This window comes from Uranotaenia lowii, chromosome 3, assembly GCF_029784155.1.
Source record: "Uranotaenia lowii strain MFRU-FL chromosome 3, ASM2978415v1, whole genome shotgun sequence".
Classification (NCBI taxonomy): domain Eukaryota; kingdom Metazoa; phylum Arthropoda; class Insecta; order Diptera; family Culicidae; genus Uranotaenia; species Uranotaenia lowii.
In genome coordinates, this window is record NC_073693.1 from 258,138,683 (window position 1) to 258,261,106 (window position 122,424).

General features: G+C 35.7%; 7 protein-coding genes and 2 long non-coding RNA genes across 9 annotated transcripts; 5 read left to right on the forward strand and 4 right to left on the reverse strand.

Annotated features, from left to right (window-relative positions):
* Positions 1-4,529: 4,529 nt before the first annotated feature.
* Positions 4,530-5,287, forward strand: LOC129755027 (uncharacterized). The gene is made up of 2 exons (XR_008739147.1): positions 4,530-5,022; positions 5,090-5,287. It is a non-coding gene; the product is annotated as an uncharacterized LOC129755027 (long non-coding RNA).
* Positions 5,288-10,847: 5,560 nt separating this feature from the next.
* On the forward strand, positions 10,848-11,447 carry LOC129755024 (39S ribosomal protein L34, mitochondrial-like). The gene is made up of 2 exons (XM_055751323.1): positions 10,848-11,064; positions 11,129-11,447. Exons 1-2 carry the CDS (start codon positions 11,042-11,044, stop codon positions 11,391-11,393), a joined length of 288 nt encoding a protein of 95 aa, XP_055607298.1. The 5' UTR covers positions 10,848-11,041; the 3' UTR covers positions 11,394-11,447.
* Positions 11,448-11,619: 172 nt separating this feature from the next.
* LOC129755019 (polypeptide N-acetylgalactosaminyltransferase 35A-like) lies at positions 11,620-14,130 on the reverse strand. The gene is made up of 4 exons (XM_055751317.1): positions 13,957-14,130; positions 13,299-13,811; positions 11,941-13,240; positions 11,620-11,872 (listed from the first exon to the last, which is right to left on the reverse strand). Exons 1-4 carry the CDS (start codon positions 13,977-13,979, stop codon positions 11,741-11,743), a joined length of 1,968 nt encoding a protein of 655 aa, XP_055607292.1. The 5' UTR covers positions 13,980-14,130; the 3' UTR covers positions 11,620-11,740.
* Positions 14,131-27,474: 13,344 nt separating this feature from the next.
* Positions 27,475-28,084, forward strand: LOC129755026 (uncharacterized). Its single transcript, XR_008739146.1, has 2 exons — positions 27,475-27,761; positions 27,821-28,084. It is a non-coding gene; the product is annotated as an uncharacterized LOC129755026 (long non-coding RNA).
* A 4,619-nt stretch (positions 28,085-32,703) lies between these two features.
* LOC129755025 (photoreceptor-specific nuclear receptor-like) lies at positions 32,704-86,831 on the forward strand. Its single transcript, XM_055751324.1, has 5 exons — positions 32,704-33,171; positions 45,179-45,320; positions 45,420-45,535; positions 70,412-71,134; positions 86,171-86,831. Exons 2-5 carry the CDS (start codon positions 45,181-45,183, stop codon positions 86,512-86,514), a joined length of 1,323 nt encoding a protein of 440 aa, XP_055607299.1. The 5' UTR covers positions 32,704-33,171; positions 45,179-45,180; the 3' UTR covers positions 86,515-86,831.
* On the reverse strand, positions 86,587-93,523 carry LOC129755017 (probable ATP-dependent RNA helicase DHX34). Its single transcript, XM_055751316.1, is given in 8 exon segments — positions 86,587-86,851; positions 86,997-87,118; positions 87,182-87,464; positions 87,524-87,935; positions 87,995-88,564; positions 91,080-91,274; positions 91,339-92,787; positions 92,789-93,523. Coding segments are annotated over 8 exon segments (3,945 nt in total). The 5' UTR covers positions 93,509-93,523; the 3' UTR covers positions 86,587-86,657.
* Positions 93,524-101,321: 7,798 nt separating this feature from the next.
* Positions 101,322-105,771, reverse strand: LOC129755020 (GPI mannosyltransferase 2-like). The gene is made up of 3 exons (XM_055751318.1): positions 105,632-105,771; positions 103,475-104,356; positions 101,322-103,350 (listed from the first exon to the last, which is right to left on the reverse strand). The coding sequence occupies exons 2-3, from the start codon at positions 104,250-104,252 to the stop codon at positions 102,497-102,499; spliced, it is 1,632 nt and encodes a 543-aa protein (XP_055607293.1). The 5' UTR covers positions 104,253-104,356; positions 105,632-105,771; the 3' UTR covers positions 101,322-102,496.
* Positions 105,772-107,288: 1,517 nt separating this feature from the next.
* Positions 107,289-118,886, forward strand: LOC129755021 (bleomycin hydrolase-like). Its single transcript, XM_055751319.1, has 6 exons — positions 107,289-107,774; positions 115,824-115,981; positions 116,044-116,427; positions 116,489-116,964; positions 117,037-117,157; positions 117,552-118,886. The coding sequence occupies exons 1-6, from the start codon at positions 107,765-107,767 to the stop codon at positions 117,768-117,770; spliced, it is 1,368 nt and encodes a 455-aa protein (XP_055607294.1). The 5' UTR covers positions 107,289-107,764; the 3' UTR covers positions 117,771-118,886.
* Positions 118,495-120,484, reverse strand: LOC129755022 (uncharacterized protein F58A4.6-like). Its single transcript, XM_055751321.1, has 3 exons — positions 119,872-120,484; positions 119,685-119,799; positions 118,495-119,269 (listed from the first exon to the last, which is right to left on the reverse strand). Exons 1-3 carry the CDS (start codon positions 120,162-120,164, stop codon positions 118,991-118,993), a joined length of 687 nt encoding a protein of 228 aa, XP_055607296.1. The 5' UTR covers positions 120,165-120,484; the 3' UTR covers positions 118,495-118,990.
* Positions 120,485-122,424: the final 1,940 nt, after the last annotated feature.

Consider the following 122,424-nt stretch of genomic DNA (forward strand, 5'->3'; position numbering starts at 1 on the left):
TCGTGGGGCACTTTCTGTGTCTCCTTAATGTTCTGCTCGTGGCTCAGACCTAGAATTGGAGAAAAAGAAAGTAATTAAGTATAAAATGTTTTATTGAAAACGCCTTTAAGAATTTAGAAGAAACTCCAAAAAGCTTATTGGACACTTACACCGATAGCAGATCGTGAATCAGCTCACTTGAATCAGGTCTCCCTCGAGGAACCGGACCAGCTTCAGCGACAGCAACGGATCCAGCAGGAATGTGTTCAGATCGGCGAGGGCCATCACGATACGATTGACTCCGGAGATGACTTCCTTTACCTGATTGCACTGTTTCGCCCCGTTCCAGCGGAATGGAAACGACAATTCACACCACCGACTCCAGGACCGCGTCGATTTCTGCCATCAGCACTTGTCCTCGCTGATTCCCGTCCCAAGCTGGCCGCAACACTTCGCGAAAACTTTTAATTTTTCCGATGAAAAAAAAAACAAAAACATAAGTTTGACAGTTCGGGGTTCATCCAGTCACTCGCTGGGAATGAACAGCTGTCACTTGCTGTCACCTCACTGTCACCGACTGTCGGAATAAGGTGACAAGAGTCGAGTGACGGTGAGGTGACTCGCCGATCATCACGTCACGCGCGGCGCAGAATAAGGGCCATTATACGGCTAGTAGCATCATCCACCAAACAAAGCACCAGAAACATAATGTATGAGCATGTCTGAATTGTTTGAATTCTACAAACAGACCAAGAATATTTTGTTATTGCTTTGTTTGATGGATCTACGCCTCACCGTTTAGTGCAAAATGCATCGATCATGAATGGTGAATGAAAAAAAAATCATCTCGACCAGGAATCAAACTCGAGTCTACTGATTACCTCTCCGATATCTTACCAATAGGCCAAATCGTCAGATGACTCAAGTCAAGCTGTAGCTCTATTATTCAGTTGACTTCATCGAGTCGAATTCGCTGCAAGATTCTCCGGCAGAAAACGCTCATCGTGCCTCGAATAATGGTGCTTATACTGCCCCAGGGGTGTTCTCATTATGCCCCTACAGTGACTGGTTTTCAGCTTGCGGCAAAAATTTTATATATTTCTTTTTTGGTGAAAAATTAATACTATAGGTAGTACGAAACAAATCTTCATGAAATTTTTTTTAAGAGAATACGTAATTTTGTAGAAAAAAGGAGTGCTTATTATGCCCTGGGTGCTCGTTATGCCCTTATCTTCCCTATTTGTTTCCATTTGTTAGATATGTTCTTGGTTTATGCAGTTCAATTGTATAGGAGCTTCCCTCTTCCCTTACTTTATTCAAAATTGAAGAAGAAAAGAGTCTCAAATAAGTATATAACCATTTCACGTATCCAAATTCCCTCCCATGCCAAATTTGTTCGAATAGTTCTCAAATCTCCAGGGGAGAGTGGGGATACTTTATCCCATTTTCTTATTTTCATCATATCTTTTTGAAAAAATTAGCAACTCGCCGTCTTATGCTTTTTCTGACAGCGTATAATGTCAGGTTTCTATGCTCCAAATATAATCCAAAGATCGATACTTGAACCCGTAGATGAAATAGAAGCATTATCGTGGAATTGAAAAAAATTGCAATATTTTTAAAGTTAAGGGATACTTGATCCTTTAGGGAAAGCACATGATCCTTCATTCCGGAGGCCACAATCTTTGAAAAAAAATCAAACAAAATTTCAAAACAGAATGTAAAGTGACTATTTTGGCCTTTTTTCTCATTTCACAATTTATAAGTGTCAGAAGAAGAAAATTCTAAAACTATGTCTCAACCCTAGTATTTTCTAAATTTAAGAGAAAATCAATTTTCTTAGCCCTTCTTGCCAAACAGTTTTTGAATGAATATCAGTTATTAAATAAATATTAGTAACTAGCTGTAACCCGGTTTGCTTTGCTATCCCTTCCATAGAAAAAGTTTAGTTTGTTAAAATTATTTAAGGTACACCGGGGTAAGTGTGGGCGGTTTTTCGTATAGTTCAACTTTAAAAATTCATTAAAAAATCAGCAGTGGAGCAATTTTCATAAAATTACATTCAATGTTGTGTAGCCTATAATTGTCAGCCCAACACTCTCTCAGTCGATAGGCCTTTCCGAGTCGTCAATATCCCTCAATCGCTCTCACTACACGCACACATAAACCGGCTGAGCTGTCGTGCCGTGAGCGGTCCTCAGTCAGCCGATGACATTCATTGAGACAGGACACGAGTCGCCCGTTCAGCGGCTGAATACTAAGCGAGTCTGCACAATCGCGAATCCTGCCAGGAGGTTTTTTAATTTGGCTGAACGGGAGGCACGTTTTTTTTCACTTTTTTTGAGTGTTAGTGGTTTCCGTTGTGAAGTGTTTGTGTGTCGCTGGATATATTTTTCGGTAAGTGAATAATTGAAAATTTAAAAAGAAAAGTTTGTGTAAGAATTGTGTTTTCTTTTTGTCGGATAGATTTAGGGTTGAAAAGTGTGAACGAATGATGCTAGTGTGTCTGTTTGGGATATTTCAAAGTTATTTTTCTGGATAGAGGAAGTTTAATGTTAGAATTTTGAAACAGGGACGACCCGGCTGTTGAAAAAGAGAGAGAGGAGCATTTTGTTAAAATGGTTTTTTTCATTGATGATGCAGATGGTGGAAGGAATTGATACCGTTTGGTTTGTGCAGGAGGCATTATTTCACCCGTTTTTTTTGTTTTCTCCACGCTCTGCATTCGTCGGGGTTTTTTCGACGAGGCTCAACTAGCATCACGCAAACTCACTTAGATATGGATGATTCAACGCACACGTCGTACTCGGGGAGAATGTGTGCGAGATATATACGCTCTTGTTTTTTTCTTAAGGAACATAGAACGCAAAGCACATAACATGAACGGAATGGTCGGGAGATTTGAGGAAGCAGCGTTTTTGTGCATGAGTAACATTTGTATTGGTTTCCGAAGCCTTTCGCTTACGTCTCGAATTGCTTTGTTAAATGCTTGCCGAACATAGCTATTTTCGAAGCTTAGATGGTGTAAGCAGCAGTGCTGCAAATTTTCAGTGTCAGTGAGAAATTATCAGTTGACTTTATTGCAGTGTATCGGTCAGTTTAATTCCAACTAGATTCATACGAGAATGAACTGAAAGCTCAGTCCTGAAAGCTCTCTGCACACTCATTCACCAATCGGCAACATCGGTGCTTAGTATACTTTCAGGCTCTTTGCAGGTTCATGAGGTTATCCAATCTACATTTTCAGTTTCAAGCGAACATTGCTGAAAGTGAAAAAGCTTCCTTCTATTATCATTAAGTTTAGTTGAATGGTGACAAAGATTGTTCGACTCGCTAGACATGCGCAAAATTCAGAATTACTGCTGAGATCGCTATTTTTGAAGGATTCTGATAAAAAATACGTCTGTTTCAAATGGTGTGAAGAGGTGGGAAGGTTTAGAAATGAGTGTTCGGGTTGGCGAGACGAACGCTGGCGAGGGAGCGTGTAGACGAATGTGGGGGACAAAATTATGACAAAAAGTTGGTAATAAAATGACAAAACATGACAAATGTGGTAAAAGTATGACAAAATTATGACAAAAAAAAATCTGACAAATAGGAATGAAATTTACAATACAATGGAAAAATATTTACTAACACAACTCTGTCGAAAATATGACAAATCTGATTAAAATGTGACAATATTTTAACAAAAATATGACAAAAAAGACAAAATCATGGCAAAAAAAAATGACAAATGTCGTAAACAATTGACAAAAATATGACAAATATAACAAAATTATGACAAGCGTGGTAAAAATATGTCAATAAATTGACAAAATCATGACATGAAATTGTGAAGTCAGACAAATTTATATATTTGAAAATTTGATATCAAAAGAACAAAAATACGACTATGTCGTCAAACTATGTAAAAATTTGACAAAATGATTAAATATTACAAATCTTCCAGATTGTTGTCATTTTTTAACAACATAAATAATTTTATTGTCAATTTTTTTGTGATAATTTTGTTTTAATAATAAGATTTATGTCATAATGTTGTCTTATTTTCATCACATAACACATGTTTTTGACAAAGTTTTCTCGAAGTTAAATCATTTTATTGTTAAATTTATGTCGTTTTTGTCAGACTTTGTCATAATTTTATAATTTTGTTGTCATGTTTTGTCATTGTATTGTAAATAATTTGCTTCATTTTTGTGTTATTTTTCATATTTTTATCACATTTGTCACATTTTTGTCTCATTTGTCGGATTTTTGTCTCATTTTTGTTATGTTTTGTCATTTTATTGTCAATTTTTTATCATATTTATGACATAATTGTTTGACTGATGTCATTTTATTGTCAAATTTTAGTCATATTTGTCAGATTTTTTTCATACTTTTGTCAAAATTTCATCATGTTTTCAACATATTTATCACATTGTGTAGTAATTTTGTCATTTTTTGACCTCATTTTATCATATTTTTGTCATTATTAATTACCATAAATTCAATTTTTTTTTATATACATCCATCCTCTTGTCCCCCTTCAAGTAAACGTACACACTAAGATTGCAATTATTCCGCTCGGGATCATCATCCTCTGAATCACGGGAAAACAGCTCAAAATGACATTCGAATTGTCAAAAACAAGAGGTTTTCCTGAGGCACGTGGAGATTGCTGAACGATTCTCGTACCACTTCATTTCTCCTGAAATTCGAAGGCATTCTTTATCGAATATTCAGGAGCTCGGGCAGCGATTCCCTGTAATACGTAACACATGAAATTTTTTTTACTGTCATGTGTTTGTGTTGGTTCATTGATCCTCAAAAACGATTGTTCCCGGTCATTAGTCGCGACAGTTGCAACCGCAGAAGCTGCTAAAAGTCGTGCGTTACGTTCATCGGCAAAGTGTCGTTACTTACGGCGCGAAACTGTTAGTACAGTATGAGGCCCAAAATTTAATTTTCAGGACCGCTGCTGGTCCTGACGCCTGATAAATAAACTGGATCTTATTATAGGTGATATAAGAAAAAATGAATATGTTGCTAGAGGAGGTAAATATTTAATTAATATATAGTTGATTTAAAATTTATGTGTGACCATTTTTTTTTTGGCTTCCAGGTGAAACATGCTTCAATTTCTAAATAACACCGGAGAATGCCGAAAAACTTGCACATGCTGGAGAAAAAATTGATTCCGTGGAAATAAAAACAGTGCCGATCAGCCGTCAAAAACAATGGACATTTTGATCGTTCAACTGAATTTATAGTTTAGTGTATAACAAAAATTGAATAAATATTTTCTTTTTAAATTGAAAAAGTTTTAATAATTGCTGACAAAATTCCGAATTCTTTAAAAATGGTGGATGGAAGCCGATTCGAGCCTACAGGAACACTTCGAAGTTTCCTGCAAATTACAGGAGAAAACCGTTTCGAACCTTCAGGTGAATTTGACAGTTGTTTTCCTGAGCGTTTTCGCTGTCCTGAAATCGTCCTGTAATTTCAGCTGTTGAAAATACAGGACGAAATCGTTCCGATCACAGGAGAAAAGATTAAGTGTGTATAGTCTCAGCGATTTTCAATTCGCGTTTTCTTTTTGAATCCCAATTCATAATTTGCAAAAATGGCAAAAACAAATGCTTACTGAAATTATCAGCAACTTTCGCTGACACTGATTAAATGCTTAAGCTGCAGTCACTGATCAAAAACAGTAAGTGACAGAAATGCCCAAGCGAAAGACGCTTTCGTAGCTTTCGAGTGAAACAAGTTAGTTCGGGTTTACGAGTGAGCTTTCTACTGACTGATAGACACACTCACACAGCTTTCTGTAGGCACGAGGATGACCGAGCCGATCAGAAGCTTTTATATTTGTTGACTTTTCTATTCCGTTCATTTCAGATGAAGCTTTTTACACTGATAGAAAATCACAGTCAGTATCATTCGTGCTTGAAGATAATTTGCAGCACTGGTAAGCAGTCGCACGACGAATCTGTGTTTTTGACAGCAAGCGATGCAAATAATTATTCATAACCTGTATTTTTATCCTTTTCTTAAAAGATTTCAAGCAAAGGTGGTTAAAAATGTTATTTTAAAATGGCGTAGTAATACTTGTAACTGAAATGTAGCTACACTTTTTGTCTAATTTGTTATTTTTTCCTGTGTTTTAAATGCTTCAAAAAATCTGAATTTAGAAAATGAAGAACTGATCCTCTCATTTTTTTCAATAGTAAATACACTTTACTAGAGTATTGGAAAAATAGATAGAAGATTCTTAAACGGAGATTATTAATGGATGTTTGCTCTAAAGAGAATGTCTTATTCTAGAAAAGAGTTGATGTCCATATATTCTTTGTCAGCATACACATATTTGTGCAATCATTACAAAGCGTTTCCTACCTGCATGCATATTGTTTGAGATCGTTAAAAAGAACTTCACTTCATAAATTATCGTTGGATCGGGAGGACCAACATGAAGAGTGTTCTGAAGGTTCACTTTACGAATTATCGTTGGATCGGGAGGACCAACATGAAGAGTGATCTAAAGGTTCACTTTACGAATTATCGTTGGATCGGGAGGACCAACATGAAGAGTGTTCTGAAGGTTCACTCTATAAATTATCGTTGGATCGGGAGGACCAACATGAAGAGTGTTCTGAAGGTTCACTTTACGAATTATCGTTGGATCGGGAGGACCAACATGAAGAGTGTTCTGAAGGATCACTTTACGAATTATCGTTGGATCGGGAGGATCAACATGAAGTGTTCTGAAGGATCACTTTACGAATTATCGTTGGATCGGGAGGACCAACATGAAGAGTGTTCTGAAGGTTCACTCTATAAATTATCGTTGGATCGGGAGGACCAACATGAAGAGTGTTCTGAAGGTTCACTTTACGAATTATCGTTGGATCGGGAGGACCAACATGAAGAGTGTTCTGAAGGATCACTTTACGAATTATCGTTGGATCGGGAGGACCAACATGAAGAGTGTTCTGAAGGTTCACTCTATAAATTATCGTTGGATCGGGAGGACCAACATGAAGAGTGTTCTGAAGGTTCACTTTACGAATTATCGTTGGATCGGGAGGACCAACATGAAGAGTGTTCTGAAGGATCACGTTACGAATTATCGTTGGATCGGGAGGACCAACATGAAGAGTGTTCTGAAGGTTCACTCTATAAATTATCGTTGGGTCGGGAGGACCAACATGAAGAGTGTTCTACAGGTTCACTTTATGAACAACCGTTGGATCGGGAGGACCAACATGAAGAGTATTCTGAAGGTTAACTTTACGAGTATGCGTTGGATCGGGAGGACCAACATGAAGGGCGTTCTGAAAGCTCACTCTATGAATATGCGTTGGATCGGGAAGACCAACATGAGGAGTGTATTGAAGGTTGATTAAAGAAACCACATATTGAAGCGTGAGGACCAACAAATCATGTTTGGAGCAGAAAAGCTTGTAGAAATTATTTGGTTTGGGAAACCTTCTATTAAAAAAGGTACACGATGGTTGAAAACGACAGGTCTCGTTGCTTCATTCATTGCGTTTAATAAAGTACATCTCGTCAATTTTAATCTTGAATCAACGGATCAAGAATATATTCTAGAAGCATATTTACTGTTTTTATAATCGTAGGATGCCTTCACAGATAACTGACAGAAGCGAATTTGAAAAAAGGAGAATCCCTTTTGTATTGTAAATTGTCTTAAAGTGCCGTACTGATATATCTGTTTAAGAACCGAGATACAGTAGAGGTTCTTACAAACCATCAACGGATGTCGTTGTCTAATTAACGCCCAAGAATGATAAACTGTTGAATGTTTTCAAATTTGATGCTGAGCTCTCATCTTCGATTTTAGCCACATTCTAGTGCGCTTTCTGTGAAGCCTGTAAAGCTGCCAAATGAGTTGAATGTGGAATTCGCAGAGCAGACTAGACTGAGCACTGAACACTGACATGTTATTATTGTTTGATGTAAGGTTATCCAAATCTAATGCTTTGCGAGTGTTCAACGAGATAAAATGATTATGTACCGATTGCAACAGGAGGTTTGTAGCTGACGTACATATGCCGTTCGACCATCGAAAACATTGTGTTTTATGACTCCAAAAGAGATTTTCGATTAAATTAAAACAAGAGAAGATAGAAACTGCGCTTACAAAATTTGTTTGACTAAACTCGAGGGAAAAATTACGTGCGCTTGTCTTGTTCTCAGCCTGAAATTTTGCCACCGAAACATTTGGCTTCCGTCTTTCATGTTTGTGTAGGGGGGAGATGTGTAGCCTATAATTGTCAGCCCAACACTCTCTCAGTCGATAGGCCTTTCCGAGTCGGCAATATCCCTCAATCGCTCTCACTACACGCACACATAAACCGGCTGAGCTGTCGTGCCGTGAGCGGTCCTCAGTCAGCCGATGACATTCATTGAGACAGGACACGAGTCGCCCGTTCAGCGGCTGAATACTAAGCGAGTCTGCACAAATGCGATGCAGAACATGTTGTTTACAAATGCTGAAGAGATGAGCTCGATAGAAGCAAAGCGAGAAAAGTTATCACATAAATTGTGATGGACCGCTCTGCCGCTCATAGCAAGTCCGTCCCATTTGCGTTTTCATCATTTTTCAGTTTATCGCTGGAAACACTTTACTTTTATCTGTATTTTCAAGAGAAACCTTAGTTTTTAGTACTTTGTTCTGATGAACATTGAAAAAAACCTCAAGAAATTTTGTCCCATTGAACAAATGATCGCAAGTCGGTCCCATATGGCATAAATCATCGCAAGTCGGTCCCATAGCCATAAGGGCCCAGCAAATGATGTTCTACAGAATCAAAACAAAAAAATAATCCTTATAAAGCTAAAAACTTTCATTGGCCGTAGCAGTGACAGATTCTTTTTATTACTTTGATAAAAAACGCATACAAGTGCCGAATTAGCGTTGGACTTTTTACCATTTTTCAATGCCATTTTTCTCACTTCAACAAAAACGCAAATGGGACGGACTTGCTATGAGCGGCAGCGCTGGTGTCTTCACTTACCCCGCTTTATGGGGTAAGTGTGGACGGTAGATTTTCCCTTTGATTTCTTAGGAATGTTTCAAAAAATTTGTTTTTTCTTGGTTGAATACGTTATTTTATTACTAGAACCGTCCAAAATTTTGAAAAAAGTTCATGATACTATTAGTAAGCCATCTTTCAATAATTATTGTGTGTAATTTATGTTGCAACACACGAGATCTGATTTTATCAAAAACACAGAACAAACAAGTACTTTACCCAACTTTTCATGATCCGAATGCTAAATATAGCTAAATAATACAAATCATGAAGGATGAAGGACAGAAAATTGAAAGAATGTGAAAATATCAAGTCCTTTTAAAGCCGTCCACACTTACCCCAGTCAGGAGTTGGAGACAAAATTTTAGTTTTTTGTAAATAAACTTTTTTTTCTTCATTTTTAACCGCCGTTTCTTTTCCTAACTGGTTGTTTGGAATGTAAGGATTATTTCAATGTAGAGTTTTTCATCGAGAGCCAGCTAGTTCCCGAGAAATTTGCAATTGAAAAAGATGCACATCAACTCGACATCGTAGTTGAAAATAGAAAATTCCAAAAAAGTAGCTGTAAACATCCGTTATTGTCTGAACCGTATCTTTTTCACAGTTATTGGATAGATTACAAGTAAATTGAACACTCTGCATTAAAAGTTTGAGAATATAGTGCACAGTATTGTTTTAATAGCCATCGTCCACACTTACCCCGGTGTACCTTATATTCAACTTAATTAAATTAAGTTAATTTAAATAAAATTTCTACATTATTCAAAGGAGAACTATTTTTCATGGCATCTGAGTTCTAGATTGCCTTGAGTGTAAACGTAACTTGATGTTTTAACGTTAAAGGAGTCACAAAAGGAGGATCATCAATACAGTAAATAATCCCTTTAAATTTAAAAACAAAATTGCCCCTATTTAAAGGGGTAGGAATTTTTGAATACATGCAAATTTGTACACGATCAAAAAGTGTGCCAAACTTTATGAAAACTATGAATTAATTTTGTATAAATTTTCACAATGATTGGGTTAGTAGTTTCTGTCTTCAGATTCTATGGGGAACAGACAGACAGACAAACATTCTTTTTTTTAGTAGATTTCGTAATCAGCAATGATCACGATCTATTTAGAAGAAAATTTCACTATCCAGATTTCTGTCCGTATGTCTGTCTGTTCCCTGTATACACACTCGGAAACTTCTGAATCAATTTTCTTGAAACTTATGAGGTGAGTGCTTTTGAGGCCTGGGAAGGTTCCTTTTATAGTTTGAGAATTACTGTATCTCAGGCCACCCAGACTTAAGGAATCTCAAATTTTGATATAACAGTGTCAAAGTTGATCTATCGTACGCAGAAAACTTGACCAAAAAAAATCATCTGACTAAAAAGTTATAGAAGTTAAAAGTCGAAGTGGCAGTGCGCCTGCTTCCAACACAGAGAACCAATTTCTATACAATTATGAACGGTACTGTACGTAAATTTCAGTTAGCAAACAGAGCTCCCCCAGCAAGCAGAATTCACGTTATTTTCATATGAGTTTCAATTAAATAAAAGTTTGGATTTTTTTTTTTTTTTTTATTATACCACTCCACCCCTCATATAATGTTTTGACTCCAAGTGACATAAGAAAGATTTCAAATTGGTTCCGGCCTAATTATAATTCTTCAAAATCGACAAGCCGTAGTCTTTTTCAACAGTGTGAACGCATCATCATACTTCTCATACGGATTTCTAGGTGGCGCTACTAAATTGTTTATCTTTGACACAAACCACCGAAGATTTGAAACGATTTGTAATGCTTTATCAGAGTTTGTTTTGATTCCGAAGAGGTTGAAGATTTTCCATGCGTGCTGTCAAATATTCCGGAAAAGTGTAAATATTGCATTACTTGTAATTGTAATTGTAATTGTGATTTTTATTTACGAAAACCTTGAAGTTACAATAAGCACTTAATTACGTAAAACTTGCCAAACAAGTTGTTTTAAGAGCGGCGTTTCCATTTTTTAAGAATATTGTATCACTATGGCCCTCGTTCGATCCTTCCAGTAAGTATTCAGGGTAACTTTTTCTTAACAACACGTGATTCAGCGAATTGTTCCTTTTTTGTAGAATGTTAATCCCCTTGGTAGCACCGAAGATGCCCACAACATCGCTACTGGGTGCCGGTAATTTGGCCAGCAGCCTAACGGAAGCTTCGGCTGGCGGTGCTTGGTCTACCTTATCGGCACGGACCGTCATCCGCAATCAGTTTCCCCGGGCCAAAGAAACCAAACGGGTACGAGTTCATGGTTGGTGGACCCGAATGGCCACCCGGGAAGGTCGACGAATCTTGATGCGCCGGATTTTGAAGGGTCGTCATGTGTTGTCTCATTAATTATTACTTGAAAAGATTAGCTCTTATAAATTACTGTTCGATTATGCCTCATAATGAAGAGTTTTGGTTTGATGGGAACGAAAATCCTTAATCGTTTTTGACTAAATTTGCCTACTTATAGGCGTTTTAACTTAACTTGTATTTCGAGGTACATACATATTCAGAAAATATTCAGGGACTGAACTGTTCCAAGGAAGTTCTTTCAAATAAAACAAACAACAATATATTAATTTACAAAGAAAAACAAAATCTCTATTACCTATCATGGAATCACTCGTAGGAAGTCTTTAGGGAGGAATAAACATATACTCAGTAAGCGTATACTCTTTGTGCTTTTCAGGACTCCTTCATGATATCACCAAATCCCAGGTGCTGCGTGGCGAGTTGACACACAAATCTAACGCCACCGGGGCACCTTTCCTGGTTTCATGGACCGACAGACAGCTCCCGGAAGCGATGTTGTAGATGGGAGTTCCTTTCTGAAATTGGGAGAAAAAAACAATTATGAAAATGAGAGTGTTTGAAAAACTTATGTTAAGGTTTAAACCGTTTTGCGATGTTTCCAGGCTTGATCGCCTCCCATTTCATGGCACTTTTGCAACAGTGGGGTTCCCTTGGTTGCACTGGATGGTGCTTCCAAGCAGAGTAGTTGCCCTAGGACCAGCTCTGATCGTTCCGTTTCAAACCACATCTGTTGCTTGACTCGTAAGCATGGTTGTAGCACCAAGTGGGAACCTTTTTTCCACAAACTTTTTTCCTTCGCACTTTCCGTGCTAATACAAAGGGTCGTATTGCTGAGGCGAATCTGGAAATTACTAACATAGTTCCGTTTTCGAGAATGCCATGGTTGAAATTTTGGCTGCGATACATTGCTATCTGTAGTCTTTTCACCGGGAAGTCGCAGTTGAGGGTAGATATTTTTCAAGTACCAGTCAAACGGTTTGCATTGCAAGCGTTTTCTCAAAACTTGACGATCAGAAATGTCACCTGCATCAAGACTTTTGGCTTGCGGTTGGTTCTCGTAAAAGTATTTTATATAATCGTCCATCCACACTCGAGCCAATCTCAGGGAGTTACGTATCATGGTGTCAGTTCCATCTGGAGATCCGTATGGACGTCGTTTACGGAAAATGTGTCCAATTCTGGAGCACGGTATCAACTCGATTGATCCTCCACATTGCCAAGCTCGGAAAGAAATTTCCAAATTTTCGCCACCCCAAACATCCATACCCATATCGTATTCGCCTAGTTCCTTGAAGTATTTTCGATCTACGGCAAAAAGCCCTCCAGCCATTGTTGGCGAAAGAAAAGGACCAACAAAGTCAGTCTCTTTAGCCAAAGTACCTTTTGGCAGGTTGTCCCATTTGAAATGTAAGCCCCAGTTGAATCCTCCTCGTACCAACGGGCTTGATGTATAAGCAAAAGTATCTGAGTTGATAATGTCTATCACGGGCATGGCCAGAATCGTTCTATTGATCTTGATGCGCTGTAAAAGTGGTTCGATCCACTGTTCATTGACCTCGATATGACTGTCCAAGAATATCAAAACATCACCCGTTGCATTGCGAGCTCCATAAACTCTGGACCGCATCAGTCCTTCTCGTTCCGTGTTACGAATCAGTTTGACTTTTGGACTATTCAACTTTTTAAGTTCATTTTCCAACTCTTCTCGCAAATCATCGATATCGCTACAATCGTCGACCAGCACAATTTCGTGCAGCAAGTACGAAGGGGTGCGTTTAAGAACCGTATTCACCGAACGGATCAACGTATGGAGATGTTCGTTGTAGAAACACATGATAATCGAGGCTGGTGGCAGAACTTTGTCGTAACTCTGTTCGTTACACCTACAAAATAAGATAGAATTCCATTACATCATTCCAAAACCAAATTCAATAAACTTACAACTTGTGTCTGGTATCTGGTACATCTCTGAACGGTCCAATCTTATTGCTAACAAGCACATTAAAAGCGTGCTTCCTATAACCAACATCCCGGATAAACTGTTCCTCCGAGTTCCTCACCATCCCGAACTCATCGGTCCCATTGGGCATAATCGGTTGCAGCTCATCGATCAACCGGTGGCTAGCCTTCCTGTATTCCCGCTCCTTCTGGTAACGACGATATTTCTCCTTCAGCATATCGACACTTTTGCCCAAGCTCTTGGCCCCATCCTGGGGTCCTATTTCTACCAAATTCTCAAAGCGTCCCAAAGATTGCTTACGACTCAGCGGTTCCTGTTCCACCGGGGCTCCATTCTTGGTTCCGGTAGCAGTGGCCGGAACTGCTCGGGATGCTAAGGTACTCCCGGAGGCGCTACCATTGCTCAAATTCCAGTACAGATACAAACTGACCGACCACGTCATCGAGGCAGCTATCACTCCCCACAGAAACGATTTGCTAACCATATTAGAGATTCTGACAAAGGTGAACAAACATTAAAATGGAAAGGGCAAATGTTATCATTTTTTTTCGAAGCTCGAATCAGCGCCACTACTTTTACTTTCTATATTGACTGCCTCTGGATGCTCATAAATTTTCAAAATAAGAATCAGGTTCTTACCGTTTTGGTTTGTCTTTTGACATTCGAGACTTTGTTCTAGGATGGTAAATGGAATGGTGCACTTAATACGAGGGTTTACATTTTCTAGTATCACTTTTACAAGCCAAATTAACACAAAATTCTAACAGCAGCAGCAATATTACTAAACGGAATGCAGTTGCGTGCGTGCATTAATGATCTGTTGATGGGAGAGTATAAATAAATATCAACCTCCCACTCCCACTCTGAGAGAGAAAATCGTGACATTTTAGCCGAGACACAAACCTTCTTGAAACGTTACACGCTTATTTTGGATCAATCAGTTAACAAATATTTAAAACAGTTCAAAACCCTTCAAAACTAGTATCATATTCGCATCTGACGTAAATCGAAAGCCTAATGAAAATGAAGGTAGAAAATCTTATTTCGTCAATAACTCAACAACGCGACAAAATTAGGTTTTGTAACATGATGAAATCGATGGGGAAAGATTCAAAATTGAAATTTCAGACCGACTCATTCCTTAAAAACTGATAGAACTGTTTTTATTCAGATTCCTCCGCCATGATGTTTCCGCAGAGAAAGCCGGGGGAATCGGAATGAAACAGTTTTATATAAGATTTTGAAGAACGAGTCTGTTTGGAATTTCATCTTTCAACCATTCCCCATCGATTTGAAGTAGGATAAGTGAACTACAAAGTATGGTTTCATGAAGGCATCTGTAAAATATTTGAAAAGGGGTTTTTATTTTGTCTTGGTTATGTTTATGGAAGACTCTGCTACGAAAATTAAGTAAATCTTTAAAAACTTCAAAACATCTGAATTCGGCAAGATTTTTTCCCTAACTCTGTAAAACTTCAGCTTTTTGTGCGGTATTTGTAAACTTGCTAGATAATTTTTTGTATTTAGTATTTTCTGGTATTCTGCATTTCACATACACACTACGAAAAATATCTGTAAAATCACATAACATGTGATGTAAATAAAAAGAAGCGTCATATATGACGGAATTTTCAGTGCTAGTTGGAAATTCCACGCCAGTAAAGTTTTGCAACGTGTTAAATAAAAATTGATGTAAAATTTTGCAACGTGTAAAATAAAAATGATGTAAATGTAAGTTTTGCAACGTGTTAAATAAAAATTGATGTAAAATTTTGCAACGTGTAAAATAAAAATGATATGATGTAACTGTAACTGTAACTGAATATTGGAAGTAAAACTTTCCAATTGGAATTTGTTTTGTTTTATTTATTGCTAATATGATTCAACAAGGGAATTTTCTCATTTCTTAGTAATAATAAAATCCTTCTATATTTAATATAATTCATTTTATTTCACAAATTTTATTAGGAGTCACATCCATTTACTTTTATTTTCTTCCCCGTAGTACCGGATTTAAAGTTGAGTAAAGTGGAGCCGCTTCCAGAACCGCATCCGCGCTTCTCGAAGATCTCCGGGAACCAACAAAACCGATAAACTCACTCGCGGGGAAACTGCTCAAACGAAATACATTGGTGCACGATTTGACTAACACTTTGTTTACATTTGTCTGTTCCTGCCCGCATGAATCAGTATTATAGGTATTATACAATCTTCTTCTTCTTCTTCTTTCTGTTCGGAGCTGGGTGCTCCTATTGGAGGGCTAGTGTCTTGACTATATGCCGGTATTATACAATAGAGTATTTCCTGAGACAGATTGTGGTAGGGTAGCTTTTTGTTTTTGTTTTGAAAAATGTAAACACCAACTGGTCGCCATTTTGATCTTTGATGATAAGCACTGTTCAATGCTTTCTTTTAAAAACTTATTCAATTAAAATCATAACTATTTCTTCATGTCTTAGCTTGTTATGAATTTACAAATCATTTAATCAAGAATTTATGTTCTCATCACCAAGGTGCGCTTGCAAAACCACTACAACTGCATTGCCAATTTTATTTCGTTACTATCTGGTCATTGAACATGCGTAATGTTGTTGTTATGCTTACCCTACCACGATATGCCGAGAAAAAGTAAACATGAGAAATCAGCTGTTCGTCTGACAAGTGGGGAAATGCCTTATTAAGATTCCCTTTATCTTCTTCCCAAGACACACAAAAGATTAGCTTTATAGCAGGCATGTCAAACTGGGGGTTTGCGGGCCGCATGCGGCCCGCGGCCTTGGTCAATGCGGCCCGCGTAGCCCCGTCTTAAATTGTCACAAAAAAATACCACTGTTTTTTATGTAAAATATTACTGCAAAAAACTAAAGTTGAATGTAACATTTTCAACTTAATGCAAATGTTTTTCGATATTCAAATTTCCTCTCAGAAAAACATGCGAAACATTGTTGCTCTGAACCACAGTTTGAGGTGATTCCCGGTTCCGTGTAAGATTGTGTGTAAACATTCATAGCGTTAACAACATAAATATCTTCCAAGTATTTCGGTTCTATTATTTTTGTTTTACCGAAGGAACAACAGACATATTGTGATATTTTTTTAAATTGAAGATGTACGTTAGCCTGATTCATTGTGAAAAAGCACATCCTGGATAATCAAAAATTTTCCTTGATTAAATTTGTAGCTCTGAATAATTTTATTTCAGTAACCACTTGTATAACGTTCAGTTAATTTTGCGGTAAGTGTGTTGGTTGCACCGGAATTGAACAAAAACATATCCCTCCGCTTGAGTCTTCTTATTGTCTCAAGCCTATCCGAATGCGTGAGTATTAGGATATATTGACAGTTCTGTACGAACACCACCTTAGCAGGAGGCCTCAGCCCTAACCTCAAACCATGGGAGAACAGAATCGATTTTTGAGAAGGGCGCACGATAAACGCGATTTTTCGGTACTAATATTGACAAATTCACCCTGAAGAAAAGCGATACATAGATGTTCGTGTTTTGATTTTTTTGGTGTTCAGGGTTGCCAAGTGCATTGATATTTGGAAAATGATTATATTTTTTTAATGCATTGCAATTGAAAAACCTTTTCATGACTACTGAGAATTTGCAATTTTCCCGAAGATTTCTATCGGAATGAGAAACACATCATTTATCTGAACGAAATAACAACTGTTTGTAACGCACACTTAAACGACGTAGCGAACTATGTAGATATGTTTAAAATGTTCAAAGCATGTAGGCGAGTATTTTCAAAGTCAACATTCTACTTTTTTTAGTCATTAATTTACTTTTTTGTGATTTTGCATTCTTTTATTTAGAAGTTACTAGAAACTAGAACTTTTTTTTGATCTACCAAGCAGTACATGAAAATATTTTGAAGATGTTTCAAATTCACATTGAAGATTCATTAGCAAAAAATAGGTTATCTTCATCCATTTAGGGACGCCCCGTAATGAATTCAAACGTTTTCCTGATAGTTGATAGTTAAAGTTTAATTTATTCAGAAATATTATAATAAGTTCAAAACAGGCAAATACTGATTTTAGTATCGCACCTAGCATCACTGGTTAGGTCGCCAGCAAATCAAAATTTGAGGTTATGGCTGAGGCCAATTTTTCGCCAATACTATTGTCCGTATATACCCTTATAAACCGCATACATTTTTAATAACACTAGTTAACAATATTTTTTATTCGTAAATTGAGAGTCATTTTTAATACCATATCGGTCACTGATTTGAAAAAAAATCCTAAAAATCTGATTAGAGCAGTTTTTGAAATACTGTAAAATGATAAAAAAAAAAATTGCGTTTTTTTTAAATATCATCAGTTACTGTTCATAAAATTTTCTTTTTCTATAATCTGACCAAAAAACTGCTCTTCGCAGATATTTTTTTTAATTTCTATTCGGTTTCATAGGTGGATTTTAAATTTAAAACTTGACGTCAATAAATAAAGTTCAGTTTTTTGTAAACAATTGCTATCACATCATATGAGGCCCTCAGAGCCGAAGGGGTATAAGTGCACAAAAGCTACTTTCGAGATATCACGCTTCAAAGTTTCTTTGTTGTGCGATTTTCCATATACTTTTGGGGAAGTTGTAGTGCTTGTCCGTTCAAAATGAAGATGATGATAAGATTATAAAAATCTGAAATAAGCACTAAATAAAGATTTTAATACAACTAATGCTGCAAAACTGCTTGCGAAAATAAGGAAGACCGATAGCAATTTCAAATTTACTCATTTTCAATGTATATGCGCAAAGCAATTAAAGCAACAAAACGTGCTAAAACCAGTTTCAGACACCATTAATTTTTATCCGTTTCCGTGGCTTGAATCATCGCCAATTTTCGACATTTTTGGAAGGCATTGGAAATGACTTCGATTGTGTCCCCTACTACACAGAAGTACGCTGGCTTTCCTGGCACAAAATATTAAAAAGATTTTTTTTGCTACGAGAGGAGATAATATTATTTTTGGAAATGAAAGGTGAACTTTTGAACATTTCCAAGCAGACGACAGGGTTCAGGATTTGGCATTTGCCGTTGATCTCACTGCCCGCATAATTAAAAACAGTTGGGGATATAGTACTAACTATTAACTTAATATATTGGTAGCAGTACCAGTATGAAATATCTTCCAAGTATCATTTCATTATACATGTTCAAAATTTTATTACCTCAATAAATTATGACAGGATCGTATCAGTGACAGTGACAATATGATATATGATTTAGTAAGTATAGTATAATAAGAGAATAAAAATTTGCAACCTTTGAATATTGTCTCTGGACCTTATCCAGGACTCTAACAGTGTACGACAAAGTTTCCTTATATTTTCTTAGCATTAGACATTAAATTAAAAAAAAAAAACATTGACAACATTGTATGAGTTAGACAAGTCGTTATCATTTCACCTCTTGCGGATAATAACTAATATTGTTATTTTAAGATGTAGTTGTGAGCTTATGCATTTTTTCGCTCTTGGGTTCAGCATCTGCTAATTTTCACTTCACTTCGTTAAAATTTGTGTCGGCAACCCCACGCCAGGTTCGGAACTGAAAACTGTGTTCAAAATGGCTCCGAAAAAAAAGAATCACGCTGAGAAAAACACACAGAACGCGAAAAGTAAGTAAAACTATATTATATTATCGATAAAAACTAGTGAGATTAAATAAAACTAATGAAATTACAGAAACAAAGATCTCTGCTGAGCGGAGAGCGGAAAAAAAATCTACTGAAAGGCTGAACAATGCAGATCTGCACAAATAGGTAAGATTGTATAATCCATGTATAATATCAGAAATAAAAAATAAAAATCTCAACATTTAAATTTTTTAATTTTATTTTATTTTTTGTGGGAAAGAATTGGAACTATATTGGTTATGGTACAGGGAAGCTCTTTTTAAAAATATTTTACAATATGCGGAACGTATGATTGAGCGTTATTTTTACTACAAACTACTATAAGCAAACTATATCCATTGAAGTTGATGAAATCTATGATTTTGTATTCCAACGTAGCTAGAACATTCAGGTAGATTGTTTTGCTCGCCAAAAGTGGATGATATTTTAACCGTATCCAATAATGTAGCATGAAATATTTGTTCGAAAAAATCGCTCTTTTTGAATGGTAAACATGCTTAACAGCCCTTTCCCCATATGGTACTTTAACAGATAATCATAATACAGATTGTTAATATGGTCTGTGTTATTGTACATATAATGTTCACTTTACAATAAACGATAACGTTTAGAGACAATATAGAATATTCTCTATATATTGTAATTGATTATGCGGGTGGTCACCTGCAAGATTTGAACCTAAAACTTCAAGGAGAAGAAAAAAGTATTATAACTTCTTGTGATGATGTTAAAAACTTTCAAGCGAAGTTACGGTTATGGATCAACCAAATTTCCAAAGAAAACCTTCTGCATTTCTCTACGTGTCAAGAAGTGAATAGATCAAATGAGGCTGCATCATTTGGTAAATACAAACTTCACCTAGAATCGTTACTAGATGCATTCAAAGCCGTTTTCTTGACTTTAATTCATACGAGCAAGAATTTTCGTTGTTTGTATCTCCATTTTCGTTTGCTCCTGAAAATGCTGCTGATAATTTGCAACTAGAGTTGATAGAGCTGTAGTGCGATTCTTTATTAAAAGCGAAATACATTGAAATGGCTGTACCGAAATTTTACAGCTATTTGCCTGAACGCAACGTTGAGTTACGAAAATTTGTTGCCAGAATTCTTGCTATGTTTGCAAGTACCTATCTATGTGAGCAATTTTTTTTTTTTCATAATGAAATGAAAGCTACAAAAACCTCTCATCGTTCGAGATTATCTGATACAAATTTATCATAATAGTGAAAGTGTCAGTGACAAATTAACTTCAACCTGATATTAATAAACTAGTATCTCAGAAAAGATGTCATGCATCAGGACAATAGATATAATGCATTATAATATAAGAATGTTAAACATTAAAAGCTTTAATAAAAATTTAACGCAGAATTTCACTCCAAGTTTACTATATTCCATTGTATTGTATCTAATCTCCGCGAAACTAATATGCAGGGTGGCCACCCATTCGGGAAAAACGGGAAAAGCGGGAAAAAGACGGGATTTGAAATCCAACGGGAAAAAAGCGGGAAAAAGCCGGGATTTTTTTTCGAAAAGTCGGGAATTTTTTGCTCAGTGAAAGTCAGTTCAATGAAGTTTAGTCGAAATAGGTTGAAACAAGTGGAAATAGATTGACTCTTTCCAATTGACTTCGACCGATTTTTACCAGGTCGAAACGAATCCTACAGTCGAGCTGGGTCGGTTTCGATTAGTTTGACTTTGATTCATTGAACAACATAAAAATGTTCCCGGACAGCCAGATTGCTAATCGAATGGAAGTGGGAAGAACAATAATAAGCTATTTGATTCCACACGGTACTGCTCCCTATTTTTTGAATAAAGTTTTCAATTTACTACAGAATTGCAGCGAGTTCGTATTAGGATTTGACGAAACGTTAAATAAGATTATGCAGAAGCAACAAATGGATATTGGTGTGCGCTTCTGGAATCAAAACACAAAACTAATTGAAGCAAGCCTAGTTCTACATACATATCGTCAACGCGCTCGAATGACCTTCTGAATGACGTGAAACTATTGTTTTTTGGAAAATCCTGATCAACTGAAACGAGTGATCATCCAGTGTTCCATGGATGGTCCAGTAGTAAATTGGAAAATGCTCAAGGAACTAACTAGCGAGGTTCAAGAACTTGCTTCGAATCCGGCTATTGAGATTCTCACCATTGGGAGCTGTGGACTTCACACTGTACATAATTCGTTCAAGGAGAGACTGAGGAAAAGTGAATGGAATTTTGATGATTTTTTAGGGCGTTGTATAGCCTGTTAAAAACATTCCACTTAGAAGGGCAGATTATACTGCAGTAACGGGTTCAACTATATTTCCGTTAAAATTTTTTGACTTCCGCTTGGTGGAAAATGAACGCGTTGCAGACCGTGCTGCCAAAATGCTACCGTACCTCAAACGGCTTATCGACGAGGTAAAAAAAACAAGAGGAGAAATAGCTTAAGGAAAACCATCCAAATTTTAAGCGAAGTTTTCCATAGATTTCCCGGTCGAAGGTATTTGACATTGTTGCTAAAGCTGTAGATGATAATTTGCTGGGACCAAAGTAGAGTTTTTTTTGTTACTTTTTACGCGTGTTTTAGACAGAAGCACCGATGGTACCGTTTTCTTAGATGATTTAACCGGGCTTGTAGGAGCATTGATGGAAAAAGTTGTAAAGCCTGCGAACGACTAAACGTAAAATCAAAAACAATTATTGGAATTGAACTCTCAGAAATAAATCTTCTACCTCCTGGAAGCGTAGAAATTGGTCTTAACTAAATCGGTAATTAAGGAAGAAAAAGAGTCTGATCATGTTTCGGACAAGGATATCTTTGTTGTTCGTTTTACTTTGGATTTTTTAATAAAATGGCTATACGATCTTCCTTGTCTTATCCCCTCACTCGGTATTTATCGTGCGTTAACCCCGATGTGATTGCCCACTATCCAGATATTGCCAGTTCTTCAATTTGACGTACTTATTGAAGAAAATTTTAATTTTGTCTCATGGCAACGTGACGATGGAAAGAGGCTTTTCCGTTAACACGAAATGCCCAGTTGAAAACCAAACCTAGGAGAGTCTGACAGCCCAACGTATTGTATACGACGGAATCAACATGTCAGGGGGAGTTACAGCTATAACGGTTACGAGATCGTTAATCCAGTATGCCCGCAATTTTCACTCGAGATATGTCGAGTCCTTAAAAACGAAAAAAAGGAGGAGAATCTGAAAAAACAAATGACGCAAGAGGCAGAAAAGGAGGCTAAGGAACTGGAAGCGAAAAAATTGAAGGTGCTTTCCGACGCTCAGACAGAGGCAAGCTTGATGGACGAAAAAATTAATATACAGATCCCGTTCGATTTTGGCAACACGCCCGTACATTTTGTGTTGCCAAAATCGAACGGTTTTTTTCTCATTTTTTTCAGTTATTTTTACAAAATAACTATTATTATTATTATCAAAAACGTTATTATAGTAAATTTCCGACCATAAGTAGTAATTTTTTTTAATTTTTTCATCATGTTTTTGATGCATTTTGCACTTTTATTGTTTGTGTTTATAATGATTGTTTTCTTTTGTCATATTTTTGTTGTTTTTGTTATTCTTCATATTTTTTTAATTGTTTTTGATCATATTCCGAGTATTGCCAAAAACGAACGGGGTCTGTACTTAAAAATATATGAGATACAAATAAAATTGAAAAATGATAATCAAGCATATTTTCATTTTTAGGTAAACCTTTTTTTCTTTTTTTAAACATTTTCGAATCGAGTGACATATATAGGTTTAAAAATTTAAAAAAAAAACTCCTGCGTATTAATCTAATGATTTGTAGGTTAAATGGTAAACATAACTAAAACAAAAACCATTTAAAGATCATTTACCAATAAAAAAAAGCTTAGTCGATTTTCGTTTATATGGTTTCAAAAATAGATTTTCGGAATTTTGTTTAGTTTTCTGTTGTATAAAACCGGAAATTTCGTGATACAATGCGGAAAAAAAAACGGGAAAAATGCGGGAAATCAAAAATTGATTTTGAGTGGCCACCCTGAATATGTTATGTTTACTAAATGATTTTGGCTGCGGCCCTCTACGTCAGAGAAAATTTGTAATGCGGCCCGCTCTTCTAAACGAGTTTGACATGCCTGCTTTATAGTTTTGGATGATTCATGTACGATTAAGGTAGTCTTTTTTCCATGACATGGAATCGTTTGGACGCACTTTACGATACAGCGAACGGGTCGTTAAGTAGAGTAACCATTCATTTTTTTTGCTTTTTTCTTCTCACTCCGAGCGAGTTGTATCATACGTGGAATCTTCACCTAATGGTTTTATCATAAATAAAATAACGATACAATATATCGTGTCCTTTAGATTCAATTATTAAAATGAAAACTATTGAAATGAAAATCAGAAGATTATTTATGATTTAATTTGTTTAAAATAATATATTTTATTCTCATATGGGTTTCGAATAATTACATTAGATTTTTGCTTAATCAACAAATTATATCAATCGTATCACAAAAACATAACAATTTTACACTGGCAGTCCTCGGAATACATTACTGAGTACAATACTAGAATTATTACTGAATGTAGTGTCTAGATTTCTCTATCTGTAAAACTATGAAAATCGATGTTTTATCACAAATCAGTACCTTCACCGAGTAGGCACCTTTGTCGCAAATAGGGTTATTATAATCGTGTCGACTAACAGAAACAAAAATAACTCTAAAATTGATATCGTACAGACGCTATTAGATAAAAGATTTTACAAAAAATTCAATGATATTTAAAATTTTTAACAGATTACTTTTGTTTACAAAATGTTTTTTTTAGATATCTTAAACTACGATTTATCAAAATAGATCCACGGATCCAATACACATCTCATGATTTTCGGAACATAACTTGAAATCTTTAGCTTTCTGTATTTTTTGTACTTAATTTTCTTCGAAATTGGTTTGCATGCGATTTCTGATGTGGGTGCCTTTATGTATATTCAAATTTCAATACTATTTCTGAGTTTGCAGTCAAAAAACTATGTCCATGGTTCTTGGCAGTCTATAATTTTACATGACATTATCACGTTCAGTGTAGTGTAATATTGATTAAATTCAAATTCAATGTCCTTATAACATTCCATGTCGTGTAATTTTAAGAAGATTCTATTTCAGTGTTGTTTAGAGTTTTGCGCGACCAAAAAAAATTGTAAATTATAATTTAACTTTTCGATCGTCATTGAAATTTCTCATAGTTCCGTTAACTCAAGCATGATCTTACTCACTGCCATTCAAGACATCTACTGTCTCCCTGATGGCGGTAGGGACCAATTTCAAAATATTGTTAGAGGACCATGTGCATGATTTTGGAAATTGCGCTGTGAACCATTTTCGAGGTCATTTGGTGGAAACAATCTCTTTTTGGCCGTTAAAATCGCAGTTAAGTTTTACATTAATTGTATACCTAACAGCTAGGCACAATTTTCCCGTATGTTTGGATAACGTGCCGCTATTAAGCCTACCCACATTCTGAAGTTGAAACGATAGAATATCGCACAGTGTAAATTTTGATTACAAAACATCATTTAAATTTACTAGTTCCGATAACAGCACGAGAACATAGAGAACAGCAATCGAGGTTAACCTCAATTAACGATTAATTAACGATCATACAATCTAAGGGTGATTTTCTTTAAAATAAATAGTATTAGATATAGGTTTATAAGAATAGTGATATCAGCACAACAGGTACAAGTTTAACAATCATTTCTGGGCACTAAACACTTTAGGTGAAAGTCGAGTGGAGGAGTTAAACTATAAGGAGCAGCAGTGTTCGGCACAAAAGTGCTAATCCGCTATTCGCTAGTTAGTCCGCCTACTTTTCGTTAGCGGTTCAATATTGCCGATAAATTTTTATTGATCTAGCGAATTAAAAAGTTCCGCTATTTTTTAGTTCCGCTAATCCAAGACCTCTAACTCCCATATATTTTTATCAATCTCTAGAATTATAAGTGACAGAATAGACTTTTTGTCTTCAATCAAGTTAAGGTGACATTGGGCATCGTTCTGATTGCTTAATTGGGTTATTAGTACTCAAACTATTTTTAATAAACTTTATCAGCATTTGTTTTCAAATGGTTGAGATATTTACTTCACAGTTTTTTTAGAGATTTTACAGAACAGCCCGCATACCAAAAAACTATATCTCAAATAGTCAAAACGATACATATACCCTCCTAGAAAATGTGATTGTTTTTGTAAACGTAGCTATGATTTCAAACTTTACTTCGACAACAATAAGAACAAAACATGAACGTTCAGAGGACTCGCAGCAAGCCGTGCTCGAGAACGGTCGTGTTTTCTGTCGGTCTCGTTTTTGGTCCTGTCGTAATGTATTTTCTAGAAAAATTATAATTTAGTTTGGCTGATCGGCGATTTTTCATGTTTTGTTGAAGTGATGTATGTGACTGTGGCAGAAGTATACCTCGCGCCTCGCACCTAGGCCAGGAGTGACTTTTTGCATGCGGATGGAGAAAAGGCAACATCTCAGACGAATACGGAAAAACCCGGTGAGGATATTCCATGATGGCATTTTTCTTTTTTCCCAGGGATTTTAAACCAATGATGGCATTTTTCAACTTCACTCTCTCATTTCATTAACTTTAACTGTACACTTTGTGTGCAGGGAAAATGAAACAAACATCTGAATATAGTAGGTTTCATTAGAGTTTTTTTTTTGAAAGACGGCGAACCAGCTCGATGTGTGTTTAAGGCATTTCATTTACGCATCTGGAAACATACTTGGTTAACAATCTTAATGTTCTCTATTTTATTTCAATATTTTGAGTTTTATTTTCATAATTGCAGTTATTAAAAAAATTAAGGAGTTCGCGATCGCCCAGCACTTGTCGAGCAAGGACGTGTTTGTGTGTCCGACTCCCACGCGACTTATTTGTGTAGGATGTTTGTTTTACCCGTTTTAATCCGTTCAGTGGGTTATGTTTGAATTTGCGTAACCTGCTTTATGTGCGAAAATGTATTTAAAAGTTTTGATTATTTAAAACATTGATTTGTACTCTTTGAGCATCAAAGGTCTTAAGACTTCTAAAATGTGAGGCAAAGGAGAGCAAAGAATCAAAGAGTTTTCAAAAACAATTTGCGAACATTTGTGTCTAAATATTAAAATATAATTCTTTTTCTTTCCGTCTCTAAACAGTAAAGCCTTTTTGAAAACTCTTTGCTTCAACATGGATAACGTTTAGGGAAAAGAGCTAGTTTATCAAAGAAGAAATTTGGATGGTATTGATTTGCCTTCAATATTTTATTCGATCCATTTTATTGGACGTCTATCAAATGCCTCATAGAAATAGGAGTTTCCTTAGGAAATGTCTAGGAGCATAGGAGGTGTAGGAAACCCATGATCGCACCATTTACCAAAATGGATCCTGATCTCTACCTTTCACCAACTTACACAACCCCTTCCTTGGATACTTGAATATGGATTCGCAGACGTATAGACGGTTTCCATAGTTTGTGATACTAGCTTATATCTGGTACTGACTATTTCATTTTTTTTTTTTTTGGAGTGCAGTATTGAGAGGTTGCTAGTTGAACTTAATGAGTATCTTACTAACAATCCTTCCCTTTTTCCCATTGACTACTAGGACGTGGCCGGCGCCGTTATTAATCATATAAAAAAGAGAGAGCATCAGTTTTGTACAATGAGAATGACTGCTAATCCCAAGCAACATTCTTTTGGACTTTGTGCAAAATTTATGGCTTCGATTAATCACGGAGTAGCAACCATTGGCGATGTGGAACTTGTTCTGCTTAGCCACGCCAGCGATCATGGAATTCGAAATGTATAGTTTGAAAACAAATGTAAAAATACTTCATTCCTCTAAAATCGATTTAAAAACAAAAACCTGTAAATTAAGAATTTCGAGTTCAATGAATAAAGGTGGATATGGGTAGTCAAACAAGCTAAGCAAGCTAAGCTAATAAGAACAAAACATGAACGTTCATGTGAATAAGTGATGGTATATGGAAAGGTGAATGAAGGTTCAAACAATTTTCTTCAATTTTATCAATAATCGTTATACTGTTCTCGAACCATAACGCTTAGCGTTCATGTCATATGTAAAACTCACGTCAAAAAAGACCGAAACGTGGGTCAGAGGTGCCAGAAGGGTTGAAAAAAGAAAATTCAGCACGGATTGATAAAAAAAATCTTCTAAATATATTTATCGAATATTTGTTCACATATGGGAAAAAATAAACATAGTTGCATTGTACATACAAAAAACTTACATTATATTAAGAAAATAGAGTTAAGTTGTATTAAACATACCGCACTCGTTATTTTGTAATTCCTTTATTTGAAACGCCTCACACATATTCGTTAAACAAAAAATCCTTTTTATACTTATTACTATTAATCATGTTGCATTCAAAAATATATATATTTTACTGAGTAAAGATTTATCGGTCTTGATCTTTTTGTGCATTATTTTATTTATCTATCTCATGAACTGTGTAAACACATTGCTGCTTGAGTTCAAGAAATATCACTCCATCACATTTTCATATTTGTACAATTCTGAAAAAAATCAGTCTAGTTGGCATCACTGTCGACAAACAAACACAAAAACAAAAAAAAAACAAGAACTGTTCGTTTTTTGCGGTTCATAGCCCAACTCCCGGACGCCGTACCAGCAGCATCCTCTCCGGTTCGACGAACGGCAATTAACGGCTGAGATAAGGACAAACCGGATTTACAGGAAAACGGACACCAACGATGTTCAAACAGGTAAATTTCATAAACAAAAATTAATATTAGATGACAAATGAGAACGTTTTATTTTTCAGCAACATATTCGCTGGGGAAGAAAGGTCCCGCTTGGAGTAACCTTCCTGACATCCGGATTCAGCAGCTACGAAAACGTTCAGGTAGATTCGGATGGTGAGGAGCACCTCATACGAACCTGGTAACTGTAAATTCGATCATACAGTCTAAACAGACTGGTCCTGAATTGGAACCCGCCGCTCCAGGAGGATATGTTCATTATTATTATTATGTAAAGTGAATAAAAGTATAACATAGAAGTTAATAAAATGAAAATAAAATCATAATTATTTTTTTCATTTTCCACCGAAAACAAATTTTCTTTTGTGTGTGTGCGTGCCCTTTTCCAGTACGATTCAGAATACGGTTCGCATAACGTTAGAAGAACGTCATATCGGATCGTTTTACAACGGTTACTGTTGATGTTCAGTTACCAGAGAACTTTTAAAATAACTGTAACAAAAACAGTTTGATGGCCAGAATACGATTGCTGTGAGCGGTTCATGAACGTTATCGAAACTGTTTGTAGAACAGTTCTCCCATATAAAAGTTTTAACAGTTTTTAACAGTTACATAACCTAACAACATATTTAAAATACAATCAAATTGAAATTCACGATTCATGCAATGTATTTTACAATCCCTATAATAGTTTGCTAAAAGTTCTTTCTACGCTTTATCAAATCATTTTGTGATTGTTTTAGAAAACGTTTAGTTACAATCCTGGTTTATGCGGGAGTTCATTACAAATAATATAAAATCACCATTTTACCCTTCGTTCAAATAAAAATTGTATAAATGTTTACGTTTGACAATGCTCCTGCAAGTTTTAAAAGGGGAGAACAGTTTAAAGATTTTCAATGATGATAGTTAAAAATAAGGCAAAACAACAAAATGGAATGAATTGCACAAAAGATTGTTTACAACGAAATTGCATACTATCTACTTTGCACAAAACCGATAAATCGAGTAAATTTTTTTACCAAAATTTTAATAAAAAATAGAGATATAGCTCCCATCTTCAACATTCTGCTCTATTGCTCTTGTAATTGTTCGAAAATTAATTTTTTTAAATAGTAGAACACAGAGATTTGTTAAAATTCCCATCTTTGACAGTTTTTGTTTTGCTCATATAACTGATGAATTCGATCAATTTATCTAATTCTAAATAAAATAATTGAAACTTTATTCATTCCTCCTTGGGGGTTGGAAAATCGAAGTAGGGAATGACGTGACAAAAGAAGAATTTGATATTTGTTCCGGCCTTTATGTTGGTCAACAGTTAGCGATTAGCGATTAGCGCTTAAAGCTTAAAGCGATAACTTTTTCGGAACATTTAGCGAATTGAATTAGCGATCGCTAACTTTGAATGTGTTAGCGATCTAATTAGCGGCGCTAATTTTTCAGTTAGCGATGCCGAACACTGAGGAGCAGTAAACGTAAGCAATTTCATACCTAGTTTTAAAACTATTCTGAATAATTGTAAATTTTAAAGAAATATTTTAATACATCCTACGTATTGAAAATATTGGAATCATTTGCTACCCGAAACTCCACAGGACCCCTACTCTATTTACCATTCTCGAACGTTTTTGCTGTAATGACAGCTTGCCAAATCTGGCCAAAACATCACGGGATGGTCGTGGAATCTAATGGACGGCGAAATTCATTTTTGGAGACACTCTTTTTTTATAGTTCCGACGCCATTGTCTTATTTGTAACGAAAACTTTCGTTTTTTTTTTGCCTTTAGCTGCAAATGCCCTGCCAATCGTCTTCAAAATCTTATCACGTGGTTTCCGGTCGACAGTTCCACTCCAACGATTGGCTTGAAGCTTCCGAATCGTCGTCAATGTTTCCAACCATCATTCTCCAGAAACCACCAATTTTTTTTCTTGAAAGAACTTGTATAAACATTGTGATCGTTAATGTATAAAAAAAAATTACTATCCCATTAGTTTAGAGGGCATATTTTTTATAATTCGAGCTCAATTTAGCATTTTGGTTTTTGATGTATTCTGATGACTATGAGGTAATTTTTTTTGATAATCTCTTAGAAAAAACACACGCTTTAAAAGAATTTAAGAAGCGAGCGGCAGCTTCCTCTTCATTCCGGATTGCTGGTCTCTTTTTCCATCCAGACTTTGGTAAATCATGAAGAAGAAAAAAATCTCCAAACACCATAACTATTTCAAACATTGAAAACTTCGCATCCTTAGAAATTTTAACCAATTAACAACATTTTGTGTCGAATTGATTCGCCCATCGATGGGTTAACTCCACCTTTGCCAGCTTTAATTTAACTCTTTCAACAATTTCGTGTATTGCTTAAATTAACCATCTCTGATCCTAAGTATCCCCAATGAATTTTTTTATAAAATTCAAATATCGTGAGCCGTTCAGTATTTTGTCCTTCCTTTTTCAGTAAATATGTAGACAAAGTTTGGATAATAACCATTTGACAAACAAACAGGCCTACCCAAATTTAATTCAGAGTCTTAAAAATGGCACTTTGTTCGAGAAATTTTGGATAATTTTTGTGAAGTCCATGCTTCAAAAGCATTAATAAATTTTGAATTCATGTACCAAACTTCTAAATCTAGATAAAATACATATATGAACTTAATATGAACATTATCTTTTGGTTCAAACGTAATAATATGTCAAAGAAATTAGAAATAAAATTGCACATTTTTGAGCTTCTTTCTAATTTTTAGTCCCCGGATGATTTTTTTTAATAAGTTTGTTCTACATTTTTGTAATGATTATTTTTATCTACAACCGCCTACATCTTTGTTGAAGAAATGGTACAAAATTTCCGGAGGGCTTACGATCTATGAACGATCAATTTCCGAAACACCAGAAAGTTTCAGATTTTGTGTAAATCTTCCGAAGCAAAAAGTAACTTTCTGATCAGATGTTTTAAATATAACTTAGCCCTTTTTTCTAGCATCCCACAAAAATTGACGTGATTTTTATTTCGTTCTGCATGTAGGGGAGATAAGGGCATAATGGCCACCTTAAGGAAAACGCATATTTAACCATAGAGAACAGCTATTGCCTAATTAGATGAAACTTGAAAAAGTAGATAAAAACGTTTAAAAATGCATTTTTTTTTTGCCAAAAGTTGAAAACCAGTCACTGTACGGGCATAATGAGAACCCTCCTGGGGTAGTATAAGCATCATTAATCAAGGCAAGATGAGCGTTTTCTGCCGGGAAATATAGCAGCGAATTCGACTCGATGAAGTCAACTGAATAATAAAGCTACAGCTTGATTTGTTTCATCTGTCGATTTGGCCTATTGGTAAGGTGTCGGAGAGGTAATCAATAGACTCGAGTTCGATTTCTGGTCAAGGTGATTTTTTTCTTCATTTATCATTCGTGATCATTAGAGCATTTTGCACTAAACGGTGAGGCGTAGATTCATCAAACAAAGCAATAACAAGATAATCTAGGTCTGTTTGTAGAATTCAAACAATTAACACATGCTCATACATTTTGTTTCTGGTGTTTTGTTTGCTGGATGGTGCTACTAGCCGTATAATGTAACAATCGAAAAAATCAATCATGAATGGGTATGTGAAAAAAAAATCCCCTCGAACAGGAATCGAACTCGAGTCTACTGATTACCTCTCCGAAACCTTACCAATAGGCCAAATCGTCAGATGAAACAAGTCAAGCTGTTGCTCTATTATTCAGTTGACTTCATCGAGTTGAATTCGCTGCTAGATTATACGGCAGAAAACGCTCATCTTGCCCTGATTAATTGTGCTCTGTTCGCCCCAGGTCAACAAATTTGAGTAAAAACGTGTTTTAAAATTGATTAAAGTGAAAAATCAAAAATTATATGATGTTGAAAATTGAGAAACAATGTGTAAATCATGTTGCAGTGCGTACATTTCAGATCAAGATGATTTAAAGGTCATTAAAGCTTATTTGGTGGTGCTCAAAAATAATAATATTTTCGTCACTTGAGAACCTAGCTGGTCATTATTTAATATTTCTGTAAAGATGAAAAGGATATTTCTTTTTTGGTGAAATATTAATACTTTAGGTAGTACGAAACAAATCCTCATGAAAATTTGTTTAAGAAAATACGTACTTTTTTAGAAAAAATGATTGCTGATTGCTGATTGCTGGGTGCTCGTTATGCCCTTATCTCCCCTATCTCGCTTTTTTCTCCAACATTTGTTAGGCATCGCGGATCAAATACGATAATTTTCGTTTTTATGATTGCCGTGAATGTGCTTCTCTTGGAATAATAACTTAAATTCTTTAAATTTTGTAACAGTCTCTATTTTACACAACACTTTCGGTAATTCAGAGATACACAATTTGGTCCAGCGAGTTTTGAGATATAAAGTTTAGTGTTTCAGTGTTTCTCGGTTTAGATTTTTTCGCGGTCCCTAATGTGTTTACAACGTTGAAAGCATCTCCTTGAGCGTCATTTTGTCAAAGTTGATCTACTTTTTAGACACATAATTTGATGTGAGTACGTACATATGTATTATAGCTTAACTTAGAACCACAAGTGTTTTTTTTTCTAAATATTTGTTATGTTTATTGAACAACAACCAAGTGTTCAACTTTCACACTTGTCCTTATTAGCTTCCTAAAGGATCAGGATCTCTTGTTCTCATTCGATGTTGTGAGCTTTTCAACTTTGTTGCTTGTCCCCAGCTCAAACATTTTGTTGTGACTGAAAATATGTTTTCCATCACTAATGCTAATCAAAACGCCACGAGCCAAACCACGCCCCATTTTTTCTCTTTCACATTGCGAGCATGCGCACTTGCAACCGTGAGAAGGGTGCCGTGAGTAATTTAAATAACCATAACGAAAACAGACACGTTTGATTGGTCCTTCAACGCAGCTACGTTTGTTCGCGGGAATAGCTCTGTTAACACCAGCCCGGGACAGTTTAGTAGTGCTTCCATGATTAGGGATACGGAATGGGCGTCCTACGGGGTGACAAAAGGGCGAGCACCGGATCATGACTCTGGTGGCCCGCGTTCAGATATATCCGGTTTGATCCGATGAACGCCCCTGTCCGTGACTTGCACATTGACTGCTATCGAACGGCCAGGTCAATTGCTGCCAGGATCGCGAGTCGTTCGGAAGGATATTAGCAACGTGTGCGCGGGTGCGTGAGTGCTTGTGAAAACTTGTGCTGCTCTGTTCGGTTCGGTGAAGGAATTTCTGTGATTTCTGTTGCACCGTCGGTGTAATAGTTCAGTCAAGTAGTAAAAAGTTTGTTGGTTCAAATAAAAAAAGTAGTAAATAGTGAACTGTTTGAACCATTTAACAACAGTGTTGTTACAACTTCTGTGTAGGTTATTTTAAACTAAATTAAAATAACTTTTAATTATCTAAGGTATGTTCTGTGTAATTATTGTAGATTTTTATGTGATACAAGTTAAAAACTTATCGATTTTGATATTGCTTTTCAGCTTATGAAAAATTTCAATAATTCGGTAAATTTTATACAATGATTTCCATACGTTTCCTGCCAACATCTGTTATACCCAAAAGGTTTTATAAAAAAGTGGGAAGTGTATTGAGATGAAATCTCAATCCAACTGTCATAGTCGATGCTGTGCATAAGCATAATTTTACATAAGTTTTTGACCTGTGCATAAATGATATGCTGTTTTTATTTAACATGCAGAAATAAATGTAGGGGTGCGACGGGCCAAATGCGCATACTAAGGAGAATATTTATTTTATCGAACATTTCAATAAATAAGTGTCTCAAAACGGTATGCACATGAATATAGATATGTTTTTTCATACATAAGAGCAATTTTCATGTTAAAATCTCTTTAAGTGTTTTAGAAAATAATTTTATGATAACAGTAGTCAAAATAACCGAATTCACCAGATGGTTCCCTTGTTTCGGTACAATTTTTAACCTTCTCAAGCCGTTCGCAAAATTTTAAACAAACTTTTTATCGAGCAATTTGACTAGTAAAATGATTTCGTTCCCCTAGTTACATATCTCGACTGATATTTATGATTTCAGATTCATTGTTTTGGTTTTTTTTTTTTCAAGGTTTTAAAGATATTAAATTTAAATCAATTTGAACAGATGACCTATAAAAAGCTGTAAACAAAAAACCTTTGAAAAAACACATCATTTTAAAATTCCCATATCTGCTGAGTATTTTGGCATTATAAAATTATTTTATAAGTTTTGAAATAGCGAAACATAAATCTTTTCAATCATTTATAAAAATTCGAGTGTCACATGGGAGTTTCGGCCGATATCCTGGAATTACCGGAAAAAAATCTCTCTTCTTAAAAGAAGTTACATTTTTTCTAAGCAGCGCTGTCTCTCATTCTCTCATTTTCAAAACCCAAATCTTATTTTAACATGAAAGTGATAACATGATCATCATCATTTTCACTCAAAACACAGAGTATCTGAAACATTACTGTTATTCGTTATATGAGAATGAAAACAAAAAAAAAAACGTAGTTTTCGTACCCGGCTGTTGTGATGCACGCGTTTCTCATTTTGTTATCGTGATTAATTAAAAAAAATTCATCAAACCTGCCCACTTCTTACCATGAATTTACTACTTTTGCCCACGAATTTACTAACGTTTTGTAGCAAGCGAGTCAACAGCTTTATGCACCCCCCGAGAGAACTTAAATCGAACAAAATTCATGGCTCTCCCGGTAGTGTTCTCGAAATCTGCCTTCCTATAGCAAACTGAAGGCATCGCCCGCATGGCTACGAAGGGTAGTTTGTGCTGATAACAAAGAATATTTTTACGTAAATCATAGCTAAGTCAATGTTTTTCAGCTTTTCAGAGCTATACAGAGCCCTAGTTCAGGAATAATTTATGATATTTTTAAGAATTCTCATTTGAAAAATAATTTCTGTGACATCTTCTTTGTATTTTTACTTTAACATAAATACATACATATGTATGTACATACTACTTTTACACAAGTGTTAATGTTTCCGATGTTGATTTTTGAAATATTTCCAACGTATTAAAATAAAATTTCAGATTCCTAATCTGAACTTAATCCGAATTATGAATCACATTTTAGAATGAATAATTCAATATTCACGATTTACACTTCTTTGTTTTCAATGACTTTTCCTTGATTCAAAACTCTTAAATCAAAATTGTTAGCTTCTAATTCTATTAACCAAATTATGCAAATTCATTGTTTACAATACTGAACTTGCATCGCAATAATGAATTTTGAATTACAAATCCACAATTTCCTATTATATTTTGAGTTCAACACAGTGATTTGAAAAAAACAATAAATTCACGATTGAAAATTCGTGCTCAAAAATTGATAATTTCATATTAATGATACTTAATTCAATGCTGTAAAGTTTGAATTCGAATTTTGATTAAGAAAATAATTCACAAAAAGCATTCAACTAGTGAAGAAAAAAGTTATTAATGAAAAACCAGCATTTTTTGTTTCTCCCGAGCAAAATACCCTAAAATCATATTCACGTTTGAGACTCAAGAAGCCCCTCCCTATGGTTAGATCGTTATGAAATTTGGCATGGGACCTTCTGGTAAGCTAATAATTAATTTTAACTTCGAGTGAGAACTACCATGTTTAATTCTTCCTATACTATGATAAGTACACCGTGTTTAGTTAAATTATTCAAAAATTCAAAAATTACTGTTATAGTATAGTAACCATAACTTCTTCAATTTTCAACCGATTTTAATAAATAACCACTTGACATATTTGGTTTGAATTGATATTAAAAGCCAATATAAAATTAGATTTTTTAAATGTTACTTTCGAGTCTAAAACTTTAGCTGAAACAAAATTTTCTCTTGAAAAATGCGTTTTTTTATAATTTTTCCTATCATAAAGTCACTAATATCAACAATACTGTTGATCATACGCAAAAATGAAGTTAAGATGATCGATAGCTTGGATAGAAATTTATTCACCTTTAATGTGCAAAAAAGAGATTTCGAGTTAAGGTTATGCAGTCAGAGATATTTGAATTTGAGTACAAGTATTTTTTTATTTTTATGAAGAGATTAACCACCGTAATTTTTGTTTGTTACTTTGATTTATCGGCCTAGCGGTGAAAAGTGATGTCCTTTTTAGTAGGGACATCTAAAGATTATGAAATTTTTATATAGATGGATAGAAGGTTAGAGGAAATGAAAGATGGTGAAAATGAGCGGGTAGAATTTGTCTAGAAGCATTACCATCACATACCAAATTTTTGTTCCTCACGAGCCTACTACTATGAAGTGGTAGATACAGATAGAGTTGCATCTACCACCACAAATGTGTGGTGTGGTGATTTTTTTTTAAATTTTGTAAACTATTAATAACTAATGTATTTGAAGTTATTTGTGTTCTGAATCGTGATTTGAAAAGTTCAAATTATGAATCTATGGAGAAAAAATGAGTAAAATAATGATAATCACACTAATGTTAAAGAAGGATGTATATTTCAAATAATATTACTAAAACAAAAGATGCCGTCAAAAATATTATGCAATATGATTTTTTTTTTGGAAAACTGTCTTAACCTTTTAAACACGATTTTCTTTTTAATTTATACGGCAACTACTGATTCAGTAAAAGAATATTCATTCAATTTTTACAACGAAGAGTTGAAATTTTGATTTAAGCTATTTTTATGCATGTTTCCTCTTGAATTTCACATGTAAATTAAAACTCGATTTAAAAAGTATTATAGACTAAAAGATTTAGATCTTTTGAATATTGTTTGTGATTGTTGAGAATATAACAATATCCACGTGTTTCCGAAATCATTTGAATTTAGTGTCGTTTTGAAGCCAGCTATGCATTAAGCATTAAATTATTTCTGAACTAGGGCTCTGTAGATTCAAAAAGCAGAAAAAACATTCAAAATGTTGAAGACAATGACTTAGCTATGAATCATGTGAAAATATTCTTACACGCGAAATAATCTGCACTAAGCTGATACGTGAAAAACTACATAATTTTTATCCAATTGATTTTCACGTAACTTGTACGAAGAAAATAAGTAAACGCTCCCCTAATAGGAGATTTTACTTCATGAACATCCCGTACAAGTTACGTGAACTTTTAGTGTGTTCAACGTGATATTAGGATAAAAGCTACTTGAAATCTGTTAAGTATCGAAATGAAATATGGATATTTTAAAATAAAAGTTTTTATTTTTCCCCTATCTGCGCTTTTTTTCAAGCGTTAGCAGATTGCATAGGTGTAAAAAAAATTATTTAAACCAAAAGTTACACATCATACTTTATGGAAAATCATGGGTCACACAAAGTGTGCTACCTGTTATTTTAGCTATATGTCATACACATTCATGACTTAAAATACATTTTCTCTGTTTGTTGAGTTTTCTTATGCGAACTATATGAAAAATATACTATTTGTTTTATTGAATGGCGTACACTACAACTACTCGCATAACAGTCCCATATGAATTTTCGTCATTTTTTACCTATGAGTTTGTCATTTTTAACATTTGACTTAAATATAAAACAATAAAAAAAGAGATTTTGTTCTAGAAATTTCGAAAAAAAATATCAACTAGTGACTGTCCCATATAAAACTTACCCGCATAACAGTCCCATATGTGAAATTACCTTACCATGTTTCTTTCGGTGAAATGATCTTTGATTTATAGCTTCAAGTCATTTCAAAAAGATTCAACTCACTTGATGTCAAAACAGGCAAATTAGTTTTTGAAGTTAGGCTAAAATAAAGGAAGGAATGTCTTCCTGTGAGAAAAGCTATCAGAAACAACTAAAAATCATGATAAAATTCGAATTACAATGTGGAATTCACGATATTATCCAAAAGTATCTTTCTATTTTATTACTACATTTTGAAGTTTAGAAATGATCAAATTTAAGTCTGCGAGTAGATTTAAAAAAGGATTCGAATTTGCTAGCATAACAGTCCCATAACAAACAAAAATGGTGCTCCAGACCTTACCAATAGCCCAATTTTGAAAAATCTCAGGTCTTACGATTTAATATGACAACCAAACCTTTCCATTAAACGATTTTTGTTTATGCTGGAAGTTATGGTCACAGTTTAAAAATATGTTCCAAAGCAGAATAAGCTGATTTTCTCGCTTGCTTGTTTTTACATATGGGACTGTTATGAAAGTAGGGGCAGCACATGTAGATATTGTACATAAAAAAAATTAAAAAAGGTACACTTTTGAAGTTCCTATTTTATGAAAACTATCGAATTTGCATGTCATTTTATTTAGTCAGTTTTAATTTGGTGGTCATAAATTCTCCACAGTTTACTAAAATTAATAAAATGTCATATATAAATGTCAAAAATGAATATAGTTGTGAAAAGATACGTATGAAACGTAGTATTTCATATTATTTGTTATATCTATTTTATCTGTATACATATAAAAAATAATGTATGTATGTCTGCCTGTCTGTTCCCCATAGACTCGAAAACATATTGAATCGATCAGTGTGAAATTAGGTATGTAAGGGTTTTTGGGGCCGGAGATGGTTTCTTACATATTTTTAAACCGCTCCAACTTAAAGGAAGGGAAGCTCCCGAACAAAATTAATAGAAATATGACACAATTCGAACAAATTTCGGAAGCTACAGATTTATCCAAGTGAATTTTCTCCAAATTCATGACCGAAAATGATTTAAATAATATTTGGGAGGGGGGGGGGGGGGGGGGATGAGTCTCCATTCAAAATCAACAAAAATTTGACACAATTCGAACAACTGTCCCAAATTTGTATGGAAATCAATCTTGTGAAATGTTTTGCACTGCAGGCTAAAATTCTAGGCCTAGTATAAGATCTCATGTGCCAAATTTGGGCTAGATCGGATCACGGCAAGGGGTCGCTCAAAGAGCCTGAAAATTGTATGGAATTTTGAGACATTTCGTTCGGGAGGAACATGAAAACCAGTTTTTCATAAATAACTTTGGTCCCCTTCGGCCGATTTCTTTTGAATATGGATTGTCTTAAATCCTGAATTATGACACATATTTCATCCGAAGACCACATTTCGATTAGAGGTGATATAATAAAGTTAACAAGCTTCAAAAATTGGTTAACTTTTTTAAGAATGATATTCATCACTGTTAATGAGGCACTGCGTCAAACATTTTGACGCAGATTTTTTTTTTCTTTCTTTATTTGAGAGGTTTTCAGCCACAGGCTGGTTCGCCTCTAGAAGATTTAAAATTCGTACAAAAGGATTACAATTCGTCGTAAATACACGATTCTTTTAAAAAACTTAATAATTTTTCTTCGTTTGCTGGGTCATTTGATAGTGCGTTGCGGATAGATTTATCGATGTCATGTGATTCTCTAATACCATGGAGACCAGGACATTCTACGATGATGTGTTCCACATTCAATCTACAGTTACAGTGCTCACAATTTGGGACGGCTCCTCCTTCAATAGACGCAACATTAACAGTGATGTTAAAAGTAAAAATAAAAAAGTTAGTCCATTTTTGAAGCAAAATAACTTTTCCTATCTTAACTCAAATCGAAATGCAGTCTTAGAATGAAATATTCGTCAGAATTTAGACTTTAAGAAAAATCGTATTCAAAAGAAATCGGCCGAAGGGGACCAAAGTTATTGATGATAAACTGTTTCAAAAGTCGGGTCATTTAGGGCACTCTAGTGTGTAGCCGTTTTCAAGATCGGGAATGGATGCACTTGCACTGCATGCAGATTAGGGTGTCCCAAAATTGCATAACTTCTGGGAATCTGGGGGCTCACCCTCCATATGGTAGATTAGGATGTGGAGAACAAACTTTTGTATGGGGCCGACTAAAAAAAATCATGTTTAGAAGTTCCGCAAGTGCGATCTTTGAAAAAAGTCCACTTTGAAAATATTTGATTTGAATTGTATTCTGGGTTAAAAAATTTTCACAAAATTTATATGTTTAATATTTTTGTAATTTTGGTTGGATTAAATACTACACGTTAAAAATAAAAATGAACCAAATTTGTGTCAAAATAAAAATTAGCCAGCTATTTTCATTAAAAAAAAATGTTTTGGTTCAAAAATTTTGTTTTCAACTGACCAAAATGTGTACCAAACGTAAAATATTTTTGATATCAATGTCACCAAAAGATGGAATTTTTATGCACTTAAATTTTGCTGAACAAAGCAGGGAATCAGAAGCGATAAATGGCGTCCTGAAGAGGCAGATTGTAATTTTTGTTGGGAATCCAACTTCATTGTGTGCTCAAAGTGAAATTTTACATTTGTGATGAGAACTTCAAGTGACCTCGATTCTAGGAAAAATCAAAAGTGTAAAGTGATTTGTAGTGAATCATAACAGAGCATGTTCGGACATGTCCGAACTCCGAAAATTTCAATCGCAACAAGCGTAGACGCCAGCAGCAAGAGAGGAGAACTTGGTGAGAATGTTCCATATTATTCTTTTATTATCTCTTTTTTCGCCCGCCCGCAGCCGTTTAATTTAGACAGCGGCGAGTAGCAAAAGCTTTGAGTGCAAGACATGGATAAAATTTAGTTACCTTTTTGTTAATAGGTTTTTGATTTGATAAGTGGCGTCACTAGGAGCCGCTGATTTCGGTCAAGGAAAAAGGCTTAGTTGTCGATGTTGATGAATCGAATAGAATTATGGTCATTAATTTGTAAGACTGGTATCATAAGAAAATTTATCCTAAGTAGACGTTTTAATTCAATTTCAAATACTAATTATGTTTTTATACATATACTTTTATGAAATTATTTTGGAGAGATTTCTGGAATTATTTTGATCGTTTAAACTGATATTATTTTATCTAAACACATACTCGGGATACTTTTTCGATTTATTATTTGTGTATATTGAATACATACATATGCTCACCAATTTTACCTTTCCAGATCTGTATCCTTTTTAAATAAAAAAAACCATAATTTATATATTTTTGAAAAACTTTGTTTTTTCAAGTAATTTTCCTACCCCAATGCACTATTATATTATATTTGGTGTTGTTTTATTTTTGTAATATTTTGAATTTTCAGAAGGAATGCATCTGGAGATAGCTCAAAGAAATTATTGCAAGCGGCACGGGTAGCCGGCCATTGTAGGTTTCTGACGGTTGGATGCCTTCCTTAGACGAACCATCGGACCGTGGAAGCCCTAGAAGAAATTCGAAGGCCAAGCCACACAGCCATAGGCAGGACCTTGCTACCGATGGGGGAACCATACATACATACATACATACTTAAATTTTGCTGAACAAAGCATGTTGTTTGTAGCATCGGGTGAAGAGCTATTCACGGTTTAATCCTTTAAAAAAAACAACTATTTTGGATATTTTTTATTTAATTTATCAAATTTGTCTTAATAAATACCTACTTTAAAATCAAAATACTTGCAAAAAAAAGACTTTGATGGTTGAGGGTTATCATCAGAAGGCCATATGCCAAATTTGAGCGGAATCGGACAACAGGAAAGGGTTGTACTGAATCTCAAGTGTAAAAGGGATTCTGAGCCATAGTGTTCTGAAGAAGCATAAAAAACTGGTTTTTCATCAAACATTTTTTTTCTTTACCAATCGAATGCTTGATTATGTTGATTTTATTAAAATTTCAAATAAGACTAACATTTCATCTGAAGACTGCAAGTCGATTGGGCTTAAAACAAAAAAGTTATGGATATTCAAAGATTGTATATTTGTGGCAAATTATTGTTCAACACACAATGAGTATGGGAGAGTGGGGAATCATGGGCCACTTTTTTTCGTTGTTCCATAACTTCTTTTTGTTATAAAAGATAAAATGAAAATAAAAAATGGTATGGTTTTCTACATATTCAAGGTATCATAAGGTTTTTTTTTTTAATTTTTAAAAAGTTATTTTCCCCAAATTCTGATTGTTTGAAAAGAAGCAATATTTTTTGGATTTTGAAAAATGGTGGGGAAACGTGGGCCACCAAATCCAAATTGCCAAATAACATGCAAAGTTTATGAGTTGACTCAAAACTGTAATTTCCTAATTCATTTCGTTATTTTAAAGCAATTTCAGATGATGAATAAAAAAGAAAGCTGTGTATGATCGCATAGATTCCAAAACCTGGCTGCGAACGTTTTGGCAAAATTGCTTATATAGGATGGAGAAAATATTTTTCATAACTCTTCATTTGGCATAAGCAAACTTTACAGATAGGAAAAACGTATTTTAAGTTCTGAATGTGTATAAAAACATTAAAATATAGGTGATTCAAGATGTGTGACCCACGATTCCCCACAAGCTATGATTTGCAAATTGGTTGCGTTTGTGTAACTTATTGATGTTTCATCAAAAATTCCTTTTCAATGTGAAGGACCATGACAAAACTAAGATCATAAGCGTATCAGCATATTTTTGTTATGCACTTTAGGTTCCCCATCGATGAAATTAGCGGGAGTTTGTTTAATTGTGTAAGTAAATGTTTCTAACTTTTTTTTAGCTTGATAAATAAAAGAAACATATGATGCGTATTTCAGTCAACAACATATAGGAATATATGCTCAGGCAAAGCGACGACGATGACAGTTGGATTGAGATTTTTATCTCAACACACATCTGAGATATTTAAAGTGGCCCATGTTTCCCCATGGCCCACGATACCCCACTCTCCCCTACATTTTACTCATTGCGTTTTACAGGACAATTTGCGACCAAAGTACAATCTTTCTTCTTCTTCTTCGTTTTAGTTTTCTTTTTTTTTTTTTTTTGGCCAGAGAATAGAACTCTATAACACCACTTTTCAAGTACAATCTTTGAACAGCCATAACTTTTTTGTTTTCAGTTCTATCGAGTTGCAGTCTTCAGATGAAATGTTAGTCTTAACTGAAATTTTATAAAAATCAACATAATCAAGCATTCGATTGGTAAAGAAAAAATTTTTTGATGAAAAACCAGTTTTTTATGCTTCTTCAGAACACTATGGCTCAGAATCCCTTTTACACCTGAGATTTAGTACAACCCCTTCCTGTTGTCCGATTCCGCTCAAATTTGACATATGGCCTTCTGATGATAACCTTAAACCATCAAAGTCTTTTTTTGCAAGTATTTTGATTTTAAAGTAGGTATTTATTAAGACAAATTTAATAAATTAAATAAAAAATATCCAAAATTGTGATTTTTTAAGTATTAAACCGTGAATAGCTCTTCACACGATGCTAAAAACAACATGCTTTGTTGAGCAAAATTTAAGTGCATAAAAATTGCATCTTTTGGTGGCATTGGTATCAAAAATAATCTACGTTTGGTACCTACATATTTTGGTCAGTTGAAAACAAAATTTTTGGACCAAAAAAATTTTTTTTTCATGAAAATAGCTGGCTTATTTTTCATTTTGACACAAATTTGGTTCATTTTTCATTTTCAACGTGTAGTATTTAATCCAAACAAAATTACAAAAATATTAAACATATAAATTTTGTGAAAATTTTTTAACCCGGAATACAATTAAAATAAAATATTTTAAAAGTGGACTTTTTTCAAAGATAGCACTTGCGGAACCTCTAAACATGATTTTTTTTAGTCGGCCCCATACAAAAGTTTGTCCTCCATATCCTAATCTACTATTTGGAGGGTGAGCCCCCAGATTCCCAGAAATTATGCAATTTTGGGACACCCTAATACAGATGCACTTTTTCTATGAAACTTCCATCATGCAGGCTTTTTGAGTTTTGTTTTCTTCGGCCCTAAATAACGAAAAAACAATTGACCATAGTACAATACTGATTCTTGATCATATTTTATTTACATCAAAATAATTCTAAAAAGAGATATTTTGTTCAGAGCGATTAAGAATAAGATTTCACTTTCTAGAACCAGCGGTCCCAACAGGATTTACCACAAAGTTTATTCAAAATGAGATAATAGGCTAGGTACATACTTACATTTTTCTTCATATGACTATAATCAACAAAACAAAAAAGAAACTGTAAATTTCTAACCCGATTTCACCACGCATCATAATTGGTCCCAAGTAAAACTTTTCCAAAAACCCATATGTTACCGAGAGGGCTCAAAACATTTGTCCCCAATTGAAGTTTAGTTTTCTTTTTGTTTCTTTCGTTGTTATTTTGATGGATGATGCATGAAACGCGACCGAAAAAGGGATGAGGAAAGGCACCAACCACATATGTGTCCTACGCATCCTGCATATGCGGGGTGCTACCCCGTTCCACCTTCTCAAATATTGACGTCAATAATTTTGCGGTAAAAGTCAGAATCGCGCCGCCAGAAGCTGATTAGCGGTTGAATAATTGATCGTCCATAGAGCTATTATATTCGCATCAACCGAAACAATAGGTAACTTTTTTTTAGTTGGCCTTATGCTAGGACTGTCGTAGTCATAGAAGTTATAGATAATTCACAATTATAAAGTTCAACCTGAACAATAGAACTTATCGAAATGGTATCTTCTACTTTTGTCTAATGATTTAAAGCAAAGTTATAAATAGAGTATTACGTCGTTGCAAGGGGCAACTGAAGCTCTCAATTGATCTGAACCCCATGAAACGGTTGACCGGAAATGGATATCAGGTGAAACCGATATAATTAGCAGCTAATGGGTTGAGGTTGAACGAAGTCCTAAACCCAGAGAGGGGGCCGACATATGTTTGATTTCCTTAACTGCACCGGGGAACAAAGGGATGTTTGGGGTGAAAGTTCGTACCTAACCTCTAATTTGATTGTCCAGGACCACTACACACTTCAGTCAGTGTTTGGAAACAAAGCCACGTGCAACAAATTATGGATAGTAAACGTTTTGACTTCTCTACCCGACCACAAAAAATCGAACACGTGGATCTGACAAATCAAAGAAAGGGTCAGCGGCAATTTCCCAAAGTATTGGTTTGATTGAAAGGTTACTATCGTCGTCGTTCGGCGATGCAATGTTTTCGCTCATTAGACTTCAGGTGCTCTTTACTTACTACGAAGTCCCCATCTGTCGTTTGGTGAAAATAGAATATTAAATTAACGGGAGCGTGACATTTGATTGTTCGCTATAGATACATGACAATCGCGCTGGCTTCATGCCACAGGATCGGACGATCCGTGTGGAAAGCACTATGACTGGCAGAAAGTATTCATTTTGCAATCAATCGATGCTTCATCCTTTATCCATGAATTATCGGTTATTGAAAATAACTCAATCTCCTGATTTGCATAGGACGATGTCACTGTGAGGAACGCCATATGGTTGATTGAGGTGGGCAAGGCAAACGGTGGCATCACAAAAATTGCTGACAAATCCTTGCATCTTCATACAAACTTTGTCTGACCAAGCAGTTGCTTGATTTTGGAAATAAGAATTGATAGAGTTAAAAAACAATAAATAAAAAAAAACTCCGCTTTAATGAAAATGTCTTAACTCCCGTTGCAGTGATGGTTGAGCCGGTCACTATGAAGCTGTCCAGCGGACCGGGAACCCTGTGTAAGGTTTGCGGCGATCGGGCATCCGGTAAACACTACGGTGTTCCTTCCTGTGACGGGTGTCGCGGTTTCTTCAAGCGTAGCATCCGAAGGTACAACTTGTAAATACGCCGATCAAACGTTTGGCCATAGAAAAGAAATAACTTATGTTTTTCTTCTGATTTTTGTCTGTCTCCAATTTCCCAATCTAGGAATTTGGAATATGTATGCAAAGAAGGAGGTAAATGTATCGTCGATGTCTCCCGACGTAACCAGTGCCAGGCGTGCCGATTCGCCAAATGCTTGCAGGCGAACATGCGTAGAGAAGGTAAGTGTATCTGAATGAAAAAGCGTTAACCATTTAATATCATGCATGATAAGCAGCATTGCTCATTTATCAAAAGCTACAATAACCAGAAATCACGCTTTTATTTAAATAGTTAAATTCGATTTTCAAATTTGGCTGAGTCAAAGGTACCCGAGGTTATACAGCTCGTTATAAGCGTTAGAGTTGATTTGCCCAGAGCTATGCTCTGATTGCTCATTGTTATAACGCTTCTCTATTCAAAAATATTTTTACATTGTTTGTTCATTTTCGTTTACCATGCGCTTAGTCGAAATTACCAAGGAGTATTTAAATAAAGTAGCCCGAGAGCCATATTGGTTTTTTTTGGGACGTCACAAAAACGATTGTATCGACAATGTATATGAGACTGGCTAAAATTTCTAAGAAAAACGCGTTTTGAACGAAAATGAATTCCAATTTCATTTTGATTGTGTTGTAAGGCCTCTATTTCATTATGTTATGAAGTTATTTGGTCCTTTGAAGATTGCATTGAGCATTTTTTTTCTTATTTTATTAATGAATGTAATGCCATCTTGAAGCTAAAACGTGCAAAAATGAAAAAAAAATCAGCTTTAAAAAGATCTAGCTACAGAAAGCGAAATAAGAATAGTACCACTATGTGTTTTGCTTGTTAAAATATGAATTATTGGAAATCACGAAAATTTTCTTCTACAGTTTATTCTGAATTGTTTTTACGGATAAATCAAGCATAAATTTACTTTGTTTGGACGTAGCAGTTGGCGTTGAGGGCAAAAACTGTGAAAAAGGGGTGCGAAATAAGAAATAGTACCACTTGAGTTTTGCAACAAAAACAAGATTATTTTTAAAAATTTACTGTGTAAAAGTGAATAATAATGCTTCTACGAAATCTATATATATAAAAATGAATTTCTGTCTGTCTGTCTGTCTGTCTGGCTGTCTGTCTGTCTGTCTTTCTGTCTGTTCCCTATAGACTCAGAAACTACTGAACCGATTTACGTGAAACTTGGCAGGTGGGGGTATTGGAGGTCGGGGAAGGTTCCTATTATTGTTTGGGACCCCTCCCCCTTACAGGAAGGGGGGGAGGGGTCTCCCAAACAAAAGACAATTTTTTGCATAATTCGACAACCAATCACGCAAATGGTATCAAATTGGCATGGGGTGGTATTTGGGAACGGGGAATATTTCAATTAATATGAAGTACCCCTCCCTCCTCTCAGTATGGTGATAGAAAAGGGGGAGGGAGGCTACCTTACAATTTTTCATATAACTCGAAAACTAATCAAGATATTGGAACCAAATTTGGCATCGGAAGCTATTTGGATACGAAAAATAAGTCAATGATTATTTGAAACCCCTCCCTCTTTGCAGTTGAAAGGGGGAGGGGACTCTTTCATTTTTTTTCACATAACTCAGAAACTAATAAAGCAAATGGAACCAAATTTGGCACGGGAAGGTATTTGGATACGAAACATATTTCTATAATTATTTGAGACCCCTCCCTCTTTCCAGTGGGGAGATATAAAGGGGGGAGGGGCCCCCTTTTTAATTTTTCACATAACTCAAAAACTAATCAAGCAAATGGAACCAAATTTGGCATGGGCGGATATTTGAAACGTGACATGTTCTTATGATAGTTTGAGACCCCTCCCTTCTTCCAGCGGGGAGAAAGGAAAGAGGGAGTAAAGTTTCATACAATTTTTGTTGCATAACTCAAGAACTACAACAGCAAATGGAGCCAAATTTGGCATGGAACGATATTTGGGTACGAGAAATGCTTCTATGAATATTTGGTATCCCTCACTCCTTCAAAGAGGTAGATCAAAAGGGGGAGGAGAGATCTCCCTTACAATCCTCAGTATAACTGGAGAGCTGATCGAGCAAATGGAAACGTATTTGGCATGTGAGGGTATTTGGATACGAGAAATGTTTCTATTATAAATGGAAGTCCCACTTTTTTAAGCGGAAAGATATTAAAAGGGAAAGGGGGGCTTCCATAAAATTTTTTAGCATAACTCGAGAATTAATCGAGCAAATGAAACCAAATTTGGCTTCAGAAAGTATTTGAGTACGAAAAATACTTTTATGAATAATAAGTTCTCCTCCCTCCATTCAATGGGGAGAACGGAAGGGAAGGATGGTTCTTCCTTTCAAGTTTGTGCATAACCCAAAAATTTACTACACAAATAAAACCAAATTTTGTATGGGATGGTATTTCAATACGAGAAATTTTTCAATGTGAAACAATTTCTTTCTTGCAGTAGAAGGATAGAATTGGGAACATAGGAAGGGAAAGGAAAGCTTATATTTAACTTTTTTTTACAAAATCCGAGAAATGGACAAAACTTAACATGGAAAACCATTTTGGTTTTCCATTATTATTCTATGATTATCTGACACCATCCTCCTTTCAGTGAGTAGGTACATTGTAGGAGGGAGGTTAGCCCAATACAATTTTGTTAGCATAAGTTCTCAATTTATGCTAACAAACGAGGCCAATAAATGGAAACAAATATGGCATGGAGGCTTTCATTTAACCATTTTTTTTTTCTACAAAATCCGAGAAATGGACAAAACTTAACATGGAAAATCATTTTGGTATAATTCTATGATTATCTGACACACCATGCTCTATTCAGTGAGTAGGTACATGGGAGGAGGGAGGTTAGCCCAATATAATTTTGTTAGCATTAGTTCTCAATTTATGCTAACGAAGCCAACAAATGGAAACAAATATGGCATGGAAAGGTACTTGGCTGCGAGATATGTTTCTACGATTGTTATAGACCCTTTCGCTTTACAGTGTAGAGAGGAGATAAAAGGAGGGGGTTCCATATAAATTTTGTTGTAAAGCTTAAAAGCTTATCAACCAATTTAACAATATTTGATACAAGAAGATTTTTGGGAATGAATAAAATTGGTATGATTATTAAAGATCACCCCCTATTCAGCAGGGGGGGGGGGAAGGATAGGAGGGCTCTCTTATCAGTTTTCTAGCATAAATCCAGAATATATCAAGCAAAAATCACCATATTTTATCAGTTGAATTATTTGCATACGATTTTTTTGAGACCCTTCTTTTTTAGGGCAAAGCTTAAAGAAACAGATTAAAATTATCAGATTTTTAACACAAATTTATGGATCAAGATTCAGAATATAAGTTTAAGTTATTTTTGGATTGCCAACCGAACTTCCACCTGCAGCTCTCATTTTATAGCGGTTGCTTATGAATTATGTTATAATTTGATTTAAAAAAATGCCAACAAAACAGTAAAAATTTGAGTAAATTCTGAAAATATCATTCGATTTTGAAAGGTGTAGCAAAGCACACCGGGTCAGCTAGTATTTGAATAAATAACTGCATTCTAAGGAGTTTTTCAGAATTCCAAAGGTTTTCAAAGGTTCAAAAGGGGGTTTTAAGGGATGCTCCTCTAGCGTTAAGGAATTTGATATTTGAGCTATAATACTTTATCAAACTGCTTGATTTCTTCATTAACATTCATAAGTATGATGCAAAATGATGAAACATAGATGAAAATCAAAAAAAATCAAGAATTTAATTTTGATGTCAAACGACTGGCGTTATCTAAAAAAAGAATGTTCGACCAAAAATCGGCTCCCGATTTATAAAATTGTTACGGAATCCGAAAAAAGGACCGACCTGGAACTTTGGCGACGAATTTTAGCATGAAAACACGGATACGAATTGGAACTTTGAACGTTTGAACCCTTGCCCAACAAGGCAAGCTGGCTCAACTTGCTAGAGAAGCTAGCCGACTCAAGCTTGAAATTCTGGGACTGAGCGAAGTCTGTTGGCCTAACACTGGAGAACACAAGACACAGTCCGGGCGAGTCCTGCTTTACTCTGGCATACGGGAAGAAAATGATACTCGAGAACGAGGAATTGGTTTCCCGTTAAGCCCGCAGGCCCATGCGGCCCTTATAAGATAGAAACCGATAAACGAAAAATAATCGAAGCCACATTTAGAACACGGGTTAGAAACCTTACAATGGTTCAGTGTTATGCGCCAACTAACGTTGTCGATTGGCAGGGGAAAGAGCAGTTTTACAGTCAACTGAACAGCGTGGTTAAGAAAATTCCAAAGGGTGACATTCAAATCCATTTGGGCGACTTCAACGCAAAGATTGGCTCCGACAATCAGGATTTGAGCCTCATGGGGCGCCATGGCCTGGACAGATGAGCGAAAACGGAGAGCTGTTTGAAGAATTTTGTGACAACAAAAACATAGAGATCGGTGGATCGCTCTTCCTCCAACGACCATCACATAAGGTCACTTGGGTATCCCGAGATGACCGAACAGAAAATCTAATGGATCACATCTGAATCAGCCGAAAATGGAGAAGGAGCCTTCTTGATGTCCGCAACAAACGAAGCGCAGACATTGCATCTGGCCATCACCTCGTCCTTGGCGAGATGCGACTGATATTTTCGTGTGTCCAACGGCGCGAGGAGAAAGTCGAGTGTCGATACGACGACCGCCGATTGGAGAATCCAGAGGTGGAAAGGGCATACGTTGAACAGCTAGAATCCCGAGCCTCGGAGCTGCCGACAGACGGAACAGTCGAAGAACAGTGGTGTGGAATCAAGAATGCCTTTATCACGACGAGCCATGGTACTCTCGGTAAAGTTTGTGGAAGAAGAAGAGAATGGGTGTCGGATGAAACTTGGAGGATGGTCGATGATCGGAGAAAGGCGAAAGTCGGAATTGAGCACGCATGTACCGGGTCAGCCAAAGCAGCCGCCCGCTTACGATATGCGGAGCTGGAAAAGGCAGTTAAACGAGCTTGTAGACGAGAAAAGAGAGCCTGGACAATCTCCCTAGCCGAAGAGGGAGAAAGGGCCGCCGCCAATGGAGACATCCGATTACTTTATGACATTACTCGCAGCCTTAGTGGTGCAAGGACTAATGGTAGAATGCCGCTAAAAGACCGAGCAGGTTAGTTATTGATCGATCGAACAGATCAGCTCAAACGATGGACTGAGCACTTCGAACAACTCTTCCGAGTCACAAATATCGATGGCCAATAGAACCCGCAGCTCTAAGCGCCAGAATAAGTCGCATAAATGGTGCAACTCGGAAGCGCCCTCGTTGGCTGAAATAGAAGCGGCAATCAAAGACATGAAATCCAACAAAGCACCTGGGATCGATTTTATCCCTGCTGAAATGCTGCCGACGCCGACGCTGCAAAATGTTGCACCTTCTTTTCGCTGACATTTGGGAAACTGCAATATTCTCGGCCGCTGGATGCAGGGTATCCTTGTAAAGCTCCCGAAGAAAGGAGACCTGACCGAGTACGGTAACTGGCGTGGCATAACTTTGATCTGTACAACCCTCAAAGTACTCTGCAAAGTGATCCTGAACAGGAATCAGGAGAAAATCGACGCTAAACTCAGACGGCACCAAGCTGGATTCCGATCAGGAGGATCATGTGTGGACCACATTGCAACGCTATGAATCATACTGGAACAAATCAACGAATTCCTGGAATCTCTTCTGCTGGTGTTCGTTGATTTCGAAAAAGCATTCGACCGACTTAACCATGAAAACATCTGGGCGGCTCTCAATCGCATCCACACAGTATAAAAGTTACAAATTAGGTCTTAAATAGCCTTCTGTGAACTTCAAGTTCCAAGAAGTTCCTCAAATAGCCTTCAGTGAACTTCAAGTTCCGAAAAGTTCCTCAAATAGCCTCTTTTGAGACATGTCCGCCATTTTATGAATATGAAATGTGAACGAACATCACAAAAGGGCATATAAAAAATAAATCATTTTTTGAAGCTTGGAAATTGTTGAAATGTATAATTTATTTTGAAACTTCCACTCAGAACAACTTAAAGCTAACTCGCAAATGATTGTTTTTGAAAAGAGTAACTATTTTGACTTTACAAAATTTCGTCCAACTGTATTTAATTACCACGAATTTATCACACATATAAAGTCAGTTGAAGCAATTCATTAATTAAATATCAAGATAAACTCAAGAATTTATACAATTTCATGCTTAACGGTTTTAAACATGGAATGCCATTTTTTTAAACCGATATTATTTTAACCGATGATTGATTTATATGCCGTTTCGTAATGTTTCTTAGTAATAATCAACATACATACGTCTTTGCTGCTGGTCGCAGGTAGCAAGCATATAACCACTTCGAATTTAAGCTGCCGGCAAGGCAACATCTAGGCATGGCCCAGTGGCCGCGTGTTTGGCTATCATCTCGGAGGATCGGGTTCAAATCTGGTACCAGGACTATTTTTTCCATTAGGTTGTTTGATTGCTTGAGTAAGCGAATCAAATAATTGTGTAGCAGAACTGTCGTGCGTGCCGGCATTTATCAAACAAAGATCAATTGAGGGAGGTGATGGAAGGAATAAAGATGGATGCCGAGAAACCGGTAGCACCACATGGGCTTTTTTTTCTTTTTCTTTTTCTAGGATACCACATGGGCTGGTGGTGACCAAAGTAAAAGAGAAAATGAGAATTATTTTTTGTTTTTACTGATTAAACGTTTATTTGTGGGCTGAATAGAAAGGCCGTTCAAATCTATAATGGAACTTCAAAGTTTCAATAAGAACTTAAATTTTGGGCTGAATAAAACGAACTTCAGCACATTGATTATGCTGATTAAGCTTTGTTCAACCTTTTTAACGAGACTTTAGGTTGCTTGGGTTATTACCGCAACTTTTTTTCTAATCGTAATGGATCAGATTCTGACTGGATTGATTGACCGTACTCCCAACCGAGGATTGCCGTGGAATCCTTCAACAATGGAGCAACTGAACGACCATGACCTGGCTAACGATATTGTTTTGCTCGCCCAAACACAATCGGATATGCATAGCAAACTCGACGTGATTTTTGATAGTCGAAATTAATTTGGCCGCGGGCCATAAGGTTTTTGAGCCCCAAAGGCTCCTGAACATATGCACACTTTTTTTTTCCTTCGATATGCATAAAGAGCCCACAGGCGCATCCGTGATGCGAAATTTTTATAAAAAAATTCAGTTTCTGCTGGCTGCTCATAATAAGTCGATTTTGGTGGAAATATTAGCCACCTATAATCTAGATGATTTTATACTTAAACATGATTTTCTACTTAAAAATTCTAAAAATTAAATTTCCATTTTTTTTCGGCGAAGTATTAAAATATTATTGGTCGTTATTGAGGTGAGAGAGAGAGAGAGAGAGAGAGAGAGAGAGAAATTTGTTGAATTTACTCATTCTAAAAAGAGTGTAAGTGCAAAAATGATCACGATGGTTCATTATTCAATTATCTTTGAGGATTTTTTTAGATCTTCTGAGTTTTATTTTCATAATTCAACGTTCGAACGATAACAACAGATTTAAAACTATGTCATTAAAACAATAAGATTTGAAAGACCACCATCGACGAAAAAATATCCGTTTGTCTGAAAGTTTTCGTTATTCAACCCAAAATAAAAGGGTGATTTGCCTATCGTTGGCCCCTCACCCATTGTTGCACTGAACGACTTAAACTGTCAATATTTCAGCTGGTTTTCAACTTATTTCCAAAAATATAACTGAATCATGTTAATTGGAATGTTAACTGATGAAATGAGGCATTTCGCGATAATTTCTGTTGTAAAATATCCATCTAACGACATTTTTAATTTGAGGTTGTAAATGAGGTTTTACGTCAGAACAAAACATTTTTCGTATCGGTTTTCTCTACAAAACGTTTGTTGAACAATTCTAACCCCATGATTTCGAAAAAAAAACGATCCAAGTATAACCAGCTGAAAAATCGGGTCGTGCTACAATTGCAACGTGCAACGCTCAACTTCCTCTTGACCCATTGTTGTATATAAGTCCGCTGCAAAATTTGTATGGAAAATTCAAATTTATTAATTTGTATACTTCCAAAAACTTTTTTTAGCTGCCACAAATAGCAATAAAAATTTTGGAAGCAATTCATTGAGTCCTGAGTACGCGCAACGTGTTTTGATTTATAAGGAGGTTTGTACGGGAAATGAAAATTTTAATTCAAAAATCACCAGAGATGTACTGAAAGTAAAATTTTTTTTTTTGAAATATTTTTTAGTTTTTTATATACATTTCAAGTGAACCAAAACCAAAGCTAACTTGCACCTTAGAAATGGTATTCGATATCACACAAAAAAACAAATTAAATATTTTTAAATTTTAGTGTCTTTGATAGCTTTTTTGAAAGCTGTTTAACCGTATGATGAAAATGAAAAAAATCGCAATTAACTGCTTTGCATAGCCAATGAATTAGTTGAGTTATAAAACCTTCGCAAAACTTGTCATGAAATTATTGAAAGCTCCAGCAAGCAAAGCCTGCTATGTTACAATACTTTTCAATGGATTCCATTTTTTTATTGTGAAATGGTTATAACTTTTTTCGTGAATTTTTTTGCTTTTTCTCATGTTGGCAAAACATGAAACTTAAGAATAGCTAAAATCACTAATACTGCTTTGGCTTTAAGGGACTACTTTTCTATCAAATTTATAAGGAAAACTCCTTTACCCTGACCATTCACTCAACATTTTATGCAAAGAATCTGAAGAATAAAAAAAATTATATTTCATGTCAACAGCGGAGCCCTTGATTTCGATAATAATGTTGTCAAAATATTGTACAATAGGAAAACTACGACCATAAATCCCAAAAAACTCGAAGTCGAATGTTGGAAGACCCGAAATATTACTTATCATGTGCAATTTTCTCAGAAATTCAAATCTGCCATCGAGCTCGACCAGAGACTTTTAGTGAAACTTTATTTGGCCCTTATCACTAATCACTAATCATACTTCCACAGCCAGAACTTATGTCTGAGTCCCAAAGAATAATACTAGTGTGTAATTATTCTTCTTGTCTTTGATCATGTTTTTGTTTACTTTAACATAAAAACGTAAAAATAATCAAAAACATGAAGTGGTTGGGCCTACCATGGAGCAGAGAACGCAGAGACATCCGGAACATAGGAACAGGAAGAAACGTGGACCACCAGTACCATACGTTTCAAATGGACAGTATCGTTGGAAGCATGCTAAGAAAATTGCTCCTTGATGAAGAAACCATGTTTAATTTAAGGAAACTTCGCCAATCACCAGGACCATTCTAGAGGGGCTGGAAATGATTTATTTAGTACATAGAAATCACAAAACCTTAGAAAAGAAACATTTTGAAGTATTCTTAACTTATTTTTTCTGTTTTGGATTTCAGTGCAGAATCATATCTGGTCATCGACCAAGGATAAAGCGCCTTTACTCGCTCTTGTAAATAAAAAAGAGAAACGGAAAATATTAGTAGCAGATAAAACCTTCCGAGGTCTGTTTGAGCTCGAAAGGTTTTTTTTTTAATTTACCCTTGTAGTTTTAACAATGATTGATAATGAAGTTCATCGCAGGCAATGGCTAAATGAAATCATATTTCAAAGGTAGGGAAAATGAAATTATCAATAAATAAATGTATGTTATTATTTGTTTCCAAAAATACTTATCGTGTACCAGTATTTTTCTTCGGAATAATTCCTCGATAGTTCTTCAGCGTACACGAATTAGAAACCACATTTGCATTGCAACCACACTTACCCAAAAAATTCTTTCTTTTTCTGAGCGTCACTCTTTTACCTTCGAGCTAAACACTTCGGATATATTTTATTTTTTCCATTTTTTACTTTGAACCGTACGCGGAATACAAACGTCCTTGTAAGTTAGACACGAAAAAAATGACACGCATCTCAGCAACCTGAAAATTGTTCCCGCAAGTTTGCCGAACTCGAACTCTTTCTTCCTTTACTTAAGCCACTCGTGAAACCCAAAATACGCTACGTCAATGGTCGCTTCTGCCAAAATTCAGTATTTAACGAACACGATTTTTTTATACTGTCTTATCAAATTTTAGTATGAATCTTTGAACCTGCCCCGTATCCAATTTCTTGCAAATCACAGTTCTGAGCTCTCTCGATAACAACCAACTTCTACGACTCACTTTAGACGAAAGCTGTTTGCGAGTTATACCGAGAGGTCGCACACACTTTTCTTTAAGATTATCGCACCAAATCAATTTTCTTCGAGCGACTGAATTCCTTCATGCAATTTTCCCGGCCACTCCTTTCCTTGAACACTCTTTGAGAACCCAAATAGATATAGCTGGGCCGAACAAAACTATGTCGCTTACGTAGCCACCCGTTTACCAACTTTTAGAATTTAACTCATTTCACGAGGAATTCACGGAACATCCAGTGCACACTTTTGAACTTTATCCCATCCATCAAATTTAGACACTTTTTGATACTTAAATATCTATAAAACGTTGAAAAATTTAAGATTTTATAAAATTTTCACGGGCGGAAAGAAAAACGCGTGCGATTGGCAGAAAACATCGCCTACTCCTCTGAAACTTTATTTGGCCCTTATTATTCAGAAAAATAAAAAGTCATAACTTTGTGAAACTTAATTTGATCAAAACAGATTTTCAGCCGGAAAATTGTTGGGAAAGATATCAATGTGAAATTACCGTTTCTAGAAGTTTGATGAAATGCTACAGAGGTTACGTTCATTAAAAATAATACTAATTTCATGAAAAAGATATTTATCTCAAATTACTTTTTGAACGATTTAGGGTAGATACTCTAGATTTCGACAGGAGCTATTTTTCGACAATTTTTTGATAAAAGGCTTTTGTTTCTATTTGTTGACTCAAGCTATCTATCTTCATATTTTTCTATTTTTGCTCTCCCTGTTTAGTATACGTTGAATATAAAAATTCTTCTAAATAAATTGTTTAAAAGTAGTAAATCAATAGTTCAAAAGTAACATTCTAAATCACCTGTGAAATCCAATGCCATCGACCAAATAAGAATGATTTTGAACCATGAAAAAACTCCCCTTATATTCGATTGAAAGCAACATAAAAGGAATCAATGGATGGATAAGGATCTGAAATCACTCTTTTCGGTAATTTATTTCAAACTTTTGCTTATATTTAAGAAATTTCAACTGTTTTTTAAGCTGTCGAAAACTAGAGTCGAAAATTCACCCAACAATCTATTTTTTGACACCCATCTTCCTGGGTATGTTTATACTGTTTCCATGGTGTAAAAAACGCCGTGAAGTAGACAAGCAATTCTAATATACAAATATTCATATTCCTGTGCTAACAAAGGAGGTGCAAATGTTCTTGTCGAAAACTAAAACTTTTTGTGTCGAAAACTAAAATTGAATGTCGAAAACTAGATCATACAGAGTTTTTAGTAAAAGGATAATAAAAACTTTGCTTTGATAGTTTTGATCAATAAAAAAGGTAGAGAATGAAGAAAAAAGTCTGATTCATAGAACCAATCATATTTGAGATGAAAAACTTCAGTCAATTAATTTATTCACATGGTTTTTCTAACGAAACAAGTAAAAACTGTCGAAATCTAGGTATTTTACCCTATTAAGATTCAAAAAATCAGACCAACGATCTGACACTTTGGGAGAGATGGAGTCCATTTTTAAGCTTTAAATTGATATCTATTATATAAAATTCTCTTGTAACGGTGTTTGTAGTACTACTCCTCCGAAATGACCCAAACGATTCGAATGAAATTATTTTTAGAATATTCTGTAGCCATGCGAATCGGTTTATATCGAATAAAAACAACACAAAGTCGCATCAGTTGTCCGTAATAACTAAATTTGTAGTTTTTTGAATGAAATAAAAGTCATGGCTTCCATTTTTTTGAGATTTTTTTTTTCCTTTGGGCGGTTTGTTTTTCGTCTCCAAGGTCGAGGCGTCGCGAGCTGACGTCGTTAGAAGATGGTAACCATGGCATGGCATACTCATCAGTGAGAATATTTTGGCGCGTATTTCTCAACCAAGCATATTTTCAATGCAAGTGGTGGCGATATGAAGCCTAGATGTGATTTTTTTTGTTCTTGATTCCTAGCTCATTTCTACAGCACATGGTTATGAATGACGCCAAGATGTGACTCAGGTTGCCATTTTGCTGATAGAATAAAACATATAATATTTGTTTTGCCAAAATCTGAAATTGGAAAGTCGGACATCCATTTTTAGAGATTTTCTTTTCTTCGAGGGGTTTGTTTTTCGTCTGCATGGGCGAGGCGCCGCTAGCAAACGTCGTTACTAGATAATAGTAACCAAAGCATACTGTTCATTGATCGCTGGAAAAATTTTAAAATTAGGCGCCTATTTCTCAACCAAGTACCTATATTTCTTATGCACGTGGGGGCGATATGCAACCTAGATGTGTTTTTTTTCTTGCTTATTTTATTTGTACACAACACATGGTAATAAATGACGCCTAGATGTGACACGGATTGATATTTTATCGATCGAATCAAAACCATATAAACGATTTCAAATATCAAAACCATTTTTAATTCGTGTTAATTTAAGTAGTAAATTGTTGCCAAAAAATATGAACTTGGTAAAGATAAATATGAAATAATGTTATGACACTTTGAGGACGTTTAAAAATAAAAAAAATGGGAAGCTTTACATTCAATTTCTTATAATCCAATACGCCTAGAATGCTAGACACATTATCTGAACAAGAGTCTATTCTCTTCTAATTTGTTTATTCATATAGGATTTTAACCAACTTGGCCATTCGTCCTCTCAACAAGAGTCTGTTCTTTGAAATAGATTAGATAGAATTGAAGTTTTAAAAGGACGAATGAACTATTTGATTTTTTGCAAACGTAAATTGAAGTTATCAATAAAATAATTTACTTTTTAATAACAAAAAGTGAGGATATGCATTTTCCGGAAGAATTTCTAACTATCAACTATCAAACTAATTAAGCAAACTATCAACTTTTACAAAAATGTATGCATTATTTCTTCATCTAAAAATTGTTGGGCCCAAAAAAAATTTTGATTAAATAAACTTAACTTTTTTTTTAAATCATTCACCAAAACTGTGTACACGTTTACTGTTTGTTTATACACAAGTACAAATTTAACATGAAAAGTGTGTTTTTATTTACATATTTTGGCTATATAGAAGAGACTTTTGATTCTCTTTTTTGTTGAAAAGCTTTTTTGTGATTGATATTCCAGGGGCAGCAGATTTTTATGATAAACTTTTAATATGACCTGATAGTGTTAAAAAAATATTAATTCCTGTAATTTCTTAGGTGAAATAAGTGAAAACGCGCAATTAAGCTATGAAACATCTACAATTTAAGAATTTTATCTTCAAAATGGTCAGAAAGGATATCCCGAGTGTTGAATCTGAAGCTGATATTCAAAATTATTATAAAGGTCTTTGTAAATCAAGGTCTTTTGGTTGAACAGCATTCAGTGAAATTGAAGTACCAAGCATTAATTTATTCCGGAGAAAAACTTAGGATATAGCAATAAAAGTTGATTTAACAGACAAACAAGAACAAGTATTAAATTAATTTTAAAGTATTTTCACTGACGCATCTAAAAAGACCTATGTGTTTTCACTTGCCCCAATAAATGGGACAAATACATACTTCGATATTTCTTTTTGTCAACATAACTAATATTTTTTTTGAAAATATTACTTTTTCCAGAGCATATGAAAGTTGAACTGTGGTGATATTCGTTAGGATTTGACCGGTGTTTCATTTTTGAAAATTAAGATTTAAAGTAAAAAAGACACATAATTTTTATTAAGGTTTTGTTTATATGATAATTTCCAGGAAATAAAATGAACTCATGAAACCATCGTAGCCTGAACAGATTATTTATTTTCAATCTATTAAATTTAAAAAAAATCTGCTTATCAATTAAATGTTATTAAATCTTAAAAATATAACGTAATCCTAAATGAAATCACAGATCACCACCAACAATGTTCAGGAAATTTAGAAATCAGAACTGCTTGAATAAAAATCTTTAAAATAATGGGTGAATATATCTAAACATATGTTTTCCTCTTTTCAAAACCAATCGTTTCTTTGATTCATTGAGTTAAAGTTCAAAGGAATTAATTTGCATTTTTTGTTTGAATAAAAAAAAGGAATTAGCAATACACAAAATCACCAGATTTAATACCATGACAAGTGCTGTTGGGAAAACTTTAAGTTGAAATTTGTAAAGTCCGTAACTTAAGTATCAGGCGAAACTTTTTGGAAATGATTTGGCGAAAATATGGATTTTAATTCAAACTGCTTCGAAGCATGTGAATGGTGAATAATAAGCTGTTTGAAAATGGTTAGTAAAAAATCTTTCCTTATGTGTTCCATTTCTACAGCTATAAAAAATACACCATCCAAAGCTTATTGGGAGCTGAAAGCGCTGCGCTAGGCAAAATATTCGGCAAATACTCCAAAAATTGTCCCGATATTAAAAACAATATAACAAAACGAAATAAATCTACTGAATGGAATACAGCAAATGAAACATACATAGGTACATATCATCAACATACAGTTATTACAAAAATTACAGTTACAAAAATTGGATTTTATAAGACCCATTGAGTTTAAGTTCTTTGGTTTAATTTTGATAGAATTATGCGGGACGATTCGAGTAAAGGGAAAGAAGGGAAATGTAAAGAAAACTAGGAAAAATAGAAAATGGACGCCGAATTGAACATGGTAAGACGAAGTTTACCGGGTCTGCTAGTTCATTATGTAAAAATCGATCTCCCAAGTGAATGCTAAAGTAATTATTTTATAAAATGACATCTTCTTCATAGGAGTAAAGCGGGGCAAAATAGATCGCGTCCTTTCATCCTTTCACCTGTAAATAGACACTTAAAAAGTATTTAATACCTTACAGCTATGGAATTGCAATGGCATAGAATTTTATGTTAGTAAAACATATGAAGAAAAAAAAGCTCAATACTGGGCAAATAAGGTAAAATAACACTTCACTCAGATGACTCCGGTAAAATTCAGCGGTAGATTAAGAGTTTCTTTCAAACCGGCGCGGCTTTTTGTTTTTTTTTTTAGATTTTGGGTCTGAATTTTCCCATTGTGCATTGGACGGTTTATATGGAAGAGCCCCCTAAAAAGGGGGAGTCTCCAAATTGGATTTCATTAGAACTAGAAGTTCTTATAATAAGCTTCCTTTACAAATATCAGCCTCTTCGACCACATGGTGGCAGAGCCTTAAGAAGGTTTTTAAAATGTGCAACCATTGGGACATAAGGCTCGACATTAAATTTTCCTGTGCAACTATTGGGCACAGACAAGCTGTTTCAAACGATTTTTTAAATTTTTATGTCACTTTTTTCGAACACTTGAGCTTTCAACCAATTCTGCGTAAGTGCAATCGTCAAAAAAAAATCGAGTGAATTCGGTTAAAATGACTACAATACAGCCTAAAAACCAAAATCATGTGCTTACCTGTGCAACGATTGGCAAATCACCCTATACATGGAATGCTTGAATTAAATCTGAAAAATCCTCTCAAATTTTCTTCGCAATCTAGCAATTGATCTAGTCAGTAAAGTATAATTCTCTAAAAATCTATTTAAAAAATTAAGAGAAAGATTAAGCACATAAATTTCTTTTTGGTCTTAAACCAAATGATTCAGCTTGTTTAAATTAAATTCAATTTTTAGAGCTGACCGATAACTTGACATAATGATTTTTATAACACCCAATCAACCTTGGTAAAGGTTTATTTTGCATGATGACATGAAGCTAAAATCACGAAATATCATCTCATCAGAATCATCACGGCTGGTAGGCTCCGATACCAATCTACATCGTTCCGGAAAAATCACTTGCCTGCCCGCTGCAAACACAACAAACAGTAATTTGTTGATCAAGCAATTAAGAAGTGCTCGGAAATGTAAATAACATATTTTCGGGCTCTAGATTTATCTGGTTAGAATGGCACACCATCTCACCCCTCCTCGCTGAACTCGATTGCACCGGGAGGGGTGAAAGTTGAGAGGTCGATTATCTTCCGTGGGGTGACACACAGCCGGAAGCGCTCTTTTCTCGGAACATCGGCAGGAGTTGAAAAGAACATCGTTTCGTTAGAGTGATTTTTTTTTCCCTTCTCTTATTCCAACACTTTTCATGTTCGATTTTGAGGCAAAGTGAATTTGTGTGGCCACAACTTTCTACCCCATGTGATCTGTGGGTTTGGTTCATCTAGGGCTGACAGTGGGTATTAATCACGTCACGAAAAATGTTTTCAGATTAGAAAACTATATTCAAAACCATTGACTACTTACATATTTTGAAAAAGTCATTCAAATTTTATCTCTATGAGTTTATTTATCTTAGCAACTTAAAATCATTCAAGTAACAAGAATAACAATAAACAAGTAACAATTTTAGGCACAATTTTCTCGTATGTTTAGATAACGTGCCGCTATTACCCCTTTTCTGAACATGGATAAAACTGATCAGTGAGAAGGATCACCCTAAAGTTGAGGGCCTAAACAGCCTAAACATCCAGCCTGCCACGTGTGGTATCCCAAAAGCGAAACTGTTTGGTGGTTAAACTTTTTTTTCTGAACATGATTGCTGTGAACGAGGGTCACGTGTTCGATTTTCCGACTGCGATGACAATTGTCGAATGTCGTAGGGAAAAGGCAAAACAAAAAAGGTGTGGGTGCGATTTGTGGTGTAAATGTAAACATATTCCATCGCCTGTGCTTGTGTTCCGGGTACTTGTGCCCTAATTGCACCCTGAGAGAACGCCACTGATATGACAAGTGTTTGCCGACTAAAAATCCGAAGATGCAAGGCATACGTTTCAGGAATCAGGAATATTGGAAGGCATCCACGAAATGTCACCCACAGTTTGTTTGATGTGTCTTGCTGACTATTGATATTTTGATGGGTTAGCCGCCGTTTTTTATATCCGAAGTTAGCCAAACCAGCATTGAAACAGGAAACGGCCTTTGTCACAAGGAAATTTTTGGAAGTTGATGGTATTATAAAAAGCAAGATAAGATGGTTACAAGAAGTGAATTTTTCAGCACGAATCGTCAATTTTCGCAACGAGACTGAGTGCTCAAAAAATCGAGTTTTCAACGAGTTGCATTCAAAATATTATGCAAGTTCAAAAAAATCCCTAGAATATCCATAACCAAACTAACAAGTAGCCAATTTTAACAAATAACCTCAGGTAGTCGACCAAGTCATTGCTCTGAAATATTTATATATCAAAAACTTTCTGAAAGCATGGATCACTACAAATCTGGACGCATTAAAACGGGTCTATCTCGGAGCTATGTAAACGAAATAAAAATGTTTTGTACTTGAAATGTAGGGTTTTTATTGCACTTTAAAGGAAAAATAATAAAAAAATTATTCCGATGTTGTTTTGATGAATTTTCGAACTTTTGGTTGAGTATCACTCATTATAGTTTGAACACCCTATTCGCTGACCTCAGCGGCCATTTTGTTCCACAATCTTTTCATCTACAATCTTCATCTTCTGCTTGACAATTGCCCAAAATTTTTCGATAGAGCGGAATTGAGGGCAGTTGGGTGGGTTGATGTCCTTTTCGACAAAATCCACCCGTTGGCCCAATACCACTGTAGAACCTCCTAGCTGAAGTGGCAGCTTGCCAAATCTGGCGAAAACTTAACTAGTCCTTTGTGAGATCTAATGTACGAAAAAAAAAGTTTTTCAGGCATTCCTCCTTGTAAATTTCGGAGTCCATCCCAAGTAACCAAAAGTTCCATAAAACAGGTTCTTAAAAGCTTACTCAGCTTTGTTAAACGAATGAGTAGCATTCTACTCAGCCTCAAATTTAAGTTCTTATCGATACTTCTAAAGTCCATAATAGAAGCTGAGTAGAAGGCTATTCAGCCTCCACATGAGACCTAAAAAAATGATTTATGAAAAAAAGAAAAAATCCTTTTCTTGCTATGGTTTTGATGTTGCTTTGAATGTGAATGAGTTTCATACTTACTTTAAAAATTTTCATGCTTGGAGATTTGAACTTGAACCGGGGTGAAAACTGAACACGCTACCTCTGTACCATGGCCAATGCTTAGATTGCTGTTATTTTAAACATCAATATGAAATAAACTTAGAATTATCGACTTTTCAAAGCAGGCGATAATTAAAAATGTAAACATTCGTACTTGATCACCACAGGATGTTTCAACTTTTTCCAAAACAAACTAGGAGGAATTGAAATTGAACGTGAGTATTTTTATGTTTTAAGTTGTTTTTTTGTAATTAATTTTCTTTCTATCTGTTTTCTATTTTAGTTTAAAAAATAGAGAGCGTTTAATTCCTCATCAAGAGTTCTCCCAACCACGATAATGAAACTTTTCGGACCTTGTTCAACTATAAAAAAGGCATACAGAAATTTCGAACCCAGCGTATCCTATTACAGAATAAATTGCCGCTAGTTGCAAGAGGCTACCGTCGATACAAGCCGGTAATTACGTTGCTCCAGGTGCAAGAAGAAAAATCAAATTGTAAACGAAAAGATGTGTTTTTCGGTTAGTTAAATATGAATATTCTTTAAAATGCAAAACAATGTGAAAAATATATAAGATTTATGTCATTTTTCCATTTTGATTAAAATAGTTGATTTATTTGTGGGTTAAATTCGTTGTACTTGTAGAGACGAACCAGCTAAAGGCTGAATAATAAAGACAAAAAAATCGTTGCTCGTACATTCGAAGTTCTGATATTCTGTTATTCACACTTGTGAAAAATCTCAACGCTAACGTCTGTATTGAAATTCGATATAAGTTCCTCATGGAACCAAAAAGCTCGTAACAAGTTCTGTTTGGAACCAAAAAGTTCGTAAGAAGTTCTGCATTGAACCAACAAATTCGTAAGAAGTTCGTAACGAAGCACGACGAGCCTTATTGAATTCTGGATTTTTTAAGGTACTTGGAACGCACAAAAATGTTCTATGCTACTTGTTTAGACTTTTTATGTTCGGTCAGAAGTCCAAATAAAGCACCTATTTTCATTTCTCCTGAGTACCTTTTACTCAGCCAAATGTGAACTTCTAATGCACAAGATTAAGTATCTATGTGACTTGTGGTTACTTGGGCATGGTCTTGTTTTTCACAAAAACCGGAATTTTTCGTCCGCAGCTGCAAATACCTTGCCAGATCAAACACTTTCTTGCAAACTTATCAGCAAAAACGAATTTGAAGTTGCCGGGGACATCACCATGACCAGTGCAGTGCACCACTGCAGTGGCTTTACATAATTTTTGGCCAGAAAGCTGCCCAAAATCCATCTTCACGTACGTTTCGCCATCCATGAGGATGCATCCGTCGAACTTCGTTGGAATCTTCTTGTATAACTTGCGGGCACGTCCTTTGGCTACTAAATTCTGTTTCAATGTCCGGTTTGGTTGCTTACTGGTCCGATAGGATCGTATTCCTTCGCGTAGACGAATTCTGCTGACGGTGCACCGGTCGGCGTTGAATTTCTTGGCAATGTCATAGTCCGACTACCCTGTGTTTTCCTTGATCGTTCTCAACACCTTCAAATGCAGTTTCCGATCCTTAATTCCACTATGACGCTCGGTATGAACCTGCCGATCTATAGTACGCATCTCACGGAAACGTTTGAGAACGCTACACACGGTTGATTTAACCATTTTTAACGATTTCGCGATTTTTGAACCCGACCACGTCGGGTTTTTGACGTGGGTGTTCAAAATTTATTTTCATCTCGCGGCTTCCATCACGTGTAACTTTTTTGAAACAAAACGAATCGTAATGAAATTTTCAGCACTGGTAGAAGAAACATTCCTCTACAAAGTGCTGCCAAAACATTCCAGATCCGACAACTAGGAGCACTATGGTAAAATAAATACCCAAGTAACCAAAAGTCGCATAGATACTTAATCTTGTGCATTAAAAGTTCACATTTGGCTGAGTAAAAGGTCCTCGAGAGAATTGAATATAAGTGCTTGAATCGGACTTCTGAACGAACATGAAAAGTCTATAAAAGTAGCATAGAACAATTTTGTGCGTTCCAAGTACCTTTAATAATCCAGGATTCAATTTGGACTATCGTGCGTCGTTACGAACTTCTTACAAATTTTTGGTTCCATGAAGAACTTCTTACGAACTTTTCGGTTCGTTGCAGAACTTGTTACGAAACTTTTGGTTCCATGAGGAACTTCTAAAGAACTTCAATGCAAACGTATAAATTATATTTAAAAAAATAAAAGAGTGCCCGCTATCCGATGATGATTTTCGGTGCTGTGCCAAGGTGGAAGCTGGAAAATGATGTTCTGAATCCTCTGGATGGCTTTCTTTAAAAATAATTGAAATAATTTTATACACGTTGCGATTATAAAACACAATTTGTGAGAAATGTTGACCTTTTCCATCAGTAGATGATGCTGATGTTTGTAAAAAGAAATGTCTGTTGGAATTTTTATGCAAAATGTAAAGAGTTCGGTATCTTAATTCTTTATATCTACTATCTTTGCTTTCTTCTTGTCGCGTAGCAGCTACACCAAATCGGAACTGCATACATTATCGCTGATCGGAAAACCTGTTTGTACATAAATAAGCATCTTATTTCTCAAGCACAGTTTGGATTTCCTGTTGATGAGAGAATAAAGTGATTTAGTGTATTTATTACATTAAGATTAAATATACCAAGTAACATTTAAAGTTTTATAGCAGGATACTAGACAAAGTTTTGGTTTTATAAGGGGCCTGAGGAGTCTATTAAAACTATCGGTGTTACTTGGGATCTTCAATGTGATTAAAAAAAAAAGATTCCGATCAAGTGTGAGTGTGGGGAAATAAAATAAGTTTAGTTTTAGAAGCGTTAGGAGAAATTTTCAACATTTTCATGTTATTCAGAAAGGAATTTTAAATTTTGTTGCAATCTACTTCGTACCACCCGTAAATTTCGACCTTTAGCTGAAAGCAAAGTATCATCAGCAAATAATCTTCAACCTTTTCCTTCTGGTACATCAGGAAGATCAGAAGTAAAAATATTGTATAACATTGGCACAAGTATACTGCCCTGAGGGACACAAGCTCTAATAGGTGTCCTTTCAGAGCATGAATTTTGATAGCTTACTTGCTAAGTCCGGCTTGACTAGTAATTTTGAATAATTTTAGTAAGATATACAAGAAAATCAAATCGAGCTAATTTAGCTACTAACCCTTTGTGCCAAACACTGTCAAAAGCTTTTTCAATATCTAGAAGAGCAACACCAGTTGAATAAGCTTCAGATTTGCTAGCGTTAATCATATTAGTTACACTCAAAAGTTGATGTGTAGTAGAATGTCCGTGACGAAAACCAAATTGTTCATCAGGGAAAATAGAATTCTGATTAATGTGAATCATCATTCTATTCAAAATAACTCTCTCAAATAATTAACTTAAAGAAGGAAGCAAACTAATTGTTCGATAACTTGAAGGCTCTGACGCATTTTTTTCTGTTGTGGTATTCGACCAGATAGCTATTCGATGTCTAGGTGTAATTCCATTCTGGGAATTGAGTAAAATGAGAGTTTTTGGAATTCTCTTTGAAAACTAGGACGTTTTCCTAATGACCAAGAAGACTTTCAACAAGAAGAAGAAGGAACGTCAAATTATGTTTTCCAGTATCAGGATTTACTACCTTTGTAGCACGATAGTTTTTGCTAGCGGCGAAATGAAAATTGCTCTGAAGCAACTGAGTTTTATATCGGCGATTATGCCTTTTTTTTTTGCTGTTTCGTTTACGTTTTGGGTGGAGGATAGCTACCAGCCAAAACCTTGGAAAGTTAAAAAAAAAAACCTAAGAAATGTGTGAAAGAAAATTTAGAAGATTTTTATGTTAATTGTATAACCTATAGGATAGGATTCGAATTATTTTTGAACAATTTTGTATTGTAAAATACGGTCGAAAATGTTAAAAAATCGGATTTTTAAAAGTTAAGTTTTCAAATGAAAACTTTATTTAAAGGATGGAGGTGTTGTGGTATTCGGCCAGATAGCTATTCGATGTCTAGGTGTAATTCCATTCTGGGAATTAAGTAAAATGAGATCCTCGCTGGCGAGTCTCTGTGTTAAGCTCTCAATAAACGAATCGGTCTTCTAGATCTGACATCCGACCAAACCAGACGTGTGTCTCGTGTGTGTTATTTTTAAGAAGAAACAAGTTAAGTTACAAAATTACAATATTTCCCCGGTTACTTCATTTTCCAGGTTTCAAAATTGGTGTTACTTTGGCATTTTTCCATTTATGGAAAAATAAACCAAGTGAAAACATTTATTAAAGACTTTAACTAAAAAACTCAAAGTGCTTTCAGTCAACTTTTTAATAAGAATATAGGAATCCCATTTTCCCCCGGAGCTTTCGTATTTTTAATTTTTTTTGAAAATCAATTTAAGTTCATCAATATTTGTCTCACAAGAACTTTCAAACACAATTTGCTTAGAAAGAATATCATCAAATTCTAGGGAAATTTGAGCATCAATTGGACTTACAACGTTAAAATTAAAATCATGAGCAGACTCAAACTGTTGGGCTAATTTTTAGCTTTTTCTGCCTTAGTTAAAATAAGTTTATATCTTTATTTTTCAAAGTAGGAATTGGCTTCTGGGACTTTTTCAGAATTTTATTTAATTTCCAAAATGGCTTTGAGTAGGGTTTTATGTCCTCTACTGCTTTAGCAAAATTTTCGTTAGAAATAAAATTTAAAAGGCGTTTGATCTCTTTTTGAAGGTCGCAAGAAATAAATTTCAAATAAGGATCCCTAGTTCGTTGATATTGACGTCGACGAATGTTTTCCAATCGTATCAAAAAGACTGAATCTTCTATATCGAAAGAAGGAAGAAGTCTAAATTTGAGACGACTTTTGATGACAATAGCTACACCCCACCTTGTCGGTCAAGTCAATCATTTCGTAAAATTTTAAAGAAAGCATTGCTTTTCAAGTTATTATCTGGCTTTAAAAAAATTTCAGTGATGGCAGCAATATGTATATTTTGAGTTTTCAAAAATAAGAAGAATTCATCTTGGTTAGTCAGCAAAGATCTAGCGTTCCAATTCATGATATTTAAAAATCTATTTGGATCCATGAGGGAATCGTCAAGTCATAATAATTTTGTTGGAATAATTAAAAGAAGTTTGGAAAGCTTCAAACATTGAATTTGCTTGCAACATACGTTGCATCATTTCCGTTAAATTTTGATACAAAATTTTTAATTTTTTCTCGGTAATTTCACCCAAATCAACAAAATTTTTAGGATCAGAAAATGAAGAAGAAGAGAAGGTATTTAAATTTCGGGGATTTTTCTAAGCCTTCGCATGTACGTTGAAACTTGGTTTTTTTCCCATTAGTTATACCCGAAGCGGGCAAGTGTGTGACGCTGAATCAGCACAGGTAACATTAAAATCACTTCGAGCATAACCAAGACGTGATTCCAAGGTTGACGGAGGCTGACCGCGAACGGGCTGCCGGCCTGATGTGTGAAGACAAGAAGAAGGAAAGAGGAGAAGAAACTTTTCTGGCAACTTTGGGATTTTTTCAGCAATAATTTTTGCCCTAACGGGACAGTCTATGGAATTGGAGGAATGATTACTTGCGCAATTCGCAAACTTGAAAAAATCTGTTTGTGGTGAGTGTCGTGACAAAGAGCTTGACAACGACGACATTGAGTTATATTTTGAAGAACATTTGTAGAAAATTTTCGAAAAGGTTAAACATGACTCGACAATGAAACATAAGACGAGCCTTTTCAAGAATTTGCAAATTATTAACCTGATCCTTTTTAAAATGGATCAAATAAAGCTCAAAAGCAAAACCAACACTTCTGGTATTATTCGTGTTGGTTCTTTTCCTCATTTAAATCACTTGAGAAAACTGAAGAACTGGAGAAAACCCTAAAAAATAATTTAATTCGGTTGTGATTTCATCCGGTGTCTGATCGCCGGTGAGACTACGAAGTACAACTTTGAATGGATGATCACTTAAAAAATTGATGTTTTTTATTATTCAAATAATTTAAAAAATCATCATAAGATTCCGCCAATATACGAGCAGTTTCCCTTAGTCCGACCTGAAAAGAAATCTTCATATCTTTGACGGAAGTGACAATTTCTTTCCGAAAGGCATTGAAGATAGGAATCGTGACCGTAATTGGTGGAACCTTTTCATTTTTAAGGACATCGAATGAATTGGAAATTTGAACTTTTTTGGCCGATGTACCTGAATTAGATTGGGCAATCCGTTTTCTTCCGGCTTTCACACCGGTTTATAACCTCCCCATGCTGGAGATAAAAGAGAAAATATTAATAGAAGAAAATGAAAATAATTTAGCACTGTAAAGTGCTGATTGAAAAACAGGTAAGAAAATAAAATAAATAATATATAATGTTGCTGCAGGTACACAGCAACGATACAATGCTTCGACGTACATGTTGACGGATCAACACGTGGTGTTATTATTTCAGATTTCAGTTCAAGGCTATATATAATTCAAAATATTTTTAAAAAAATCAGTGATCATACCACTATTTTGCAAAACGTAAGAATGGGACTGATATCAAGTTATTGTATCTTATTTGAACAATGGAATCTGATTTCACCTTCTTGAAACAAAAAGTATGAACGTTTAGAAAAAAAAAGATCTACATATTGAAGAAACATAGGTGGAAACTACCTCCTTCCCTAAAATGATTTTTAAGCGATTATATCAACAGCCAAGTGTCACACTTCGCGCCATCAGCGCTGATGCGATGCCATTTAAGGGTGACATGGTTATAATAATGCGCGTATGGGAATCCTACCATCTGCAGCTGAAACCATCATCGTTAACTTGTTCAAAGTCATTGTAGTCCTGTAATGCTGTCATTTTATCCCCATATTATAATACAATACCGCACACCATTTACCGAAACATACCGGAAGCACATGTACGCATTCTGAACTTTTTTCCACTTATTTTTTTTTTCCTTTCTCTCAATCTAGCTGTTCAACACGAGCGTGCTCCTCGCAACTGTGGCCCACTTGCCACCCTCAACGGACTCAACTCCTCCGATTTCTACGCTTCCCGGCCGTTTTCGCTGGCACCTCAGACGAATCTGTTCTTTCCACTTCCGCTGCACATCACTGCCTCGTCAGCCTTCGCTCCAATGGATCCCGGAAGATTTGTACCGCCACCCTACGGAACGACGACAACCATGTTCGATCACTTTCCACCGACGGCATTCGGCACATCAATGATACCGCCTGGTCTAGGCACCCTAAAAGCGGAAAAATCCATCCCTGAATCCGTGTTCACCAAGATTACCGGTGATACCACTCCCCCGCATCCGCCTCCCGTTCATTCCATCAGCTCCATTCTGAACATAAGCGAAGCGGCCAAAGAAAACGAGGTCAGTAGCTCGGAGGAGAGCTCATCCTGTCAACCGACACCTTCAGGACTGTCCCATTATGGATCATCCTCATCCTCCAATTCCTCCTCCTCAACCACTTCTTCTTCATCCATCAGCTGCGGCGGGGTGGAGAAAACGGAAATGGAAATTCTTTTCGAAACCGCAGCAAAGCTGCTCTTCCTAGCAGTGAAATGGGCCAAATCGGTACCATCGTTTTTGCAGCTTCCCACAACGGATCAGAAAATCCTGCTCGAGGAATCGTGGGCGGAGCTATTCGTCATAACCGCGGCTCAGTGGGGCCTGCCGATTGATAATGGTAAGTAAGGCGGTGGCTAAAACACGAGTGTGTGTAACGCTATACACAGCAAAAAATTTCTAAAAGTATACGGAATCTAAAACACGAGTGATCTATTTTTTCACAAGTGTAATTAAAAAAAGATGTAATTTTCCCCTACTTTTGATGTAATTTTAGTCTTTTTTTCAAAAAGCGAATAAAAATAAATTGTTTTGGTATAATTTTACATTCCGTGATGTAAAAATAAAGCGGCCAATGAAATTTATATCACAAGCAGTGTAAAATTATATCTATTTGATTTAAAATTGACTGAAACTGTTTGTTTGTGCCATTTGCCTGTCGAGTCATTTTTCGGAAACCGCGAGTGTTTTCGTTCCAAGACGAAGCTCCATCATCTCTATGATAAAAGTGGTAAGTTTTTAAATTAGCAAACAAACGAATGATGTTATTGAAATTAATTAGTTTTTTCTCGATTACAGCGACGGCAGGATTTAAAGTGGCAGGGATCCGGAATTTGATTACCAGGAGAATAATTTGCGTGAACGATCCGAGGCATTTGTAAGCAAAAGCTATCCTGACCCGACAGTGACATATGGATCCGGACCATGACAGTCCGGAACGGAATTCCCCTTGGTCCCCCAGTGACGCTGACTGGTTGGAATATCAGCAGAATGCCCCAGTCTGGTGGTGCTCGTGATGGTGGGTGTACTTTGTTTTTCTTCACTATTGATGTTTTTTTTAAATAAATATTTAATAGTAGTAAACTAGTGTAATTTTTCTTTTCAAAAGGCTAATAATATTCCATAAAAATGCAAGTATCCCGAAAACAAATCTAAAATTTTACATCGCTGTGTATTTTTACACGACAATAAACTGTTCCCTTTCCGTGCATCGTTTTTGGTCTAAATTTACACGCCTCAGTGTAATGATGATGTAATTTTAGATTATAAACGATGTTCCGTTTTCGTGCATCGTTTTCAATCTAAAATTACACGAATTTTTCTTGCTGTGTACGAATCTCGTGTAAAGCCAAATTGCCAAATGTAGTGGAATTCAGCTTTTTACTGCTTTGCTGCATTGATGATAAAAGCTCATAGGGGCCGTTCAAATACACGTAACGCAATTTTCGGTTATTTTCGACACCTCAACCCCGTTACGTAACACATTTCTATCAAATTTTCTATTAAAAATTCACAAACCGTAAGAGCAAGTTTACTGGTGATGAGAAAAAGTGGTAGAAATTTTGACATTTTGAAAATTTTACAATGCAAAAATGTTTTCAAGATCTTTGGGCGTTGTATTTTTTTTACAGTACTGTTTCTATTTCAGCCGTATGTGATGGAAATATTGCTATTTTTGCATTACAGCATGCGAAACTACAACACGTGTTATTAAAAAAAACTTGAAGGCCACAGATCTTGAAAATGTTTTTGCATGGAAATATTTTCAAAATGTGCTGAAAGTGACAAAATTTCTACCACTTTTCCCAACACCAGTGAACTTGCTCTAACAAACTGCTATACCACCTCCCCCCCCCCTAAACGCGTTACGTAATATTTGAATGGTCCCATAAATGAAGAGCTTGAAAACCATGTGAAAAAACTTAAAAAAAAAGTACATCCCAAGTAACCAAAAGTCGCATAGGTACTTAATTTTGTGCATCAAAAGTTCAGATTTGGCTGGATAAAAGGTACTGAAAATGAAAATAAGTGCTTGTTTTGGGATTCTGAACGAACAAAAAAAGTCTAAACAAGTAGCATTGAACATTTTTGTGCGTTGCAAGTACCTTAAATAATCCAGGATCCATTTTGGCTTATCGTGCTTCGTTACGATCTTTTAACGAATTTTTTGGTTCCATACAGAACTTCTTACGAACTTTTTGGTTCCTTGCAGAACTTGATACGAACTTTTTGGTTCTATGAGGAACTTCTATAGAATTTCATTGCAAACGTTTGCGTTAAGATTTTGCCCAAGAGTGAATAACAAAATGTCAGTGCTACGAATATACGAACAACGAATTAATCTTTCAAATAAATCCACTGTTGTAATCAAAATGGATAGATGGCATAAATCTAACATATATTTCACTTTTATTTTGTTTTCACAATATTCATATCTAACCCAAGTAACCAAAAGTTCCATAAAACAGGCTCTTAGAAGCTTACTCAGCTTTGTTTAACGAATGAATAGCATTCTACTCAGCCTTAAATTTAAGTTCTTATCGATACTTTTAAAGTCCATAGTTGAAGCTGAGTAGAAGGCTACTCAGCCTCCACACGAGACCTCGAAAAATAAAAAAATAATGAAAAAAGAATCATATTTTTCCTTGCTTTGGATTGTTATACCTATTTATTCTAATTTAATGTTGCGCTTTAACTGTGAATGAGTTTTATACTTACTTGAAAAATTTGCATGCTTGAAGATTTGAACCTGAACCAACGAGGTGAGAACTGAACACGCTACCTCTGTACCATGGCCAATACTTACACACTTAGAAAAATCCACGTATATTTACTTGTAACAGCATGGGTAGAAGGGAATCGGGTATTTACATGTAATAAAACTGTTTATTTCATGTAAACATCCTTGACATAAGCAGTATTATCACATGAAAATTCGATGTCTTTCTACCCATGCTATTTCATGTAAATTTCCGTGCGGGTCCATTATTATTGTTTACAGTAGATTTACATGTACAACACCATTTTAAAAAATTCTGTGGGGATTAATTGTTCTGTTTTTAATGGAAAACACTGATGATAGTTTACTTAAAAACCTTTATTAAACTTAAAATACGCTTACGAAAACAAAATATTTAACCGCAAAACCCGGCCGATTCAAAATACACTATCACGGGCCTAATTTTTGTCTTCCCAGTAAATTCTCAAATCTTCTCTATCAATCATCTTTTTTTGGATAGCAAGCTCTAAACTTATGTTTCTTCCACGATCAAAAAAGTTCTGTGCATCCATGCGAACTGCTGTCATCAAGTTCTACAATACCGAGATGGGAGCGCAAGCAAACTCCCGATCAAATCAAATTGCCTGTTACGGCGACCCAATGCAGCAAGCAGCAATCGGAACACCATACAGCCGAAAACAACATTTTCGTTTCGCGGAAATCCGTACCAGCCAGTTTATTCCAGCCGAATTTTCTCAACGCACTTGATTCGTTTGTTCTTGGTCACACCTTGGAAGTTTAAACCACGATTCCCTCCAGTAACACGAAAATTTTAATCAAGGTTGTTTAAATGATTTCCACTTTTCCCGGATCGTCAAAGTCGTATCCTCTCCGAGTCCAATCATCCTCTTAAAGTGGAGCTGAGTCCCTCAGTTCGATTTCAAAGGGCGGTCTACAAGTAAGAAAAAAGAGTTCAGAAACACGAGTGTCGTGATAACACATTTTTTATCTTACCGGAGTTCCAATATCGCCACTGGTGTGTTCAGCGCTCAGTACTTCAGCCAGTAAATCGTCCGCATCTTGTTGCATCTGGGAAACAAAATTTAATTAGAAATTTATCATAATTTCACAGTTTTCAATTAGGTAGTTAACTTTGTACTTTAAGAGAAAAATTAATAAATTTTGAAAGCTAATACTGGAATTTAACTTCCAAAGACAATATCTTGTGAATCAAATTTATTGAACAAAAATATAAAATGTTATTCCATGAAATAATATATTTCAACTAAATTGAGGTCCTCTATAAATTATATTTATAGAGAACCTCAACTGAGTTGAAATTGAAACCATTCTATGCTGAAGGTAAGTAACTGATTCGTCTGTTCTGGATTGATTGAATAACCAACCCTAAGCGATCCCCTATCTCTTCGAAGGCCAGCATTTAACCATCAAGGTAACTACAACGTTATTTCCTTAGCATTAACTATAATTTTATATCGATGGGCTGACGTTAAATCAATAAAGAACAATATCATTACAATATCAATATTCGGATATAAAAAAAATGGAAAAACTTGAAAAAAAAAGGAATATAAAACTTTAAAACTGTTTTTAACGAAGTGTTTAGGAATCACATACCTACACATTGCACAAGATCACGGAAAATATTGAATCGTCACAGTTGGTCGTTTCTTTTCTCTGAAAATTATGCAAGCCTGATTAAAACGGCAATCTTACGAGTCATTAGATTCAATCCTGCCAGCTTACAATTGTCTAATTGTGATCAAATCTGAAAATAAAATCAAATATATAGAGATCATCAAACTTCAAACATTTTCATTTAAGCACATAATATTATAGAGAAAAATGCGACAATAAATACCTCTAGAATACCCACTAATTTCAGAATAATTTAAAATAAAATAATAAACAAAAAACTTAATATTAAATTAAATTTCATCTAAGACCTTAATTTCCTCCGAAAAAATGTAAACATCACTGAAAAATAGCAATATCCAAACTTAAGAAGTTGGACCCCCTAGAAACTTGTTAGATGAAAGTATGAAAGCAAAATATTTAGACAAGGTGAATTTTGAGAAGCCTCCACAATGTAGTTCTGATTTTGCGCAGAGATCAAAATAGTTTAAATTAAAAAAAATATATTAAAAATTTTTTTTTTAAATCATTTTTGATAAAAAAAAAATTATCAACCCCTGTTTGTTAAAATTCATTTGAAATGGATTGAGCAATATTCAAAAATGAGTTTGGAAACAAAAATGGAACACAGAGGTTTTTCGTGTCGATGATAAGCGCAGTGTATTAAAATTCAAAGGTGAGTCATTTCACTCACTATGCATATGTTGGTTAAAGGCTTTTTGTTCTGGAGATAGACAAGGTCATATAGAGGAAAACGGGAAAACCCAATTAAAAAGTTATATTGAAAATTTTGAAATGAGAATTATCATTAATTGAAATTTGTAATTTGTACTAAATAAATATTTTCAATTCAGTAAGAAATATTTTTTTCTTCTATAAATTTAGCGGCAAGTATTCCTCGCCATGCCGTGATGTAGGAAGTAGAATTGAAAATAATGCCTGGTCTTCCATTTTCATGTAGTTATGTGAATTGATATCATTCTAACCTGTTAAGAATGCCATGTAGAAGGACTAAATTAATGCACCATTTTTGTTCATATATTTCTAGTTTAGTCAAAGTTCTTAAATAATGAAGTTGTTTTAATAAAATTAGCAAGCATTTTACTGAATTCTTCATAAAAATCTTTGTATATGTCTGTGCTTTGTGCGCCACTGCCCTCAAATCCATTTCTTAAATTAATGAACATTTTCAAAAGATACAATTGTGACGTGATGTTATGTATGATTTTGCATTAAATGTTAATCAATTGTCGAATGAAATATTTAAAATTTGCTTTTAAATTTTTGTAATAGGAATCTTTTCCTAGCTTAAACTTGAAAATTTCTGAAAAAGTCACATTCTACAGTTTTAAAAATTTGTATTTTGGAATTGTTTAAAGTTTTCAAGTCAATATGTTATTATACTGAAATCAATTGTTCCACCACAAACACCACAGTTTAATACTGAATTCAATAGTCCCACCACCAATTTTTATTTCTTTGAAATTAATAATAAAAATGTACGAAAATTGGGAATCAAAGCTAATTTTCTATGTTATCTACTAAAAGTCTGTCCTCATACCCAGCGTCGCCTTATGCAAAGCCTGATATACGGTACCCTATGAAAAATATACTCTGTATAATTCTCTCGTAGCTTCACCAAGATCTACCAAGATAGAGTATAAAATAAGTGAAGCCGATGGCATAGTGAGTGCGATGCGATGCGAACCGGCGAATGCGATTGAATGCGGCGAACCACATTTCATGAAAATGTATGTAAATCGCTTAAACGTGACATACTCACCGCGGCGAAGCAGATGTCCGAATTTGTTCCGCCGCTCGAGTTCGCATTGGCTGCGTGGCTGCGTTCGTAAATTCGCATCGCATCACTCTCACAATGCCATCGGCTTTACCTATTCTATACTCTATCTTGGTGCCGACCAGAGAAAAGGCCTTTTTTGAGAGGAAATTTTTTGTTTGCAATTTTTATTTGACACCTTGCTCGATCATGGGCGAATGGGCGCACTCGCAGTCCCGGTATACGATTTCTCGTGTGTTAAACAGAGAGAGAAATAGCCTTCACTCCGATTAGCTGTCATTCTTATGGAAATCTGTGTAGGAGTAAAGAGCAGGCTTTATTCTTTTAGCAGGCCCAATCCCAATTTTGTTTTACCCATCATCCACAAAAAAGCATCTAATCTTTCTAAATTTTTAAGTTAAGTTTTGTTTTTACTATTTTGTGATTGAACGTTTAATTCAGAGTGCTTATAACTGTGGTTAATATTGATTAGTTATCTCTCAACGGAATTGCTTTTGGTGCAAAGGTAAGACCGGCAATATAATTTAACTCAAAAATAAAACAGTAATTAATGCAATTCCAGGTACTGATAAAAAATGAATTTAAAACGAACGATGAAGCCTTTCCACAGAAATAGATTGAAGGGATTTTGTCGAAGTATCACCAATGTATTCCAAATCGATGCTGAATATTTAAAATGTTGGAATGATCGGCTCGGTAATCGGTAAGCTATATTCTTCTATTTGTTCAACGTCAGTTCCTGGGTAGTTTCCGTTCAAATGATATTCCATGTTTGCATTTCGGGCTTCGGTTGTAAAGCCATGGAAGGTTTTTTTTTAAATCCTTAAATCGCATATTTTACTTTTGGTTTAAATATTCTACATTGTAAATTCAATGAATAAATTTAAATTGTGAGAGAAAATAAAGATTAGTTTGTTTTTTTTATTAAACTTACTACAACAAGATAATAGTTAATCTAACTCAATTTGAATTAATTTTAGGGCTAAACAGTAGGTATTTTGAAGAGAAAATACCTGTTTTACTTTGTATTAAATTTAAAACATTACTATCTCATTTGAAGCAGCACAAGCATAACAAAGTGTTCCTAATGAAATCTGAAAAACCGGCCTTCCAAATAAAAACTGAAAGTTGGAAATGCAATGTAATCATTGCATTTACATATAAGAAATGTAAATCAAGTATTTCAAGCCATTCAAATGAAAGGTCTATGATTTGCAATATACATCTAGGTCTCTAAACAATATGTTCTAAATACTTACTGTTTATCAATCTGGATATTTTGAAGAAATTTGTTTTCTGATGTTTTGCAGCATCATGATTACCACCACCGCGTCTCTTGTCTTCGCTAGAATGACGAATCCTTTATCCGTGACTGTCTAACTTGCTATTTTCAAATTTTGAAACTATAAATGACAAAAAGAAGAAATTAAATTTATTTCGAGCTAGGAAACACTTAAGTTATTACATTTATCTATTAAACTGCTGTTTGGTACAGGTTACTGTCATATATTCTAATTCTTTTTAGGAGTTTGTTTGAAAATTTTATGAGTTAGAATTAAGATCTTTCTGAAAATAACAATCAATGAAATTTTACTTTCTTCCTCTGAAAGCATAGGTTTCATTATGTGTATCTATTTTTATAGCTTTAAATACTGTGTAGGTGGAAAACTTTAACAACACTTTCCCAGACACGACATCTCATTTCAATCTTTCCCCTTACGTGTTAAATGCCTAACAAAACGAAATTTTCATGTAGAAAAACAGTTCCCCTTCTTCAGGCTACTTTTTTAATATTCTCAAGCTTTGAATCGCAGTTTCTGAAACAATTACTTGCTTTTGCCGGACTTCTGGCTGTCTTCGAATTTGAAAAGATCTAGAAACGAGCCTGTGGCCGGGTTCTTAAGGTCATTGACTGAAAATTTGTAGTCCTGCACGCCGTAGCGGGTCAGCGTCAGGTGGCTTTAGTTCAGCATCTTGACGGATGGCTTTGTCTTGGAGCGCTTTGGGATGAGGGCTTTGCTCATCCGGCTGGTTACCCGCCGTGAGTAACGTGAGATGCCGGTCACTAGGGCCTGATCGAATTAATTTGCCTGAGGTGCCTTTGTCGAACGTCTTGAGGATGATGGCTTTGCGGTCGGCGGACCGATCTTCGAGGACCAGCAATCGTTATGTGTTCACTATCGATCCCGATGGTCGACCGGAAAAAGCATGTTTGTATTTGGTAAGCTTTCGGTGACTTAAAACTAAAACACAATTCACTTTATTTTCATTTCTTCTCAACAAAGGTACCTGGAAGAAGTTTATTCGACCGAAAAAAAATAAAAATAATGCACAGATCATTTCAAATTCCCCGACACAAACTTTCTACGACTGAACTCGATAACAAATGGAAGCGTTATGCGCTGAAATATTTACTTGTAAATAAGTTTAAATGCAATGAAATGTAAAACTTCGTGCTCTTTAAAGTATGAATACCTTGATGAGCATATGACCAGTGCGAATTATGTTATTTTACTTGATTTTTCAAGAAACGCTTAGAAGGTGAAAACAAAATGTAAATTTGCGTGTGGTGTAACATTTCTACATTTTTTAGTCGTGTAGATTTACAATACACAATGAAACAGAATGTGAACGGAGATTTACATGAACTAGCTTTATAATTACATGAAAACAGCCGATTCCTTTCTACCCATGTTCTTACACGTAATGTCACATGGATTTTCAAGACTGTAAATATTCGTTTGTTTTTTTTACATGTCTTTTCAAGCGATCTTTGTTTTCGATTCGGAAAACTCAAAATTCCGTGCAACGTAACATTACATTTTTTTTTCTGTGTAGATTGCTGTTATTTTAAACATCAATATAAAAGAAACTTAGAATTATCGCTTTTTCAAAGCAGGCGATATTAAATAATGTAAACATTTGTATCTATTCACCAGAGGATGTATAAACTAGGAGGAATCGAAATTAAACGTGAGTAATTTTATTTTTTAATTGTTTTTTGATTAATTTTCTAACTATCTGTTTCCAATTTTAGTTTAAAAATGGAGGGCGCTTTTATGTGATTGCTCATCAAGGTTATTCCCAATCATGACAATCAAGATTTGCGGAACTGTTTCAAATATAGAAAAGGAATAGAGAAAGTTAGAGTCAAGTTCATCCTTTTGAAGAATATATTGCTAACAACTACGAAAAGCTACCGTCGATACTAGCCGGTAATAAATTTGCTCTAGGTGCTGGAGATTTTCCAGCCTCAGCTGTAATAATAACTTCGCAATGAAAATATAGAGGAAATCGGATTGTAATCGAGGAGATGTGTTTTTTTTTCAGTTTGTTAGATATGAATATTGTGAAAATAAAATAAAAGTGAAATATATGTTAGATTTATGCCATCTATCCATGTTGATTACAACAGTGGATTAATTTGAGAGTTTAATTCGTTGTTCGTATATTCGTAGCTCTGATATTTTGTTATTCAATCTTGGGCAAAATCTTAACGCTAACGTTTGCATTGAAGTTCTATAGAAGTTCCTCATGGAACCAAAAAGTTCGTATCAAGTTCTGCATGGAACCAAAAAGTTCGTAAGAAGTTCTGTATGGAACCAAAAAATTCGTTTAAAGTTCGTAACGAAGCACGATAAGCCAAATTGAATACTGGATTTTTTAAGGTACTTGCAAAGCACAAAAATATTCTATGCTACTTGTATAGACTTTTTATGTTCGTTCAGAATCCCAAAACAAGCACTTATTTTCATTTCTCTCGAGTACCTTTTATCCAGCCAAATGTGAACTTTTGATGCACAAAATTAAGTATCTATGCGACTTTTGGTTACTTGGGAACAAACTGAAAAAAACACATCTCCTTGTTTACAATCCGATTTCCTTTATTTATCCATTGCGAAGTTATTATTACAGCTGAAGCTGGAAAACCTCCAGCACCTAGAGCAAATTGATTACCGGCTAGTATCGACGGTAGCTTTTCGCAGCTGTTAGCAATATTCTTCAAAAGGATCAACTTGAATCTAACTTTCTCTATTCCTTATCTATATTTGAAACAGTTCCGCAAATCTTGATTGTCATGATTGGGAAAAACCTTGATGAGCAATCACATGAAAGCCCTCTCCATTTTTAAACTAAAATTGGAAACAGATAGTTAGAAAATTAATCAAAAAAAAAAAAACAAAAAAAAAATAAATTACTCACGTTTAATTTCGATTCCTCTTCTTCTTCTTCTTCTTTCTGTTCGGAGCTGCGGTGCTCCTATTGGAGGGCTAGTGTCTTGACTATATGCCCTACGGTTGTAAGCGTTTTTGCTGGTTTCAGAGATTCAATTTGGCTTCTTTTTCGAATTTGCAAAGTTCCTTGAAGTAGTTGATGTTTTTGGAGTTGAAAAACTCGACGAGGTTTTGAAATTTGTTGTTAAAGTTGAATGTTGATCGTAGTGTCTTGAGTTTTGGGCAGCGATTCCTCCTAGTTTGTTTTGGAAAAAAATTATACACCTTTGGTAAATAGATATGAATGTTTACATTTTTACAATATCGCCTGCTTTGAAAAAGCGTTAATAGGCGATGGAAGCGAAAAGTTATTCTTTCTCTCCTTAAGAAAAACCCGTAACATCTGTCAAAAGTTGGGTGAAATATTAGCTGCATCTCACTTGCACTAGTGGAAAACCATCACCCAAATTCGTCACCGCTTCCATCGCCTATTCTAAGTTTCTTGATGTTTAAAATAACAGCTATCTAAGTATTGGCCATGGTACAGAGGTAGCGTGTTCAGTTCTCACCTCGTTGGTTCAGGTTCAAATCTTCAAGCATGCAAGTTATTCAAGTAAGTATAAAACTCATTCACAGTCAAAGCAACATTAAATTAGAATAAATAGGTATAACAATCCAAAGCAAGGAAAAAGTATGATTCTTTTTTCATTAATTTTTATTTTTCGAGGTCTCGTGTGGAGGCTGAATAGCCTTCTACTCAGCTTCAACTATGGACTTTGAAAGTATCGTGAGCTGAGTAAGCTTCTAAGAGCCTGTTTTATGGAACTTTTGGTTACTTGGGATGTTCTTCACACGCGTATACCGTTGCATACTCGTGGGTTAAAATGACGTTATCTTTATTAGTAGGGGTTTAAGCTTACATGGCCGTTTGAGTGAATTGTTTCAACAATAACATTTCTTATCAGTCGATATAAGATGATAAATATCGTCTTAGGCTTAGAGAATATCGTGCAAGGTTTTTACTCCTACCTACTTAAAAAAATCTAAAATTCATATAAAATGTTGATATTATATTGTGTCATGAGTTAGACTAAGGTTACCAGAATTTTTTTCCGGCTATTTTTTCCAAAACCTGACAAAGTCCGGGCATTTCAAACGCTTCACGTACTACGCGTTTTCCGATTATTTTTCGAAGAAAGGTTTGAATAACAAAAAAAAAACATGATGTTTCACTAATTTAAGATTCAGAAGAAGAATAATTTGACATTTTTTTGGTATTCGGGGGAAAAAAGATGAAATTGCTTTTGTGTGTTTTCGTTTGGAAAATTTAAAAAAATGAAAAACTAGAGCTAAAATCACCAATAAACTTTCTAACCATCTATAGATAACGTTTTCCACATAAACCAGGTAATTCTTCGTCATCGCCCAGTAAAATATCCTACCTTTTATTGAAATGTAACATGTTCTCATGATGTTTTTATATTGCTATTCGAATAGTTTCACAGTACGTTGAAAATTTTCTGATGAAAAAAAAAAGTTGTATCTGCTATAAACAGCTACTTTGAAAATGTTGAAGAATACTTTCGATCTCTTCTTGAAAAACACAGATTATCAATATAGTTAATTGAATAAAGAGAAAACTTATTAAGTTTCTGATTATTTATACAGTCGATCCTGGATAAAAAAAGAGTCCAAGAGACTGAACTTTTTTTTTAGTAACACTATTACCTTTCAAAATGACTGGTAAATAGGGGTTTTTTAAAACAATAGTTTTAACTTTTTTCTTCTGATATCGTTTTATAGGGTGTCCCATTATGTCTAAGCACGATTTAAAATGAACAGTAGAAGCAAATCACTTTAGGAGCAAATCTAACTTCTTTCACTTTTCTGTTCTCTATAGTCTTCTTTTACAGTGAATCAATAAAAAAATAGATTCTAGGCAATCGTAAACTAGCAATTGCATTTTTGATCGAAGACTGCTCATTAAATTATTTTGCAAAGTTTTCGATAATTATATCTCAGGCATGTCAAACTGAAGGTTCGGTTGGTTGGTTAATGCGGCCCGCGTAGCCCCGTCTTAAATTGTCACAAAAAAAACACCACTGATTTTTATGTAAAGTATTACTGCAAAAAAACTAAAGCTGAATGTACCGATTTAACTGATTTTGGCTGCGGCCCTCTACGTCATAGAAAATTTTTAATGCGGCCCGCACACCTAAACGAGTTTGACATGCCTGTTATATATCTAATATTGTAGGTTTTAAAGCTTAGTTTTTTTTATAAGAACAGTATTTTACCATAGGTACACGAATTCACCGTCATTCATCCAAAATTATTTTTGTATGCTTATGGTAAAAAATAACTGTTTCTATAAATTCGAAAGATAATTTGTGTTATAAACATGGTCCTTTACTATGGGTGCACGAATTCACTGCCTTTTTGTGATTTCTTTATTTGAAACGGAAACGGAAAATTGCGGATTCATTAATCAGTATAATATAAGGTGATCGCGGAGAAAAAAGAAGATTGTTGTTCTAATTATGTCAGCTATAACCAATCATCAAAGCGTGGTTGATTTTTTTTCATCCGACTATAGATATAATAGACCCAATTACAAACTGATGATTGACCTTACGCAATCTACTATGAATATAATAGATTCAACAATAATGGTATAATTGATGCATTTGTAAATATGATAGATTTAACTTGGTTTTAGGCATTAAACTATAAATATAGAAAATTCAACCAAATTTTTATGATTAATTGTGTGATACTTGAATAATTGCTACACATCCAAACACTACATGTACATAAGTGTAGCTAGTGTGCCCCCAGCAGCAGGCAGCTCGTGTTTACCAATGGTAAAACAGGAGAAAATTACCAAAGGAGGTTGCGTTTCATCGGGGAGCAGAAATGGCTGGACAATGCCAAAATAATTGATGTTCTGACCGTTAACCCGAACAAAGCATTATCATATTATTCGTTGTTAACATAATCTTTGTTGTGCTTACAAATAAACAAAGTTTGAATAAAACCAGAATTAAAATAAATGCAAGAAAACTACAGAAAAAACAACTAAAAATATAGTTGAAAGCTTAAAATCAATCATAGAAGTATAATTGATTAAATCATTTTATAGTTAAATCAACCATAGCTGTATAGTTGAATCTACAATATATTTAGTTGAATGCACAACATCAATCAGTATATATAGTTGAATTTATTACATTTATAGTTGAATTAATCATACAATTGTAGTTGAAGCTATCATATTTTTAGTTGAATTCATAAAACCGATCATACAAATATAGTTTAATATTTAATAATATAGTTGGTCGAGAATCAATCATCAATATGATTGAGTATATTGGCAAAACATTGTTAATAAAACTATGCATTATTCTCCGTGATGAGATTATTTCCGATACCTCGGCGTTGAACAGCTTTGAAACCATTATCATTCGGAAAAAACAAAATCGTTTACCAATATAGAAACAATCCAGGTTGCGGCAATATTTATCTGACCAGATGGTAATTAAATCAATGTTGTTTAATTTATCCATTGATTTATTTATTTTTTATTTTTTTCGAGAAAGAGCCATATCTTTTTGTTACTAACTAACAATTCAGTACTAAAGGCCCATTTACACTTAACGTGAAAATGAACGTGAAAAATCTTATTTAGTCAATAACTCAATAACGCGACGAAACTAGGTTTTGTGACATTGTGAAATCGATGGGGAATGGTTGAAAGCAGTCTTCCGAAAATCAATCAAAACAAACACTCAGGATGCGTTTCCTGTTGGAAACATTCAGATTGTATAATAGTATAGCGCCTCTCGCAACTGCTTCGCCTGGCTGGTATGCAATCTCGATCAGCGCTCCTATCAGCTATGCAAACCGAGTCGCATCATTCAGAATAATCGGTTTAGCAAACATCGCATATCGGAGATGATTGAGATACAAACTGATCCATTCTGAATGTAGCTCACTCAGTATCTGCCTGAATTATATGAAATTCAAAATTATTTTTTGCAGGACGAGAAAAATCAAACAGTTGTGCGGGACACCATAAATTCTCAGTAGTTTTAACGTGACGGACGACAGTTTAATAAGAGAACTTGTAAAATTTGAAAAACATGGCGAAAGTGAACATCTTTCCCTCACAAAACCAACTTCAATTTGATTTTGATCATACTGATGTTAAAAAACGTTATAACAACAAATAAATTTATTAATTTGCTATATATCAAATCAAAAAAAATACGCTAATGATCGGCTTCATGTATCACTCACTCACTGCCTGATCCATTCACTCCTGATCGAAGACCAACAAGATTCGCCATATGCATTGCGCATTGGTGAGATTCCAATTTGATGATGGTGCTGCACTGTTTTGACAGCAAGCATCGTACGAGGTGATCTGTATTTTAGCGATGAATTGAACGATCGATGATCGGGTAGGTCCAGTAGCAATCAATAACGAAACCCGACCGTTCAGGTGCGAAGTGCAAGCAGAAACATTCATTGAAAATGAGTGACATTCGGAACACTGGTTGAAAGATACGTTTCCCCCGCAATGATGAAATTTTCGCGGTGAAAACCGGGGGAATCGAAATAAAAACAGTTCCAGAAGTTTTGAAGGAACAAGTACGAATTTCATCCTTCAACTATTCTCCATCGATTCCAGCATGTTACACATGTTAGTGGTGTCGCGTTTTTGGGTTATTCATAACATATTTCGACAAAATAAGTAGTTCGACAAAAAGTTAAAAAATCATCAAAACAACAAAAAAATCTATTTTTCCCTAAAAGTTGAATAGAACCCCTACAAAAACATATTTTCTACCAATTTTGTACGTTATTTCCTCATGGAGAAATCGGAAATTGTATGTGACTCGATTCTAAGTGGTACAAGCCTTATTGAATAAGTGAAGTTCTTCCGCGTGAATTCTTATTTTCTTTTTGTTTCTATACTTTTTTCAGATTTCATTGTACGCAATCCCTCTGCAAAGATACTGCAAATGGCAATTCACCAATTTGCACAAACACACGTGGACTACCGCGAAGCTGCATGTTTGAAAGCTCTCATATTATTCCGACCGGACAACGCGAATCTCTATTCAGCCAACGAGATCCTATTGCTTCAGGACCAAACCATCACCCTATTGCACGAGAAAAGCGGAGGCGTTCGGCTGGGCCATTTGTTGCTGCTGCTTCCAAGCATCAGGGCAGCTGCCAATCCAAAAATACTGCAGGAAATGTTATTTCGGAAGACCGTCGGCGAAGTTGCCATTGAACGATTATTACTAGATTTGATGAAAACTTAGATTGAAGAATAACCCTTAGCCGAGCTCAACGGACAGTTCGGATGCAATTATACTAGTCAAGACTACGCTATCTAGTCGGTAGTGCTGGATGTGATTCACCAAATTTATCCTTAGATCGATGTGTAATTTAGCAATAAATCTAATCAATGACTTACGTTCGGTTCTTGTTTCACTTTGGGCGCACAAGTTTTCTTGTGCTTCAGAATTTCTATCGCTGTCAGGTATAAAATTTTGTTACACGTAGCACAATCAAACTTTTTAGAGTTTGGTTTCTGATAGCTGCTGGTGCTTGCAGCCGAATCGGCTGTGGTTTCGAGCTTTTCTTCAGGTTTGCATACTGATTTAAAAAAAAAAATGAGAAAAGGAAAAGTTGAAAAAGGGGATAGGGATTAGACTTTTTTATCAAAAAATAAGTTCAGTATGCAAGGCGCCAACTAGTACACATAACAGGTTTGAGAAAATACAGAGATTCAAGTACTTACCAACCGAATGTTGTAACTTTTGCATCCCCGTCAAATTATAGGAACAAAGGCAATTGGAACACTGCCAATCGTTGTCCATTATATCATCGAACATCTTCAAGCTCCATTCAGTTTCTATAAGACTAAAATTTTTCAAATTAGAATCATGACTCATTAACTAGAAGAAGTAAATTTCTATAGCTTACCATCCGTACAAAATATTTTCCGTAACATGAACTCCACCTTTAACTTCGTTCTTAACGCACAGGAACTCTTCAGCAAACGGATTAGGATCTAAGGGCAATATATTGTCGTCTGTGTTTCCTTTGTACAAGGTTTTGATATCAGCCGGAAGCAATCTTTTGATGGTATAAAGGACTTCGGTGTTCATAAATTGAGCCAAATCATGCCACAGCTCCCGGTTCATTTGTTCGATTGATTTCTCCCGCTTCTCTTTAGTGAGCTCCTCATCAGCAGCTTGTGTTAGAACTGTGAAAGAAGACCCTCTTTTGTAAATTGTAAATTAAATATTATTTAGAGTAAAATACCTTTCAATTTTTCAGCCAGCATGGTATTCCACAGACGTCTAAGCTTGGTAGCCCGGAACAACAATGTCTGTCCACTTTCGGGAGCAGGAAAATCCAGACATAGCCAGCCATCGCAAACCATTCTCGAGAAGGTCACGTTAGTATCGATCGTATGGGCAAACAGGAGAAGAGTTTGAGCTGCTGGCATACGCAAAGTGTTCAACAGATAGGTTTTGTTGGTTTCCAGCAGCATGAGGTAACAGACTATTTGATGTTTGGAACTTAAAGGTTGTCGTGACTTGAATGGTGGAATTTTTTCAACAATGTCGTTTTCATCAAGTTGAAGAATTTGAGAGTTGTAACCGAAAAAGCTCATCGGATGTAGTGTTGCATACGGTTTATTCTGAGTGTGAAAGAATTGTTCGGTGGGACTCTGAAAGACAAATAAACGTTGAAACAACACAACAGGAAATCTAAATCACACCGTAATACCTTGCAATAGTTGTAGTCGTCGGCTATTGCGACCTGAGGATACAGTCCGCTAACCAGAATCAATTTTAGCGTCATCAAGTCTCTATAACTACAGGCCGTAGCTCCGGATACTAAATCCTGAATCTTGGAAGAATCGTGACTCAAACGAAACTCCACATCTCTAATGTCCACTCTACCGTCATCTTCTTCCCCACCTTCCGTACCCCAAGGATCCGACTTAAGCAGTTTCCTTCTACGAGGAGCTTCCATCCGATGAGCTTTTCTTAGTTCTTTCAGCTGCCGTAGTTCGCCATGACGAATTGCCCGATCAGCACTGCTCATATTTTCCAAATCGGCACTTTCCATGAGGCCACAATCCTGCAATAGACCCTGAAACTGGTTCCGTAGTTTGGTTATTTCGTAGAACCGTTGCTCCTCCAGACCTCGCCGACGGCACCAGCTTTTGGAACTTTCACGCTGTTCATCTCGGCGATACTCGTGCCGGTTCTGTTTCAACTCCAGCCATTCCTTGTAGGCATTGAGCAGGGTGATGGGGTCACCGTGGTCCGATTCGAAGGTTTTCCGGGCACGCTGTATGGGAAAATTGTTTCAGAAACCTTAAATGACTCTTCTAGGCCTCCCGGAAGAGTTAGGAAAAAATCTGAGCTAAATGTTGTTATAACTTATAACTGTAAACCAGATGTTAAGCTTTCTCATTTCATCGTTCATCGATGAGATCGAAGGGACATCGCTGGCGTAGCCAACGAAGTAGAGGAGCCTCTCCCAACGATGAGTGAATTTAAGGAAGCCATTCGCCAGCTGAATAGCAACAAGTCAGCTGGGAAGGATGGTATCGCAGCTGAACTCATTAAAATGGGCCCGGACAAGTTGGCCGATTGCCTGCACCGATTGATGATCCGCATCTGGGACACAGAACAGCTACCAGAGGGGTGGAAGGAGAGGGTAATATGCACATCTACAAAAAGGGCGACAAATTGGACTGTGAGAAATACCGAGCTATCACTGTCCTCAATGCCGCCTACAAAGTGTTGTCCCGAATCCTACTTCGCCGCCTAACGCAACAAGCAAACAGATTCGTGAGAAGTCATCAGGCCGGCTTCATGGAGGGACGGTTAACGTTAACGACGGACCAGATCTTCACATTACGACAAATCCTCCAAGAATGCCGTGAACACCAAGTCCCTACGGATCATCTGTTCATCGACTTCAGGCGACGATGGATGGAACGCAGTGCTGTGTGCGGATTTCAGGTGAATTGTCGAGTTCATTCGAATCGCGCAGGGGGCTTCGACAAGAAGGTGGTCTATCCTGCATGATGTTCAACGTGGCGCTAGAAAATGTTATTCGACGAGTTATAGTCGGCAGATCATCTGCGGCGGTGGAGGAGATCTACCGCAAACTGAAACGCGAAGCAGGAAGGATTGGGTTGATGATTAATACGTCCAAGACGAAGTACATGCTGGCCTGCGGATCCGAGACCGACCGATCCCGCTTGTCCAGTAATAAAAAGGTCAGGATCGACGGCGATGAGCTGGAGATAGTCGAAGACTTTGTCTATCTCGGCTCACTGGTGACCGCAGACAATGACACCAGTCGTGAGATCCGACGGCGAATGATCAGCGGAAGTCGTTCCTACTATGGACTCTTCAAGCAACTGCGGTCGAGAAGATTTAGCCCTCGCACGAAGTGTAACCTGTTTATGACGTCAATAAAACCGGTTGTTCTCTACGGGCACGAGACATGGATATTGCTCGAGGAGGATCTGCGTACTCTCGGAGTATTCGAGCGACGAGTATTAAGAATCATCTTTGGCGGCGTGCAGGATAACGGAGTGTGGAGGCGAAGGATGAACCACGAGCTCGAGCGACTCTACGGCGAACGCAGTATCCAGAAGGTGGTGAAGGCTGAGCAGGACATGTTGCGAGAATGCCGGATGACTATCCTGTGCAAAACAGGTGTTCGCTACGAATCCGGTAGGAACAAGATGAGCAAGGGCGCAACGAGCGAGGTTCTTAGACCAAGTGGAGCGTGATCTGGCGATTGTGGGATGTTCGAGAAATTGGAGAACGGTTGCCATGGACCGAGTGAGTTTTAGGAAGTCAAGTTATGTCGTGAGACGGAATACTACGAAAATAAATAAATACGATGAGATCGATAATCGTTTTGAATTGTCAAACACAAACAATAAAGCGTCTCCGAGTTGTGAACACAAAGCGCACTTAACGTGTTTCTTTTTAAGTGGCGACTAGCGAAAATTTGGTGTACCGGAATGTAAAGTTTGGAGTTGAAAGCTTGGTCCGTAGTTGAACACATCCGACCATCGTTAGAGAGCCATGTAGTCTGAAACAGTGGATGTCACAGTGTTTATTCCCTCAAGGGAATTGGCCAAAAAACCAACAAGGTTAGCTTTGGAAGTCCGAGGTACCACTCAAAGATAACAAAAGTGTTCGAGAACGTTCAGATTAGCAGTGGTGACAGAGGAATCGACTTAATTTTATTATTTTTCTCATTTTCTTCATTTATTGTTCATTTTGAGTCAAGCTGATGTCGAATATTGTTGGGTCCATTGAGACTTATGAGCCTGGCACCTTTTTTACCAATTATGCCGAAATCTCTTTTTATTACCTTGAGCAGTTCGACAGTTTTTGAGGAACTATCCTTCATATGAATGAATGATACAAAGATGTGAAAACGACTACAAACAAAAAAAAGTTATTTTAGTTGAGGTGTTAGCACTTTGTGGTCGCTCCACTATTCATAACAACAATAACAAAAAAAGTACTCAAAAATGACAAAAACGATAAAAATTTCATTAAATTAAAAAAAAAATAAAACAAAACATTGAAAACACCAAAAAAAAGAATGAAAAATAATTTGAATTGGAAAAAAATACAAGTAAATAACGAACATTCATGTAACTAAAACATGACTAAAACCGATTATATATACTTAAAATTGATCAAAAATTTACGAAAACCCCAGTTTTCAGGCGTGTGGCTAAATGTCGAAAGAGGCCTGTAATGGTCCTCTTGAAATATGCGTCATAAGCAAGCTAATTCGAAAAGTTACAAATGATACAGCTTACCTCACATTCTGGTTCTCTGTAGGCACGATTTGTAAACGGGGATTGTACACTGAGCACAGCGGCGAGGGTCAGGACTGGTTGCAGCTGCTGGAAAACGCATCCCATAAGCAGCATTTTGCCGATAGAAATATCCACTGGAATTTTGGCAAGAGCTTTACCAAGCGGAGTCAGCTTTTCATCTACGGTAAGAGCATCCTGTAGGCAAGAGAAAAATACGTCTGGGGTACTGGGCTGAGAAAATGAAATTTATACAACTCACGTGTTGCTTAAGATTGGTGATGGCATTTTCGATGTTATCTTTCGGTGGTGATTCGATGAACGGAAACAAACGAGCGTCTGGCAAACCCATCGAAATCATTTGCAGTAGCAGTGACTCCAATGGAACCTTCAAGATTTCAGCTGTAGTATACGCATCGAATTCTTGGAACTGCTTTTCCGAGAACAATCTGTAACATATTCCCGGGCCGGTTCGACCTGCTCTGCCCTTCCGTTGTTCTGCTGAGGCCCGCGATATCCAAAACTCCTTCAACCGTTGCATTTTGGTAGTAGGATCGTAGCTCATTTCTTTAACCTTACCCGAATCTATCACGAATCGAATTCCGTCAATCGTGATGGACGTTTCGGCGATATTTGTTGAGATAATACACTTCCGCATTCCATCTGGTGCGTAGTCGAATACCTTGTCTTGCTCGGCTATAGACAGAGTGCTATGCAGGGGCAAGATGATCCAGTTTTTCTGCGTTTCAGCGTATTCTTTCGCTGCATCAACTATACTGGTTATTTCATTAAGTCCACTGAGAAAAATGAGAACGTCTCCTTTTTCAGTTGGTGGATATTTTTTATCAATCATCTGTAAAATTTGAATATAGGGGTCCGGACTTATCCGATCACTTGTTTTGTGTTTGCTGCTTGTTCCAGTGATAGCAACATCGTTTATTTGAGGCATATAATGTAACTTGATAGGGAATAACCGACCTGGAACTTCGATTATCTGAGCCTTTTCTTGGGCAAAATATTCTCCAAACAGTTTTATGTTGATTGTAGCCGACATAAGGACAAGCTTCAAATCCGGACGAGCTCGTATCAAGCATTTGGTGATACCCAACAGAAAATCTCCATGAAGATGACGTTCATGAACTTCATCCAACAAGATAACCGAATACTGAGAAAGACTATCTTCCGAAGCAAGCTGACGTAACAGGAGACCCTCGGTAATAAAGAGGATATTTGTTTGACTGTTTTTGCTTCTCTCGAACCGAATTTGGTATCCCACGCGGGTGCTGTATTCGCACAGCATTTCGTGAGCAACACGTTTTGCTAGAGAAATACATGCGATGCGTCTAGGCTGGGTACAGGCTATTTTATCAAAGCCTGCATGGAACAAATACTGCGGCACCTGGGTGGACTTACCACATCCAGTATCTCCGGCAAGAATGACTATCTGTTCATTCTTCACTGCCGCTACGATTTCGTCACGATGCTTCGCAACAGGTAGGTTTTTCTGAGCCGCCCTCAGTTTCCTCAACTTGTTGAAGCGTTCTTTCTGACGAAAGTCCAGATAATGCACCACGATCTGCAAGAACTGCTTCAACTTAAAATCACTGATTTTCCCGCTACTGTCGTAGTGTTTCAATCGACTGCTCAACTCCTCAAGTGGTATCGCTAGGGATATTGGAGTACAAAATGCTTTATTGTATCGTTTTTTCGATCAAATGATCTGCAGTTTTCTTTTCGTTTGGATCCAATGGTTCTGGCAAAATACACTGTCCCGTTTTCTTCAGCAAGGTTTCGTACTTATTAAGAAACAACCAAAAATCGTTCACATCGTTCACCAATTGATCCCGTGCGCAATATCCTAACAACACTCTGTTCAATGCACTCTTGTGATCGAGGAAAGAAAAATTTATCAAATTGGTTTCTTCCTTCTCGATGTCCGATGGCATGTGTAAAGGTTCCTCTGAGTGACTCGGTTCTGCGAATGAGGGTTCACGTTTAGACGAACCAGGTCCTTCGCGTTTAGACTTCAACGTTTCTGGCTTCATCGCGTCACCGTCAGGTTTTCGCTTTTCCATAGCAGATTCCCAGTAGCTAACACCTGGTTCGATACCTTCATGCTTGAACGGCAATGGTGATTGTGATCTCTTTCTCTTTGATGAGCTTCCGAGATCCCAATCATCTCGGTTATGCGACTTTCTATTGATGTGTTTTCTATCGTGGGAATGTTTCTGGCTCCGTGACTCTTGTCTTTCCCTACTGGAGGAAGATTCATGACGTTTCTGTTCGCTGTAAGGTGTCCTACTGGTTGAAGGTTTATCAGCAGAGTATTTTCGATCATAATAGCTTCGGTAATCTAATTCCTTTCCTTTCGATTCATGCCTAGGAGTTGTTGCGGAATCTCCATCCCCACTGTAGCGGTCCCAATAACTCATGGTTGAAAGCCTGTATTGTCATCGTGTTCACAATCAAATTAAGATAGGAGAGCTTGATTTTGTTAACGTTTTTTATATTCAATAAATTCAGTAGGTAACTGAAATAAATTATACAAATTATCTACCAACAATTAGCAGGCTATTCAAAAATAAGGTTCATAAAATTAAATTTCAGAATTCCTTGGGATCATAAGTCTGGTAGAGATCAACGTACCTACGTTCTGATTTTAAAAATGAGGAAGATACGCGGTTTTTTATTGGATATTTGTAAAAAAAAGTTCTTTGAAGATCTTGCTTTATTTGTTTTTTTTTGTTTAAATAGTTAGGTACTTTCTGGAGTGGGCTGTAAAGATTGGTTATAGTCTCTGAAGGTGATAATTCACTAAAATACGTAGCGTTTTGTGATTACATTTCAAAATGCGTGGTCTTATTCCGGAGAAGAGAAAAAGTATCGTGCACAAGTGGTGTACTGTGAGTGGAATATCATTGAGAAAATTGGCCAAAAAAAAAGGATGTGAGCATCGGAGTGGTACGGACAGCTATTAAAAAATATGGTGAACCTTGTACATTTGAAGATAAACCGAGGAGTGGGCGAAAATCAGGTCCTGTAAGTCCTGCTATCGAAAAAAAGGCCAGGGATGCCTTTCTTAGGGAATTTGCTCAAACCAAACTTTACTGTGTTCAGTGTAATTGGAATGACTAATGCCCGAATAATGCCTCGTGCATGTATATTGATAAACAATTCTTTAAATGCAACACTTATACCCAATCTAACAACAAGAGATATTTACGTCGTTCAGGTTTCGCTGCCTGATAGAAAATACGTCTACTGTTCAGCATACTTACCATATGAACAATCATCCCCTACGGATGATTTAAAAAATGTCATTTCATTCTGTGAATCACAAAATACACCTCTTGTAATAGGCTGTGATGCCAATGCTCATCATTTTGTATGGGGTAGCTCAGATATCAATCTGAGAGGCTCAAATTTAATGGAATATTTAAGCAGCACTGATTTAGAAATTCTAAATGTAGGAAATAAACCAACTTTTGTTAGGTGTGACAGAGAAGAGGTGATTGACATCACACTTTGTTCTAGAACAATTTCTCAGGAAATTTCAAATTGGCATGTGCCTAACGAAGAATCGATTTCTGACCACAGGTTTATCTATTTTGAACACTCAGGTGAGTTTTTAGAAACAATTACATTCAGAAATCCAAGAACAACTAATTGGGACCTTTATTTGGAGCATATTGCTATTAAATTTCATGGATATACACCTGAAATTACTACTCCTTCTGAGTTGGATGAAGTGGTTGCAAAAACCACCGAAATTATTTTAAATTCTTATGAAGAAGCGTGTCCCGTACGAACGTTGAAATTCAACAAAAACAGTATACCATGGTGGAACTCAAATCTCAGTAAATTACGAAAAAACTGCAGACGCTCTTGGAACCGAAGGCGCACGGAAGGTTTTGATGCCTTCAAGTTGGCTCGCAGAGCTTACCGGAAAGCAACAAGAGCTGCCGAACGCTCAAGTTGGCAGAGCTACTGCACAAACATTTCAAGCTTGCACGAAGCAAGTAGGTTAAATAAAGTCTTAGCCAAATCAAAAGATTATCAGGTTTCATACCTTAAAACCCCTAGTGGTGATTATACATCAAACGACGAAGATACATTAAGTTGTCTATTCAATACTCACTTTCCAGGATGTGTTGATCAAGATTCATCGATAGAGCCTGAGTTCTTTTCTGGAAGTCTAGATTCCTTGCATTTTGCTCGGAAAATAGTTACTACAGAATCGATCAAATGGGCAATCGATGGTTTTGCTCAATACAAATCTCCTGGAAGTGACGGTTTATTTCCAGTTTTGCTTCAAAAAGGTTTCGATCATTTCAAACACATATTAAGAAAAATAATGATAAGCAGTTTTGCTCATGGATATATTCCTAAACTTTGGCGGCAGATAGCCGTGAAATTCATCCCTAAAGGGGGACGATCATCATACGACGAAGCCAAAAGCTTTCGTCCTATTAGTCTAAGTTCATTTCTATTAAAAGCACTTGAACGTTTAATTGATCATCATATCAGGCAAGAATGCCTTGTCCAACATCCGCTTAATGCGACACAACATGCATACCAAACAGGAAAATCAACATTAACTCTTCTGCACAACGTAGTACATAATATTGAAAATAGTTTTTCACAGAAAGAATCATGTCTAGGAGCATTTCTAGACATAGAAGGAGCATTTGATAATGTCTCGTTTACATCAATAATGGATGCGGCACTACTTCATGGAGTGCCTAGTGTTATAACTAACTGGATTAGCGCAATGCTAAGTAACAGGAATCTTCATTCGTCTTTAAGACAGGCTTCAATAACAAAAGTTAGCACACGTGGTAGCCCACAGGGAGGTGTACTATCACCTCTTTTGTGGAACCTAGTTGCAGACGGTTTGCTGAGAAAACTCAATGACCGTGGAATACCAACCTATGGATTCGCAGATGATTATCTTCTGCTGGTAAGAGGTTTGTGCATAAGCACATTATTTGATATAATGCAACAAGCTCTGCGCTCTGTTGAACGATGGTGTTCTCATGTAGAACTTTCAGTTAATCCTCTAAAAACTAACATTGTTTTATTTACTAAAAAACGTATCACCCGCGGGGTGCGCCCTCTGCTGTTTTATGGTTCCGAAATCACCGTGTCTAATCAAGTTAAATATTTGGGTGTCATTCTTGACTCCAAATTAAACTGGTCTGATCACATCGAATTCAGAATCAAAAAAGCATGCATGGCCTTCGGACAATGCCGACGTGCAATCGGAAAAAACTGGGGACTCAAACCTAAACATATTCACTGGATTTATTCCACAATAGTAAGACCAATTCTGGCCTATGGGTGTCTAGTGTGGTGGCAGAAAGGAGAAGTTGCAACAGTTCGGACTAAACTAAATCACCTTCAAAGAATGTGTCTTTTGGGGATGTCCGGATCGTTCACTACAACTCCTACTGCAGCACTAGAGGCTCTGTTTTCTATCAAACCTCTACACTTGTTCCTAAAACAGGAAGCCTTCTCATGTGCTTTTCGTCTACAGGCAGTTGGTCTCTGGCTGTCAGGAAATATCGAAAGTTCATCGAGTCATACAAATGTGTGGCCTGAATTAGTTAGATTAAACAAGTTTAATCTAGCGCCAAACGATTTAACACTCTCGAGTAGTTTTCCCTACATGGGGTTTAAAGTCAAATTTCCTTCTCCTCAAGAATGGTTATCAGGTTTCGTAGAGGACCAAATGTCCTCTCATATTGTATTCTATACTGACGGTTCATTATCAAACGGCCGTGCAGGTGCAGGAATTTACTGTCACGAGTTGAACATAGAATATGCTCAACCTCTAGGAAAATATTGTACAGTCTTTCAGGCTGAGCTATATGCTATTATGAATGGTGTGCAAATTGCACTTCAAAAGAAGATTATGTTCAGAACAATTTATTTCTGTTCAGATAGCCAAGCAGCTATCAAATCACTCAGTGCTTCCAGTTCTAGATCAAAACTGGTAATCGCATGCCGGAAAGCAATCGAAGAACTTGCTGAAGGCAATGGATTAAACCTTCTATGGGTACCCGGACATAAGGGAATTTTTGGAAACGAATGCGCCGACGAACTCGCTAGAGTTGGATCGGAAAAGGAATTTTACGGACCAGAGCCGGCTGTCCCAATATCACCATGTTGGTTCAGAAATCAAATTCAAACCTTCAGGGTTGCTAGCGATTTTTCGTTTTGAAATTCCAAAGTTTTTCCCGGTTTTTCCCAGGTTTTCTCCCGGTAATAAATGCTGATTTTCTCGATATTTATATTCATTATACTCGTTTTTGAAATAAAATCAAGGTTAATAAAAAAAATCAATATAAAGGGCTTCAAATTTTTAATAATTGTATCCCAAAACTTGTTACACGATTTGAAATCATGACAAACACTTCGGCGTCTTCTAACTCGAAGTCTTTTCGTATCAAATTGACATGTTTTCATGATTTTTTTTTTATCAAATCTAATCAACTCCACAATATGAACAATATGAAAAAATAAGTCCGGTTAAATTGATATTGAAACTATAATGTAGGTAGAACTTTTAAGCCGATATAAATTTTCTAGAATTTTTAAAGAGTTCTAGAAAAAAAGGTAGAGTATGGTGGGGTTAAAGTTCGATCTAAGTGCTATCCTATTTTTAGACAATTTCGCAGTTGGTTTTACCAAAAAAAAACCAAGAGCAACATTTGATTCCTTCTCTCTTCTAAAAAATTACGAAGATAAACAATCGACGTATATGATAGCAGTAGTCGAAATGCCTAACTACTATCGAAACGTACTTTTATCCCCCCTCTGGGGCAAAAGTTCGAATATGTGGGGTAAACCAACGATCATTCAGAATTCCATCTTTCTGCATGAAGTCAAGAGAAAAAACTATGTTATATCAATTTTGCCTACAGCAGCAGCTTCTGTGTTCATTTTTGACACAAATCCTTTACATAGGCAAACAACCTGAGCGAATTCGGAGTTCTCCACTAATTGTTTATATTCATCTGGTTTACGAAGTCCAGCTCTCATCGTATTTGAGCAATTTTTCGAACAAGCAAGGTTTTGTAGTTTCAAGAATATGCGCTGATGTTTTCAGTGCATTTAAAAACTTTTGCCCCATTTGCAGTTTGTACTTTTGCCCCTTTAAGGTTTTTTATGATTCATAAAATGCAACTTTCCCTCATTTTTGGGATTATTTTCTAAATTCAGTTAAAAAAATTTTGTACAAATCCAAATACATGTTTTTGAATTAAATGTTTTTTTAACTACAAAACAATGAATAACTTTAGTAATAGTCATTTGAACTAAAGATTCGTGAAAATATAGGAAGCGTGTATAAGACAGATAATTGTTTGAGTGAAAGATTCTATTTTTAATCAAGTTTAAGACCTTAGATTTTGGAAACTTCAAGCAATAGCTTAACGTAGAATGGATTAAAAACTTAACACTTGCAATGTAATGCTTCGTTCTTCAGGCCAATTCAAACGAAATACACAACAACAACATTGGAAAACCAATATCTTTTTCTGGTGAAAAAGAGGTGTAACTCTGCTTAAAAACGTCTAACGCTGCCAAATTATTTGCTTGCGGTGAGTGAAAAAATAAGATTACTTATATTTCTCCGCAATTAGTTGAAAAAGCGCTTCAAACTTCGTTTGTTTACTAATGAACGAAAATAAGCGTTTATGAGAAAATATCAAACATGTCAATTTTCCCGGTGAGGTGCCGAAATTCCCGGTATTTTCCCGGTTTCCCGGTGACGTGATGAAATTCCAAACTTTTTCCCTGTTTTCCCGGTTTTCCCGGTTCGCTAGCAGCCCTGAAACTTGGTCCTCTAACCAGCATAAACGATACTGGGAAGAGTTGGACACTTGTCGTCAAACTAAATTATTTTTAGAAAAACCATCTCCAATCATATCGAGTTACTTATTAACTTTAAATAAATTTCATTGCAGCATCTTGATCAGAGCACTCTCCGGTCATTGTAAACTCAACTATCACATGCACAACATTCAGCGTGCTGAATCTCCAGTATGTGGTAGTTGTGAATCAGATGTGGAAGATCCCTTCCATCTTATATGTAACTGTCCCTCATTTGCCAGACTACGTTTTCGTACTCTGGGATCTTACGCTTTAAGCGAATCTGAGTTTAAGAAATTAAACTTAAAAAACATTCTATCATTCCTTACCGAATGTAGAAAAGAGCTTTAATGCTAATAATCCCTAGTGGAAAGGCTTTATGCCATCTTAAATAGATTGAATTTATTTCTTCCTTTTATAGGTTTTTCAGGTTTCTCAGGTAAATGATGAAATCTTGGATAAAAAAAGGCTAGGCACAATTTTCCCGTATGTTTGGATAACGTGCCGCTATTAAGCCTACCCCCATTCTGATACCTGATACCTGGTAAAGATCAACGTACCTACGTTCTGATTTTCAAAATGAGGAAGATACGCGGTTTTTTATTGGCTATTATGTAAAAAAAGTTCTTTGAAGATCCTTGCTTTATTTGTTTTTGTTTTAATAGTTAGGTACTTTCTGGAGTGGGCTGTAAAGATTGGTTATAGTCTCTGAAGGTGATAATTCACTAAAATACGTAGCGTTTTGTGATTACATTTCAAAATGCGTGGTCTTATTCCGGAGAAGAGAAAAAGTATCGTGCACAAGTGGTGTACTGTGAGTGGAATATCATTGAGAAAATTGGCCAAAAAAAAAGGATGTGAGCGTAGGAGTGGTACGGACAGCTATTAAAAAATATGGTGAACCTTGTACATTTGAAGATAAACCGAGGAGTGGGCGAAAATCAGGTCCTGTAAGTCCTGCTATCGAAAAAAAGGCCAGGGATGCCTACAAACAGAAACCATCGGCTTCCGTTCAGGATGTGGCCAGAAAAGTCGGAACCTCGACGTCCAACGTGATGCGTGCTAAAGAGCGACTTGGGCTCAAGACGTACCGGAAGCAGAAAAAACCTAAAAGGAACAGAAATCAAGCTGCTTCTGTCAAACCAAGAGCCCGGAAACTGTATGATTCAAATTTTTGCAAAAGTTCTGGGGGCATTATCATGGACGATGAAACGTATGTGAAATTGAACTATAAAACCCTTCCTGGGTCAAAATACTTCACTGTACACAAGGACAAGGATATCCCCGAAACAGAGGACATTTTCACCGAAAAATTTGGCAAGAAGGTGATGGTATGGCAGGTAATTTGCGAGTGCGGAAAAATATCTAGCACGTCACTTCGGAAACAATGAAAGCCCAGAACTATAGCATGATGGACCCGTCATATTTTGGCCCGATTTGGCATCATGTCATTACGCCAAAGACACACTAGGGTGGAACAAAAGCCAAAACGTCTGTTTTCTTCAAATTGCCCCGAGGCACGGCTAATCCTGAATTTTTGGGCTTTGACCAAAGCCAAGCTATGAAAATACATAAACCAGCTGATGACATCGGAAAATTTAAAAAGGATTGGCCAAAAGCGGTGAAAATGGTGGGTGATGCAACTGTGCAGAAGCTTATGAGCCATGTTCGAGGAAAAGTGCGAAGCCTGGCTTATGATTAAAGATTTTCATCAAATAAGAGTACAGTGTTAGGTAGGACACAAATAATGATACAGTGTGCCGAATAAAATATTTAAATAAAATTTAATAAAGCTATATTTTTTATTATTATGAGAGTGTGCTTATAATTTCTGGAAAATCTATAGAATATCGTCGAACCAAGGGAAAGTCGCCATTTTGGTTCCTTCGATTGGATTTTTCAGCAGAATTCGCAAAGCGAAGAAAATCCTAATTTGGATTTCAGAGCATTTTATACGGGGTTCATTTCAAGCTAGGAGCTACCAGCAAGTTTTCTCCGGACCCTAACTCCAAAGGTGAAAAAGTCCTGAAGCGACGTTAAGCAGCAGCCCTGGATCAAATACCACAAAAGCATCTCCGGGCCTCATACGATGCGTTCTTAGAGAATCTGCTACAAACAAATAAGCTTTCAGGCGAACAAGTTGGACTGTTCCAGTGAATTTTCAAAAAGCAATTTTAAGTGAAATTGAACTTTGTTTTGTTTCGATCAATTTATCTGTTTGCTTCAATGTAGCACTTCAATTATATTTTGAGTCTCCTTTGTTGAAAATTTCAAAAAAAACATGAAAATTTGGGATGGTGATATCGTTTACAGAAATATAAAAAAAACAGTAACTCGATTGAAACATATTGGTTTTATTGGTCTAAAATAATCTACTTATTTATGCGCTGTTACTTTGGCTTTTAATTCTGAAACTACTATTCTAACTAAACGAGAACTTAACTTTAAAACGCGTGATATTCATAAAAGCTATAAGTTGTAATACGGAGACTAGAAAACGGAAAACACGTAGCTTTAGCACGTGACAATTTTTTGTTTAAATATAGCTCGATCGTATAGCAAGAGATGTAAGTATTGTAATATGAATATTTTAAATAGTTTAAAAAATTTTAAATTTTAAATCGTTATGAATATTTTTGTAAATGCTAAGAATAACAAAGTGCGTTTCAACTCGACTGCAGTAAAACCTGTTGAAAGAGGACCACCATTCTAAAGTTTGGTACCCTCGAATTCCAACAAGCGTTAAGAATAAAATTCGTTTCCTTTCTTTCCCCATAGTTTAAGGTACGTTTTGTTCCACTAGTTGTAAGGTTCGAACTCCACTGTTTGATAGAGCATAGATTTGTGATAAATTTTCTCCCATTATAGTTACATATTCATATATTAAGGCATTAAGAGATGAGTGTATGTGAAACATGTTGTAAAGAGTCCTGTATAATACTCGATTTTAAACAGAGATACAATAGTAAATCGAACGTTGATAGATTGTTTAGAGCGATCTTCCCTATTTAATAACATTTCTAGTGATAAAATTGGCTTAAAATCGACCAAAAAGCTTATCCTAATTCTGGAGCAAATCAATGTAATGCTCGCACAAATTGTTTCGCTTAAGTACTTCTTTTTGACCAAGCTTTAACTCACGTTGTTGATGTTGATAATAGCTTTATTCAATTTTATGATAAGAAGCAAATATTTTTTAATCTAATTAATGAGAATAACATTATTGCACAATATTTAAATTTTAAGATATTTATTGAGAAAAATTGAACGATTAAAAAAAGTTGCTTCTGGTTTCTAGCACTAGCCTCTGATAAATAGAATAAATTTCACTCTTTCGTTTGATTTATGTTTATTTCCTCTTGATAAGGATTTTTTATAATTTATAAGTCTCAATAAAGAAACGTATTTGCTAATAATTGATATTGTAATACCCTCCTCGAATAGTGTAAAGATAATTGTCTCTGTTTTATCTATTTTTAATCGTTACATTTGGTTAAGCATATTTTGTAAAAATGAGTAACTCGACTTTGTAAAATATTAGAATTCTATGTCCAAGGGAGGAAGTTGCTAAAAAGCACCGTTCCTACGAATACGTAGCTAATGAAATATACCAAGATTGCTTGCTGTTTGAAATTCATGAATCTGAAATCAAAAATTTCACTTAAATCGACATGATTCTCGACATGTGAGCATGATTCGGTTCCCGATTGAACCTGTCTGGAAAGCTTCCTAATGACCTGTCTCTTTATGAATGCTCTATCACCGGTAAAATACTCAGCTGCAAACCAGTACAAAAGTGGACTGGACGATGCCACCATTCTAGTGGTGACCTGAATGTGAACAAACAAAACGCTGAACAATGTTAGAAATAGTCCGTGAGCAAGAAACGGAAATGCCAAACGGTCATAGCTTTTCATACACTTGACTTGCTTTTTGTTAACTCGGAACAATCCTAATCGGGCACAGTAGTCCCAATTTTCGATGATATAATTGTAGGAATTACTTACGATTAGATAAATCACTGGTAAGGCGAGGAGAAAGTTAGGTAGTTGCTTTATCTGATAGTACTTCATAAACCCAACATCCCAGTAGTGGCTTTGAACGTACGAATAAGACAAAGGTAAGAAGTTGGAGCACCACGGAGAAGATGTCGCTGTTTTGTTACCAGCTAGCACCAGTCCATTGACCATTCCATAGTCTTTGACATGTGCTGGAAAACTAAACTTCTGCTCGAAGCAAAACAGATAATAATAGTAGACCTGCACTATCCCGTAGTGAAATATGATAATGATTAGAATTGAAAACAACTTAGATCCGATGCAGATGATGTTGTGAAACGAATTTTGTGACAGGATACGTCTTGCAGTAAAGAAAAGCAGGAAGCCGATGTTCAGTATACCTGAAAAAGTGGAAACATCAAGTATCAATAATGGTTTCTAAAATACTAAATATGATTGGATTTTTTCTAAACAAGTTTTGATTTAAGACCGGTTTGATTTATCTTCGTGGTATAAAAAACTTACCATTCGATCGGCACAAAATACTCAAACTGAGCGGAATCGTTATGAACACCGAATTGATGTCGTCGATGCACTGGGCCATTACGGTGAAGGAAAGCCATGCGTACAAGCTTTCTGTGTACGGGGCGCTGAAGAATATTGAAGAAGGGTTGAAGCAGAACAATATGACTGCAAGTTCGCTCTTCTTTTTATTTCCCAGCACCAGATTACTCAAACGATATAGTGCCTTGGCTGCTAGCACGAAACACATCTGGTTCAGTAGGATGGCCAGTACCAGCGAAAGCTCCCGATAGGATACTATTTCGGTCGTACCACCTAGACTGGTGGTCATTAACTTGATAATGAACGGAAATAGAGGAAAGAAAGCAAGAGTGTTTTCGTACGAGTACCCATGCTCGGAAATGTGTAGGAAATATTGGGCGTCCCATCGATGTAGTCCACCGAAAAGAGTCTGAAGAATGCCATCAAGCTTCCCACTTGGGGCAGAGGGATCTCTCGGAGCAACAAAGACGCCAGCATCGTGATCCGGAATAAGCAAATTAGCTACTAGTTGCAAGAGTAGAATCAACAAGCGGCTGATGATGGCCAGGGAGGTTATCGAGATGTGCCAGCTGGTTGTAGTTTGTGCCATCGGATGCTGCCTCGCTTTAGGTGGTGCTTTAGAGGACGACGCTGAGTGGCTGTGTTGTTTGGTGTTAGCATTGTGCTGGCCGTTGTTGGAATTATCATGGCTGTGATTTTTGTTCTTAGACGCTGGTTGATGATTGCTATTCTTGGTCATTGCAGGATTCGTTTCTCACTCTTTTCCGACACAACACATTGACAAACTTCACATTGACTTCCGGCGAGAAGGGGTTGTACGAGCGTAGCAACTACCGTTGGATCCTAAAATGGGAAAATTTTTCACTTAATATCATGATTGTTTCTCAAAGAAAATTTATTGTAAACAAATTTTTGAAAGAGAACCAACAGAACAATTTCGCCATTTTAGAATCCAATAGCACAATTCAATCAAAATCACAGAATACAAAAAAAAATTAAGAAATTACAATTTCATTTTAAAATTATGGTACAACCATAACGGTACAAGAACAAAGGGAGTGAAACAACATTTGGAATAAAGCCATTTGGCATAAAGGCAATTGCCATCTAAGCGATTTTGCATAAAAGCCATTTGGTATAAAAGCCATTTGGCATAAAGCCATTTGGCATAATTTCAGCTTACCGTGTGGTGAGTATTTAATATAACTCGCAAGATTTCTTTTTAAATTTTGCGGCGTTGCATCGAGGATGCAGGAACCCGTGTTTCAAGGTTTGCCTAAAGGTAGGAACAATCCCCTAGCCCGGTCCGCAACGCGAAACGTAAGGACCATACATCATTCTAGTTCGAAGGCGCAGCGTGAGGAGGCATCTTCGTAGTTCTGATCGATATTTTTCTGACGACCTTTTGCACATTTGAAACAAATCGCAAAGTGACTCAGCCAATCATCTATACCACCAAATAGACTCATTCACAAATTGGGAAACAGCGTAGTGTTACAAACCGCTTAATGGCAAACCGCCAAAAGGGCCAAATGCCAAATGGTAAACCGTCAAATAGGTTCATAAGCGAAATGCCATACCGCAAATATGAATACCGCGAAATGGATTACCGGAGTTGTGATGCAATCGTGTCTGAGACTTCCTAATCTGGAGAGAGATTCTATTCCTCTTTTCAAGGAACTTACTGTTTCTACGATTTATTCTAATACATATCTACAGATTTTTTTTATAGTAATTTAATATTTATACTTCAAGTTTAAAGTTTTGAAACTTGTAAGAGTAGGTATGCCATAAAATATTCCATATTAGGAATCTACGTACGATAGTCATTCACCGAATATCGGTGTTAAAATTCGGCTTATATTAACTTTTACCCTCTTGTTGTTCACATATTTTTCATCCTTTTTTGATCGATCTATTTATTATTTATTTTTTTTTTTTTATTATTTATTTTTTCTAAACAAAATCGTTTTACCCGCAAATTCAGCTCAAAGGAAATAGAAGTTAATATAAAAATGGTTGAATGAAAAATTTCTAGTCGATATTAATTTTGCAAGGGTGACCTTTGGCTTAAAAAACTAGCTAACTTTTATTGCTTACAAAAAAATTGCTACATACCTTTGCTGCGGAGGCTCGCCTTTCGCGTGAAATCAGCAGTACAATTCAAAATATGATGCAGCTAGCATTTTGATTCACAAAGCAAAATATTTATAATTTTATTCAAAATTAAAGTTGAGAATTAAAAATCAGAGCACTGCGAACGCGAGATCGACATGTTTTGACAGATTTTTTTTGTGACGACAGAAAATTTGGAAGTTTTTTTGTTTTTGAGAGCCCTCTACTGTTGTTTGTTTACAAGGAATATCCCTTTTGCGACTGAGCTACACATTCAGGACGAATTACTCATGTTTACGTTTTCCAATTTCCAAAAGAATTTTTTCTCAATTTTTATTCAAAATATTACTTGAATAATTTAATTAATTTCCAAGTAATTCCCGCGTACTAGTTGAAAGGATTATTTTGTTTTGAATATTTCTTCAATCAAATTCAAATGAAAAACTAAAGATTCATTGAGTAAACCTTAATTTACGTAGATTTCAGTACGTCAGCATTTTTTGGGTCCACTTTACAATTCCCGAGTAATTCCCGCGTACTAGTTGAAAGGATTATTTTGTTTTGAGTATTTCTTCAATCAAATTCAAATGAAAAACTAAAGATTCATTGAGTAAACCTTAATTTACGTAGATTTCAGTACGTCAGCATTTTTTGGGTCCACTTTTAAGTTTGACGTTGACAAATTTACGGATCAACTGAAACAACATATTCATAAAATGAAAATTGAAAATGTGATTCAGAACTTTTACATCGATTTTCTCAAAACATGGTCAAAGGCTCATACAAAATTAATATACACAAACTCTGGATTTTTTTTTGTTTCGATTATAGTCGTTTTACCATCTTTATGGCATTCTCGACTTTATCATCGTTACAGTTGGCGGATCGTTATTGAAAAACTATTCGGTACAACTGTGTTCGATGTTTACTCTTGGGCTCGAACTCGCGGACATCGGCTCAGGAGACAACAGACTTGCCAACTGAGCTATATCACAAGCCCACTCTGGAATTAAGTATTAAGACATTTATTTATTAATCCTATATTAGACTCCATGAAAACTTGTGATTTTCAATTAGAAAATTTATCTGATTCCTTTATCTGCTGTGTTAAGATGAAATCAAAAATATGCAAAAAATAAATAAAATTCAATATTTACGATTTCTTAAAATTACTAACGAAAAATAGCATTATCTTATTTCAAAATATTTATTTAATATATTTCCTTTGGTTGATTCTTTAAAACTCTGCTGAAAATATTAAAAAAAATCCTAAAATAACCCACCGTTCTCGCAAAAGAGATATTACTGTGGGCTGAAACTTGGAGCGATTTAAAAATTTGTTGCTGTCGAACGGATCCGAAGATTTGAAGCGAGAGTGAGAGCCAAGAGAGTACGAAGCACAACGGTCCAATCTCGTTCAAATTGTCTTTCAAAATTCGATATTTTTCATAGAACTGACCGGTAGTCAATCTTTCATTTGTCTTGAAAATGAGCAATATATCAATATTTCTTGTTAAACAATATTAGAATGAGATAAAATTGTTTCAGACATTTTTAGATGACTGCTGTTTACTCGCACCGGAAGTGGTCTTTTGAACTTTGAGAATCACTAGCTTGGAGAGAGAGGAATATCATGACTCGGAAGAAGGCCCTTGCGCCGAGCCTCTTTCTTCAATTTCATTGCATCCGACGAAGTGCACTTTCGATTAGGTCGCCAAATCACTGGAACGGACTGGAGAACCAGCTTTCTGATTGAATTCTGTTTTTCGTTTTTCGCTGCGCTGAAGCATTCAAAGTGGGGCTGGTTACGAGAACGAATGTCCGCTGCATATTTTAATAAATAATCTCCCCTGCTCCATAACAGCACAAATTAATAAAGTGCTGTTTTCTCTCGCGTTCGGTGCGGTCCGGTTCGAGTTGGACGAGTCATCCCATAAAGTCGAAAGAAAAGGAAAAGCAAAGCAAAAGCAATCCATTGACTGACACACACCGTTGCGGAGGCAGCCCTAGTAGTAAGCGGTACATCGAGTAAAACCAGTCACAGCCTGCTAGCTAGAGGTGACGAAAGATATTCGGCTTTACCGTTGTGGATTAAAACGGATTTTCAGAACTGAAAACAACGAGCAATTCTCCGTGATGTTTCCAAGTAAGTTGACAATTAATTTATTCGCTAACTATTGCGTGACTTATGTAATTATAAAATTTTAGTTCTCCGTAAATCGGGGGCCGCATTGCTAATAAGAAAGGAGGAAAAAATGTGTGTGTGATTCAACCATGGTCGACATTTTTGTTTGTCTGGCCTAATTTTTTCCTGATTCTCTTTGTTGCGGTAAAATTCAACTTGCTGACGAATTCTCGCTTTCCACCCTACATGATGTGGTGTTTTTGAAAATGCAAAAGTCCGTTTGTGGTCCTATATTTTGCGCGTTACCTCGACCCGATGGCCATTAAATAAATAGGTATTGTTTACACATGCCTGCTTGCACATTTGCTGTACATTTACGTGACTGACGTTATGGTTGATTGTGCTACTTGAGAATACGAGCTTGCAGAATTGTGTTTGCATTCTTTGATAAAAAACTTATCTGAAGGTCCAGTAATATACAATCTCGTTATTTTTTTTTATAAAACGGGTTGAACTAAATCCTCGGCTCTGACCAATCAAATATCCGGGCCTTAAATAAAAGTCGGTCGGTAACTTTTTTTTAAATTACTCCTGCCTGGTATTTAAATGGTTAAATGGTTGTACGAAATAATAGCAGTGCGGACAGAAAACAAACGAAAGTTACAATTTCTGATTTTTTTTAATCCTTGTCTGAAAAGAATGCGAACATGGTTGAAACAAGCATTTATAAAAGTTTTAAAAAAGTACCTACACACATATGACATGCAACAAAGTTTGAAAAACTTGTATAAAATTTTACTTGTATCGACATCTTGGTATTGAAAAAGGTTTGGTTTTGGCTTGTCACCAAATAATAAAACCCGATTTAATACACTTGACAGTGGATTGTAGCCTTTCTTACAGATTGTTAATTATGTTTGGATGCATATGCAAGACACAATATACAAAATTCCTAATAAAAACCGGAAATCATATTAAAAAATACTATTTAAAAAAAAGGATGCCCACCCATGTGTTTCAAATGATTCAACGTTTATTCTGAGAAACCTCTGGAGTGCAGGATACGGGGATTTGCAAAAAATAGTTGGGTTGCATCATATTTGCATCTCACTTACTTTCAATCATGATACATATATCTATAAGTCATATTTGTGTCAGTTTTGTTGGAATATTTTCAAGTTGGTAAATTTTGTAAATTAAGTTTGAATCATTTTGTCATTTTTGTCATTGTTATCCAATTTGTCAGATTTGTGAATATTGTCAATTAATGTAATTTTTGTTAATTTTGTTTGTATGTATGTATGTATGTATGTATGTATGTATGTATGTATGGTAGCCACCTTGGGTGCACAGTCGTTCCGCAGTTGTGGCTAAGGCTTCATCAACAAATCACCGTAAGTTACCACATATCCATTCAATTACAGCTGGATGCGACGTTCAAAGGATGGATTCGTAAGTAGAGTAACTTACGATATCCGAAGGGTTAGGATCGATTGGTCTCGAGATGTTATTGCCGAATATGAAACTAACTCACTATGCAAGTCTTTGTAGTTCCCGTCCCCGTCCCCAAGATTTGTTTTTAGAAGAACGCGTCTATTGAAAATTTGGTCAGTTTTGTAAGATGTATTATTTTTGTAAAAAAAAAATTAATTATGTTATTCTTGCGATTTTGTTCAGTTTTGTGAAATTTTGAAAATTTAACAGATTTTTATTCTTTTCTAAAATTTGCGAATTTGGTCAATTAAGTGAAATTTGTCATTTTCTAAATTTCGTCATTTTGGTTATGTTTGTCATTTTTTTTTTCCAAATTTGTCATGTTTGTCATTTTGGTTTAATTTGTCAAGTTTAAGAAATTTGTCAATTTTGTAAGTTAAGACATATTTATAATTTTATCATTCACTTAGAGAAAACTTGGCGTTGAAACCAAAACAAAATTGATTTTGATAAAAAAAAAAGTTCTATTGAAACAAACTTCTTTTACTTTGAAATAATGTATGTAATGAGTTTGATTCTGAAGAAATAATTTTGGAACAAAGGGTTTATTCTTTAAACTAAACAAACCTTTAAATAAAAAACTAAAAAAACACCATTTAAATATCATCTGAACCGAAGATTTTCCTCTGTTAATTTGATTCAACTATTTTATAATAGATTTATTCGATTTTCTCATAGTTTAAATACAAATTCGTTTAAATTTGAGAGGTTTTCATAAAAATCAGGACAATTCGGAACATTTTATGCACCAATTCAAAAAACCAGGACAACTCGAGAGTTTAAAAAAAAATAGGACGGTCTCTCGAAAATCAGGACAAATCCTCATTAATCAGGATTCTTGGCACCTCTGAGCACAAGAGAAACAACAACAACAACTGAACAATTGTAATGCACGTCAGGGGTGCCAGGTGTCATGATTTCTAGGATTTGTTATGACTTTCAAGAGGTTGTCCTAATTTTCCAAAACTTTCGAATGGTCCTGATTTTAGAAAATTTGCCTTCAAAATGTCCTGAGTTATCCTGATTTGTGAATTTTATCAATTTTATCAATTTTGTCAATCTTATCAATTTTGCCAATTTTGTCAATTTTTAATTTTGCCATTTTGGACAGTTTTTTTCTGTTTCATTAATTTTCAAAATATGTTTAGTCAATTTTGTCAATATCTTAATAACAACTTAAACTCGACAATATTTAAATTATGTATTTTTGATATTTGTTTTCAACAACTTGTCAGGATTCATGCTAATACCACAGAGAATGCTAATACTAGATGAATTGATCCCAGTATGACATTATTTTCCAATAAGATTCTATTTTCCCTACCCAACATGAGATCAGCAGCGGTATCGATTATTTCAAAAGGACGTACGGCCACATGTAAACAAATGGAGTTGTCAGCTGGGTGAAAAAGTACCGTTCGAAGACCTACATTACAGCACAATTTCTTTTTTTGTCACTCCAAAATTAACAAAAAAATCCCGAAGTGGGAGATAAATAAAATTTGAAATATTTTATGTAAATTTTGAAAAAAAAAATCCAAAATCCGAAAAATTACAAGATAAAAAATCAAATTTTGGAAGATGGGAGTTATTTCACATTTTGTATTCTTGATTTTATTGATTTATTTGATGAAAAATTAATACTTGATTTATAGATTTTGTGCAATGATGTAATATGCAATTTTGTTGCACACAACATTTCGTGCAATTTATTCCAATGAATTTGTTTTTCCCATAATTTTTTATTATCAGCTCCCCATCCCTACTCCCCCCCCCCCCCCCCCCTCACGTTGCTTCAACAGGATTTGATTAGATGTTCCGAATTATCAAACGCGTTTTTTTCGTTCCCAGCTAACTGCTAGTTTCGCCCTTATGAAATGCTACGCTAGGTTTGTTTACATTTTGCGCGTTCGCCCATTTCCAAATTTATTACAAAATCATCTGACAGATTCTCGCTTGCGTCTTAACTCGTCTAAAATTTTAGCACAAAACGATCGCGGTTTGGGCACAGGCTAAAATTTTGAGTCAATGCTACTAAATGGAGAAATTGTGTGCGTATGATTCGGACGATTCACACCAACTCAATTTCTCTCATGCTCTCACGAACGACATAAGCTCGAACGGTATGAGAGAAATTGAGATGGTGTGCTCCACTCGCGTCCCTTATGTGTTTTCTCCTTCTAAAGGAAACCTTTGCTTGCGAATATAGCGTTGGGCTATCGAAGCGAAGCCCGCCATCGCTGCAGAAAAATGCGATGTCAGATGTTACACCCATCGATTGGATTGTAATTGAAGAGTCATTGATGGCAAAACAATTGGAACTTCGGTTCCTAATAATGGAAACCAGTTCGGTTAATACTGAAACTGGTTCCATTGTAAAATTTTCGTCACCTTAGTCAAAAGGTCAAATTTTGTCAAAAGTGTCATTTTGTAACTAGTAAATTTTGTTTTCAATTTAATTTTTTTACATATTTTCGTTTTGGAGAGTTTTGTCATTTGACGTAATTGAAAAAATTGACAAAATTGTGACAAATTTGACAAATTGACAAAATTAACAGAATGATAAAAATTAGAAAATTGAAAGAAATTTACAAAATAGACCAAATCGACAAAATTTGAAAAAATTGACAAGATTGAAAAGCTTGACAAATTCGACAATAAAGACAAATTGCAATCTTGTTAAGTTTTTCAATTTTGTTAATTTTGCACAGTTTTTATCTGTTTCATCAATTCATATTGTTTTGTCAATTTTTTCAATTTTGTCAATTTTTTTCAATTTTGTCCACTAAGTCAATTTTGTCGATTTGGTCAATTTTGTATAATTTTTTCATTTTTTTCAATTTTGTCAATTTTTTAATTTTTGTCATTTTTGTAAATTTTGTTAATTTGTCAAATTTGTCACAATTTTTTCAATTTTTTTCAATTATGTCAATTTTGCCAATTTTGTCAATTGGCACAATTTTTTTTGTTTCAACAATTTGACAATATGTTTTGTCAATTTTGACAATATGTTTTGTAAATTTAACCATTATTTTTCAATTTTGTCCACTAAGTCATACTTGTCAATTTTGTCGATTTTGTCAATTTTGTAAATTTTTTTAAATTTTTTCAATTTCGTCAATTTTGTAATTTTTGTAATTTTTGTACATTTTGTCAATTTTGTTAATTTGTCAAATTTGTCACAATTTTGTCAATTATTTCAATACTGTCAATTTTGCCAATTTTGTCAATCAGCACAGTTTTTTTCTGCTTCAATAATTTTGAAAATATGTTTTGTCAATGTTGACAATATGTTTTGTCAATTTTGACACTATGTTTTGTAAATTTTTTTCAATTTTGTCAATTTTTTTCAATTTTGTCCACTAAGTAAATCTTGTTAATTTTGTCGATTTGGTCAATTTTGTAATTTTTTTTTCAATTTTGTCAATTGTTTCAATTTTGTCAAATTTGTAATTTTTGTCAATTTTGTCAATTTTTTTAAATTTTGTCAAAATTGTCATTTTTTTCATTTTTTTCAATTTTGTTAATTTTGTCATTTTTTTTCAATTATGTCAATTTTATCAACTTTGTCAATTTTGCCAATTGGCACAGTTTTTTCTGTTTCATCAATTTTGATAATATATTTTGTCAATTTTGACAATACGTTCTGTCAATTCTGTCATTTTTTTCCAATTTTGTCCACTTAGTCAATTTTGTCCACTGTAAAATTCCCAATTTTGTAAAATTTTCGATAGGGTCAATTTTGTAATTTTTTTCAATTTTGCCAATTTTGTCAATTTTTTCATTTTTGACAATTTTACTAATTTGTCAATTTTGCTAATTATGTCAATTTTTTAATTTTGTTGATTTGGAAAGTTTTTCCTGTTTCATCATACTGACAATATTTTTTGACAATTTTGGCAATTTTCTTAATAACAACTTATACTCGACAATATTTAAAATATGTATTTTTGATGTTTGTCTCGTCAGGATACATGCTACTACTAGATGAATTTATCCCAGTATGACATTATTTTTTTCCAATAAGATTCTATTTACCCTACCCAACATGAGATCAGCAGCGGTATCGATTATTTCAAAAAGACGTACGGCCAAATGTAAACAAATGGAGTTGTCAGCTGAGTGAAAAATTACCATTCTAAGAACTACATTACATTTCAATTTCTTCTTTTGTCACCCCGAAATTTACAAAAAAAAACCCGATGGGGGAGATAAATAAAGTATGAAATGTTTTATGTAAATTTAAAAAAAATCTAAAATCCGAAAAATTACAAGATTAAAAACCAAATTTTGGAAGATGGGAGTTATTTCACCTTTTGTATTCTTGATTTTATTGATTTATTTGATGAAAAGTTACTTGATTTATAGATTTTGTGCAATGATGTAATATGCAGTTTTGTTGCACATAAACTTTCGTGCAATTTATTCATTTTTTTTTGTTTTTCGCATTATTTTGTTTATTATTTATTTATTTATTATATTTTATCGCGATGTTCCAACAGGATTTGATTAGATGTTCTGATATTTCAAACGCGAAACTAGCAGTCAGCTCGGAATGAGAAGCTGACTGCTAGTTTCGCCCTTATGAAATGCAGCGCTAGGTTTGTTCACATTTTGCCCGTTCGTCCTTATACAAATTTACTACAGAATTATCTGACGGATTCCCGCTTGCGTCTTATAACCCTTCTAAAATTTTAGCACAAAACGATCGCGGTTTGGGCACAGGCTAAAAGTTTGAGTCAATGCTACTAAATGGAGAAATTGTGTGCGTATGATTCGGACGATTCACACCAACTCAATTTCTCTTATGCTCTCACGAACGACATAAGCTCAAACGGTATGAGAGAAATTGAGATGGTGTGCTCCGCTCGCGTCCCTTATGTGGTTTCTCCTTCTAAAGGAAACCTTTGCTTGCGAATATAGCGTTGGGCTATCGAAGCGAAGCCCGCCATCGCTGCAGAAAAATGCGATGTCAGACGTTACACCCATCGATTGAATTTATTAAGTTCGGGGTGGTACCCCTATATGAAAATCCATATTTTTATAATGTGGTTTGGAGTTTTGACTTCAACAATTTTTGAAACCGGTTCGGTTTATACTGAACTGGTTCAAAATATAATTTGCAATAATCTAGCATGTAAGAAATTTTCTCATTCATTCTACTACTTCATCTTACTCGTTTTGTCGGCATGATGACATCATGAGTGTGAGTGAGGCTGTACTTTTAACCACCGCACACAGTGAGCGCGCCCATCATGTTAATGACGTCATGTAAAATATGACGTCATATATACAATAATCTTGATTTTAGTGATTGCTGGTTGTGGCTAGCAAGCCAAATTGACACGTTTTTTGGAGAGATGATTTTTGATATTTACTATGAAAAAAATTTTTTTAAACTATTTTGTATTTTTTTCTTTCTTTTATAGGTTGAAGAAGAAAAAAAATCAAAATTTTCAAGATAAAAATCAGTTTTATTGTACTGCTCAGTTTCACAAAAACGTCGAGAACAAAGTTTACAAAAATTCACACAAATACACACAAATACACAGACATCATCAGAACTCGTCGAGCTGATTCGATAGGTACCTATAAAGGTATATCTAAGACCCATAATTGATGATCTCCCAAATCGACCGATAACTATACCTTTCTGAAAGAAAGGCAAAAACACAAAGGCAAATCCATTCAAAATTTGATTTTTATTTAAAATTGTTTGATGTTTTGGGGATCTATGTTTTAATTTTTTTTTTCTCTTTTCGACAATTCGATGTTTTAGGCAAACTTAAATTTATTTTTAATTTCAACATCGACAGATACTTGCTCATGAAAATCTTAAAACCAGAATTCCAAATTGATCACCATTTCAGAAAATATGTTTACCGAAAATGATAGTTGAATTTAAAAACTATCGTTGAAATACTTATAATCATAATTTGAATAAGTTTTGGGTCAGTTGTTATAGTTATTGTTTAGCTCATGTATTCAAAGAAATATTCAAATTCTCCCTTTAACAGAATAACTGATCAGCAATTATAAATAAATGTATCCACTTTATGCTGCATCCTTAAATTATTTTCACTTTTAGAAGAGTTTATGCGTTCTTGTTAAATCAGTTTTTTTTTGCAAAAAAGATCAGTATAACACAGTTATACGAAATTGTACACTTTTGTTGATAACGACAGCGCAAGCTATAGAAACGACCTTGCTGCTTAATTTTATTATTCTAAATCCTTTGAATCGACGGCCATCGAATAACAATTAGCGGTGTTATCAGTTGCGACTTCCTAGTGCAAATTACTGCTGCATGTACGCTCGACATGTCTTATCATTTCGGTTTGTGGGAAAACAGTCATTGAGTCCTCTCCAGCTGGGATGAACTTGAATTTAGCTTCCTAATCTCGTTTTCCTATTCCGTTGAATTCGGGGTAGATGGGTCGTTCACTTGTGTGTCATGTTTCTTTCCAAGCTGATGCTGTTCTGTCCATTAGACTGTCATCGAAAAATCAAGAGTATAGTACCTGCTGAAATCGGTTCTAATTGTCGCTTTTTATTTGCATCTGCATTTATCCACAGCACCGTTATCTGAAGAGTTCTTTCAAAAATGTAGAACCGACTTTTACGAGTGCCCGAAGAACGTTCTGGCACAAAACGTGTGCACCAGGGTCGATCCGTTTGAGGCGTGCATGTCACGTAAAACACTGGAAAACACGCAACATGTGTTCACTTATAAGGTAATTCAAAAGTTTTTCCATTATCATGAGCCACCGGATTTTGAATCATGTTTCTTGCGCAGATTGAAAACGAAGGCAAACCGTTGACAAATCAGAAGAGTTCCGGCCGTTGCTGGTTGTTTGCAGCACTGAACTGCATCCGTATACCGTTCATCAAGCAGTATAACCTGGATGAGTTCGAATTCTCCCAGGCTTACTTGTTCTACTGGGATAAAATTGAACGGGCAAACTACTTCCTGAACAACATTGTTGACACGGCTCGTCGTGGCGAGGAAGTCGACGGTAGGCTGGTATCGTTCCTGTTGTCCGATCCAACCTGTGACGGTGGCCAGTGGGACATGCTGGTGAACCTCATCAACAAGCATGGAGTTATGCCGAAAAAATGCTTTCCCGAAAGCTTCAGCTGTGAGTCGAGTACCCGCATGAACTCGGTCATCAAGAGCAAGGTAAGTTTTTTTTCCTTCTTGGTTTAAGGTTGTGTTAATTTTTGTTTGCTTTCTATTCTAGCTGAGGGAATACGCAAAAGAGTTGCGCACGCTCATCGCCGATGGGGCGAATGACGATCAAGTAAAATCTCAAATTCAGAAACAGATGAACGAAGTGTACAACGTTGTCGGCATCTGTTTAGGAATTCCACCGGAGAAGTTCACTTGGGAATACTATGATAAGAGCAAGAAATATCTTAGCATCGGACCCATCAAACCGTTAGATTTTTACGAGAAGTATGTCAAACCGTACTTCAATGTCGATGATAAGGTGTGCCTGGTAACGGATCCACGATCGATCAATTCCTACGGTCGTTCTTACACTGTTGACTGTTTGGGCAACGTGGTTGGTGGACGACCGGTCCTTTATAACAATCAACCGGTCGAGACTCTACTGGACCTGGTTACCAAGGCACTGCAGCTGGGTGAACCGGTTTGGTTCGGTTGTGAAGTGAGCAAACGTTTCGCGGGAAAACAGGGTATTGAAGATCTGGACATGTATGTGGAACGCCGTTGAAAGGCTTCAAGGATAAGATAGAGTACAACTTTTTTCTCCTTCCCTCGTTTCAGTCACGATTTCAAATTAGTTTTCGGAGTAGATATTCAAACAACAATGGAAAAAGCAGACCGCTTACTGTACGGTGAATCGATGATGACGCATGCGATGGTATTCACTGGAGTGTCTGTTGATGTGAGTATTTCATTTTAAGTAGAGTTATAGGTTTTTCTTGATCGCTAGAAAAGCAAATTCCATTACGTGGGGAAGAACGGTCAATTTTATCATACTTGCCTGACAGCGCAGGCTGGAGCTGTTGAAAAAACTATAAGTACCACTAACAATTCAGTTTCTTGAAGAGTCGAGACTCAATGTACACTTGTTAGTGCTGTAATCGGCTATAAGCACGCGGCTAGTTTTTAAGGTGATTGTAGCCAAAAAAGGAAATTATTTATTGCAGCCTAACGGCCGATTGCTTAGAGTTATATAAAATAAGATATTTTCTGGAAAGAATGTTTGAACATAACTTTTTCAAACGAAATATCGATTGTAACTGTTCGTCTGGTTTCTCGTGTTTCTACCCCAACAGCCAAACACTCGTCGCCCGACAAAGTTCCGGGTGGAGAACTCGTGGGGTGAGGATCGAGGCGAGAAGGGTTACCTCATCATGACCGCTGAATGGTTCAAAGAGTTCGTGTTCGAGGTCGTCGTCGATCGAAGCATAGTGCCGCAGGATGTGCTGGACGTGTTCGATCTACCACCAACCGTGCTTCCTGCCTGGGATCCGATGGGCACACTGGCCAAGTAGGAAGAGGATCGTGGTATTACCGTACATGCTCCCGCTAAAAAATAATTGTGTTTATAAATCAGCGTGAAAAAGCTGATTAATCAAGATAATGGATATTCTCACCCCAACCCAATAAGCATACACACACAACGTTTTCAGCTCGTATTTAGATATGATCAATTCTGGTGCGGGGTAAGAGAGAAGTTTAGGAACGCTTGAGAGCTGCGGCCAACGAGTTATTCTTGTGAAAAAGAATTATTATTATCTAGCTAATATAAAACTGTTTTTTCTTAATCTGCTACTGAAATATCCGTTTCTTAATCATTTTGAATGATTTTGGGTTAAACGAATCTCAAATGCGTAAAAAGAGATAAATGGAATCGGCCACTGGGATTGTGGAGTCTTTTAGAGAATTTAAAATTTGTGTGGAGTGAGTGAAAATTCCAGTGGAATTATTTTTCGTTGCTTTTCGAGTCCACATCAAACTTACTGCACTCGTATCGTGACTCACAATCTGCATTTATCCATAAAAAGTCCCATTTTGTACGAACTCAAATAAAAAATTCAATTCTGTTCTAACATTCTCGAGTAATATTGATTTTTTTTTAATTTAAATTTTTTGTAACATGCGATACTCTTAAATTTTGAAAACGTTTTATTAAATTTTCTTCAATAAAGTGCAATTTTGGAGTAGCAGGTAGGTATGCTAATTAATCGATCTCCTGGTAAAGATAACGTAACTTGCTTACCGTTGCTGCGGAAATCTTCTACTTTCATGTTTTCCTGGATGAGAAGTTTATTTGTGTAAAATTATCGCTCATTAGTAACGATTTAATTTTGTTAAAACATGTTCAAAACCTTTGACCTTTGACCGGCATTTGGATGTTCTCTAGTCGTTATATGAGAAACCAACATCCTAGTGGAGCTCTTCTTTCCGTTCAGAAGGAATCGAAGATCAGGAGTTTCTGCCACCGGAATGGCTCATGTTGCAACGAGGTAATTAATAATTTATTATTCGCTCTTTGTACCTATTGAAACAAAAAAAAGTATGTGGCAATGTAGAAGAAAATGGTTTAAATAACATTTTTTGATATAAAGAAAATAAAATTCATGTGTAATACGATATTGATATTGTAATCATTGATTGTTTTCTTTTCTTACATAAACTCAAACTGTTACTATATCACTTCCTTCTATGTATTTTGAAAATCGACTTATGCGAAGCACAGAATTTTTTGGTTCTAAATTTTGGGGCGATTTAGCCGTCGCTGGTAGAGATCGTACTCGTAGCTTAGCTTGGACCAAATCCCAAGGCACATTTTCAGTAACCGTGTGTCCGGTTCGGTCTCTCGCTTGGCCTTCCGGTAAACCTGCTGAACCAGCTCTTTGGCGCCGGCAAAGTTGTACTTTTGAATCATTGCTATCGCCATGTACAGCCGACAACGTTCTATCACTGTTGGTTCACCTAAGCGCTTGGCAAGTTGCATTTGTTGAATCGATATGCGCCCAGCTACGTCTGCCTGTGAGGGTTAAAAATAGTTTTTAAGAAGTAGTTAATTTAAAAAAAAACCATAGAGTACTCTCTTCTTGAAAGTGTTTCATTCGGTTCAGCAATCGATAAGGAAATTCTGAACATTGTAGGGCTAAAAATGTGCAAATATTCCAAATTTCAAATTCGACCAGAATTCTGGATTTGAAAATTAAATAGATTTTCAGATTAAAGTATGTAACGCTAAAAGTTTAGGATGTGGGTTAGGTATAAATAGTAGAGGTGTTAAAGAAGCGATGTTCAGCAATGAATCAAAAGTCAACATTTAAAAACTATATAGAATTCAAGGTTTGAACTGTGAAACCTATTGAAATTATAATAAGTTCGACACCTTATAATATTTTGTTGAGTTTCGATAGGACGATAGTACGATTAACAGAACTTACACACGCCAGTTTGTAGTCTCCTAAAGCAGAAAACGCGCCCCCTAATGTCGACAACCAGGACATCATTTCATCCAATTCTATTCTTTCCCACATCATGCGATTGGCTCGTTCTCCCCTGAAAAATCAAACCTTTGTTAAAACATTTTTCATTTAACGTATGTATAAGAAACATAAAAAATATGCATACCATTTGTAATCGAGGGGTTCTCTCGATGGGGGAGCGGTGCGTATGGCCAGATACTGCTCATGTTGTTCTATTTCTTTGAGAAATTGTGCAACTTTTAGGCGGAAGCCGATGAAACAGTAAAGATTCACCAGGAACCGGTTCAGTTGAAGAGTATCAACGGTCAGGACTTTTTCCTTTTTATAAACTCTAAGTTCTACAGAATCGTCTTGGGTGCGCTTCTTAAGACCATTTCTGATAATTCTGTATTGCTCAACAGTTGAAGTGTAATCTACGATATAGAACTTGAACATCATTTCAAAAAACTAATGCGAAAAGGAACATATTTAAAACTATTTTAAAATAACTGATGGATATTCGATATCCGGAACCGGGCACAGCTGAGTTTTTGTTTACAAAATTACGCGCAGACTTCAACGGAAGCTTGTGCTATCGGACTTTACATACTAAAGCAAAGTTACTCAGCAGCTAGGTTTTCCATATCAGTAATAAATGCACACAGTGGGTATTAAATACACACAATTTTGAAGGCAATAACCCACAAGTTCCACTGAAGAAAAATTCTGTTTGGACGGTTTAAAACCCAATTGAACGAATTTTAAACAGTTATGAGGTGAGTTATCCAATAATGCTCATATTTTTTTTTAAAACAGAATGTGTTTTTTCGCAAGTTTTTTTATCATGTTGACTAAATATTAGGAGCCGTACACATATCCCTTGGAAAACTTTAGCGGAGAAGGGGAGTTAACCATCCCCGTTGTCTAACTTGATTGGGGCAATTGTTTAAACTAGCCTTTGACACTAATTTCGATTCTCGGTAGGCACAATTTTTTTAAAGAACTCACCTTGAAGCGGCGTTAAAAAGTCGCATTCGGTGCAAGCCGTAATTCGCGCATTTTTTACGCTCGAGATTGTAGAAAATCGGAGTAGGAATACCTTAGATTACGCGAACAGTAGAACCCCGCTTATCTGAGCTCCGGTTATCCGAGGTTCCGTGTTATCCGAGTCACCTTTTTATATAAAATCCATGTAAAGTTATACTTCACCACCAAAATATATTGTTTTGCTGTTTAATCGACATTTCGGCAAGTTAAATATGCAAACTTTTTGAAAAATTTCGATTAAATACATACAAAATTCATATATTTGCCGAGCTATGCGCTATGGATGGTATTCAATACTATAGAGCCAAAGACAGTGTTGTTGAATGTATTTCTTGTTATCCGCGGTTTCAGTGTTCCGAGCTGGTCCTCGGATAACCGGAGCATTGATAAGCAGGGTTCTGCTGTACATCGAAAACCTTATCCTTTTGCTCAGGTTTTGCCTATCATCCAGGCGCATAGCTCGGTACATAAACCGATCTTGTATAAACGGGTATAAACATGCGTTGATCAGATAATGCGGAAGCTCGATAAACGGAGCGTTGGTAAGCGGGATTCTGCTGTACTTCGTGTATCGTTCATGTTAAGCAGAACAGTTAGGTCGCATTAAGACGCAGAATATACAGATTGCTATTGGGAGCAGCATGTCAAGCTTGCATTTCAAGATCGCATTCGGGCCATATATCGCATTAGCTGCATTAGGTATACAAAGAATGCTTTGAGTCAGTCTTCATTTAGAGTCAGTCAAATTTAGGAAAAAATGGTTGAAGTGTGTAAAAACTGCAATTGAAAAAGTACTGAAATATGAGCTTCTCAAAAATTGTCATGTGTTGAGTGCAACACATAATAGCTCGCATTTGATCAAAACACATCCCAATCGTATTCGGGCGTAGTAGGGATACCTTACGTACTCTTTTAAGAGTACATGTACTCTTTTTCGATCGAGAAATTGGCGTTCTCTTCGTTTTGTGAAATTTTACCAAATGTACACTTTTTTTGTTGAAAGATATTTGATCCTAAAAACCAACATATTTCTTCCATTTTATGAAGTTGTTTCACATCTTATGCAAAAAGTACGAAAATAATACAGCTTACAACAAATTTCGTCAATATTTTGTTTTAATAATCATACATTTTTAGTCGTTATAAACAGTGGGCGCGATAAGCGCCTTTGAGTACGCAATATAATCAACAGTAATCAATATGCACAAAATTTAGGCATTATACAAGAATATTTTTAAAGAACATTTATTATTGTCATGTATGTCACATAACCTCCAAGACATTTACAGTATTTGATTAAATTGCAATATTTCGGTGCCACCTCAGATAGCACGAAATATATTCGGTAGAACCCCGCTTATCCGAACTCTGGTTATCTTCCGCGTTATCCGAGCCACCATTTTTTTATACAAAATCCTTGTAAAAATGTGTTTTATAATCACAATACATTGTTAAGCTATTAAATTGACGTTTTCGGCAAGTTCAAAATCTAAACTTGTTAAAAACGTCGATTACATAAAAGAATAAAATCCATGTAAAAAGAACCGAGCTATGCGCCTGAATGATATGCAATACCAGAGCAAAAGGATAAGGTTTGTCACTGAATTTCGTTTAATCCGATGTTTCAATTATCCGAGGTGATCCCTACCGCGACTGACTCGGGTAAGCGGAA

What these genes read in the sequence shown, in the direction of transcription:
- LOC129755022 (XM_055751321.1), bottom strand. Translation starts at nt 120,164, where the DNA reads ATGATGTTCAAGTTCTATATCGTAGATTACACTTCAACTGTTGAGCAA. An exon ending in GAACCCCTCGATTACAAATG is followed by an intron (nt 119,800 to 119,871) that starts GTATGCATATTT and finishes TTGATTTTTCAG; the next exon opens with GGGAGAACGAGCCAATCGCA. An exon ending in GAGACTACAAACTGGCGTGT is followed by an intron (nt 119,270 to 119,684) that starts GTAAGTTCTGTT and finishes TAACCCTCACAG; the next exon opens with GCAGACGTAGCTGGGCGCAT.
- LOC129755025 (XM_055751324.1), top strand. Translation starts at nt 45,181, where the DNA reads ATGGTTGAGCCGGTCACTATGAAGCTGTCCAGCGGACCGGGAACCCTG. An exon ending in GGCGAACATGCGTAGAGAAG is followed by an intron (nt 45,536 to 70,411) that starts GTAAGTGTATCT and finishes CTCTCAATCTAG; the next exon opens with CTGTTCAACACGAGCGTGCT. An exon ending in GGGCCTGCCGATTGATAATG is followed by an intron (nt 71,135 to 86,170) that starts GTAAGTAAGGCG and finishes TACTTTTTTCAG; the next exon opens with ATTTCATTGTACGCAATCCC.
- LOC129755024 (XM_055751323.1), top strand. Translation starts at nt 11,042, where the DNA reads ATGGCCCTCGTTCGATCCTTCCA. An exon ending in GCCCTCGTTCGATCCTTCCA is followed by an intron (nt 11,065 to 11,128) that starts GTAAGTATTCAG and finishes CCTTTTTTGTAG; the next exon opens with AATGTTAATCCCCTTGGTAG.
- LOC129755020 (XM_055751318.1), bottom strand. Translation starts at nt 104,252, where the DNA reads ATGACCAAGAATAGCAATCATCAACCAGCGTCTAAGAACAAAAATCAC. An exon ending in TATTTTGTGCCGATCGAATG is followed by an intron (nt 103,351 to 103,474) that starts GTAAGTTTTTTA and finishes CCACTTTTTCAG; the next exon opens with GTATACTGAACATCGGCTTC.
- LOC129755019 (XM_055751317.1), bottom strand. Translation starts at nt 13,979, where the DNA reads ATGTCAAAAGACAAACCAAAACG. An exon ending in CCAGATACCAGACACAAGTT is followed by an intron (nt 13,241 to 13,298) that starts GTAAGTTTATTG and finishes CTTATTTTGTAG; the next exon opens with GTGTAACGAACAGAGTTACG. An exon ending in CCTGGAAACATCGCAAAACG is followed by an intron (nt 11,873 to 11,940) that starts GTTTAAACCTTA and finishes TCCCAATTTCAG; the next exon opens with AAAGGAACTCCCATCTACAA.
- LOC129755021 (XM_055751319.1), top strand. An exon ending in GGTATTGAAGATCTGGACAT is followed by an intron (nt 116,965 to 117,036) that starts GTATGTGGAACG and finishes CCCTCGTTTCAG; the next exon opens with TCACGATTTCAAATTAGTTT. An exon ending in TCACTGGAGTGTCTGTTGAT is followed by an intron (nt 117,158 to 117,551) that starts GTGAGTATTTCA and finishes CTACCCCAACAG; the next exon opens with CCAAACACTCGTCGCCCGAC.